General features: G+C 37.6%; 2 protein-coding genes and 1 long non-coding RNA gene across 9 annotated transcripts; 1 reads left to right on the top strand and 2 right to left on the bottom strand.

Moving 5' to 3' along the window:
- Positions 1-58,144: 58,144 nt before the first annotated feature.
- On the bottom strand, positions 58,145-104,765 carry MSRB3 (methionine sulfoxide reductase B3). Of its 7 annotated transcripts, none has more exons than XM_058189965.1 (9): positions 97,792-97,912; positions 96,955-97,163; positions 95,418-95,543; positions 94,915-95,041; positions 85,180-85,288; positions 82,219-82,296; positions 79,528-79,556; positions 64,645-64,742; positions 58,145-62,480 (listed from the first exon to the last, which is right to left on the bottom strand). In XM_058189965.1, exons 4-9 carry the CDS (start codon positions 94,988-94,990, stop codon positions 62,316-62,318), a joined length of 555 nt encoding a protein of 184 aa, XP_058045948.1. In that variant the 5' UTR covers positions 94,991-95,041; positions 95,418-95,543; positions 96,955-97,163; positions 97,792-97,912; the 3' UTR covers positions 58,145-62,315. The 7 variants fall into 7 exon arrangements, with proteins under 7 accessions (XP_058045948.1, XP_058045945.1, XP_058045946.1 ...); XM_058189962.1 differs by lacking the exon at positions 96,955-97,163 and adding an exon at positions 96,771-96,836 and having other exon boundaries at positions 97,792-97,848; XM_058189963.1 differs by lacking the exon at positions 96,955-97,163 and having other exon boundaries at positions 97,792-97,930.
- Positions 104,766-107,561: 2,796 nt separating this feature from the next.
- Positions 107,562-131,998, bottom strand: LEMD3 (LEM domain containing 3). The gene is made up of 13 exons (XM_058189959.1): positions 130,355-131,998; positions 125,836-125,870; positions 125,122-125,185; positions 123,307-123,374; positions 120,691-120,770; positions 120,359-120,507; positions 113,773-113,874; positions 113,407-113,509; positions 113,104-113,282; positions 111,938-112,019; positions 109,950-110,055; positions 109,789-109,867; positions 107,562-109,628 (listed from the first exon to the last, which is right to left on the bottom strand). The coding sequence occupies exons 1-13, from the start codon at positions 131,874-131,876 to the stop codon at positions 109,465-109,467; spliced, it is 2,733 nt and encodes a 910-aa protein (XP_058045942.1). The 5' UTR covers positions 131,877-131,998; the 3' UTR covers positions 107,562-109,464.
- A 418-nt stretch (positions 131,999-132,416) lies between these two features.
- On the top strand, positions 132,417-143,763 carry LOC131201774 (uncharacterized). The gene is made up of 3 exons (XR_009155998.1): positions 132,417-132,843; positions 133,758-133,849; positions 135,893-143,763. It is a non-coding gene; the product is annotated as an uncharacterized LOC131201774 (long non-coding RNA).
- The last annotated feature ends 416 nt before the right edge of the window (positions 143,764-144,179 follow it).

Raw genomic sequence — 144,179 nt, 5'->3', positions numbered from 1 at the left:
TACAACCTTCGCCGCAAAGCGAAGGTTGGAGACCGGACGATAATTACCTAAAACAGCCGGGTCCAGGGAAGGCTTCTTAAGGAGGGGCCTCACCACCGCCTCTTTCAAGGCGGCCGGAAAGACACCCTCCACCAAAGAAGCGATCGTAATCGCCTGGAGCCAGCCTCGTGTCACCTCCTGAGTGGCCAGCACCAGCCAGGAGGGGCACGGGTCCAGTAAACACGTGGTGGCATTCAACCTACCCAACAACCTGTCCATGTCCTCGGGAGCCACAGGGTCAAACTCATCCCAGACAATGTCACCAAGACCACCCTCGGGCGCCTCGCCTGAGTCACCGCAATTTTGGTCCAACCCGTCCCGAAGCTGAACGATTTTATCGTATAGATAACCGTTAAACTCCTCAGCACGTCCCTGCAGCGGGTCATCCCGCTCCCCCTGATTAAGGAGGGAACGAGTCACCCGAAACAGGGCGGCTGGGCGGTTATCTGCCGACACAATGAGGGAGGAGGCGTAGCAACGCCTCGCTTCCCTCAATGCCACTAGGTAAGTCCTAGTATAGGACTTCACTAGTGTCCGATCAGCCTCTGAACGGCTAGACCTCCAGGAGCTCTCTAGGCGTCTTCTCCGACGCTTCATCCCCCTCAGCTCCTCGGAGAACCAAGGAGCCAGTTGGGACCTGCGCCGGGTCAGAGGCCGCAAAGGCACGACACGATCTAAGGCCCCGCCGCGGCCCGTTCCCAGGCCGCAACAAGTTCCTCAGACGTGCCGTGAGCCAGACCCTCAGGGAATGGCCCAAGCTCCGTCCGGAACCTCTCTGGGTCCATCAGGCGCCTGGGACGGAACCAACGCATCGGCTCCGTCTCCCTGCGGTGTTGAATGGCGGTCAGAAAGTCCAGGCGAAGGAGAGAGTGATCTGACCATGACAAAGGTTCGATGACTATTTCCTTTAAGTCCAGATCTCTCGACCACTGACCAGAGACAAAAATCAGATCGAGTGTACCACCCCCAATGTGGGTAGGGCCATCAACTACTTGAGTCAGGTCCAAGGCCGTCATGGAAGCCGTGAACTCCTGAGCTGCTGTCGATGACGAGCCGGAAGATGGCAAGTTAAAGTCCCCCATTTATTTATTTATTTATTTATTTATTTATTTATTTAATCATATTTATATACCGCCCTATCTCCCAAGGGACTCAGGGCGGTTTACAGGCACTAAAAACAGATAAATACAATATAAATACAATATAAAACATTTAAAAAACTTATTCTAAAGCCCGTCCAATTAAAAATAGAAATAAAACCCAATTTAAAACCCAAAATTTAAAATCTAGCTCAGTCCTGCACAATTAAATAAGTATGTTTTAAGCCCGCGGAAGGTCCGAAGGTCCAGCTGGCGAAGTCCGGGGTAGATCGTTCCAGAGGTGGGAGCCCCACAGAAGGCCCTTCCTGGGCGTCGCCAGGCAACATTGCCTCGCTGACGGCACCCTGAGGAGACCCTCTCTGTGAGAGCGCACGGACGGTGGGAGGTATTCGGTCGCAGTAGGCGGTCCCGTAAATAACCCGGCCCAATGCCATGGGCGCTTTAAAGGTGGTCACCAAAACCTTGAAGCGCACCGGAAGGCCACAGGAAGCCAGTGCAGTCTGCGCAGGATAGGTGTCATATGGGAGCCACGAGGGCTCCATCTATCACCAGCGCAGCTGCATTCTGGACTAACTGTAGCCTCGGATGCCCCTCAAGGGAGCCCCATGTGAGAGCATTGCAGTAATCCAGGCGAGGCGTCACGAGTGCGTGGTGACCGTGCATAGGGCATCCCGGTCCAGAAAGGGGCGCAACTGGCGCACCAGGCAAACCTGGTAGAACGCTCTCCTGGAGGCGGCCGTCAAATGATCTTCTAGAGACAGCCGTTCATCCAGGGGGGCGCCTAAGTTGGGCACCCTCTCCATCGGGGCCAATGACTCATCACCGATGGTCAGCCGCGGTTAGCTGACTGTGCGGGATGCGGCATCCACAGCCACTCTGTCTTGGAGGATTGAGCTTGAGCCTGTTTCTCCCCATCCAGACCCGTCGGCCTCCAGACACCGGGACAGCACTTGATAGCTTCGTTGGGGTGGTCGGTGTGAAAAGTACAGCTGGGTGTCATCCGCATACAGCTGATACTTCACACGAAACCACTGATGATCTCACCCAGCGGTTTCATGTAGATGTTAAACAGAAGGCGAGAGGATCGACCCCTGCGGCACCCCACAAGTGAGGCGCCTCGGGGCGACCTCTGCCCCCTGTCAACACCGACTGCGACCGGTCGGAGAGATAGGAGGAGAACCACCGATAAACGGTGCCTCACTCCCAATCCCCCAACCGGCGCAGCAGGATACCATGGTCGATGGTATCGAAAGCCGCTGAGAGGTCTAATAGGACCAGGGCAGAGGAACAACCCCTATCCCTGGCCTCCAGAGATCATCTACCAACGCGACCAAAGCCGTCTCCGTGCTGTAACCGGGTCGGAAACCGGACTGGAGCAGGTCTAGATAGACAGTTTCATCCAGGTGCAAGGGAAGCTGATATGCCACCATACTCTCTACAACCTTCGCGGCGGGTTGGAGACCGGACGATAATTACCTAAAACAGCCGGGTCCAGGGAAGGCTTCTTAAGGAGGGGCCTCACCACCGCCTCTTTCAAGGCGGCCGGGAAGACACCCTCCACCAAAGAAGCGATCGTAATCGCCTGGAGCCAGCCTCGTGTCACCTCCTGAGTGGCCAGCACCAGCCAGGAGGGGCACGGGTCCAGACTAAAAGTCTGGGGGTCTCAACTGCCACCCCAGCAAGCACCTCCAGAAGCTCGGGCAGGGCAGCTGTCACGTAGCAAGGAGCCAGGTACGCGACCAGCAAGCCCATCTGACATCTATGGCCCCACTTCACAAGGAGGGATTCACACCCGGCAATCTGAGGTACAGTGGTCTCCCTCGGCTCCAGACTCTCTCTAATCACAACCGCCACCCCCCCACCCCTACCCTGGGCTCTCGGCTGATGGAATGCACGGAAACCTGGTGGGCACATCTGTACCAGGGGCATGCCCCCTTCTGCGTCCAACCAGGTCTCCGTAATGCCTATAAAGTCCGCGGCACCCCCCTGAATAAGATCGTGGATTAGGGGGGCCTTATTGGCCACGGACCGTGCATTACACAACATCAGCCGAAGGCCCAGGCTCTGAGGGTCCTGACCATCCGGGGAACGGGAGAAGTCTGGGGGCTCGGGGCGTGCGATCGCCTGCAAGCATCGAGCGCGCGCCCCCTTAACACGATCCGAGCCCCCGCTTCCGCCAAATCTGCCCCTCCCCCATACCGTGCAAATAGCACCACCCTCCACCAGTGGAACCTGAACTCCCCCCATAGCCCTCGGACCTATTAACTCACCGCCACGAGCATGCGCAGGAACTGATACCCCACCCGGCGGGTTTCCCCCAACACCCGTCCTACCCCTCCCACCCCTTAAAAATGCCCTATCTAAAAACCCCCAAAGGCTCTTCCTCTTCGCATGCCACCTCTGTGGATCCCAAGATCCGTCATTGAGGCCGGCCCTTGGTAATAAAACGGGCCATTCCTGCGAGGCGGGGGCACCTCGCAGGCGCAAGAGTTCCTGTACCGAATAACATAGGCGAATCGTGAGAATAATACTTCGCTAGGGGATAGCAGTCGCCGGGAGATGATAATTGTCCGGGATGGCAGGGTATTAGTCCATAGTTCTTCACATGGATACCCATCGTCCGATGGTGGCTAATATATGTTGATAAATAGGTTAAAGATAGAAAGATGGAAAAAATAGCCCAGTCCTAAAATCCATGGGTAAAACGAGGTGGGTGGGTGGGTCTTCTATCACCCTCAGCAATGTTTACAGCTGTTCTTGGGTACGTCCTCCGGCAGATCTTAAATCGGTCTCCAGGTCCCTTCCACTATAGTTCCAAAGAACAGTCCTGGCCAAAGATCCCAAAAGGCCATGTAAGTACATGTAAGTGCAGGTGACAGTGCACAACTAATAGTGGAAGAAACAGGCCCACAAAGGCCGGGACACCTCCAATAGTCACCATGCTAATTCCCTCCATTAAGATGGTTCAAAGATGAAGATCCTCCAGGCAAGCCCCACATTCAAAGTTAGTCCAAAGGCCTGGCCACTCCTCAGATTCAAAGTTAGTCCAAAGGCCTGGCCACTCCTCAGATCCAGGGCCTTTCCCAGAAACTGGGCCAGGCACCTCTGAGGAGGGCCGGTAAGATGTAATAGGCCGTAGATCCCAAATACGGCAGAATTGGGGTAAAACATCCTCAGAGCACCTCCATGCAGGGAAGGCAGTGGGAAAGCCGGTAAACTCTCAACCCCCTTCATCCCGAAAAGACCAGGCTGGGGGGAGGTAAACATACCCAAAGTAATCCAGTGCCCAGTAGTCACAGTCAACAGGCCATGATGGGCCGACAGGCCTATGATCCGTGGCTGCAGCCTCACCTCGCACCACGCGCCCAGGAAATGGCCGCCGTTCGCCACTCTCCCTCACCCGGCCTCGTTCTCGGCAGCCGTGACACCGAAAAGGCCCGCGGACCTCTCCCACGGCTGCCGAGAAGCTGATAAAGTGGGCCGGGGGGTATAGGCGGCTCGGCTAGCCGTCTGGACGATGCCATCCCGCGTCGATCATCCCGTCGGCGGCTCCGTTCACCTAGCGAGCCGCCATCTTGCGCATGCGCAGAGCCTATCATCATCAGTATGTTGATCATATTGACTGAGATGGTGTAGGGTTTCCTGCCTGGGCAGAGGGTTGGACTAGAAGGCCTCCAAGGTCCCTTCCAACTCTGTTGTTATATTATATATTTCATCCTGAACTGATGGATGGGTGTCTTTCAGCAGGTAAATAGAGAGGTATACTAAACTGCAAAGAGGAGACAATCAAGCCCCTGCCATCCCTTCCCAAGGAAGGCCTAGTGAAACCTTTCATCCTTCATCAACACCAACTTTAAACACCTAGTTTAAAACGAGCAGAATCACTGCAAAACAGCGGGCTTGATTCCTGATCCTCTTAGACTGATCAGAAACATCTCATTTTGAATGGTACTAACTGCTACGATGAAATCCCAAAAAGTAGGAGGGATACATTCTTGGTATCTATGTCAAGAGTCCTTCACCAGTGTCCAATGCCATTTCTATCCAGTGATTGTGTCTGTGATCTATTCCTCTGGGTGTAACTAAAGCCCATCACCTTCTCAGGGACGTTGCAGGCAAGACAGCAATAGGTGAATCCAAGGAAGGCCCCTTAAGAGGAACCATATTGCCATCTCTATGGTGGGGGGGAGACCTCTGATTTATGGGAACAAAATTCATAATGAAACTATATTGAATTGGAAAATTTTCCTCTGCAAGCAAGTGAAATGGAAAAAGTGAATCATATTTTAAGAATACAAACTAGGTACAAGAAAGAAAGAGAAAGAAAAAAAAAGAGATCTGTATTTCTGAGAGCAAACTCAGGATTCCAAGTTTACTACGGTATTTTCCTATTTGCAACAGAGAAAGGTTGCTTGCAACTGAGAACCAAATATCCTAGGAGAATTTCTGAGCTTTAAACCATTTTTTAAAGTTTGCCATACATTAGGAGTGTATCTGGATTGATTTATTGAGGAATTACTACCCAATTTTTTTGAGGCATGTTGCTTCATGATTAAATAAGGAGAATTTGAGCAAACAAATCAAGAGAATGAAGGCAGATGAGAGGGGGGAATTCCCATCATTTTAATTAAAACGCTATTTTGGCTGAGATGATACTTCAGGTGGCTTTGGTAATGGATATGATCATAGCAACTCATAAGCTGTACATGATGTGATTACTTCACCCACGTCCAGTCCATTCTAGAAATATGCAACAATATAAAATCAAAGAGATATTCTGCTTTGAAGGAAAATTCCTTAATTTCTGCCAAACTGTAAAAATGAATAAGTACCCTTAAGGAATTAATTCCTACATGTAATCTGAGCTAAAATTAGTAGAAAATAAGAGAAGCTAAGAAAAGTCCATTATGTTTGTAAACATTTTGTAAACCTGATGTTGTTATGGTAATTTTTCTCAATGGAAGGACATCCAGACAACTGCTCAATCTTCTAACCTGCTTTATTGGCAAAAGAGCAGACAGGAGAAAGAATTGTGTATTTGAAGTCTCTTCATTGCAATTACACGTCTCCTAAAAGTAGAAAAGATAACTGCCTTTGAAAACTATGGTATTCTTGTGTACATTATTGATTAAAGTGAAGACAAATGGAGAGCAGAAACACAGCAATTTAAAACCCTACTTCATAGTAGATTTGTGGAACTGCTTTGGAACCATTTACATAGCACAGAAGTGTTGAAATTATAATTTCCATAATTGGGAACCTCAGAACCAGGATGCCAGCATGTTAAGTAGACACTAGATTGGGGAAGCCTGATGTAGCATTTGCAGTGCTTCCAACTGGACAGCTTTTAGAACATTAGTCAAAATATACAATATTATACAATTAAGCTGGTGCTTCACTTTTTATGAGAGGTCTGTTCACCCTGGAGTTGAAGAAAAGTCAGACAGGGGAGAGTTGCAGCAGGTGGAGATGGTTGTCTGAATGTCATGTAAAATCTTGTGAAAGAAGCAAGATAGAAAAGCCTCGTCAGGAATCTCTAGGGATTTAAAACAATCACAAGAAAACCACATGGGAATGAACTATCCACTCAATTTTTCCAGAACTGAACTGAAGAACAGGATCTAAGAAATATCTTGACTATTCCTGTAGTAATACAGCTATTTGGCAAATATCAGCCATCATTATTCATCAATTACATCTCCTCCTAAAAAGATAAAGGTTCCCCTCACACATACATGCTAGTCATTGCCGACTCTAGGGGGTGGTGCTCATCTCCGTTTCAAAGCTGAAGAGCCAGTGCTGTCCGAAGAGGTCTCCTTGGTCAAGTGGCCGGCATGACTCAACGCCAAAGGCACACGGAACGCTGTTACCTTCCCACCAAAGGTGGTCCCTATTTTTTCTACTTGCATTTTTACGTGCTTTCGAAACTGCTAGGTTGGCAGAAGCTGGGACAAGTAATGGGAGCTCACCCCATTACATGGCAGCACTAGGGATTTGAACTGCTGAGCTGCCGACCTTTCGATTGACAAGCTCAACGTCCTAGACCCTGAGCCACCACGTCCCTACATCTCCTCCTACTTATGTCTATAACCTTGTTGATTGTATCTTTATGATTGATATTGTTTTATTTAGTTTCCTAGTATAATTTGATTACTTATTTAGTATCCTATGACTATTACTAAGTGTTGTATCTTATGATTCTTGATGAATGTATTTTTTATGTACACTGAGAGCTTATGCACCAAAGACAAATTCCTTGTGTGTCCAATCACACTTGGCCAATAAAGAATTCTAATCTGCAGCAAATTAAGCACCTCAGAATGAAAAGCAATTCCAAAACAGACTCCTTTTAATCAGTCATGGTATTCAGCCAGTTCTATCTGGTTCGGGTGAACCAGTAGTGATGCCGGCGGGAGGCTCCACCATATTTGCAAACCGGTAGCAAAAGTAAGTGAATGCAGGTTTTTTTAATCTTTGCCTTATATTATTCATGTTTGAGCCATTTTGGGGGTAATTATCCTATACTATTTCTTTCATAATTGATTTGGGACATTGTGAACTTTAAAAATTACTTTTAGTTTGGGAACTTAGGTATTACTTGAAGTGCTAGAAAATGGCTCACACCAATGGCTCATAAATGGATCAAACAGTGCTTTTCCCAAATGCCCCCAGACTGGGATTGACCCTTGTCAGCTTCATGATTTGTAATTCACTATAGTAAAATTGCTATCTATAAAGGCAGCAAACAGGACAATGGCTTGCTCCTAATGAGAGGTTGGGAGGGAAGAGAAACAACTCAGGCATAGTTCACTAATCCATGGTTTAGTCTATTAACAAAACTTTCTGGCTTGGCACAACCCAACACCAAACCACGATCTGGTTACAATGGCTAGGTTAGCACCACACACTCAAGTCAAATGGGCTTGGCTACTGCAATTGTGGGGCCTGAAGAAGAATTCACAAAAATTGTTATATATATGAGGGGCTTGGTTCATGTAATGCAATTTCCCAATCTGCAAATTTTGCCCATGTCTGTATGGAAAAGGCCTTCTTGCAAATAAGCAGATTCTTGCCTTGGTAGATTCTCTTGCAGATTGTAATATGAAGGAAGATATGTAGCTGGATATGTATGCTCCCGCAATATTTGAATCCTAAATCATTAATGACTAAAAACAATTTTTTAAATTAATTTGGTAAAATGTAAGCAGCTGATTGTTTTTAAGGATCTGTGGTTTTTTTGCATTCTGAAAGCTGTTTCAGATAATAGTCTCAAAATGCAACTCATGATGACCAAAGTAATTGCAAGAAACATCCATGTTTGTCATGTCTACAGAGATGTCTGCAAAGCCCACAGCCCTTTCAAACAAAGCCTGCCTAAGTTGCAACACTATTAAGGTTCATGTATGCCAGATCTGCCTTCTTATTTGCAGACAAACTGAGGATTTGGTGGAAATATGTGGAACATGAAAGAGCTCTTTGAAGTGGTTATGCTGAGAGTATAGTACATTTTGTCAAGAGCCCTGAATATTAGGATCCTATAGGAACACTTTCTAACTGCTGCACTTTATCTCTGGATTTGCTTTATTTAATGGCTGAGCTGTAGCAAGAATGAAGGTGATTGTAGCTGTGATTTTCAACCTAACAAAAAAGGTGGGTTAATATAAACTTCATGGATGCTTCTGTAAAGTTCCTTACTGACTGGTCAATGTCCCAAATGTGCTTTTTTTCAAAAGGCAACTGGACTTTCTTGTTTTTCTTTGAAGACATTTCACTTCTCATCCAAGAAGCTTCTTCAGCTCTGACTACCGTGGTAGGATTCAGCCAGTTTGAGGAAACCAGTAGCACCCACTGCAGTAGGCCCTGTCTACCTGTCCAGACATAATGCTGTCCTATGTAGCCATATTTTGGAGGCTGTGCACATGCGAAGGAGGCATGCACGTGAGCAAAGAGCATGCACAGAAGGCCGAGCATGTGCGCACTCACTGCTAGGGAAGGTAAGTGAATCCCACCTCTGTCTGACTAGATGGTGGGGATGGAAGGATTTATATTCTTTCAGACAGCTGGTCATTTGCATTCTTTTAGAGAGTTGTTGAGGCCACTGGAGGTTTATCTATGTCCACAGGGTCATCTGAGTAGTGCAAATGGTGTCGAGCCTTCTTGGAACTGCTGAAAGGACTGTGTTGTAGACTGGAGATAGTCATATCCTTCCCCCTCTGCTGTGACAGGGCTGTTCAATTTTGACATAGATGGCCTCTTTGGCCAGTGATCCTATCTGTCTGAAATGGACAGTGGACTTTACTGTCTTCGAAAGAGTGGCCTTTGTCTTTTACTGTAAATGCAGATAGACTGCTGAATCTTGTCCTAATGGATTTGTTCTCCTATGCTGTACCATGCGTTTATGAAGTGGTTGTTTTGTTTCCCCAATGTAAAGATCTGCACAAGTCTCACTGTATTCTACTGCATATTCCACATTGCTCAGTTGGTGTCTGGGAATTTTACCCTTGGGGTGGACAAGCTTCTGCCTTAATGTGTTTTTGGGTTTAAAGTGTGCACATATGTTGTGTTGGCTAAAGATCTTCCTGAACTTTTCAGATATTCCTGCAACATATGGAATAACAACATTGCTTCATTTATTGTTCTCTTCTTTGTCTGTTATGGAAGAGCTCCTGCTGGATCTTTTTGGGGATTTGATGAAGGCCCACTTGAGAAAGCCACACATTCTGGGGGTTTCCTTGATGTGTTTTAGTTCTTTTTTTCCCCCATCTTTGCCGGTTGGCAGGCCTTTAGCTTGGTGATCTGGGGTTCTGATAACTCCCATTTTGTGTTTCAGTGGGTGGTGGGAATCAAAATGTAAATATTGATCTGTCTGTGAGGGTTTTCTGTAAACTTTTGTTGTGACCCAGGCCCAAGTAAGTAGTAGGAAACTCAGTCTGTGGAAAAAAAAAACTTTATTCAAACAGCTGAGAATTACTTCATTCCCAGCATAGTTCAACTAAATTAAAACAAATTACTCTCAACTCAAATTCCTCAGTCCTATTGCAAACCTTGGTCTAATTAGGCAAACTACCAAAGGCCTTTCTTGGCAAACGTTCAGAAGTCACAAAAATAAATGCAAGACGTAGTTGAAGCAGAAGACGAAGCTACCAATGTTGTTTTCCAGCAAAGCCCAAATGCCGTTGCTGGTCTGTTTTAAGCCTTATGGGAGGGGCCAATCATCTTTGGCCCGACTCCCAAGTTGTCCTTTTTGCTTGAGCTGCTCTTGCCTTCTGCCAGCTCTTCTCATGCGTGCATTAGGAACAGGCTTCTCCTGTTCCTCTGCCTCACTACCATTGGTCTCTGGAGGCACTGGAGTCTGTACCTCACTCCCCAATGGCCCTGGCCTCACCTCAGCCTCATTGCTGTCCGATTCCATTGCCAGCTCTGCAGGCTGATGGTGGACCACAACAACTTTAATGTTAAGGCTTCTATCTTTCTTAATGTGTACTGCATAGTCCAGGAAGTCTAGACTATTTTCCTTAACATCTTCCGGCATGAATTTGATGTATCTGTCCACAGAACTGATATGTTTTGTGACAATTCCTGTGTTTTGATCTTGACCCAGGTATCGTCCACATACCTATACCAGTGAGTGGGTGGAATTCCTGTGAAGGAGTTTAGGGATTTGGTTTCAAACTCTTACATGTAGAGATTGGCCACAATGGGGGACACAGGTGAACACATGACACAGCTGTGTTTTTGTCTATAGAAACTTTCATTGTGTTTAAAATAGGTAGTGGACAGGCAGAGGTCCAGTATGGCAGATATGTGGTCTGGGCTGAGGTTGGTTCTGTCACCTAAGGTGCTGTCTTGTAGCAGTCATTTTTTCATTACCATGATAGCTTTAGTTGTTGGAATGTAGGTGAAGAGGGAAGTCACATAATAGGAAACCATAGTCTCATCTGGGTCCAGTTTTAGCTTCCAAACCTTACTGGCCTATGAATTGTTAATGTGATAGGTGCTGTTGTTAGAGGAGCTAATAAGATGGTTAGATGTTGGACTTCTGGTTTAGTGTCATGGCGAGATGGTCATGGATAGTGGGGCTCCACGAATCCTGCCCGACCCTTCTTCATTAGGAGGCCCCAAAGGGTAAAGTGGTGACAAAGAAAGGAGGGACACCTTGCTGATTGCAGGAGAGTGGTGGCTCTCCTGCTCGATCTGAAGTACCCTCCCGACCAACGAAGAAGAGAGGTGGCCATTATGGCCGCACCGAAGTTGGGGCAGCCGAAGAAGAAATACTAATGAAGCTTCAATGTATTCAGGAAGCTATGACAAGGAACCATAGAGAGATGAAGAAACTGATGCATGATACAGATGTGAGACTAGAAAACCCTCAGCAAATGACAATGAAAAATGAACAAAAAATTCAGAAAATAGAGGAGAAATTAGAAATTGGGAAAATATTATGTATACTGCTACATAATATAATATATTATAATTACTATGTATACATAACTGTTAGAAGTTGAAAGATTATTACTATGTATACATAACTGTTAGAAGTTGAAAGATTATTACTATGTATACATAACTGTTAGAAGTTGAAAGATTATTACTATGTATACATAACTGTTAGAAGTTGAAAGATTATTACTATGTATACATAACTGTTAGAAGTTGAAAGATTATTACTATGTATACATAACTGTTAGAAGTTGAAAGATTATTACTATGTATACATAACTGTTAGAAGTTGAAAGATTATTACTATGTATACATAACTGTTAGAAGTTGAAAGATTATTACTATGTATACATAACTGTTAGAAGTTGAAAGATTATTACTATGTATACATAACTGTTAGAAGTTGAAAGATTATTACTATGTATACATAACTGTTAGAAGTTGAAAGATTATTACTATGTATACATAACTGTTAGAAGTTGAAAGATTATTACTATGTATACATAACTGTTAGAAGTTGAAAGATTATTACTATGTATACATAACTGTTAGAAGTTGAAAGATTATTACTATGTATACATTTCCAGTATTTGGGATTGTTTTACATGTCCACCACATATAATACAATGTTCCTTCTGTTTTGTGACATTGCCAACATTTATTACTATATGATTTTTCTATTTCAGTTCTTATTGATAGAGTTGTATGTCATCTATAGAACATTTTGTACTAGTTTTCCTATAAATTATAACTCGATGTAAATTTAATCTATAATTATTCCCACTGTTGTGTTGTGTGTGGGTAAAGTGTGAAAGTTGTTTTTGAGCTTTTGTGGCTGTGTGAGATTTGTGCTTGTTGCCAGGGCCATTTTGGGTGAAGTGCAGCTGCTTTTACATTTTGTGTGAGTCAGTTGTGTTGTGATCATTTTTAAAAAGTTGTGTTCATTTTATCATACAGGGTTTTTTGTTTTCTCTTTGTATCATGTCTAAGAAAAAGTTACATATGTGCCCTAACAGATTGTGTTATTTTTGTATGAGCATTTCAAATTCTTTTAATAATGGCTTTTTGGTGTTCTGGACACTTGGAACATTGGGATTTTGATGGATTATTGAGTAACGTTTACCCATTAAATTAAAACAAAATGTTTTAAAAGGCTCCTTTGGCGATCCCAGCTGAGTTCCTCATCACCAGAACCTTAAAAACACGTTTTCTATAAGCTCTTCATCCCTATTGTGTTGTGTTGTGATCATTTTTAAAAAGTTGTGTTCATTTTATCATACAGGGTTTTTTTGTTTTCTCTTTGTATCATGTCTAAGAAAAAAGTTACATATGTGCCCTAACAGATTGTGTTATTTTTGTATGAGCATTTCAAATTCTGTCTTTTTTCTTGATAGCCCTCCTTTCTTCTTAAATCCATCCTTCCCAGGGGTGAAATGCTTCCGGTTCGGACCGGCTCACCCGATCCGGTAGAGATGGTGGCTGGTGGTTTGTTTTTTTTTACTTTTAAAAGCAGTTTTCTTCAGCCTAAAACATGTCTTTAAAAGTAAAAAAAAAAGCCTTTGATGATCAGCGGCTCAGCTGGGATCGTCAGAACCCTTTAAATTCCTTTTTAAACAACCTCTTTGGCCAAAGAGGTTGTAACAAAATGTTACAACAGGGGAAAAAAATACACTTCAAAAAGAAATACTATTGAAGCTTCAATGTATTCAGGAAGCTATGACAAGGAACCATAGAGAGATGAAGAAACTGATGCATGATACAGATGTGAGACTAGAAAACCCTCAGCAAATGACAATGAAAAATGAACAAAAAATTCAGAAAATAGAGGAGAAATTAGAAGGAACAGAGGAAAGAATAGAGGAGTTAAATCAACAATTGCACAAACGGATAAAGTTACAGAAGAGATAGTAAAAATTCTTGAAATGGAACAGGTAGATTACTCTTTAACTGGTCAAAATATAGAAAGAGAAAGATCATAGAGAGGGAGATTTGTCAAAAGTCAATAAGAGTTGAAATACTAAAAAGGGCAAGAAATGGTGGATAGATACAGTATACTTCTTAATATGGGATTTGCTTTATTAAGGGTTAGAAAATAGAGGTAGAAATTAGAAATTGGGAAAATATTATGTATACTGCTACATAATATAATATATTATAATTACTATGTATACATAACTGTTAGAAGTTGAAAGATTATTACTATGTATACCTAAATAGTATTATTAGTATTGCGAATAAAATAAATTGACCCAGACAAATCCTATAAATAACATTATATATATATATATATATATGTGCATGGAGTTCCCTCTTTGTGGATTTTGGGGAGTCCATATGTATGGCGTGCTTCCCAGATTTGAATTTTCTGCATTATACTATGTATACATTTCCAGTATTTGGGATTGTTTTTACATGTCCACCACATATAATACAATGTTCCTTCTGTTTTGTGACATTGCCAACATTTATTACTATATGATTTTTCTATTTCAGTTCTTATTGATAGAGTTGTATGTCATCTATAGAACATTTTGTACTAGTTTTCCTATAAATTATAACTCGATGTAAATTTAATCTATAATTATTCCCACTGTTGTGTTGTGATCATTTTTTTAAAAAGTTGTGTTCATTTTATCATACAGGGTTTTTTTGTTTTCTCTTTGTATCATGTCTAAGAAAAAAGTTACATATGTGCCCTAACAGATTGTGTTATTTTTGTATGAGCATTTCAAATTCTGTCTTTTTTCTTGATAGCCCTCCTTTCTTCTTAAATCCATCCTTCCCAGGGGTGAAATGCTTCCGGTTCGGACCGGCTCACCCGATCCGGTAGAGATGGTGGCTGGTGGTTTGTTTTTTTTTACTTTTAAAAGCAGTTTTTCTTCAGCCTAAAACATGTCTTTAAAAGTAAAAAAAAAGCCTTTGATGATCCCGCGGCTCAGCTGGGATCGTCAGAACCCTTTAAATTCCTTTTTTAAACAACCTCTTTGGCCAAAGAGGTTGTAACAAAAATGTTTTAAAAGGCTCCTTTGGCGATCCCAGCTGAGTTCCTCATCACCAGAACCTTAAAAAACACGTTTTCTATAAGCTCTTCATCCCTATTGTGTTGTGTTGTGTGTGGGTAAAGTGTGAAAGTTGTTTTTTGAGCTTTTTGTGGCTGTGTGAGATTTGTGCTTGTTGCCGGGGCCATTTTGGGTGAAGTGCAGCTGCTTTTACATTTTGTGTGAGTCAGTTGTGTTGTGTTGTGTTGTGTTGTGTGTGTACAAAGTGTGAAAGTTGGTTTTTTGTACCTCTTATTGCTTTGTATACTTTGTTTATTATTTTTATTATTTATTGTTATTGGCCACGCCCACCCAGTCATCTGACCACCAAGCCACGCCCACCAATTAAGCCACACCCACAGAACTGGTAGGGAAAATTTTTAGATTTCACCCCTGATCCTTCCTTCTTTAATCTAATCTCCTCTACTTCTCTATAGACAGAGCCTTCAGTTTGCTTTGGAGAACAAGTCTAATGGAAATAAAAGACAAAAGCAAACTGGTTTGGTTCCTTAAAGTACGATGTTTGTGGATTTCAGATGTCATTGTCTCTTACCTGGCTTCATGGGTTAGTATTGAGTGACAGAAACATTTCTTCTTTTACATTTCTAGGTTCTGAAACCCTTACAATGAGATCTTGCCTTCCCTTCACTCAGTATATCTTATAAATTCTGTGAAGTAACTTAGGCTGACAGATGCATTTAAGTAGTAGATAAGATGTTAGACTAGATTATATCCAAGCTCCCTCCTAATTTATTATGATGTGTTATTCAGTTACAAAACATTAAATGAGCTTAATTATTAAGCGAAATCTGAATCTGATTTCATTTCTAAATCAACATTCTAATGATTAGTCCACAATGGATCTGTAACTTGGTGATCCTGTAGACTGCAAAGTTCACATTGACTTGAAAGATGAGAGTTACAGTCTAAGACATCTGGAATGGCAATAGGTTGAGATGCTTCAACTCTAGCAAACGATTCTGTGAACTGTCACTTCCAAATCATATTAAAAATGTAAAATAAGTAGTGGTTCAAATTGTTCACTGTGAAATAGCATAATCCTTAATGATCCTAGCATTCAAACAATATTTCTTGTCTTTTTTGTATGTAAGTGCAGTTTTCCTAACATTGGCATCTTATATACTGTAAGATTGGCCCACACAGAAATTCACAAAGTATAATCTACCACTCTTCAGCTGGACAGTAAGTTACTATTGGAAAGCTAACAGAATGAATACAAGAAAAAAGTAAAATGACTCAAAAACTTATAAAACTTTGACAACCAATTCTAGAAAAAGATGAAGGAGTCCAATAACTTGGGGGGTTAAAAAGGAGAAGTAGAATCCAATAGCAAGCATTTCCCTTAAACAACAGTGTTTCAACTTCTGGAAAGAAAAGGAATGTCTGAAACCTGTCATCTCATCTAAAAGAATTACTTAAGCAGCAAAATCCATTGTATTTATCACTTGTGATGACTGCTAAGAAAGATCTCCCTGTGAGTTAGATACAGTGAAAGATAAATACCTGTAATAGCTGGGAAATAAAATTCCACACTGGTAACTGCTGGCCTTCTGAGTGTTTTAACATTTATTGTACCATATAACTTACAGACACAGTTGAATCCAGTCTTATGGGGTTGAGTGAAGTCCAGGTGGTCATGGACAGTACAAAAGTAACAGAGAGAAGGATCCAGGATTGTGTTATTTTTGTATGAGCATTTCAAATTCTGTCTTTTTCTTGATAGCCCTCCTTTCTTCTTAAAATCCATCCTTCCCAGGGTGAAATGCTTCCGGTTCGGACCGCTCACCCGATCCGGTAGAGATGGTGGCTGGTGGTTTGTTTTTTTACTTTTAAAAGCAGTTTTTCTTCAGCCTAAAACATGTCTTTAAAAGTAAAAAAAAAAGCCTGATGATCAGCGGCTCAGCTGGGATCGTCAGAACCCTTTAAATTCCTTTTTTTAACAACCTCTTTGGCCAAAGAGGTTGTAACAAAAATGTTTTAAAAGGCTCCTTTGGCGATCCCAGCTGAGTTCCTCATCACCAGAACCTTAAAAAACACGTTTTCTATAAGCTCTTCATCCCTATTGTGTTGTGTTGTGTGTGGGTAAAGTGTGAAAGTTGTTTTTTGAGCTTTTTGTGGCTGTGTGAGATTTGTGCTTGTTGCCGGGGCCATTTTGGGTGAAGTGCAGCTGCTTTTACATTTTGTGTGAGTCAGTTGTGTTGTGTTGTGTTGTGTTGTGTGTGTACAAAGTGTGAAAGTTGGTTTTTTGTACCTCTTATTGCTTTGTATACTTTGTTTATTATTTTTATTATTTATTGTTATTGGCCACGCCCACCCAGTCATCTGACCACCAAGCCACGCCCACCAATTAAGCCACACCCACAGAACTGGTAGGGAAAATTTTTAGATTTCACCCCTGATCCTTCCTTCTTTAATCTAATCTCCTCTACTTCTCTATAGACAGAGCCTTCAGTTTGCTTTGGAGAACAAGTCTAATGGAAATAAAAGACAAAAGCAAACTCTGGTTTGGTTCCTTAAAGTACGATGTTTGTGGATTTCAGATGTCATTGTCTCTTACCTGGCTTCATGGGTTAGTATTGAGTGACAGAAACATTTCTTCTTTTACATTTCTAGGTTCTGAAACCCTTACAATGAGATCTTGCCTTCCCTTCACTCAGTATATCTTATAAATTCTGTGAAGTAACTTAGGCTGACAGATGCATTTAAGTAGTAGATAAGATGTTAGACTAGATTATATCCAAGCTCCCTCCTAATTTATTATGATGTGTTATTCAGTTACAAAACATTAAATGAGCTTAATTATTAAGTGGAAATCTGAATCTGATTTCCCCATTTCTAAATCAACATTCTAATGATTAGTCCACAATGGGTCTGTAACTTGGTGATCCTGTAGACTGCAAAGTTCACATTGACTTGAAAGATGAGAGTTACAGTCTAAGACATCTGGAATGGCAATAGGTTGAGATGCTTCAACTCTAGCAAACGATTCTGTGAACTGTCACTTCCAAATCATATTAAAAATGTAAAATAAGTAGTGGTTCAAATTGTTCACTGTGAAATAGCATAATCCTTAATGATCCTAGCATTCAAACAATATTTCTTGTCTTTTTTGTATGTAAGTGCAGTTTTCCTAACATTGGCATCTTATATACTGTAAGATTGGCCCACACAGAAATTCACAAAGTATAATCTACTCTTCAGCTGGACAGTAAGTTACTATTGGAAAGCTAACAGAATGAATACAAGAAAAAAGTAAAATGACTCAAAAACTTATAAAACTTTGACAACCAATTCTAGAAAAAGATGAAGGAGTCCAATAACTTGGGGGGTTAAAAAGGAGAAGTAGAATCCAATAGCAAGCATTTCCCTTAAACAACAGTGTTTCAACTTCTGGAAAGAAAAGGAATGTCTGAAACCTGTCATCTCATCTAAAAGAATTACTTAAGCAGCAAAATCCATTGTATTTATCACTTGTGATGACTGCTAAGAAAGATCTCCCTGTGAGTTAGATACAGTGAAAGATAAATACCTGTAATAGCTGGGAAATAAAATTCCACACTGGTAACTGCTGGCCTTCTGAGTGTTTTAACATTTATTGTACCATATAACTTACAGACACAGTTGAATCCAGTCTTATGGGGTTGAGTGAAGTCCAGGTGGTCATGGACAGTACAAAAGTAACAGAGAGAAGGATCCAGGGCAGGGGGGGTCAAGATGATGAACAGGACCCCTCTTTTTTTACATGTATAATGTATTTAATATGCACATTAAACATTTTTATTTGTGACTTGAGAGTCTGTCTGGATTTAACTTCTGCATAAACAAGTGGAAGTCATGATCAGAGTGGTTTTTGCCTAGATTTGGCTGGTGTACAGGTTATGCCCTGGTAATTTATAGCCTGAGGTCCTTTTGCTTGGATTCCTGTTGCAGATTCTACATGCGGTTTCTTGCACATAATCCAAAAACTGTAACTAGTACACACTGTGGCAGCTGAGGTGTGCAGGATAGCAAATATTTTAAGATTATTTAACTATTGCCAGGAGGTTTCATAACCCAATTCAAAGTTTTAAAATGCTGTGAAGCAAAGTTCAAGCATACAGCATGTATTATTTTGGCAGAATTGACACTGTCTGTTTCTGAATGTCCAAGGAGGCCCTGTTAAAAATCCTTCACTTGAGTTTCCTGAGCTGCATTTAAGATAATAAATTAGCTCCATGGTCATCCCATTACTTTGGAATATGATTTTCAATTCCCACAAGGGAATTGTGACTTTTATTCTACCTTACCTTGATTCTGATTGATTCTGAGTAGACATTACAGATAGATCTCTTTGCAGTGTATTTTCGTAATGCCTATCTGTATGAGAGAGATGGATACAAGTAGCTGTAGGATCGTCAACTTAATTCTCCTTTTTAGTAATAGACAAACGTTCTTTACCTAAGGCTCCTGGTAGTGATTGTTATCAACAAAATCTTTCAATCAATTTTCTGAATTTGAAATAAATATCTAGAAAAAATTAAATGGGCAAAGCCTTTCATATTTGCAAAACGGTTGAAGAAAATAGTACAGTTTTTATCTTGAAAACTTGTTTATAGTGAACAAATTTGGGCCAAGAACAATTTTAAAAATTCCATTTTCCATTTAGTATTCCCCCCTCTTCCAAAACCTCCTTTATTTTCAAGGCAGAATTTACTTTTTCTTGCTTGCATTTTTGCAAATACATGCAAGAAAACAGCCCATGCACAGAAGAACGCACTCTGTAATGTTAGAAAATCAGATGTCTGTAGAAGATATACAATGGCTGTGAGATCATCTTCACATTAATATTAGTTACTCAATATGCCAAGATCTCACCATATGTGGAAAATTGCTCTTAAAATCCTACAAACCTTGTCTGTCACTATTATATAGTATTTGCTTGCATACACTTTACTATAGAACGGAACAATCTGTGGCTTTTCAGATGTCATTTGACATTTAACATTTTGACCATATATTGATGGTAACAGATGGAAGTTAAATATTCAACATGGAAAACATTTTTTCCCCTCAAGAACAGTGCTGTAGCAGAATTATGGATGATTTGCAGCCTTTAAGGTGATTTTCTGGACACAATACTTAGTTAAGGCTGTGGCCAAATCAGATGATACTTTTATGGGAACACTGGAGCAAAAGGGGGATAAGTCTCTCATCAGCCAGTGCTCACTCAAGGGTGTGGCTGATGGATCACAGCTAGGTTAAGAGAATATATTTAATTTTAAACTGATGCACAAGTGACTGCAGCTACAGCCATCTGGCCAGCACGTCAATTTTTTATGATGGCAGATGGTGGTTAGGTAGCGGCAAGAAGGATGAGACAGTAAGGCAGAGAATAAAAGAAAGGATGACAGCTAGGAGACAGAGCTGGTTAACTAAGCCATAGAGTAACCCCAGGATCTTGCCATATTTGATGAAGGTGCTACTGCTGAGTTCCCAAATTGCAAATTGCAAGCAACTACTGCAAAGACAGATTGTATGTCCAAGGTATAAAAGCATCCATCTCAGTGTTTTGCTTGTGACTGTACACTGAGTTTTAACTACCCTTTGATTGAAAACAGGACCTTTTCATTTTGTAGGAGATTGTTTGGGACCTACAATATACAAAGGAAGAACTAATGATGTTAACTTTAAACTGTGATATACTGGCAGCAAGCATACCCTTGGTAACTGCTCACTCTACCCAAGCCTCCTTTATTTTCAAGGCAGAATTTACTTTTTCTTGCTTGCATTTTTGCAAATACATGCAAGAAAACAGCCCATGCACAGAAGAACGCACTCTGTAATGTTAGAAAATCAGATGTCTGTAGAAGATATACAATGGCTGTGAGATCATCTTCACATTAATATTAGTTACTCAATATGCCAAGATCTCACCATATGTGGAAAATTGCTCTTAAAATCCTACAAACCTTGTCTGTCACTATTATATAGTATTTGCTTGCATACACTTTACTATAGAACGGAACAATCTGTGGCTTTTCAGATGTCATTTGACATTTAACATTTTGACCATATATTGATGGTAACAGATGGAAGTTAAATATCCAACATGGAAAACATTTTTCCCCTCAAGAACAGTGCTGTAGCAGAATTATGGATGATTTGCAGCCTTTAAGGTGATTTTCTGGACACAATACTTAGTTAAGGCTGTGGCCAAATCAGATGATACTTTTATGGGAACACTGGAGCAAAAGGGGGATAAGTCTCTCATCAGCCAGTGCTCACTCAAGGGTGTGGCTGATGGATCACAGCTAGGTTAAGAGAATATATTTAATTTTAAACTGATGCACAAGTGACTGCAGCTACAGCCATCTGGCCAGCACGTCAATTTTTTATGATGGCAGATGGTGGTTAGGTAGCGGCAAGAAGGATGAGACAGTAAGGCAGAGAATAAATGAAAGGATGACAGCTAGGAGACAGAGCTGGTTAACTAAGCCATAGAGTAACCCCAGGATCTTGCCATATTTGATGAAGGTGCTACTGCTGAGTTCCCAAATTGCAAATTGCAAGCAACTACTGCAAAGACAGATTGTATGTCCAAGGTATAAAAGCATCCATCTCAGTGTTTTGCTTGTGACTGTACACTGAGTTTTAACTACCCTTTGATTGAAAACAGGACCTTTTCATTTTGTAGGAGATTGTTTGGGACCTACAATATACAAAGTAAGAACTAATGATGTTAAGTTTAAACTGTGATATACTGGCAGCAAGCATACCCTTGGTAACTGCTCACTCTACCCAAGCCTCTATGTTCAATTAAGCCACCTACAGCGAATATATTCACAAGAAGAACACACACACACAAAAATATTCTAGTGCTCTTCTCTTGGTTAATTGTAAAACCAGTCTGATTATGACAGTGCTCAGCTATTTTTTTTCTATCACACTTTTTATTATATTATATAGGATACCCTGGCTGTTATTTTATTCTCTCAATCATAGAGCTATTCTTTATTTGTAGATGTACTGTATTTCTTCAGAACTTTGAAACACAGTAAATTGAAACATGCCTTGTAAATGAAGTAAAATCAACGCAATTGGCAGCCAAATTTTAATAAATTCAGTATGTTTTGCCAATTTTGTCTGACCAGTTTGGTCAGACCCTAGAAAATAATTCTGGTGAATTTTAAAGCAGTACATAATAGTGGTATACAACAGGGGTCCCCAACCCCCAGGCTGCCACAGATCGCTACCGTGTCATGACCCATTAGGTACCAGGCTGCTGAAGTGATGGGCAAGCGTGCGAAGTTTCATTTATGCATGCACGGGATTTAGGTTGTGTGCATGAAATCATTCCCTCTGCTGCCGAAGTAACCGCCGTCACCAGTTCATGGAGTCAAACGACGACACTCAATTGTACATCTCCACCCTGAACCACCCCAACGAAGCCGTCGATGTGATGACTCAGTGTCTTGAGGCCGTTCGGGTCTGGATGGGGACAAACAGGCTCCGTCTCAACCAATCCAAGACGGAGTGGCTGTGGATGCCAGCGTCCCGGCACAGTCAGCTTACTCCATCGCTGACTGTGGGGGGCAAATCGTTAGCCCCCAGGGAATCGGTGTGCAATTTAGGCGTTCTCCTGGATGCACGGCTGTCTTTAGAAGACCATCTGACAGCCATCGCCAGGGGAGCTTTTCATCAGGTTCGCCTGATTCGCCAATTGCGCCCTTTCCTGGACCGGGACGCGTTATGCACGGTCACTCATGCCCTCGTCACTTCCCGTCTGGATTACTGCAATGCTGTCTACATGGGGCTCCCCTTGAGGAGCACCTTGAGGCTCCAACTGGTGCAGAATGCGGCCGCGCGGGGGATTGAGGGAGCTCCTCATAGCTCCCATGTAACACCTCTCCTGCGCAGGCTGCATTGGTTGCCGGTGGTCTTCCGGGTGCGCTTCAAGGTGTTGGTTATCACCTTTAAAGCGCTCCATGGCATTGGACCGGGATATTTATGGGACCGCATGCTGCTGACAGTTACCTCCCATTGTCCGATACGTCCAGTGCACGCCCACAGGGAGGGTCTTCTTAGGGTACCGTCGGCTAGTCAATGTCGGCTGGCAGCCCCCAGGGGAAGGGCGTTCTCTGTGGGGGCCCCGGCTTTATGGAATGAGCTGCCGGTGGGACTCCGTCTCCTCCCTGATCTCCGGACCTTTAAGCGCGAGCTCAAGACTTTCTTTTTTCACCAAGTGGGGCTGGCCTGAACTGATTTTAGTATGGGGATTTTAGTGGGTTTTTTATAGGGTTTTACCTAGGTTTTAGTTTTGATAAATTTTAGCTAATATTTTAATGTTACAGCGATTGAATCAGTTTTTTAAATTTGATAGTGTATTTTAAATTTTTGGGGATTCTTGTTGTTTTATTGGCTGTACACCACCCTGAGTCTTCGGAGAAGGGCGGTATAAAAATATGAATAAATAAATAAATAAATAAATAAATAAATAAATAAATAAATAAATAAATAAATGATTGGGGATCCCTGGTGTACAACAATTACATACCAACCAAAATATCCATGGAAAAATAACATATAAATTAAGTCAAATAAAGAATAGCAATACAACCACCACCAAAGACAGCATCATGTGGGATATTATTTTTAGAACTCTTCTTAATAGTTCCAGAAATTTCAACCCTTTTAAAATCAGGCTCATATACACTCAAGGAATTAAATATTAAACTCCAAACTTGTTCCATCAGCCTCAGGGAGCATTAGAATGAGTTATTGGAATATTCTGTATAATTGAAGTAATATCAAGATGAACAACCTGTAATTAATGTCTTACACAATGGGTCTGAACAGATTTTTTGCACCTCTTCCCACTAGACTCCCAGAATCATACACCAAAAGTCTTGATAGGATGTCTGGATCCTCCTGACCCCCACCCCCCTTAAAGAGCTTTGCTTATCAAGAACATGGGAACAGGGGTTTTTTTCCTCTGACACTCACTGATGAACATGCTACTTCTGGAATGATGACTGCCTTCCATTCTCTTGGCTTGCAGTGAAGTTCATCAAGGTCTCTCACTTCAATATGAACTTTAACATAATCTGTTGCGAGAGGCTACATTTTTGTTCATGTGTTTTAAAAGGTTATATGGGTGGGTCTGATCAAGTTTATTAATTTTCCCAAACTAAGCAGTGTGTTTGGGCAGTCTTTGGTCTCTCTCCTGTTCTCATCTTATTTCCCATTCATTTCAGCTAATTCTTCCAGTTAGAACTTTCAGCTCTGCTTTTCAGTCAAACTGCTGCTTTTTATTTGTAGACATTTGCAGCCAGAGCCATATGGCAACCATATGGGGGTAACTTGATCCCATGCAGTCAGTTTCTGTGCATGAATAACACCATCGTGTGAATGGGATGGTTGCACTTGGCAAAACATTTTTACAACAGATGCACATTTCAATAACTGTATATTGATATTAAAATTTTATTTATTTTTGTGTAAACCCACAGTAATTGAAGCTGAAGTACAATGTATTCTTTAATGGAAAAAAGGGACAACTAAATCAAGGCAGAAGCCAACATAACTTTCTGCTAGTGTCCAGGAAGCTATAAAAGCTCCAAAGATTTTATTCAGGAAATGGAAGGCCTGACATAACCAGAAGAACAGAAAGGAACATAAGCTCTGGCAGGAAAAAAACATTCAGTTTTTAAAAGTTTAAGAAATGCAGAGAGAGAGAGAGAAGAGAGAGAATATAAATCTGACGAGCATATGGTAAAACTCATTGAGATAAACAATAAGAACCTTTAAATTGATACAACGCATAAAACCAGCCAACAAGGGAATAAGTTAGGCTGTTAGATCAAGAAGAAGTAAAAGGAATAGTCAAGGAAGATGCAGACTTTTCTGGTGTGCCCCACACTTTATAGAATATCCTTTTCCACAAGGTGAAATTAGATTCACCCCTTTTAGCTGTCCAGAGGTTCCTCCAAGATCTGGTTGTATCAGCAGGGAACTATTGAATATTGTTGTATCAGTGAAATATTGCAATGGCTCTGGATAATTAACACTTCCTTTTTGGCTAGTCTCTTTTTATTCTGTTTTTTGTGTTTATTATAATTTAACATTTTTAATATTAACATATTAACATTAATTTGTATATTTTGTTTTTAACTTTGTTTATGCCACCCAGAGTCATTTGATTGTGAGCTCTCTCTCTCTCTCTCTCTCTCTCTCTCTCTGTCACACACCCAGAAAGAGAGACAGAGACAGAAAGAGAGAGATTATTAAATAAATAATAGTCTGCAGAGAACCTGAATTTATTCTGTCTTTGCTAAAAATACAAGACAAATTCTTAAGCCTATATAGACATTTTCAAAAAAGGAATGTATCTGAAGAAAACTGAGATATTCTACAGTAGGCTGTATTTAGAAAGTGTACATCATGAAGCATTGATAATGCCCACCTGGGAATCCTTTAAAAATGTGAAATTGCTCTCTTCTTAGCAAAAAAGATATAATTTGTCTGTCAGATTGGGCTTGCTAGCAAAGGAACTGCAGGATATTTACCATGACACAAATTTTTGAACAGGGACCCAAGGAAGATCCAGGAAATGATATATTGTTTAAATCAGTGGTTCTCAACCTGAGTGCCTTAAACTTCTGGAGGAGGCTGCCATGGAAATGACCATGTCATCAAGCGGTGCCTGCAGCTGATGAGTGGCGAGGGCGCAAGCCGGGAGAGGGATCTTCATGTTGCTTGGTGGCCAGGTAAGCTGAGGAGCCGAGGTGCCATGGGAGCTGTCGTGTCACCAGAATCTCTGCACCCACCGGAATGGCAGCCCCGGCACGCAAACAACAGAGTGAGCTCAAGCCTGGGCTATCCTCCCCCCGATTTCTCTGGATTTCGGCAATGGAATGCTACAGTTAGTCTGGGGGCATTCATGCTGTCACTGGGTACCCAGGAGGCCTCTGAGAGTGGATACCCTTTCCATACTATTGGAGTCTTCCTCTGTGCCATCTCATATCTAGGATATCTTCCACCTCAAATTGTGGTTCCCCCCCACCATAACAGGTCGTGGCGGTGGTACATCAGGTCCCTCAATGCTGAGATGTGGACTGGCTTGAGTAAGCTGCTGTGGGACACGGATGGTTCTTCCCCAGCATCCAGGGCAGGCAAAGCTATACTGTCACTGGATTTATCATCCAATGGGAAAGGACCCCATGTATTTAGGTCCGAGTTTTTTACCAGGGAGGTTTAGCCTCAGGTACTTGGTGGACAGGTATACCATTTGACCCACTTTGAATATAGATTGTGGCCTTCATTTTTTGTCCACCTGCTGTTTATACCTTGCCACCGCATGATGACATGGTCATTGCCATGGCAGCCTCCTCCAGAAGTTTAAGGCACTCAGACTGGCAGCAAGCATTTCTGAATGGACTAGGCAGCGAGTGCAGCTGGAAGCTGCTGACTGAGCAACTGTTGAGGGTGGCTGAGAGGCTGAGTTACAGAGAAGTTTAGAAAAGGCTGTAATGATGACTAATCTGAAGAGGCTTGGAAATGGTTGGAATGCTGGCCAATCTGGAAGAGTGGCCAGGGGGCTGGGAGCATTGCGGTATCTAATGGAACAATGATAAATGAGTAGGGAACAGCCGGGTTAAGGGTCACTTGGATAATAAAGCTTTCTAAGGTGGTGGGGAGCACAAAGCATTAGCTCCAACAAAATCTTCCTGCATTGCTTTATGGATGTTAGTTCGTGTCCAGTAAAGGATTCAAACCATAATTTGTGTGTGTGGCGTTTTCTTTATACACCAGAACCTGACATGGTGCTTTTTAACTCACACTTTTGAAGCAGCGAGCTAATCAGATTTGTGGACACTGGCAAACAACTGAGGTGGTGAAAGCCAAAAGTGATCATGAAGATGTTTTTAAATTCATTGCCCTACTGTAGTAGGGCAAATCCAAATGGCAAATGTATCTTAATTTATGTAAGGGTAAAATGATTTTAGAGCAAAATATTTTACATTAGGGCAAAAACCTAACTGCTCATGTATACACAGCAGACTAGGACCTTTTAGCTTGTAGAAAAGTCAACTGAAGGGAGACATAAATGAAGTATTTATAACCTTTATGGCTATCTGACTCAAATAAAGAGGAAAGGATTGTCAGGATCTGGTTGAAGAGACAAATTATGGAGTTGTCTGGTGTTGGCTTTCAAAAGCTTGGTCTATCATTGCCAAAGTGGGTAGCAAATGGTGATAGTTATGTGAAGAAGCAGCTACAGGTAACAAAGGTGCTCATTTCAAGGATTTTTTTTCTTGTTAAGGAGGTGGAGGCATTTTTTCTCCAACTCTTCTATGGATTGTCATTGTTTCATCCTGAAAAGCTAATTTCTGAAAAGAGAATACAATAGAAAATAATCCTGCCCTCAAATGACAACTATAAAGTTGGCATCATCATAAATTACAAGAAGCATGGACTGTCCTGCATTATTTCTTAGTCTGGCCTACAGTTTTACTCTTCCGAGTCCCCCATCCAGATGGTAGCCTGGCCCAATTCTGCTTAGCTTTTTAAATCAACCAAAATCAGTCACACTCTACAATCTGCTGAGCTATATGATGAATAAAAAGATAGCAAATAGTATTCAAGGAAGAAGCCAACATAACTTTCTGCTAGTGTCCAGGAAGCTATAAAAGCTCCAAAGATTTTATTCAGGAAATGGAAGGCCTGACATAACCAGAAGAACAGAAAGGAACATAAGCTCTGGCAGGAAAAAAACATTCAGTTTTTAAAAGTTTAAGAAATGCAGAGAGAGAGAGAGAAGAGAGAGAATATAAATCTGACGAGCATATGGTAAAACTCATTGAGATAAACAATAAGAACCTTTAAATTGATACAACGCATAAAACCAGCCAACAAGGGAATAAGTTAGGCTGTTAGATCAAGAAGAAGTAAAAGGAATAGTCAAGGAAGATGCAGACTTTTCTGGTGTGCCCCACACTTTATAGAATATCCTTTTCCACAAGGTGAAATTAGATTCACCCCTTTTAGCTGTCCAGAGGTTCCTCCAAGATCTGGTTGTATCAGCAGGGAACTATTGAATATTGTTGTATCAGTGAAATATTGCAATGGCTCTGGATAATTAACACTTCCTTTTTGGCTAGTCTCTTTTTATTCTGTTTTTTGTGTTTATTATAATTTAACATTTTTAATATTAACATATTAACATTAATTTGTATATTTTGTTTTTAACTTTGTTTATGCCACCCAGAGTCATTTGATTGTGAGCTCTCTCTCTCTCTCTCTCTCTCTCTGTCACACACCCAGAAAGAGAGACAGAGACAGAAAGAGAGAGATTATTAAATAAATAATAGTCTGCAGAGAACCTGAATTTATTCTGTCTTTGCTAAAAATACAAGACAAATTCTTAAGCCTATATAGACATTTTCAAAAAAGGAATGTATCTGAAGAAAACTGAGATATTCTACAGTAGGCTGTATTTAGAAAGTGTACATCATGAAGCATTGATAATGCCCACCTGGGAATCCTTTAAAAATGTGAAATTGCTCTCTTCTTAGCAAAAAAGATATAATTTGTCTGTCAGATTGGGCTTGCTAGCAAAGGAACTGCAGGATATTTACCATGACACAAATTTTTGAACAGGGACCCAAGGAAGATCCAGGAAATGATATATTGTTTAAATCAGTGGTTCTCAACCTGAGTGCCTTAAACTTCTGGAGGAGGCTGCCATGGAAATGACCATGTCATCAAGCGGTGCCTGCAGCTGATGAGTGGCGAGGCGCAAGCCGGGAGAGGGATCTTCATGTTGCTTGGTGGCCAGGTAAGCTGAGGAGCCGAGGTGCCATGGGAGCTGTCGTGTCACCAGAATCTCTGCACCCACCGGAATGGCAGCCCCGGCACGCAAACAACAGAGTGAGCTCAAGCCTGGGCTATCCTCCCCCCGATTTCTCTGGATTTCGGCAATGGAATGCTACAGTTAGTCTGGGGGCATTCATGCTGTCACTGGGTACCCAGGAGGCCTCTGAGAGTGGATACCCTTTCCATACTATTGGAGTCTTCCTCTGTGCCATCTCATATCTAGGATATCTTCCACCTCAAATTGTGGTTCCCCCCCACCATAACAGGTCGTGGCGGTGGTACATCAGGTCCCTCAATGCTGAGATGTGGACTGGCTTGAGTAAGCTGCTGTGGGACACCGGATGGTTCTTCCCCAGCATCCAGGGCAGGCAAAGCTATACTGTCACTGGATTTATCATCCAATGGGAAAGGACCCCATGTATTTAGGTCCGAGTTTTTTACCAGGGAGGTTTAGCCTCAGGTACTTGGTGGACAGGTATACCATTTGACCCACTTTGAATATAGATTGTGGCCTTCATTTTTTGTCCACCTGCTGTTTATACCTTGCCACCGCATGATGACATGGTCATTGCCATGGCAGCCTCCTCCAGAAGTTTAAGGCACTCAGACTGGCAGCAAGCATTTCTGAATGGACTAGGCAGCGAGTGCAGCTGGGAGCTGCTGACTGAGCAACTGTTGAGGGTGGCTGAGAGGCTGAGTTACAGAGTTTAGAAAAGGCTGTAATGATGACTAATCTGAAGAGGCTTGGAAATGGTTGGAATGCTGGCCAATCTGGAAGAGTGGCCAGGGGGCTGGGAGCATTGCGGTATCTAATGGAACAATGATAAATGAGTAGGGAACAGCCGGGTTAAGGGTCACTTGGATAATAAAGCTTTCTAAGGTGGTGGGGAGCACAAAGCATTAGCTCCAACAAAATCTTCCTGCATTGCTTTATGGATGTTAGTTCGTGTCCAGTAAAGGATTCAAACCATAATTTGTGTGTGTGGCGTTTTCTTTATACACCAGAACCTGACATGGTGCTTTTTAACTCACACTTTTGAAGCAGCGAGCTAATCAGATTTGTGGACACTGGCAAACAACTGAGGTGGTGAAAGCCAAAAGTGATCATGAAGATGTTTTTAAATTCATTGCCCTACTGTAGTAGGGCAAATCCAAATGGCAAATGTATCTTAATTTATGTAAGGGTAAAATGATTTTAGAGCAAAATATTTTACATTAGGGCAAAAACCTAACTGCTCATGTATACACAGCAGACTAGGACCTTTAGCTTGTAGAAAAGTCAACTGAAGGGAGACATAAATGAAGTATTTATAACCTTTATGGCTATCTGACTCAAATAAAGAGGAAAGGATTGTCAGGATCTGGTTGAAGAGACAAATTATGGAGTTGTCTGGTGTTGGCTTTCAAAAGCTTGGTCTATCATTGCCAAAGTGGGTAGCAAATGGTGATAGTTATGTGAAGAAGCAGCTATAGGTAACAAAGGTGCTCATTTCAAGGATTTTTTTTCTTGTTAAGGAGGTGGAGGCATTTTTTCTCCAACTCTTCTATGGATTGTCATTGTTTCATCCTGAAAAGCTAATTTCTGAAAAGAGAATACAATAGAAAATAATCCTGCCCTCAAATGACAACCATAAAGTTGGCATCATCATAAATTACAAGAAGCATGGACTGTCCTGCATTATTTCTTAGTCTGGCCTACAGTTTTACTCTTCCGAGTCCCCCATCCAGATGGTAGCCTGGCCCAATTCTGCTTAGCTTTTTAAATCAACCAAAATCAGTCACACTCTACAATCTGCTGAGCTATATGATGAATAAAAAGATAGCAAATAGTATTCAAGGAAGAAGCCACAGCCATCTGTCTCCTGCTGTAAATGAAATTTAAATATATGTTTATTTTATACATATCAAAAATTAAACTGTTGGTTTTAGTGTTGAATGTCAGTTGCCTTGGAGTATCTTCTTTGCATATGGAAAGATAACAGTATTTTCATCATCTAAATACCGTAATTTTCCTTAATTCCTTAAGAATTAAGTTCCAGTCCGGCTTCCGGTCCGGGTACAGCACGGAGACAGCTTTGGTCGCGTTGGTGGATGACCTCTGGAGGGCCAGGGATAGGGGTTGTTCCTCTGCCCTGGTCCTGTTGGATCTTTCATCGGCTTTTGATACCATCGACCATGGTATCCTGCTGCGCCAGTTGGAGGGTTTGGGAGTGGGAGGCACCGTTTATCGGTGGTTTTCCTCCTATCTCTCTGACCGGTCGCAGACGGTGTTGACGGGGGGGCAGAGATCGACTGCGAGGCGCCTTACTTGTGGGGTGCCTCAGGGGTCGATTCTCTCGCCTCTCCTGTTCAACATCTACATGAAGCCGTTGTGCGAGGTCATCAGTGGCTTCGGGGTGAGTTATCAGCTGTACGCTGATGACACTCAGCTGTACTTTTCCACCCCGGGCCACCCCAACGAAGCTGTTGAACTGCTGTCTCGTTGCCTGGAGGCCGTACGGGTCTGGATGGGGAGAAACAGACTCAGACTCAATCCATCCAAGACGGAGTGGCTGTGGATGCCGGCACCCCGGTACAGTCAGCTGCAACCGCGGCTGTCTGTTGGGGGCGAGTCGCTGGCCCCAACAGAGAGGGTAGCAACTTGGGCGTTCTCCTCGATGGACGGCTGTCGTTTGAAGATCATTTGGCGGCCGTCTCCAGGAGAGCCTTTACCAGGTTCGCCTGGTTCGCCAGTTGTGTCCCTTTCTGGACCGGGATGCCTTATGCACGGTCACTCATGATCTTGTCACTTCCCGCCTGGATTATTGCAATGCTCTCTACATGGGGCTACCCCTGAAGTGCACTCGGAGACTCCAGTTAGTCCAGAATGTAGCTGCGCGGGTGATTGAGGGAGCTCCTCGTTGCTCCCGGGTAACACCGCTCCTGCGCAGTCTGCACTGGCTACCTGTGGTCTTTCGGGTGCACTTCAAGGTTTTGGTTACCACCTTTAAAGTGCTCCATGGCTTAGGGCCCGGGTACTTACGGGACCGCCTGCTGTTACCTTATGCCTCCCATCGACCCGTACGCTCTCACAGAGAGGGTCTCCTCAGGGTGCCGTCCGCCAAGCAATGCCGGCTGGTGGCCCCCAGGGGAAGGGCCTTCTCTGTTGGAGCACCTACTCTCTGGAATGACCTTCCCCCCGGTTTGCGCCAAATATCTGACCTTCGGACCTTTTGCCGGGAATTAAAAACTTACTTATTTATTCAAGCGGGACTGGACTGATTTTTTAAATTTTTAAATTTTTAATTTTTAATTTTTAATCCTTTGTAATTTTATATGGGGTATTTTAGGTTAGGTCAATCTGACGGTTTTAATTCGGCCACTATTGAATAGGTATTTTAAATTGATATTTTAACTTTGTATACTTGCTGTTTTTATCTTTGGCTGTACACCGCCCTGAGTCCTTCGGGAGAAGGGCGGTATAAAAATTTAAATAAATAAATAAATAATAAATAAGACAAAGATAATACTAAAATATAAAAATCTGTACAAGGTGGAAAGGGGCAAATTCTGTCTGTCTGTCTCCTCAAAACTTTTTTTGTAATTTCCTAAGAAATTATTCAGTAATCTGTCTTTATAGTCATGCAGTGTTGCTACAGGGCATATATGGAACTCATATTATTCAAAATAATTTACTTTGTTGTTAACTGTTGTCTGTGAGGAGTGGAGTATGAATACCAGCCTATTTAGCAAAAAGAGGAGTAAATCCAATCCCAAACTACTTTCCCTGTTTTACCACAATTGCTGAGGTAAACATTTGGTATAGCAGCATGAACATACTATAAAGCAGTGTGAAAATTTCTGCCCATGGAATGAAATAACTTTTAAGAATTAAAACAGTTCTTGTGATGGAATGCCCAGTTGGAAATAGAAAGGCTCTAAGACAGTAAGGGAAGAAACAGGGTCATTACTAAAGAGATTGTTCAGTTGAGGGTAGAAAGCAGAATAAGAAAAAGACTCAGAACAACTGAGAGAAGTTTACTAACTGACCTCTTAATTATCAATGAATTAAGTGGTTCTGCATTCAGATGTATAAACCAAGTTGTCTTTTATGAACATTTAGCAAAATATTAAACATCATTATACATATTGATGCAACTATTGTCTGCAAATATCAAGATTCAAATATTTATAGATATCACTCTTTTAGGGTAAGCATATTAGATAACGTGCAGGATGAAAGTAAGAATCAGTAAGCAAAATAACAAAGGACATAAAAGGAAATTCAAGTAAGTCTAGTTTATTCCAGCCCTGGTCATTATCTCTCTCCCTATCTTCTGTCCCTAAAACTATCTTTGCTCCTTCCATACACTGTCCTGTGTTAACTTTTTTTTTAGAAAAGTTATCCATCCAATTACAATTTTCTTAAATCTTTCTTTTCCTCTCAAGCCATTCGTTTTTCCTTCATATATTTATTTTATAATTTAATCCCCATACATTCACTCTGTATGACAAACCATCTCAATGTACTGCTTTCATACTTGACCATTTTTAGCTCGTGCTCAGATCTTTCTGTAAATCTTAGTCAAAATCCCACTATTCACTTTCAGCTCCAGCAGGGTTCTCTCAACCAATTGAGCTCTGATAGTAACTGGAAAAACCATAGGATTTTATACTGAAATTTATCCAGATGTCCATGAGGATCCCAATGACTCAAGAAGGCTAAAGAGACAGTATTTCAAGGCAGCAGAACCCTCATTGAGGCCTTTATCAAAACCAGGTGAGAATCCAACTTTAAGGACACAGATACACTGTGGGCATACATAATGAAGACTAAACTTTTTGTTTGAATAGCTCCATAACAGCTCACATTGTAAACTTTATAAACCTCTGTGCCTTAGATTAAATGGTTCGTAGTCTTGGTTATCTAGATCTCAACTGCTGCCTAATTGCTTAATTGGTTATTGCCATTCCTGGAGGAGGAGAAAGGGTAAAGCAATATTTGCCAGACACTGGGCCACATACATACTGTTCCCAAGTGTCAGTGCTCGGAAAGAGACTTCCAAATAGTTGAGACTTCATTTGATTAATGCTAATGTCATCAATTTTGCACAAAATTGATGACATTTAAAAAAAAGACTACTTCAGCTTTAATTGCAATAATACAAGAGCAACCAATAGATTTAAACTTAATGTTAACCGCTTTAATCTAGATTGCAGAAAATATGACTTCTGTAACAGAATCATCAGTGCTTGGAATACTTTACCTGACTCTGTGGTCTCTTCCCATAATCCCAAAAGCTTTAACCAAAACCTTTCTAATATTGACCTCACCCCATTCCTAAGAGGACCATAAGGGGCGAGCATAAGAGCACAAACGTGCCTACCATTCCTGTCCTATTCTTTTTCTTTTTCTTTTTCTTATATATATATATATGCTTATTCCTCCTAATATTTACTCTTATATATGTTTATTTTATACATATCAAAAATTAAACTGTTGGTTTTAGTGTTGAATGTCAGTTGCATTGGAGTATCTTCTTTGCATATGGAAAGATAACAGTATTTTCATCATCTAAATACCGTAATTTTCCTTAATTCCTTAAGAATTAAGTTCCAGTCCGGCTTCCGGTCCGGGTACAGCACAGAGACAGCTTTGGTCGCGTTGGTGGATGACCTCTGGAGGGCCAGGGATAGGGGTTGTTCCTCTGCCCTGGTCCTGTTGGATCTTTCATCGGCTTTTGATACCATCGACCATGGTATCCTGCTGCGCCGGTTGGAGGGTTTGGGAGTGGGAGGCATCGTTTATCGGTGGTTTTCCTCCTATCTCTCTGACCGGTCGCAGACGGTATTGACGGGGGGGCAGAGATCGACTGCGAGGCGCCTTACTTGTGGGGTGCCTCAGGGGTCGATTCTCTCGCCTCTCCTGTTCAACATCTATATGAAGCCGTTGGGTGAGGTCATCAGTGGCTTTGGGGTGAGCTATCATCTGTACGCTGATGATACTCAGCTGTACTTTTCCACCCCAGGCCACCCCAGCGAAGCTGTTGAACTGCTGTCTCGTTGCCTGGAGGCCGTACGGGTCTGGATGGGGAGAAACAGACTCAGACTCAATCCATCCAAGATGGAGTGGCTGTGGATGCCGGCATCTCGGTACAGTCAGCTGCAACGCGGCTGTCTGTTGAGGCAGTCGCTGGCCCCAACAGAGGGTAGCAACTTGGGCGTTCTCCTGGATGGACGGCTGTCGTTTGAAGATCATTTGGCGGCCGTCTCCAGGAGAGCCTTTACCAGGTTCGCCTGGTTGCCAGTTGTGTCCCTTTCTGGACCGGGATGCCTTATGCACGGTCACTCATGCTCTGTCACTTCCGCCTGGATTATTGCAATGCTCTCTACATGGGGCTACCCTGAAGTGCACTCGGAGACTCCAGTTAGTCAGAATGCAGCTGCGGGTGATTGAGGGAGCTCCTCGTTGCTCCCGGGTAACACCGCTCCTGCGCAGTCTGCACTGGCTACCTGTGGTCTTTCGGGTGCACTTCAAGGTTTTGGTTACCACCTTTAAAGTGCTCCATGGCTTAGGGCCCGGGTACTTACGGGACCGCCTGCTGTTACCTTATGCCTCCCATCGACCCGTACGCTCTCACAGAGAGGGTCTCCTCAGGGTGCCGTCCGCCAAGCAATGCCGGCTGGTGGCCCCCAGGGGAAGGGCCTTCTCTGTTGGAGCACCTACTCTCTGGAATGACCTTCCCCCCGGTTTGCGCCAAATATCTGACCTTCGGACCTTTTGCCGGGAATTAAAAACTTACTTATTTATTCAAGCGGGACTGGACTGATTTTTTAAATTTTTTAATTTTTAATTTTTAATCCTTTGTAATTTTATATGGGGTATTTTAGGTTAGGTCAATCTGACGGTTTTAATTCGGCCACTATTGAATAGGTATTTTAAATTGATATTTTAACTTTGTATACTTGCTGTTTTTATCTTTGGCTGTACACCGCCCTGAGTCCTTCGGGAGAAGGGCGGTATAAAAATTTAAATAAATAAATAAATAAATAATAAATAAATAAGACAAAGATAATACTAAAATATAAAAATCTGTACAAGGTGGAAAGGGGCAAATTCTGTCTGTCTGTCTCCTCAAAACTTTTTTTGTAATTTCCTAAGAAATTATTCAGTAATCTGTCTTTATAGTCATGCAGTGTTGCTACAGGGCATATATGGAACTCATATTATTCAAAATAATTTACTTTGTTGTTAACTGTTGTCTGTGAGGAGTGGAGTATGAATACCAGCCTATTTAGCAAAAAGAGGAGTAAATCCAATCCCAAACTACTTTCCCTGTTTTACCACAATTGCTGAGGTAAACATTTGGTATAGCAGCATGAACATACTATAAAGCAGTGTGAAAATTTCTGCCCATGGAATGAAATAACTTTTAAGAATTAAAACAGTTCTTGTGATGGAATGCCCAGTTGGAAATAGAAAGGCTCTAAGACAGTAAGGGAAGAAACAGGGTCATTACTAAAGAGATTGTTCAGTTGAGGGTAGAAAGCAGAATAAGAAAAAGACTCAGAACAACTGAGAGAAGTTTACTAACTGACCTCTTAATTATCAATGAATTAAGTGGTTCTGCATTCAGATGTATAAACCAAGTTGTCTTTTATGAACATTTAGCAAAATATTAAACATCATTATACATATTGATGCAACTATTGTCTGCAAATATCAAGATTCAAATATTTATAGATATCACTCTTTTAGGGTAAGCATATTAGATAACGTGCAGGATGAAAGTAAGAATCAGTAAGCAAAATAACAAAGGACATAAAAGGAAATTCAAGTAAGTCTAGTTTATTCCAGCCCTGGTCATTATCTCTCTCCCTATCTTCTGTCCCTAAAACTATCTTTGCTCCTTCCATACACTGTCCTGTGTTAACTTTTTTTTTAGAAAAGTTATCAACTCCATCCAATTACAATTTTCTTAAATCTTTCTTTTCCTCTCAAGCCATTCGTTTTTCCTTCATATATTTATTTTATAATTTAATCCCCATACATTCACTCTGTATGACAAACCATCTCAATGTACTGCTTTCATACTTGACCATTTTTAGCTCGGGCTCAGATCTTTCTGTAAATCTTAGTCAAAATCCCACTATTCACTTTCAGCTCCAGCAGGGTTCTCTCAACCAATTGAGCTCTGATAGTAACTGGAAAAACCATAGGATTTTATACTGAAATTTATCCAGATGTCCATGAGGATCCCAATGACTCAAGAAGGCTAAAGAGACAGTATTTCAAGGCAGCAGAACCCTCATTGAGGCCTTTATCAAAACCAGGTGAGAATCCAACTTTAAGGACACAGATACACTGTGGGCATACATAATGAAGACTAAACTTTTTGTTTGAATAGCTCCATAACAGCTCACATTGTAAACTTTATAAACCTCTGTGCCTTAGATTAAATGGTTCGTAGTCTTGGTTATCTAGATCTCAACTGCTGCCTAATTGCTTAATTGGTTATTGCCATTCCTGGAGGAGGAGAAAGGGTAAAGCAATATTTGCCAGACACTGGGCCACATACATACTGTTCCCAAGTGTCAGTGCTCGGAAAGAGACTTCCAAATAGTTGAGACTTCATTTGATTAATGCTAATGTCATCAATTTTGCACAAAATTGATGACATTTAAAAAAAAGACTACTTCAGCTTTAATTGCAATAATACAAGAGCAACCAATAGATTTAAACTTAATGTTAACCGCTTTAATCTAGATTGCAGAAAATATGACTTCTGTAACAGAATCATCAGTGCTTGGAATACTTTACCTGACTCTGTGGTCTCTTCCCATAACCCCAAAAGCTTTAACCAAAAACTTTCTAATATTGACCTCACCCCATTCCTAAGAGGACCATAAGGGGCGAGCATAAGAGCACAAACGTGCCTACCATTCCTGTCCTATTGTTTTTCTTTTTCTCCTTCTTATATATATATATATGCTTATTCCTCCTATTATTTACTCTTATATATGTTTATACACTATATAATCTTTTCTGTATGATACTTATATATATTTTTGTGACAAAATAAATAAATAAATAAATAAATAAATGATAGTCTATATTTTTGAGAGAACACAGCTACTTTTATTGTAATGATTATGAGGCACTTATCTCCATAATACAGAAAGTGGCCTGAATCAACATCTGAGGCTCATTTGAGAAATAAAAGAATGGGCATACCCTCTCCATGCAACCAGACCAGCAAATTATGTACCAACACAGAACACTAATTTTGATCAGGTTTGCAGCAGGAAGAAAGTAAATAGAATAGGTGTCAGAATACAGCCCTATTTCAACTGTTTTTGAATGGGAATAAATAGTCTAATTACTTTTGAATCTATCACTCATTTTTGCATTTAGGCATTCACAGAAAATAAAAATGGAGACTATAATATAGTACTTCGTTTTAAACTGTTCTCACTAACCTAGAACAAAGACAAACTTGGATAGTAGGCAGTCTGAAGGGATAGACCCGAGATGGAAAGCAGAGTTACACTTTTGTTTTGGTTTGATTTTTTTGCATGTGTGTGACTTGCCCCGTGGACTGTTGCAGCCGTTCCAAGAGAGCATTGCTCTGAACCATGCTCTGAATGTTTGAAATGTTCCCAATAGCATTTCTTACCAATAGTTACTCATTTCTAAGGACATGGGAAGAATAATCTGAGATTAGACCAGCTTTCCATTCCCTACAGCAGTTCACCAGATCCCTTAAGAAATCCATCTGAAGAATATAAATATAACAGCATCTACCCACTAGATTCTACAACTGCTGGCATTCAAAGTGAGGTAAGTTTTAATTATAAATAGCCATAAATAACTTCATAAATTTATGAAAGTGTTTAAATTCATAGCCATGTAGCAGGTAGTCATTTTCTCATCTGTGGTTGTGAATGTCATAAGTTTAATATATAAAATTAACTTGCCAGAATTCATTACTATAAAATTAGTAAAAGTACTTGTAGAGAATCTGACAAGATACATGACCTTTTTGCCAGTCTTCAATATTGTTCTGAATCCAAAATAATACTGCTTTCTACTATTGTTTTAAAAGGAGAAAACTTTCTATTCACTTTTGCATACTTGAAAAATCTTTAATACCCATATCATGTATGCTCAACATAGTTGTCAACTCTTTCAAATTACAAAGCAGCAAAAGATCATGACTTTTTCTAGGTTGCTCCAACTTTTGTCTGCACCTGTTCCAGCACTAAACCTTTTTTTAAAAAAGATATAGCTATTTAAACTTACACAGTACTCCATGTATGACAGTATAATTAAATAGATTTCTATCCTTATGGACTACAGTTTCCGAAAGTATAGAAATTATCAGAAAAGTAAGCTAATATATAAAGAACTCAAGGGTTGGTTCCTCCATTTGCAGAATAACCTCACAATATCAGAGGATAGAGGACATGGAGCAAACTATTGAGAATGGAACTATATGCACAAACATACAAACTATTCTGTACCCCTCAAGCTAATGTGCTACTCTAAATTCTATTGCTAGTTTATAATACTCAACTACTAGTATATTTGGTTTGTTATTTACCATTAATGGGCTAGGACTGCCTGTTCTCAACCTACTTCTGCATAGGAGAATGGACCAGGATGGAATTGCTGTTTAGTATTAACTGCATCATGCTTTTAACTTATTTATTTATTTATTTATTTATTTATTTATTTATTTATTTATTTTGTCACAACAATATATGTAGGTATCATACAAAAAGATTATATAATATATAAACACATATATGAGTAAATATAAGGAGGTATAAGCATATATATATATAGGAAGAAGAAAAGAAAAACAATAGGACAGGAACGGTAGGCACGTTTGTGCGCTTATGCACGCCCTTATGGTCCTCTTAGGAATGGGGTGAGGTCAATAGTAGAAAGTTTTTGTTAAAGCTTTTAGTATTATGAGAAGAGACCACAGAGTCAGTAAAGTATTCCAAGCAACTGATGATTCTGTTACAGAAGTCATATTTTCTGCAATCTAGATTAAAGCGGTTGACATTAAGTTTAAATCTATTAGTTGCTCTAGTATTATTGCAATTAAAGCTGAAGTAGTCTTTAACAGGAAGGACATTACAATAAATGATTCTGTGAGTTAAACTTAGGTCTTGTCGAAGGCGACAGAGTTCCAAATTTTCTAAGCCTAGGATTTCAAGTCTGGTGGGATAAGGTATTTTATTGTTTTCAGAGGAATGGAGAACTCTTCTTGTAAAATATTTCTGGACACGTTCAATTGTATTGATGTCAGAGATGTGGTGAGGGTTATTACTTATGACTCAACTAAAGATCACCATCAAATAAATGACGTACGAAAAAGTAAAAATCATCAGCATAAAAGGAAGCTTAATGATATTGATTTATAAACTAATAAAATGCAAAGGTAAACACATATCATAACTCGTACATATTATTTTCCTTTCAGTTAAGTGACTTTTAGACAGTCAATTAAAGCAACTGACTATAAAGCAACTAACTATTATGTTAGCCTGAGATTTCCAGTTACTTTTCAATCCCTCAGATTTAGTTTTATGTTGTGCAGGAAAGTTCATTAAGCAAATCACAATTTTTTGGGATCAGATAATTAGAGTCACAGCTACTTCCATTTGAAATCTCAAGAAGATATATATAAGACTATAAGGGGCGTGCATAAAAGCACAAAAGTGCCTACCGTTCCTGTCCTATTGTTCCCTCCATTATATCAAATTAAATAGTTGTTGCATACTTTTGCTTATATATATATTTTGCTTTTATGATGTGTTGTTGTTTTATGTCGATGTTTGTGTATACTGTTGTGACAAAATGAAATTTAAAAAAAAGATAGAAAGAAAATAATTGTAGTTTTAGCAAAATCCACCTAAATATATCATGTTTAAAGTCTAGATGTTATCAGATAGGCAAACAGGCTGTTATATTTCAATTTTAATTGAAAGTTCAACATACTATAGAATATTATCAAAATATGTCCAGAGGGAACAAGAATGCACGCAACTGTTGCAGTCTCAGTACAGTATAAATTTGTGCATAAGTACTTGAAGAACAAAATTAGGTACTTGAAGTCTAGATCCAGGCTTCATCAAAATTAATATGACAATTAAATCACAGTAAGGTCAGTGGATCTGTTGTGCACCACACCGAAAATGGTTTCAAATGTATTTTGATCCCAATAGTTGCCAATATTTCAGCTGAATCACTTAAATTTCCACGCTTAATTTTGAGATTATTTCAGCTGATGACCACATTAAAATTTTGAATAGAATAGAATAGAATAGAATAGAATAGAATAGAATAGAATAGAATTTTTTATTGGCCAAGTGTGATTGGACACACAAGGAATTTGTCTTGGTGCATAGGCTCTCAGTGTAGATAAAAGAAAAGGGACAAGGGCAATGGTGAGATTCAGCCAGTACGCACCACTTCAGGACAACTGGTTGTTAACTTTCTGAGCAGTTTGGCAAACTGGTTGTTGGAAGAAATTATTAGGGCAGAGAACCAGTTGTTAAATTACTTGAGTCCCACCACTGGACAAGGGCAATATGGGGAAATGACAGCAAAATTTCATCATTGCCATTCTTTCATATGCATATGACAAGTAATATTGATTTCATATTAATTCCACAGGGGCCTCTACCTTTACTTTTTAAAAAGTCTGTTATATCTGCTGAATAAATTCTTTATTATTCAGTAAATGCATTCAAAGATTGTTTTAGAAATGTGTTTGAAATTTTCACCACATACAGATTGGACCGGTAAGATTTAGATTTTAACTATATTATTTTAGCTTGAAAAATCTTGCTAACCAATCATTTATATACTGCAGCTGATAGCCCAGAGATAAATATTCAGCAAGTGGGCAGGAAAAAAAAGAACGAAGTATAATATTGTGATCTACAGGGAAAGGTAAAAATGTAGCCCATAGGAGCTGAGATTGGACTGAGAAAACAAACATCTCTAGCAAAACACCGTAGTGATTCTTACAGCTTTTCAAGGCCCATGTAATTGGTGCCCTTTTAGCCCAGCTGGTGCTTGTTAATGCGAAGGCAGTTATCTCTCCCAAGATGCCTGCCCCTTAGCTAGGAGCTCTGATGCTGCTCTAGCCTTTGTTCTTTGATTTGGTGGTGTCACAGGTTGTGACTTGGGGTCAAGGAATTGAGCTGCTAGGTTTATGGAATATGCAAAGCTCAAGACTACATCATATCCACTCTCTCTGAACTTGGCAGCTCCACTCAGTCTCAGTATTCGCTTTTAGACATCTATCCTTCTGAGCAGCTTCCAGCTGAAATATACCTCATCACAAACTTCCACTTGAGATATTTTGATTCACTCAACATCCAGTCTGGTACTTGTAGTCTTAACAGTAATGATAATTTTCAAATTTCCCCTCATCTCCAAAACAATAGCTATTTCATCTTCATGAAATCGTCTGAAAAGAGGGACTATAGTAGCAGAAGACCGGCTCACTTTTCTAATCAAAAGAGATGCCTATTTGAGGGCTCAATAGTACCAATTAATATCACAATTATGAGGATGTAAATACTGCAGGGGGTGGCCCAAAGGAGCTTTTTCAAAAAGGCAACTGGACTTAGATTTTTTTCCTTTGAAAATGTTTTTTCATCTAAGAAGCTTCTTCAGTTCTAACAGTTAGAACTGAAGACATTTCTTGGATGAGAAATGTTAAAACAAAACAAAACAAGGAAGTCCAGTTGCCTTTTGGGGAAAACACCTTTGAGACAATCACGACCTGGATGACTTAGAATCTCTATAGATTGCAGAGGGTACCTGAAATGCCAATGTCCCATAACTGTATCATCTCTGATGGAATTTCCAGTTCCAAAAAGATAAACTCTAAATCACAGCAGCAACACCTTCTTTTAAATTTGTAAACCTTTAACTACATTATTATTTAGCTAGCAACCAATTTCAATGAAATCCTGAAAATTTTATCCTATTTTTTTATAATTTCACTTTCTAAAAATTATAATAAATAGAATAAATTTTTCAGTGTTTCACTGAAATTGGTTGTTAGCTAAATAAAAATATAGTTAAATGTTTACGAATTTCCCTTCTCAAATATTACCAAATTTTTGGTTTAATCAGCCCAACACATTCTGCAGAGCAGCAGACAATGTTATGTCCACCTCAGATAAGGAAAGAAATATTGAAGGCCCATTAAAATGAGGACCCAGATTGTTGGGGGAAATATGATGACTCTGTAAATCACTTAGAGAGGGCTGTAAAGCATTGTGAAACAATGAAACAGTGCTATTGCTATTAATTTATTTTAGCATTTGACATGATATTGGAATCCTAATTTATTCTCCACCTCCTTATAGTTACAAATAAATTGTTTAGTGAACAATAAATTTGCTGCCCTTTTATCATACAAATCAAAGCATATTCACTTTGCCTAATAGTAGATGCAAAAATACTTGCAAAAATATTTTTACTTATTAAAATGTCTTGTCATCCTTTAAAAAATGTTTTCCTTGAACAACTTGCAGTCACTTTAAAATGACAATAAAATATTAAATAAAAACACTGGGTAAAATTACAGAGCACATAGACATTAAAGAGAGGTAAGATAAATATAATTAGATATAGAATTCTATTGCAGAATGTTGCATGTATGTTATATAGTAATTATTTTAATGTTTGTGTAGTCCTAGATAAAAAAATGCCACTAGATGTCCCTTATAAAGGAAAGCATGTGAAAACTGGGAACTAGTTAAGAAGGTGGCATCCCTCTGTAGAGCTGCTTCCAAACCTCAACAAGAAAGGAGAACTGGTGCCTGGCCAAGTTCTAGGGTTTGGGTTGGAATTTTCAGGAAGTGGTTTCCTTCAGATGCTAGGGCCCCAAGCCACGAAGGATTTTTAGGTTAATGCTAGCAACTTGAATCTGGTCTGCAAGTCAACTGGAACCAACCAAAGATACTGCAGAACTGGCATAAAATGGCCATAAAATTCCGGTTAACATTCTTACTCAGATAATGGTATAGTGCTTCAAGTCGCCAGAGCATCTTTAAAGATATACCCACATATAAGCCATTGCAGTAATCTATATGGGCATTATTGGGCAGGGATTAATGAAGCATTTGTTTATTTAGAGGAAATATGTTAAGTCATCCATCAAAAGCAAAATATCTCTCTATGAATTATGGATTAAGACAGATGGACACCATTTACTTATGTCAGTTTCAATTTATTTCACAGCAAATTGGGATTCTTTAGGGAAAAGGTACCAATACTTTTGGCTGTGCCTGCAAGTACTATGGAGAACAATGCACAGCTATTTAGAAATACTTTTAAAATGAAATTTGTGGTCACATTACTTTGTGTCTATAATCTAAATTGTATCTATCTCTTTAGAGGCACCTTCTTCATTTGCTGATTTTTGAGATTCCAATCCAACAAAGGAATACAACTACATTCTTATGCTATTCTGTTTGTTCAGTGCAGCACAACATTCAGATTATAGCCAGTTTTCAGAATGGAAGTTTTCCAAAGTATTTAAAATAAGTATTAAATTAAATAAACATAAATTATTTCTTCCTTGGGATTTTAAATGCCACTTTGAATTTAGTTTATATTTTAATAGCCTGCCCCAGACCTTTAAGTTCAAAAACCTTTCAGACTTTTAGAAAATCATGATAATATTTACCATTCATGATTATACAGGCGTAGTTCATGAATATATTAATAAATGAACATTGCATAAATTTCAAATGTATAACTATGAATTAGCTATAAAGTTTGTAAGGATGGTTCTCATTAACATGAATGCAACATTTCTCTCTTTTAAACTACTGCAATTATTCTATGTAGCGACTAGAATATGATCTAGCCAAAATTAATCATTATTCTTATTGATCCATTATTTAAAAATTACAAACATGTAATTTATTGATTTAATTCAGTGGAAATTCAAACTTCAGTTCTAACAAAAACTCAGAGAGACAAGCAATTTCAAAATAGGAAGTGTATTAAAATTAATTTCAACATGATTCATTTGAACTTTTTCACAAGTCATTACCAGATCAACTCAGGTAAAAATCACTTCCATTCTCTAAGCAGAGATGGTATTTGTTACTTCTTTCTACATGAATACTGTCAAATGGGTATCATATTAACAAAACTAATTTTTAATTAACCAAAAACAAGCTCAGGATCCAAAACGTTCAACTTCAACAAAGGGCCCTATCCAACAAAATGAATTTCAGTGTGGAAAAAAACAAAGCTTTACATTTAGGCAGGAAAAAACAAAGGTATAAGCACAGATTAGGCAAGACCTGGCTCCAAAACAGTAACTGTGAGAGAGACCTTGGAGTCCTAGTGGATGATCACTTGAATATGAGCCAGCAGTGTGCAACAGCAGCCAAAAAACTTAATACAGTTCTGGGATTTTTCAACAGAGGCATAGAGTCAATATCACGTGAAGTCTTCGTACCATTTTATAAAGTCCTAGTAAGACCACACCTGGAATGCTGCAACCAATTTTGGTCACCATACTATAAAAAAAATGTTGAGACTTTGGAAAAAATTCAGAGAAGAGCAACTAAGATGATCAAAGGCCTGGAGATTAAAATGTATGAAAAACGGCTGCAGGATATGGGTCTGGATAGTGTAATGAAAAGAAGAATTAGGGGTTAACATGATAGTAGTATTCCAATATTTGAGGGGTTGCCACAAAGAAGAGGGGGTCAAATTATTCTCCAAAGCACCAGAGGGCAAGAAACAATGTTTGGAAACTAATCAAAGAGAGAAGAGACCTAGAATTAAAGAGAAACTTCATAACAATGAGGACAATTGACCAGCGGAACAGTTTGCCTCCAGAAATTGTGGGTGTTTCATTACTGTATGTTTTTAAGAAGAGTCTAGACAGTCAGTTGTCTGAAATGGTTTAGGTTCTCCTGCTTGAGCAGGGGTCTGACTAGATCTCAAAGATCCCTTCCAGCTCATTCTATTCTATTCTATTCTATTCTATTCTATTCTGTTCTGTTCTATTCTATTCTATTCTATTCTAATTATGGGTAGCTAATTTGTGATATAGATGAAAACTGACTATCTTGATTATGAAATTAAGAAACAGAGTATGAACATCATCCTAGTACAGAAGAGTTAACCATGAAAATACAACATGGATAAGCGTTTCAAGAAAAATCTCCTAAAAAAAAGTAACCACCTGTGAAGTTGGTATGTAAAGATTATATGCATACAATATAGACCAGTGATGGCAAACCTTTTCAGCACCGAGTGCCCAAACTGGAACCTGCATGTATGTGCATGCATTGGAGCACCGGAAACTCGAAGACCAGCTGGCCTGCCCATGCATGCCTGTTTTTTGGCCATTTTTCGGGCCAATAATGAATATAATAATAAATGAACGTTGCATAATTTCAAATGTAGAACTAAGATTAAGCTATAAAGTTGACACTATATGATTGAATTTTTAGAAAGTATTTCAACTATTTGCACACAACCTTGCAAGGTCAATAACTGTAGTTATGAAAACATTTGTCAAGGATGAACAAAGCTTCTTGAAAAGCATATGTACCTATAGTTGACAGTTTAGTTCTTTTGCATTAACTTTTTAAAAATAACCAACATAAAATATTTCGTGTTATTTATGCTTTACTCTGAATAATTCTGAAGACACCCCACAGAATTTCTAAAACAAATCCAATTGTCAGTTCAAATATATTTTTTAAGTTGGGTGCAATATGAACCCACATTATCTCTTTCTCAGAAAGTATATTCTTAGCTAATGTCTAACTTTTAAAATAGTGATTACTTCAGCTGATTCCAGGGATATCAAAGCATTAATATGTAAACAATGTCAGATTTGTTTTTACAAATATCCTGTAGTTGGCTTCCTATTCTTCAAAACTTGATATTCTTGCTCAATACATTAATACTAATAATTGTTTTTTGAAATGCTAAGCAAACTTTGTGGACTTAATATTTATTTTATTTATTTATTTTATTTATTTATTTTGTCACAACAATATATGTAGGTATCATACAAAAAGATTACCGTATATACTCGAGTATAAGCCGAGTTTTTCAGCACGTTTTTTGTGCTGAAAAACGTCCCCTCGGCTTATACTCGAGTCTACCCTTGCAGGGCCGACCCAGGGAGAGGGTTTTTTGCCCTCGGGAACAGCTGGGCCGGCAGGCCGAGCCCAAATGCTGCCGGCATGCTTTGCCAGCTCGGCCGGCTCGTTTTGGGGCGGCGGCTGGCCTCCGGCGTTTTCTTCCACCGCTTTTTGATGGCGGCGGTGGTCGGTGGAGGGGCGGGGCGGAGGGGCGTTCGACATTTTCGCCCCTCTCACTCGTCCTCCTCTTGCCCGCTGTGGGGCGGAGGGGCGTTGTCACGAATACATCCCAATAAAATGCAAAGGTTTCAAAGCATGTTTTGGAAAAGCAGCGAGGATGGGGAGAATGCTGCCTTGAATGTGAAAGAAACGTGGAAAACTCCAACTACAGTATAAAAAAACATTTGCACTCAGTACTTTTTATTTATTTATTTTGTCAAGTTTTCCCCAGGGTTTTTCCCCTATGGAAATTGGGAGGTGGGGAGAAAGAGGTGAAAAGAAAAGCCTCTTGGAAAGCGGAGAAATATGGCAAGAACAACGATTTCTCCCCCTCCCGGCGCCGTCCTTCTCTCCCGCCAGTCACACGGTTCAGTTTTTTTTCAGGCTAACTATACTTTGCGTTTCACTCCCCCGAGTGAACATTGTAACCCGAGACTTGCTCGTAAACAGTGAGCAAAATTACGGTAATCTCCTCTGCCAAATCTATTCCCAAACCCTCCCCCCCCCAACACCTCCGCTCCGCAAAGGCAAGAAATGAACGCCGAATCCGAGAGGGGGGCAGGAGGAGGAGGAGGAGGAGAGATGGGGGCATTGCAAGCTAGGGTGGGAAGAAGGAGGAGGAAGAAGAAGGGAGGCAAAAGAAACCGACCCTCGCGCAGATCAGCAAATTAGCTTTCCTTCTCCAAACCAATTTTTTAAAAAAAAAAAACCCGTTCTACCCAGAGCAAATGGCAAATAAGCAGCCCGTTTTGAGTCTGATTATTGTTTCGCGGTGGTTGCCCTCTCTGATCTCCTTGTACATGACAAGGCACCTCTAACCAGCGCTTTGTGTTTGTTATTGGTAATTCTCCTCTCCTTCTTCCATTGAGTCCTCTCCTTCCTTTCCGAACGGGCGGCGATTTACCTTCTCTGCCTCTTTTATTTTCCTGGAGGTGGAGGTGTATTCCTAAGGATGCCTTCAGTGCTGGGGAAGGGCCGATCCATGGAGGGAGGGGCGCTGCCGAGCCGCTGCTTACAGAGGCGAAAGAGCCAGGAGACCTTGGCATAGGTGGGCGGCTGGTGTAAGGCAGGGCAGAACCTTGACCCGCAAGGATCCCGGAGGTGGGGGACGAAGAGAGGCAGAGAAGGAGGAGGAGGAAGGAAAAGAAAAGAAAAGGGGGAGTGAAAATAAGAGCAGTCCGAGCAATAAATAAATATTGCTGGGCTGCTTTCCAAAAATCCTCAGCACGGAACTAAAAGTTGCAAGTGTTTTGTGAGTTCAAACAGTCCCTTCCAGACTAACACGTTTCATTAAAAGATACAAAGTTTGGTAAACTGAAGCTCGCTCTGTCCAATGCAAAAAAATCATCATCATCATATAATAATAATAATAATAATGATAATAATAATAATAATAATAATGATGATGATGATGATGATAATGATAATAATGATAATGATAATAATAATAATAATAATAATGATGATGATGATAATGATAATAATGATAATAATAATAATAATAATAATAATAATAATAATGATGATGATAATGATAATAATGATAATGATAATAATAATAATAATAATAATAATAATGATGATGATGATGATGATGATAATGATAATAATGATAATGATAATAATAATAATAATAATAATGATGATGATGATGATGATGATAATGATAATGATAATAATAATAATAATGATGATGATGATGATGATAATGATAATAATGATAATGATAATAATAATAATGATGATGATGATGATAATGATAATAATGATAATGATAATAATAATAATAATAATAATAATAATAATGATGATGATAATGATAATAATGATAATGATAATAATAATAATGATAATGATGATGATGATGATGATGATGATGATAATGATGATAATGATAATGATAATAATAATAATAATAATAATAATAATAATAATAATAATAATAATAATAATAATATTCAGCCGTGCTTTGATGGCAGCCTGACGTAAAATGGGGGCAGGGGATACATACAGTTAGGGAAAAATAACAAAACAACGTTTTGGGCTCAATTGCAGTCTTAAATTGAGGACTACGGTACTTGCAATTTGAACCTTATTGGACACTTCATTCCTGGAGGGTTTTAAAGAACAGACTGGACAATCCTTTGTCTGAAACAGTATAGGATCTCTTGCTTGAGGAGTGGGGACTGGACTAGAAGATCACTGTTAGTTTGGGATATGTTCAGAGCCCACACATCTGATGACATAAAAAAATTGGCAAAGTCATCTCAAGTCACTTTGGCCGTTATTCCAGGTGGGCTTACATCTGTATTGCAGCCCCTAGATGTCAGTTTAAATAAACCTTTCAAGGACCGTGTGCGAAGGATGTGGCATGAATGGATGACATCTGGTCAAGCTCGTCTGACAAAAGTTGGAAATCTGAGAAAGCCAGACATAGAACTAATAGCACAGTGGGTTCGTGATGCATGGGAAGATATTCCAGAGGACATGGTGCAACGTGCCTTCAAGAAATGTGGCATTAGTAATGCTATGGATGGCAGTGAAGACAGCGCATTGTATGAGAGTGACAGCAGTGATGAGGCCGACTGTGAACTCAGTGATGACGACAACGTATATGCGGATAACATCACAGAAGCTGAAGTAGCTGAAGCTCTGTTTGGACAAACAGATGAGGAGGAGGAGAACTCCAGTTTTGAGGGATTTTAGCTCTCGTTAGCTTGGTTGCTGTTACTTTTAAAGATACTGTATTTTTGATACCATATTCTTTTTGGGGACCCCCTTTTGCACTTTTATTGTTTTTCGTTCAAATAAATATTCATGTTATTTTACTTGGCTCTATCTTTATTTTTTACATTGACCAGTAGCTGCCTCATTTCCCACCCTAGGCTTATACTCGAGTCAATAGTTTTTCCCAGTTTTTGTGGTAAAATTAGGTACCTCGGCTTATATTCGGATCGGCTTATACTCGAGTATATACGGTATATAGTATATAAACATATATGAGTAAATATAAGGAGGTATAAGCATATATATAGGAAGAAGAAAAGAAAAACAATAGGACAGAAACGGTAGGCACGTTTGTGCGCTTATGCACGCCCCTTATGGTCCTCTTAGGAATGGGGTGAGGTCAACAGTAGAAAGTTTTTGGATAAAACTTTTAGGATTATGGAAAGAGACTACAGAGTCAGGTAAAGTATTCCAAGCACTGATGATTCTGTTACAGAAGTCATATTTTCTGCAATCTAGATTAAAGCGGTTGACATTAAGTTTAAATCTATTAGTTGCTCTAGTATTATTGCAATTAAAGCTGAAGTAGTCTTTAACAGGAAGGACATTACAATAGATGATTCTGTGAGTTAAGCTTAGGTCTTGTCGAAGGCGACGGAGTTCCAAGTTTTCTAAGCCTAGGATTTCGAGTCTGGTGGGATAGGGTATTCTATTGTTTTCAGAGGAATGGAGAACTCTTCTTGTAAAATATTTCTGGACACGTTCAATTGTATTGATGTCAGAGATGTGGTGAGGGTTCCAAACAGGTGAGCTGTATTCTAGAATTGGTCTAGCAAATGTTTTATATGCTCTGGTTAGTAGTGTGGTGCTTTTGGAAAAGAAGCTACGCAAAATTAGGTTTACAACTCTTAGAGCTTTTTGCTATGTAGTTGCAGTGGGCTTTGGCACTTAGATCATTTGACATGAAAACTCCAAGGTCTTTAACGGGATGGGGTCGTCTGTAAGGTAATGTCCATCTAGTATGTACTTAGTTTTGGGTTCTTTTTCCTATATGTAAGACTGAGCATTTGCTGGTTGAAATTTGAGCTGCCAATTTTAGACCAAGCGGTTAGATGATCAAGGTCGTTTTGAATGATAGAAGTATTGTCTGTGATGTTAAATAGTTTGACATCATCAGCAAAGAGAACACAATTACTTGAGATATGGTCACAAAGATCATTAATGTATAGTATAAAGAGTGTTGGTCCAAGGACGCTGCCTTGAGGAACGCCACTCTTGACAGGAACAGGATTTGATAAAGCATTGCCAATTTTGACCACTTGTTGTCTGTTAGACAGAAAAGCAGATATCCATTTGTGGAGGGGTCCTGAGATGCCATAGGATATTAGTTTTAGGAGAAGTTTATCGTGTACTACTGAGTCAAAAGCTTTGCAGAAGTCTATGTAGATTGCATCTATTGATTTGCCTTGATCAAGATTTGAAGTCCATATGTTTTTGCAGTGGAGAAGTTGTAAGTTACATGATAATTTTTTCCTGAAACCAAATTGTTTGTTGGAGAGTAGGTTGTTTGTTTCTAAGTGTGAGGTAATGGATTGGTTGATGATAGATTCCATGACTTTGCAGGTGACGCAGCAAAGGGAGATCGGTCTGTAGTTTTCGACTAAGCTGGGGTCTCCTTTTTTTGAAGATAGGGATGACTGTGGCTTGTGACCAAAGTTTGGGAAGAGAACTGGTAGTGAAAGCTTTATCAAAGATAATACTTAGGGGTTCTGCTATATTAATGGAAAGTTTTTTAAAGAAGTATGCACATAGTCCATCGGGTCCAATAGATAGCGATGGTTTTAAGTTATGAAGAGCTTTTCCAACGTTGTCTTCTGTGAAATCTATATGAGTTAAATCATAATCATTGCTGGTACGTTTGTGGAATGTCGGATATGTGTTATCGGAGTTAACAAAAACTGAGCCAAAGAAAATGTTGAAGAGGTTTGCTTTAACTGTTTCGTCATTGCATTCTTTGTTGTTAGAATATTTTAGTGGTGGGATGGATCTAGAGTCTTTAAGTTTATTGTTAACAAAATTATAAAAGGCACGATTGGAATTTGTGCGCAGAAGGTTCTCTTCTTGCTTGGTGTGGTAATTTGTGCATTCAGTTTTTATTTGGTTGCATATATTTCTGTAGCGGTTTTTGAAATTTGTAACATAGCCTTTTTTGTTTCTTTTCCAGAGGGATTTTTTTTTTGATTGAAGCTTTTTTATTGATATGGGTAGTTTGTTTTTCTTGATCATGGTAGTCATTTGTGGTACATATAGTTTAATGACTCTATTGATTTCAAGTAGGAAGACTCTATAGTGGTCTTCAGCGGTTATGCAGGTTGCAAACAAATTTTGCCAGTCCAGAAATGAAAGATCGTTGTTTATAAGGTCGTAATTGGCTTTTTTGAAGTTGTAGTTGGGAGTACTGTTGTTATGACGATTTAAGTATGGACGTATATTGAGACGAAAATCAATCATGCAGTGGTCACTGTTGGAAAAAGGTTCTTTAATTTCTAGTCCGTAAATTGAGTTTGAATTGTTGCAGAAGATGAGATCAAGGCAGTTGTTGAGTCTTGTATTGTATAGTGTAGTATGGATTGGGTCAGTTGAACATTCATTAGTTGTCCAGTTAATGAGAGGTAGATTTAGGTCACCCAGGAAGATGAGAGGATATGGGCAAGAGGTAGCCCATGTTAGCATTGAGGTTAGCATGTTTGCATGGGTAATGTCATAGTCAGGGGCTCTGTAGCATAGTAAGAATCGAAGAGTAGTGTCAAGGGATAGGTCGCATACAATAGTTTCAGGAAGAGAGAGTTTATGTGCTACTTGGATATTTTTTAGATTCAGTGACTTTTTGTAAAAGATAGCCACTCCACCACCTCTTCGGTTTTCACGATCTGATCGATAGACTTGATATTCTTTGTTTGAGATAATGGAGTCAGGAAGGGATGAGTTCAGCCATGTTTCACAAACAAAAATGATATCAAATGTGCCACTGTTTAATAAGAGGATAAGTTCAGGTAATTTGTTGACTATGCTTCTTGCATTTATCAATTTGCATTTGAGATCTGAAGTGATTGGTGTTGAAGAGGTAAGGGGCGTGCATACCTAGTTTTGGATGTTAGTAGGTTGGGGGTTGTGTACAACAAATGGTTGCATAGATGGTTGGATGGTAGTTTGGTTGTTTGGATGGATGGTTGTTTGGATGGATGGTTGGGTGGATTGTTGGGTGGCTGTTTGGATGGCTGTTTGGATGGCTGCTTGGATGGCTGTTTGGATGGCTGTTTGGATTGTTGGTTGAATGGCTGTTTGGATGGCTGGTAAGATGGTTGGTTGAATGGGTGGTAGGGTGATGGGTGCTTGATTGAATACTGGGATGGCTGGTTGATTGTTATGGGTGATGGGGGGTTTGGAAGTGATTTTTTTGATTGTAGGTTTTATTTTTTATGCAATCGGCATGGTAGTCGATGTATAGGTTGGATTCACCATTGTCTTGTCTTCTTTTAAGTTCTGTGCGAAGTTCACGAGAACGTATCCATTGTAGAAAGGATAGATCAGGACGTGATCTAAGTTTACTGTAGGTAGGGTTGGTTTTAGCAATTGAGTTTATAGTATAAATGAATTTACATTTACTGTCCTCATTTATGCATGTGACTCTACAAAATCTTGGTGCTGTTGACCCATCGCTGTTTTTATATTCTGGTCCATCTCTGGAGACAGCAATTATTTCATTTGGGAATATGGTTGATGAGTTATAATTTCCAATGATGTTGTGAATCTTATTGATATCTGGTTCGTTAGTGTTTTCAAGTCCAAATAATATTGCATTATTTATTTTTTGTCCTCTCTCCATTGCATCTCTGATTAGTTGGTTTGTAGTTATTTGTTGTTTAGGTTGTGTTGTATTAATTTGTTGTCTGGGTTGAGTTGTAGGTTGTGTATTAGGTTGTGTATTATGTGATGATAGATGAGTTTGGAAGAGATTTAGATCATTTGAGTTTTCATTTTTTAGTATCGAAATTTGTTTTTTTTTTGTTTTTTTTTTGTTTTTTTTATAAAAAGTTTTATTTTTACAATCATATCAAATAATTCATCCAATGTACAGTTATATACAATTAGTCGGGCTTGCCCAGTCACCACCACCCTTTTTAACACTCTTCCCTCTTCTACCTTCTTTTACTTTCCAAACCTTCCTCTCCTTCTCTTATCTACATCCGCTCCTCCCTCCACCCTACACCTTCCTTCTCCCTCTACTATCCCTCTTCCTTCCTCTTCTCCTCTTTCCTACCTCCTACTCTCTCTTTTCTCCCTCCTCACCGTTCTAAAATGGTAACTATGCAGACCCGACCCTACATTAATTATATTTCTTCAATAATCCCTGTACATTAACCATCACTCCATCTCTACCAAACCCCCCCCAATTCCCCTCCCCCTTACCCCCCACCCCCCACCCCGACTTCCCAGAACAAAATGCAGGGTATCAAAACTAACAATCATAATCCAAAATAATTCCTAAATTATAATCTCTAGTCACACCACACTTAGTCACACTCTCAATTCCCCTCTCCTTCAAAAATATATCTAATACAAAATATTTCCTAAATTTACTCATATGCTATTCGATATTTTTTTTATCTGATACTTATTTTAAATATAATCAATCCACATTTTCCATTCTAAAATATATTTTTCTAGTGTATAGTCTTTCAAGTAAGCGGAGATTTTTGTCATCTCTGCCAGATTTGATACTTTGAGTGTCCATTCTTCGATTGTAGGTAATTCTTCTTTCTTCCAATACTGAGCAATCAAAAGTCTTGCGACTGTTATTAAGTTCAAAATCAATTTAGTCTCTATAGCTGTATAGTCCATAATTATTCCTAGTAGAAAGAACTGCGGAGTAAACTTAATCTTCTTTTCAAAATATTCTGCATGATCCACCATACTTTAATCCAACTGGTAATAAGTAGCATCTTCACGATCGCATCTCAACATTTAGCAAGATCTAATATGTGTTTCTTGTAAACAGGTAATGTCATTTTAAATTGTTTCAAATAATGAAATACTTTCCTTCTCTTCTGCGGTGAATTCAGGCCATTAACATTCCAAGATAATAGTTTAATTGCCATTATCGGCGAAGGAAACTTTTGGAACACCAGCCAGATCACATTTTACTTTAGGCCTTGCTCCTCCACTGTTTCCGTTGTAGTAGTTGCCAGTTGTTGTTGTGCCTTCATCACTTGTTCCTGGGGTTTAGCAGCAGCTCTTGTCAGCCTTTGTTCTTTTGAATCTAAACCCGTCGTAGGTATTTCCAACACTTGTAATAAATCTTCTGCCATCACAATCTGTTCTTGTACCTGCTCCACTTCTCTTTCCTTCACTTCAGCCTCCTTCTTCTAGCTTCCAATGGGGAAGACTTCCAACTTTAATACCTCAACATAAAATTCTCTTGCTTTTCCAACTGTATTGAAACGATGTACTTTCCCTGCATAGTATACTATTATACCAGTTGGAATATCCCATCTATATTCAATCTGATGTTTTTTAAGTTCATTCACCAGGAAGGCAAATTCCTTCCTAGCCCTCAACATTTTTGGTGGAATTTCCTTTAATATCAAAATATCTTGACCAGCAATCTGAATCTTCTCCCCCTTATATGAAGCTTGCAAAATCTGATTTCTCACTGTTCTGTTTGTAAAATAAATAACAACATTTGGCAACTTTTTGCCTTGCTATCCAAGAATTCACACGATATATTTTATCAATTTGATAAGCCACATCTGCTGGACGAGCTGCTAATATCTCAGCAAATACTTCAGAAAAATTTCCTTAAATTCTCTTCCTTATTTTCTTTCAAACCTCGAATTCTAAGAGCAAATTCCATATTTCTATATTGTATCAAAACTATTTCATCCTCTGTTTTTCCATTTTACTTTGAAATTCATCCATTTTATTTTCTAATTTTAAATTATGTTGCTTAATTTCTTCAACCTCCTCTTCCAATAAAATCACATTCGTTGCCAAACTTTGTACTGCCATTACAAATCCTTCTTTAACTTCTTTATTTCCACTTGAATTTCTGATATCTGCTCTTTCATTTCAGACATCTCATCAGTTATTACTTTAAATTTTTCTTCTATAAAGCCTTTTAAGTTCTCTTGTAACACCTCTAAATTCAATGTTCTAGTCTCTGCTGTATGAGCTGGAGAGGCACCAGCTGATAAAGTTCCAGAGCTCTTTGTTACAGTAGACTTTAATTGTTTGGCTGCCATCTTCTATAAAATTATTTATTTATTTATTTCCAACTTAATATTCACTTTAAATCTTCTTAACCTCTAAGAAACACAGTCTTTTAAAGCAGTATTTAAAAATCTCCCCTAGATTCTATCAGCAGGCAGCAAAGAGTTAAAGAGTAAAAGCAGCAAGTAACATGCAAATTACCAACTGCAGAACGCTGAAAGTATCACTTTCGCTTTCCACTCGTTAACTTGTTAACAATTCGCCTCCATTTTTTTACTGTTTTCAAGCTTGTTACAAAGTATCGGGGAATCGGCTTGGCTACTTGCATAAAGTTCTCCCACTTTCGTTCTGTCCGGTATAATCCTTTATTGTCCAAAATAAATCTCGGCGTTTGGTCGTGGTGATTGGTTCCGCCAAAGCAGAAGAATCCTCGGATCTGGAGCACTTCGGGTTACTGGAGGGAACTTAACCCTTCAAACCCCTTTTTTTTCAGGGGCTTTAGGGAAATTCAACCTCTGCCCTCAGCTCACCCCTTCTCCTTCTCCCGAAGAGGGGGTTTTCCGAACCACTGGACAGCAGATTTAAGCTGTCCTAGCGATTCCACATAATCCAGAGGTTGGTGATCGTAAAGATCACCGCCATCACCTACGGTGCCAAACCGGAAGTCTCTATCGAAATTTGTTTTATCAAGTTTGTGAAACTTTGTTCAATAACTGTTAAAAAAAAAATTTCTAAGTTTTGTTCAATATTTTGTATTCTTTTTTCTAGGTTTTGTTCAATAGCTTGTAATCTTTTATCTAAATTTTGTTCAATAGTTATTAATCTTGTTTCTAAGATTTTATCAGCGTTGGATTTTCTGGCTGGCATAATATTATTTCTTATTCCTTTATTTCACACTCTTTCCAATTTTAGTAATGATTAAGTATCTGTCACTTAATCAATTATCTTTAATTTTATATATCTCTCTTTAACTTTAAATGGTAATCAATTTGGCAATTGCTATGGTAATGGAGAGTCACTATGGTAACAGTGAAATTTGGCGGGAAATTTAAAATGGAGAGATTGGATGGTTGAAGAAGCTTCTTTAAGGGTGGCCGTAATGGCGGGAGTTTCAAAAAGTCAATAGAGGCCGGGAGACTGGAGTCTCCTAGGAACTCACTAGGGTCCTGCAGCAGTCCTGCCGATTGGGGGATAGGTGGTTTTTAATCCTTTTATTTCTCGTTGTTTTGAGTTGATGCAAATGCCGCTGGGCTTACAAAATTAGAAGCGGTGAGGGAGGGCGATGATGGAGGGCGGCGATGGCAGCAGTGCAACTCACGACAGCGGTAAAGGTAGTCCCGGGTCTGGCGTGGTGGTTCTGGCGGCAGCGGGCGTTTGAAGCCGCTTTCAATCGGCGGCTCACAGCAGCGGAAGTCTCGGCAGTCGCGCGACTCGCGGCAGCGGCAGCCCCGGGTCTGGCGTGGTGGTTCTGGAGGCAGCGGGCGTTTCTAGCTGCTTTCAATCGGCGGCTCGCAGCAGCAGCAGTCACGGTAGTATTGGCGCGAATCACGGAAGCGGCAGCGGCAGCCTCGGGTCTGGCGGTGGCTCTGGCGGCAGCGGGCGTCTTCAGCCGCCTTCAATTGGCGGCCCACTAAGCAATCCTATCCTTTTGAAATCATTGAGCTTCGATGAGAAACCTGTGACCCTCCAGTTGTTGCTGACAATAAGTTCCATTAAACCTGGCTAGGTTTCTTGGAGTTTTAATTCAGGAATTTTATACAAACCATATTTTTCTACCAAGTCCAGAGTAAACATGACTGAATTTCAGCCAAACCTCTAGGATTATATAATAAAAATGAAAGCATCTGCATTTGAGAAATAATAAAAATATCTTTTAATGGTTCTTTGGCTATAGCAGCAGAATCAAATCCTATTTATGATAATTACATTGATCAATCGATGAATAATTTTTCATTTTGATTTTAGTGAGAACTAAGAAACTTAATTTTGTATATTTCCCCCCCTCCAAGGTAAAATTAGAGTAGTTTTGTCAAATGCTCCTCCCTTCAACTACAACTAAAAACATGAAATATATTCCTGGGATCATGGCATGTGCAGGAAATTATATTCTATGTTATTAATTTGCTTTTCTTCCTGCATGGGTGATGATGATGGCCCCTGAGAGTTGAAGTCCACAAGTCATGTTGTTCCCCAACCGTTATAATAACTGCTTAATATCAGAGCGCCACTCTTCCCTCAGGGGACCTAAGATACAGACCATCCTTGAGTGAGAAATAATGAGTCAAAACCAAAGAATATAGAGAGAAATATTTATTTATAAATTAAATATATTATATATCTGTGTTCAGCAAACATATTAAAAGGCATCTTCACTGAATAAAATCTAATATCTTAAAAGCAAAAAACTAGTTCTAATGGCAAGTTCCAAATATACTAAAATAATCCTTTTCTTTTTCTTTCAATATCTGTATAAACTCTTATATAATATAGATAGGGCTGTCAAACTCCCGGCCCGCAGGACGGATGCATCATGTCCTGGCCACGCCCATGCCCAGTTTAGCCAAGGGGGGAAGTCCTGATATGTCATGTGACGCTGCAGTGACAATGTGAGTTTGACACCCTCGATACAGACTGAAATGTGCATTCAGTAATATCAGTCACACAATACAAAATATCCAGGAGACACTAACGGACTTCCCAGTCACATATTGCGCTCAATAATATCCAAGTTATAGCAAAGCCATAAAAAAATGATATTTTGGGCTCTGCAGTACTGTAAGACTCACATTATACTCACGTTATTTCTAATACATATTAATGGAAAACAATCTATACCCATGGTTTCTGTTTATTAATGAAGTTATGCTCTGATAGCACACCTATATGTGGCCATACTGATTCAATTCACTGCATTTCATAAACTGTAAATATAAATCAACTTATGAAAAGCTTACAGTATTGCTTATTAGAGTCTGACGGATACATTTCTTTAAGAAGACAGAAATAGGTTGAAAGTGAAACATTAATTGCAAGTTATCTCAAAAATTAATGCCCCATATTTTTGCTGATGTTACAAATCAGATTTCATTTCAGAAAATATGATTGGAGAAAACTAACATCTAATAAAAATACAATCTCTTGGCAAATGGCAGAAAGATTCACCCAACAAATGAGAAAGTAATCACATGCCTGCCTTAGAATAATGCTATAAATAACTCTTATGTATATGGTTGCATTCCTAAGTCCTATATCAATTCAATTTTTTTTGCTCTTAAGAGGCATGAGGCTAATAGACAGCAATTTTAACTATTTGTGTACCAGATACAGGTGATCTGTTTGCTACAGATAATGAATTATGGTAAAATTATCTTAAATAGTATGATAATGTTATACTTTGTAAAATGCTGTTATTCTCAAGCATGACAGTTAATTTTCACAGCAATCACACCAATTTCCTTGTAACATGAAGTAGAAAGTAGCCATATCCTTGCAAGAGATTTCTGTCATACATATACTAAAATCTGAGACTACCGTACTTTTCAGAGTATAAGACGCACCATTTCCCCCCAAAAAAGAGGGTGAAAATCTGGGTGTGTTTTATACTCCGAATGTAGCCCCGCCAAGCTTCTCAAACGGACGTTTCAGAGGCTGAAAAAAACATCAGAAACGAAGCTTCAGAAAAAAAGCCCCCAAACAGCTTCAGAAAAAAAGCCTCCAAACACAGCTTCAGAAAAAAAGCCTCAGAAACATAGCTTCAGAGGCTTTTTTTCTGAAGCTCTGTTTCGGAGGCTGTTAGAGGCAGGAAAAAAAAGTTTTTTCTGAAACAGAGTTTCAGAAGTTTCAGAGACAGGGAAAAAAGGCAAAAAAAAGCAAGGCACAGAGCTCACAACCAACGAACCTGTTGCTAAAATTCACCTATGGGAACAGCTGATTGGGGGTATTCCAGGAGGCAGATCCACCTGCCAATCAACTTTTTTCTTATTTTCCTCCCCAAAAACTAAGGTTTTTAAAACTAAGGCTTATACTCTGAAAAATACGGTAATTCACAAATTATATGTTCATCACAGCTGAAGGACAAAATGTTGTTGCCTTGCCAGTACAAGTACTGAGATTGACTGTACTGACCTTTTAACTATTTTTTTAATCAGCAGTGGGGACAGTGTCATGTTCCCACCCCACTTTGGGAGACCCAAGATAGGTTCTATGGCAAACGCAATGGTTAGGGTTAGTGCCACGCTTCATACTCAGCATTTCCTCTTTAAGACAAACTCACTCACTCTTATAGAACCAGGCATCTCACACTAATACTTTACCATAGGCCACTATCTTTCACTGGGTATGGCTACTCGTTGCTATGGTTTTTATTGTTTATGAAAAAGCATTGTCTCTTTATTCTAATGCAAGTGGACACGACACTGAGGATAATGGATCTTCATATAGAAGTTGAAAAGGAGTAACAGAAAACAGCCTAAGTGATTATCTCCCAAGTAGTAATAAAAAGGTAACGTAGGCACAGCAATTTGATGCTTACAATAGGACTTACCTATCTACACACTGCGGCTTAAACATTGTAAAGGAAATTTCAGGAAGATCTGTACCATTTAATGAGGTATTAACTTTCCCAGGGCACCACTAATTGGTAAGGCAATACTGAGTTTTTATATTCATGTATGATCACAAAATAATAAAAAAATAATCTCCCTCACGTTTGCAGACTAGTCTATGAGTCCTCTTTTGACTTTTTGAGGATAAAAATACATTTTGAGGATTTTTAAACCCTCATTACAAGTGTGAGGAAACTGGTCTACCAGTCTTCATCCACAACTTTTACAAGTATATTGTGACTACTCTGCATCTTAAGCTGTTCCAAGGGAAAGCCTCCTGCTACATAAAGGAGTAATCTTTGCTAGGCAATCCAATATAAATATATTATTTTTCTTTAAAAAATAGTATTTATCTAACTGAGGACAGGGATGTATGGTTACCATTTATGTAGTTACATATTTTTGCAGAAATCCAAGCCAAAAGTTGGGTTGATTATACTAAATTATACAGCCTCATTTATGGAATGGTACAACAATTACAGAGTAAGTTGACTACAGGTAGTCCTCTAGTTATGAATGTAATGGAGTCTGCCCATTCCATTTGTAACCCGAGGATTCGTGGGAGTGAATCACATACCTTGAACATGCTCACTCACTCCTTTCGCTAATCGAATGCTCAGTTCATTAAGTGCATGAGGTATTTCAGGGTGGGAAAGACCATGGGGGGGGGGGGTCCTAATGATTGAACAGGCCATCTGCTTAAGACCACCCAACGCCTCCCCGACCCACTGAAATACCTCATGATCCCCACAATTGCTTTCCCTCCCACCCAACCTGCCACGCCGGGTCACTTACTATGCAAAGATCTAGCAAGCTGTCTCCTCTCCAGCCTCTCATGCCCCTCTGAAACTCCATTTTGCCATGTGCAGGCCTTGTTCAGGACTTCACAGCCCAAAGGATCTCCCTTTCGGCCTGCAAAGTGCTGGATGAGGCCTGCGCGCACCAAAAGGGAACTCCGGAGCTCCATTTTGGGCTGCAAAGGCTTTCTGCAAGGATGGCAAAAGTCTTTGCAAATGGAGGGAAAGCTTCGATGTTTCAGGCCTTCCCTCGATTTGCAAAGCCTTTTGCTGCAGATCTTGTCCATGCCTCTGTTTTCAGGAACAGAGACAGAGGTCTAAAGTATCATGAGACCATGAGAGATCAATAGAGTGAGATCTCACGATACTGATCTGACGTGATCTTGCAGTACTTTAGGCCTTCAATCTCTGTGTACTCACTGAAGGCCTGAAGCGTCAAAACAGGCCAAGAAAGCGAAGGGTCTCTAAATCTCTAAATCTTTGCAAGGTGAGTATCCATAAGCTAGTGCCTATGAAGATTCGGCGCTGGGGGGGTGGAAGGGAATAGGCAGGGTGAATGTTGCAGAGCCTCTGCAGTCGTTCGTAAGGGCGAACAGCTGCCATTGTGCTACAATATTCATAGTTCTGGAACTTGTTCATAAACGCTAGAGGGCGCTTATTGTGTAACTTCCAATATTTGCTAAGGGAATGCTCGTAACCATGTAAATCAAAACAAAATTACCTAAGTATCATTAGAAAACGGTTTTCTTACTATGGTTGTGAACTGAATGAAAAGAATGAAAAATATGAAGGAATATAATTCAGACTTATTATAAGAAAAATGCAAGTAATCAACACCATAGTGTCAAAAGACATTTTGTTATGGGATCAAAGAACAGAAGCTATGAAATAGTTATGTCTGGTTATATAAGAAAAGAAATTAGCATGTCTCATTTTGATCAGGGAAAAAACTGTATACTGCAGAACATCTTTGTATATTTTAAAAACAGTATGTAAGATAGAAAATCATTTAGAATTATTCTTTCCATGTCATCTAGGAAAACAATCTTAAGCAACAGATTCCCATTACAACTCTATTTTATCTGGTTGTGCAGATGTAGAACTAGCATTGTCTTCTCCAGCATGATTCTTGTCTGCAGGCTCAAAAGCTAATGAAGCTGAATTTATGCAATATCGTTTTCCAGTTGGACGTGGCCCATCATCAAATATATGGCCAAGATGAGCACCACACTGAAATAAAAGAACATAATTTGTGTTTATTTTTAAATATAGAAAACCTAGTGGGAAAACTTAAGGTAAATGTATTGTTATTTGAAAGTTAACACACATGGGCTTTATTTTTAAAGTTGTTAAATTGGATTTAATTTAATCTGGAGATTTAAAATGCTGGCCTTAAGTCTTTATTCCTTTTTATTTAGTCCTTTGAGAAACTTACTCTAAACAAATGTGCTTCAAATAAATACAGTTTGATTGCAATTTGTACAAAGTGAATGCTTATCTACCTATCAAATAGAAAGGTCATATCTTTAGCAATACAAATGAAAGCGAGTAATGCAAGATGCAAAGTTGGTTTAAGATTGCCATATTGTTCTTTTGTGTCCTCTTCAAATGAAATTAATTCTGAAGAGGATGTTTAACCACAGTAAGTAAACACTACAAGACTGTAACAATGTAACAATTCAAAAGTGTTTCCTGTAAGTGAGTTACTAACTCTAAGAAGAGGTCCTGCAAAAACTAAAATACTGCTGGAACAAGAAGTGCAGGATTATTCAATAGAATTCTGTCAGGATTCAGGACATCATTTCTGAAGAAGATCCCCGAGTACTCAAAACTACAAGATAATTTTTATAAAGAGAAAATTATAAATAGTATGTCCTTTTGTGGCAAAAGGGTTCATCGTATCACTTTGCCAGTACAATAAAGAACTGTATGATACACAAAGAAAGATAATTTTGAGACACATTAATATGCATTTTTCAGATAATTAAACCTTTATAGTTCCCAGCTAGGAATAGCCACTCCAGAGACACACCTACAGTACATTGTCTAGCAAATTTATTTTATATCAAGACAACATTTTCACTTTAGCTATATTGGACTGCTATTCCCCCCCCAAACTAACATACTATTATGCAAAATATATCTTATTATCTATGCTTTTAATTAATGAGATCCTTTAATAATTCTACTTGATGTTTCTATCTACTAATTGCTACTTTATGATTTACTCTCCTGTTAAATAGCCTATTATAATAATGTAGTATTATTATATACCATTGCAAGCTAACTTTTGATTGCTTTGGAAGGAAAAGCAGAAAAACAAATCCCAGAAACAGGAATATATGAAAGTGGTTAACTATCTATATACACACAAGTAATTTAACTGAAGGTCATAAGTAGAAGAAAAGATAAATACAATTATGCTTTTACATCAGAGCTGCCCATGTAGACTTTTTCCTACAGAATGCAGTTCTACAAGCACTGAAACAATTTTATGATTTATGATGATTGCCAGTACAAAAGCTCTGAAAAGAAAAATTGAAAATGACTGTATAATATGTAAGCCCACTTCTTAGCTTGTTCAAATTGTTACCTTAATATCAATTTTTAAGTAATTCTAGCATACCAATATAGAAAATATATAACAAAACCAAGATCAAACTTAAATTTCAATTGAAATTAGTTAAACTGCAGTTAAAAAAAACTGAGTTAGAATTTTCATTCACCATTGCATTTGCCTTTCTAAATACTTCTACTTATGACTTTCAGTCAAGTTTCTTTTGTGTTCTTTTATAATTAACCATATCTTCCTGTTTCTGGGATTTGTTATTTTGCTCAATAACCTTTTCTCCCTGATAAGTCTGGACTGAGCCATTAATGCTATGGAATGATAGTAACAGTCAAAAGGAATTAGAATGAGACATATAATGGAAAACAGTATTTAACATGATCACTCAAGTATTTTGGCAGAAGGAACTAGAAGATAAGCAGTAAGATACATGAGAATAACTCCTGGATTTCTGTCAGTACTGCTCCTCAACTATTCATAAAGATGAAAGTAACACCCACTATCCACATTTTGCATTTAGATTTAAGAGAGCAGAGGTCAGAGGGGAACCTCAAAAGGATGTTTGCCTGAAGGACAATTTCTAAGCCTTCTGATTTAGGTCATTTATGTACACACTACATAAATAAATAAAGTTTAACCTAGATAACAATATAGATTCTCATTAGACTTTAACTTTTTATACCTATCAGCTGTCATGCTTATGACCAGGCAGACAACTGTTAATTTTGGTCTAACTAAGTTTTTCTATGTAAATGGTTGAACTAGAGCTGTTCCCAAAAATTTTTTTTAACATTAGAATGGCTTTTTTGTTGTTTTTAAACTGACCTGAGTACAGCTTGTCTCAACCCTGTGCATCCCAAATGAGAAGTCATCAGTACATGTAATTGTATCAGAGTTGATTACATCATAGAATGACGGCCAACCTGAAAAATAAAAAAGGGACAAGAAATTAATGAGGAATGATTTGAGAGTTAATAAACTTCTGACGGTTTTAATCACAAATGTGATTTTCAGGCATCTGCTATACTCTGAATTGGCACAATGAACAGGCAAAGCAAAACAGTAAATTTTCACATTGTGAAATACTGTACGATTTATTCTTGTCTAGGGAAATAATCCTATATAGTCTTGAAATGTGTGAACCCGCTGGAGAATTATATTCATTTATAACTGTCATTTTAAAATTCCTACTTTTGAAGAATCTAAACAAGAAACCGAAAGATAACAGGCCTCCAAAACATAGGTATTTTTATCAAAGTGAGAGGAAAGGGTTTTCTCAAGCACTCCATTAATTTTTCATTACCTTCTACTTTTAAAAACAAGATTTCTTGTGCAGCATATACACATGTATGTGCTCTTTATTCATGCACATGGTGGATGACTAGAAAGGCATGTCATTCTAAAAAAAAAAAAAAAAAAAAGAGCTAATTGTGAACAGTTGTTTTTCTCTTCTATCAAAAAAATTAAAAACATTATATCCATTAACTGCAGCTTTGATATGAACTGGGTTTATACAATACAGCCGAAAAAACAGTGTAAATAACATGCTTCATATCTTCCACTCACCTTCACCATTTTTTTCTACAAAGATTCTCATGGGAAAGTTAGTATAGCTCCTATACAAAAACTAATGGAAACACTGCATTCCTACTCAGTCATGTAAAACTAATGATTTAAGATTACAGCCTAAAATGTATCCTACAAAGTATATCGGATGAGGAGATATAGAATTCTATAAAACCACTGAGGACGAAGACCAAAATGACACATTTGTCAGGTTATGGACAGCTGCACTAAAGATGTCTCCATTTCCGCCAACTCAAGGAAAAGAGCCAGGGAAAAGCAATTCTGTATTTCTCAGAAGGAATAGGGTCTCCATTAATTGCTTCTGGATTGATCCTCTTATCTATTGCTAAAACAGACAATAGTGTTTGGAAGAAGAATGGCTTTATCTTGTAAAGAGGTTGAAACTTGTTCAATATTGAGAAATTTTACTGAAAAGTCTTAATTATACATAAGTGACAAACATCAAAAACCAGTATGAATACATTGAGAAAATATCCTTATGAGAAAAATTACATTGCAGAAGTGCTTCAAATGAGTTTCTTTCCAGTTTTGATATTAATAATCAATTCCTCACTGTTACAGATTTTTCCACTTGGATTCTGCCCCAAGCCTTTGAAAACTTTACTATCCCATCATATGCTTTGAAGTCAGCTGAAAACTCATAAAAAAAGTCTCCTTCCAGTCAATCTTAGTTCTTGGTAGTTATATAAATATTTCTAGGTAGCTTTCTGGTCAAGATCACAGAGGTGGTTTGCTTTTTTTATGTATGTTGGTGTGTGCATTTCTATTTCTATTTCTATTTCTATTAATTATTACAAATTAATAAATTACAAATCTAGGCAATGAATCTGCACTATCAACTCCCATTATTATTTGATATTTCTCAATCTGTTATTGTTTTATTCTTTTTACAAGAATAGAATATACTAATTCTATGTTCGCTGTACTATTGTTCATTGATATAGTACAGAATTTGAACTGAATTTGAATTTTTTTTTATTGGCCAAGTGTGATCGGACACACAAGGAATTTGTCTTGGTGCATATGCTCTCAGCATACATAAAAGAAAAGATACCTTCATCAAGGTACAACACTTACAACACTTAATGATAGTCATAGGGTACAAATTTAACACTTAACGATACAACACTAAATGATAATCATAGGCTACAAATAAGCAATCAGGAAACAATATCAGTATAAATCGTAAGAAGATCTAAGATGGCGCCACCAAAGGCTGCCTCGGTGAAATGCTCTCTAATAGTTATAGTACAGAAGGCCAAAATATGTGGATCTTACCTAGAGGGGGGGGGAAATGTTCCAGTGGGTGGTGCTACGGCAGAAAAGGCTCTTCTTCTGGCCCCCACCAGCCAAAATTCCTTGACTGACAGTGTCCACAGCATGCCACTTCTGCCAGCATGGGTGGAACAGGCTAATCCCATTAGGGTGAGACAGTTTGTCAGATAACATGCCTGCTATATTCATGCCATGAAAGGCTTTAAAGATAACCTTGAATTGGACCCAGAAGCTAACTGGCAACCTCTGCAGGCCATGGAACAGTAGTCTAACATGGGTCATAGGCCTAGGACAGGGGTGTCAAACTCGCAGCGTCACAGTGACTATTGGGGCTTTTCCCCCTTCGCTAAACCGGGCAGGGGCAGGGCCAGCACATGACGCATCCAGCCCGCAGAGTGTAGAGTATCCCAATTCAGGAAAGGGTACCACTGGCACACAACACAAAGTGGCACAAAGGTGCTCTCAGTCACAACTGCCACCTGCTTATCAATCAGGTATCATGAGTCCAGGAGAACCTCTAAGTTGCACACTGGGTCTGTTGGGGTTGTGCAACCCATCCAGAATTAGAAAAGCTTGCTAAGGTTCCGTCGAAGAATGTTGCCCCACATCCAGACTCCAGCAGGCTCCAGGCACCATAAGAGGGCAGTAAAAAGCATCATTTGGATCACCAGGGGTAGAAATACAGAGCTGATTATTATCCACATATTGATGATACTTCAACCCATGATGATGAATGATCTCACCCAGCAACTTCATGTAGATGTTAAAATGGACAGGCGAGAGTACCAAGCCCTGCGGCACACCAAAAGAAATGGCTATGGACTTCTATTAGAAATTCTATTAAAAACAGTTTGCCTGGATTGCTAGTTTATTTGTCTAAAAAAATTAAACTTGTTTTAAAATACAGTTATCAGGGACTTTAAAATGGAAGATTGCTCAATTAAGTAAAGCTGACAATAGCAGCAAGAACACTCGTGAAGAATGAAAATGTATTCTTTATCTTCACTTAACAATACTAATATTTATAAAGTTATGAACAACATAGTATCTTTAACAAGCTTTAATCTTTTAATTAATTAGCTTTAAAAACAAAATGTTATGCATGTTGCAGGAAAATAGGATTATGTTCATTCCGACATATTAACATGCTATTTGAGGCAAGCTATTGAACCTGCTTCATTCTAGCTAAACTATTGCTTTATAGCCTATGTTACTTTAGATCTTCTAAAAAAGTGAGTTAGCTATAGATCTTCAGCATCAAAGGAATTGAATGGTATTGTATAGATTATAACCTTAAGCTATAATTTTGAAGTGTCATTTAAAAATGTTTCAGATAGTATTTTGAATTTACTAGCGGCCTAGTAACTTCAATCTTAAAGCATTTGATCTTGAATAATATTTTTGTTGCTATCTCAAAATGTAGTTTAATAAAATATCTCACATACTGCCCAAGTTACTGTCTTGCTCCAGGATGCTATAAAAGTATAGTCTGTAAAATTAAGATTGTTCATAGTAAAATACTGTCTCTGGAGGCCCCTGCAGAAGTCTATGCTTATAGAAATTTATCAATAAAATACAGTATCAACTCCATACATGAGACAAGATAAATTTTATCATTCAAGTTAAATCAAAGAAAAACTTACGTAATCCTGGAGGAAAGTTCTCATTAACATGAATGCAACATTTCTCTTTTTTAAACTACTGCAATTATTCTATGTAGTGACTAGAATATGTTCTAGCCAAAATTAATCATTATTCTTATTGATCCAGTTATTTAAAAATTACGAACATGTAATTTATTGATTTAATTCAGTGGAAATTCAAACTTCAGGTCTAACAAAAACTCAAAGAGACAAGCAATTTTGAAATAGGAAGTGTATTAAAATTAATTTCAACATGATTCATTTGAACTTTTTCACAAGTCATTACCAGATCAACTCCAGGTAAAAATCACTTCCATTCTGTAAGCAGAGATGGTATTTGTTACTTCTTTCTACTTGAATACTGTCAAATGGGTATCATAACTAGAAATTAACAAAACCAATTTTTAATTAACCAAAAGACACGCTCAGGATCCAAAAAGATCTTGACAAACTTCAACAATGGGTCCTATCCAACAAAATGAATCTCAGTGTGGAGAGAAAAAAAAGCTTTACATTTAGGCAGAAAAAAAATCAAAGGTATAAGCACAGATTAGGCAAGACCTGGCTCCAAAACAGTAACTGTGAGAGAGGCCCTGGAGTCCTAGTCGATGATCACTTGAACATCAGCCAGTAGTGTGCAACAGCAGCCAAAAAAGCTAATACAATTCTGGGCTGTTTAAACAGAGGCATAGAGTCAATATCATGTGAAGTATTTGTACCACTATATAAAGCCCTAGTAAGACTACACCTGGAATACTGCAATTTTGGTCACCATACTATAAAAAAGATATTGAAAAATTCAGAGAAGAGCTAGATGATCAACGGCCTGGAGACTAAAACATATGAAAAACGGCTGCAGGATAAAGGTTTGGCTAGTCTAAAGAAAAGAAGAATCAGGGGTTAACGTGATAGCAGTATTCCAATATTTGAGGGACTGCCACAAAAAAAAGAGGGGTCAAATTATTCTCCAAAGCACCAGAGGGCAAGAAACAATGGTTGGAAACTAATCAAAGAGAGAAGAGACCTAGAATTAAAGAGAAACTTCATAACAGTGAGGACAATTAACCAGCGGAACAGTTTGCCTCCAGAAATTGTAGGCATTTCATCACTGTATGTTTTAAAGAAGAGTCTAGAACCGTGATGGCGAACCTGTGGCACGCGTAGCCATATCAGTGGGCACGCGAGCTCAGCTCCGGTGCACATGCGCACACTGGCCAGCTGATTTTTGGGCCTGCTGGACCCACCAGAAGTAGGGAAACAAGCTGTTTCCTGCCTCCAGAGGGCCTGGGAAGGCTCGTTTTTCTCTCTTACCTGGCTCCAGAGCCTCTCTAGGAGTCTGGGGGAGTGGGAAAACTGCCTTTCCCACCCCTCCCCAGGCCCTCTGGAGGCCAGAAACAGCCCGTTTACCAACTTCTGGGTGGACAGGAAGTGACGTTTTTTGCTGTCCCCAGCCTCCCCAGAGTGTCTCTAGGAGTCTGGAGGCTGGTGACAGCAAAAAAAAGTCACTTCCTGTCCACCCAGAAGTTGGTAAACGGGCCATTTCTGGCTTCCGGAGGGCCTGGGGTGGGGTGGGAAAGGCAGTTTTCCCACTCCCCCAAACTTCTAGAGAGGCTCTGGAGCCAGGTAAGAGAGAAAAATGGGCCTTCCCAGTTTTACTGGGCCATCGCGTGTCGGGGGAGGGGAAGAGTTGTGTGCACATGTGCAGGGGTGGGGCACATAGAATTATGACCATGCTCAAGGCCAACCCACGCGTGCCCACACGTGCCACAGGTTTGCCATCACGGATACAGACCATACCAACTGACTAACCAAAGAACAGATTCAGAATCCGATACTGCCAAATTATCCTAGTTCAATATTAGGTAGCTCCAATTTACATTAGAAAAATAAGTGGTCTTTTCCATGCCAAATATATGGCAAAGAACATCTCAACAATTTAGTATTTTGAAATTTTTCCAGTTTCAGTAGTAATGGTGGAACAACTTGGTGGCAAAATAAACTATTTTTCTCAGTAAATAAAACACAAATTATGCTAAAGCTACAGTGAAGAATAACTCATACAATTAATGATATCTTGAATAGATAAAGCTCTCCTGTTTAACAATGTAAAAAAAGAAAAAAATCTCTCTGGATTCCAAAATCATTTTAATCCTTCATTAGGATGGAATCTACAGACGTAAAATCAGTGACCTTCACTAAGGAACGTCTATCTTCAATCTTAAAAGGTGGACTATCTTTCTACCCCATTTATTCAATATTTGTAAATAGTTTCTTAATAAATTTCTTGAGGCTAAGAGGAATCATCTTTTTGTGTTGCCTTGTTTTCTCTTAATCTTTAATCTGACTTTATTTTTAAGGAAGGCATGAAGGAACAACCTTCTAAGTTCAGAAATATTTAAGGGTGCCACAGGTTTTTTTCACCATCTAAAGGAATGAAAAAAAGGTAAAATTTACAAATTAGCTTCTGGTAAGCAATGGCAGCCTCTAACATAAAATAAAGGGTTCCAAAAAGAAATCATCATCAGTGTTACTTTCTAACTCTTGCTGTGGAATTATTCCTTACAAGTGGAATAATGCATGTAGCATCATCTGGAAGTTTACTACATTTCTGAAAATATAAATTATCATAGTATGCCTCCATCTGGTGGCAACAACTTAAATTCTAAATGGAATCTAGGAAATGTTCTATCAAAAGGCTAATGTTTCATATCTGTACTCCTGTCTCCACCTGGTGACAATATCCTTAAAAACTCATGGCTTAAATACTTAAGTCCACCACAAACAAAACAGCTAACCTTGAAGTCATCTAGCTTTCCATATTTCAGACAATTTTTTAAATATCTGTTTTATAAAGAAATGCATTAGGGTGCAATAATTTTCCATAACTGAAGCATCATTTATCTGCCATGGAAAGATTTGCAGAGAATGTGTGAAAAATATAACATTGAGCTGTAATCTTTTCATAGATTTTTTAATGTATCATTGATTCATTCAGGCAACTTAAAGTGAAAGGGTTATTTCTGTTTATTATAGCAATGTAAATTTCTTTTGTAAGTGTTGCCATAAACAGAAATATTTGAACAATTATGAAACATTCCTGGTTAAGATAATGAAAAGAGCCTGTAACACAATTCCAACAATACTGATATTACCATAGCCACAGACTACAACCGCAGTGGACTTCCTTAATAAAGCTATATCAAAACTCCCTGCAAATAAACAGGAAGAAAAATTCTTCAATCAATGTGCTATGGTGATCTAATTTAGGGAATTCTTCAGCATAATGGAGCATTAAAAAAAACTAAACAAGAAATAATATAATAATGTTAGCTAGTTATTCAGTGCATAAATGTTTGTGTTCTAATTGCTGCTGTTTATAATTACTATCTGAAATAATTCTGATTTCCACTTCGTCTTTCATTATTCCTTTTCCTCTTATCTCTCCTTCTGTCTTTATTTATTATGCACTTCATGAAATAAGTTACTATCCATTTAAAGCTTAGGTAGTAATAGATTTATTACTTCTAAGGTTTCACAAGCTTCTTTGATTGTATGTATGTGTGTGATAGACCAAAATGACATGGGGGTGGGGGCTCAACTGTAGCTATACACCATTTGACCACCTCAACATTCTGGCACCTCGTTTTGCTGCTTTTGTAGACAAGGACCTCAGTGTCTCATAATGATCTGAACATGTTTCCCATAATATTATTTAATTCAGATTTCATCAACATAAAGATTCCCACAAATTCCTATCATTAGCAACCACCATAGGATTGGTGGGAGCTGTAGATGAAGACATCTCGAAGTCATTAGATTTAGACAGGCTGAACTCCTTATTCCAAAGGTTCACATATCAGAAGATGTTCCCTATTATGCTATAATGGCGTTATCACATAGGGTTTTTTTCTTTGCAGAAATTACCTATTCGCAGGAGTAGGAAACAGTCTCATATTGGGAAAAAACTCACAGTTCTTAAGAGTTCAATTACAATTTAAATCTATTAAAACACTGAACAATCTCTGCAAAAGAACTGGAGGTCGTCCATGACTTTGTGTACCTCAGCTCAACTATCTTCGACACTCTCTCTTTAGATACTGAGCTGAATAAACCTATTGGTAAAACGGCCACCACATTTTCCAGACTTACAACGAGAATATGGTTTAATAAGGAGCTGAAAGAACATACAAAGATCCAGGTCTATAAAGCCTGCGTCCTGAGCACACTCTTGTACTGCAGTGAGTCTTGGACCCTTTACCTACGGCAGGAGAGAAAATTGAACACCTTTTGTATGCGCTGTATCTGACGTATTCTTGGCATCACCTGGCATGACAAAGTTCCAAATAGCGCAGTCTTGGAATGTGCTGGAATTTCTAGCATGTATACACTATTGAAACAGCGACGCCTGCACTGGCTTGGGCATGTTGTGAGAATGGCTGATGGTTGGATTCCAAAAGATCTCCTGTATGGAGAATTAGTGCAGGGAAAGCACCTCAGAGGGAGACCGCAGCTACAATATAAGGATATCTGCAAGAGGGATCTAAAGGCTTTGGGAATGGACATTAACAACTGGGAAACCTTGATCTCTGATCATTGGAGGCTAAAGACACAGAATGGCCTTCTCCAATTCGAAGAGACACTTGTTCGGCAGGCTGAGGCAAAGAGGCAGTCCCAGAACCAGCGAAATCTGGGGGCTGGGCAGGGAACAGAATAGAATAGAATTTTATTGGCCAAGTGTGATTGGACACACAAGGAATTTGTCTTGGTGCATATGCTCTCAGTGTACATAAAAGAAAAGATAATGTATCTGCCCTCAATGTGGAAGGGATTGACACACTCAAATTGGCCTTTTTAGTCACACTAGATGCTGTTTTAGGTCCTCTTTCCAGAGCACGATACCAGTCTTTTGAGACTGAAGGATGGCAATGTAAAAAACACTGAACATAAAATATAAAAGAACACTTTTTCACTCTGATACATCACTAAAGTCACAGTTTAGTTACATCGCGAATGATGATTCTGTTATTTTGTCGTCCCCCCCAAAAAGCATCTCTTCTCTTCCTCTAGTGTATTTTCATAAAATATAATATTCTGAAACTTCCTAGAGCAGCAGTTCTCAACCTGTGGGTGGCGATCCCGTTGGGGTCGAATGACGATTTGCCAGGGGTCACCTAGGACCATCGGAAATATGGGAAGTATACTTGCGAGTCGAAGAATCGCGCTCCAATGGTTGACTCCACAAGCCAGCTGCAGGCTCTTCAAATCACTAGCCGAATTTGGCTTCAGGTGTGATGAATTAAAAAAGAGAGAAATCTTTGCTCTCAAACCAGCTGCAATCACTCCCAATCGCTAGCCTAATCTGGCTTCAGGCGCGATAAACTTAATAGGGGAGGAGTCTCCGCTTTAATGCCTCCGTCCTCAAGGCAATCGCAAGCAGTTCAGATCGCTAACCAATATGGCTTCAGGCGCAATAAATAAAAAAAAAACATTTTGCCGCTTTTTTCCCCCAGCTGCTGAGGCGCGCTGAGATTGTTGCCTAAAAAAAAATAATTTTACGGTTGGAGTCGCCACATCATGGGGAATTGTATTAAAAGGGTCGCAGCACTATAAAGGTTGAGAACCACTGTCCTAGAGTATTTATAGACTTCTGCTATTAGACAGAGATAACAGATAAATGGAGTCAACAAAGCAGCTTTTTCTTGTCAAAGTTATAATATTTTATAATTTAAAAATATATTTTTTTTAAATGTACATGTAGCTTCATTAGCTAACACTTATATTCAAATGTTCTTCATATCTGATAATAATAGCCAGCAGTTTTGTCCTTATGTACAAGCATAAATTATTTCATTACATGAGTAAGAACTGCTGAAATGCTCCTAGCAATCACTTCCAACATTTACATATCAAAAGACACCTGTTTGAATCCCACCTCTCCGATTGACAGTTGGATCAGCCTCCCGGAATACCGCCAATCAGTTGCCTGTTGCTGCCACCACACCAACTTCCTTCCCCATTTGGTGTATAAGATGCACCCAGATTTTCACCTGCTTTTAGGGGGGGAAGTACGTCTTATACTCCAAAAATATGGTAGATATCATAAAGAAATAAATCAATGAGCAATAAAAACCTTTTTAAAAGTCCTCACAAGCATAATGTATACCTTAACTCCTGCTCCTAAGAATCCATAACACCTCTATATCCAACTGGTGCTGAATGAGAACTTCAGCAAGTACTGGAAGAACTTTGTCTTCTTGTATAATTTAGGAAACCAAATACAGATTTATGGATGGACTGAAACACAATAATATACTTACACTTAACTTCACAAGAATAATGCTCTGCATAAGATCACAGCATATTTATAATTTTATTGTGCACAAGTCTCAAAACTATTACCAAAAAGTGCAAATTTACAGACTGCCCTTGACTTACAACAGTTCATTTAGTGACCAAAGTTACAAAAGTACTGGAAAATGTGACTTTTGACCATTTTTCATAGTTACAACCTTTGCGGCATCCCCATGATCATGTGATCAAAATTCAGATGCTTGGTAACTGGTTCATATTTATGACCTTTGCTGCAATTCCAAGGTCATGTGATCCCTTTTTGCAATCTTCTGACAAGCAAAATCAATGGGGAAGCCCAATTCACTTAACAACCAGGTTAGTAACTTATCAACTGCAGTGATTCACTTAACAATTGCGGCAAGAAAAGTCATACAATGGGGCAAAAGAAATGCCTTACTTAACAACAGAAATTTGGGGGTTAATTGTGGTTGTAAATTAAGGACTACCTTTATCACCCAAAATGCAACAAACTATGATTTGTTTCAATCAAGCTCCACTAGACTAATGAAATTTACTGCTAAGTAAATATCAATTCCAGAGACTCCAGCAAGATCCACTCGAGTCCAGGTATTTATTTGCTTACATCTAATAGACAGAATATTGACAGACTAAAGCTATAAACTTCTAACCTAACAGATATGTCCTGATAGATTCTAGGGTGTGACTACTGTCACTCCACCATCCATTTCAGGACTGCGCAGTTTCTTGCCCCTCTCTGGAATGTGCTGCCTCCTCCCTGGGAAGCTGCTGTGCTACTACCAACATTCCCCCATCCCACTTCTCCTTCAGCTGCACATTCCATCTCAATAAATACATATATAATTATGCTGTGAAAAGGATGTAGCTTATTTCTTCAATGAAGTCTCTAGGGCAAAATGTGCTTCATTTTATACAATGCTAATCCTCGTCCCCTAATGATTTTAAAATAACAGAAAAATGTAGCACATATGAATATAGAAATGCTCCCTTTATTTTAAAAGTACATATCCATAATTTTTTGCCTATTTTCACCAAGACAGATGTCTAAAGATACTGACTTTCACTATCTAGAGAGAAATAAACATAAATCTACTCATATTACCTACTTACACGACTGTAAAATATTTTATATCAACTTATGTTTAATGACACTTAACAGATACAATAAGTAATAAAATCAAAGTAAAATAACAACTGCAAGATGTGTGGAACATTGTATTCTAAATAAGTACAAATTAGTACAATTCCTGCTAGCCAACAATGATTCGTTGTATACTTATGGTAATTCAATCCCCACCCCCACCCCCCGAAGAAACTGGACTTTTCCCTGTGTCAGATCTTCATGGACTACCAATTAATACAACTTTTTACCACGCAATTCATATTATTAAGATGGCACATTGTTATACAAACATCTAAAAATTTTAAAAGCAGAAAATATTTTTTCCACATAAAAATATCAATATGCAACGTCTTTCAGCAGAAGATGTATGTCTCTGCTACAAAAGTAAACATGACCACCAATTATTTGTTATATCTTTGCATGATAATGATTGAAGTTATCAATACTTCGAAGTAAAAACTATTGTTTTTACTTCAAAGTCAGATTTTCAGGTTCAATTCAGTTTGAGAAGAATATATTTTCCTCATTATTTTAGTACTATGTTTCCAGATTTCATGGTTAAAATTAACAAACTGAAGCCTTCATAAATAACCATGCTAGATTATGCTTTCATTGTAAGAAAATAAACCTCTATTGTTGTTAATCATATTATGTTCACAAAACAGCACTGAGATAATGTAGGGGGCATCCTCTTTCAAGATCTCCAGAAGCTGGATGACTACATCAAAAAATGGTGCCTCCAACCAAGCCTAACAAAACAGAAGTAGCCACATTCCACTCAGCAATAAGTATGCAAATTACCGGCCTTCGGTGTAGTTCCGGAACTGTATTTTACAATGTAATAACTCCAAAGTACCCGGGGGTAATACAGGACAGATCACTAACCTTCTGACAACACCTGGAAAAAATAGCTATAAAATTGACTAACTACAACAAGTTACTGAACAGATTGGCTGGAACATACTGGGGTGCTGAAAATAACATCCTATGAGCAATAGCCTTGTCTTTGGTTTATTCCACAGTTAAATATCATGCCAGTATGTTGCTTAATGGTTCATGTACAACTCCAACCGTCCAATGCTTATCATTTCTGGCACACTGCATCCCACTCGTGTACAGATTCCCAGTACTTAGCAATACTGTACCACCACACACTAGAAGACAACAAGCTCTCATTTGGTTATGGTCAAAAATGCTGAACAAGGCCCTCCCTATTCACCCAGACAACACTCAGCCCATCACAAGATCTAAAATGGGCAGCTAACATCAAAAACATCATCAAAAAAGGACAACAAAGAATGTTCTTTCTGCGCCATCTCAGTAAGCTCAAACTGCCCAAGGAGCTGCTGATTCAGTTCTACAGAGGAATTATTGAGTCTGTCATTTGCACTTCTATAACTGTCTGGTTCGGTTTTGCAACCCAACAAGAAAGACACAGACTTCAGAGGATAATTAGAACTGCAGAAAAAATAATTGCTATCAACCTGCCTTCCATTGAGGACCTGTATACTGCACGAATCAAGAAGAGGGCCGTGAAAATATTTACAGATCCCTCACATCCAGGACATAAACTGTTTCAACTCCTACCCTCAAAACGACGCTATAGAGCATTGCACACCAGAACAACTAGACACAAGAACAGTTTTTTCCCGAAGGCCATCACTCTGCTAAACAAATAATTCCCTCAACACTGTCAAACTATTTACTAAATTTGCACTAATCTTCGCATCATTCCCATCACCAATCTCTTTCCACTTATGACTGTATGACTGTAACTTTGTTGCTGGCAATCCTTATGATTTATATTGATATATTGACCATCATTTGTGTTGTAAATGTTGTACCTTGATGAAGGTATCTTTTATGTACACTGAGAGCATATGCACCAAGACAAATTCCTTGTGTGTCCAATCACACTTGGCCAATAAAAAAAATTCTGTTCTGTTCTGTTCTGTTCTGTTCTGTTCTGTTCTGTTCTATTCTATTCTATTCTATTCTATTCTATTCTATTCTATTCTAAGATTGAAATCCCATAGGCTGCATGGTAAACAGCTATTCACTTAACATCTGTCCCTTTAACCCTGAGAATGCCTGGAGAGAGGAATGGTCTAAGGCAGGGGTGTCAAACTGGCGGCCCGCGTGCCAGATATGTCACATGCAAGCCACGCTAACCCTGGCTCAGCAAAGGCAAAAACCGTTGCGATACGTTACGTGATTGAGTTTGACACCCGCTGTCTAAAGTGCCCTCTTGTGGCCTGATCATTAGTGATTCCTCTACCAAGCACCTGGTTTTGACCTGCGTCCCTCTGTCTGGTAAAAATTGAACAGAATTAGGTGTGATACTGGAAGAAGTCCCCCTGTCCTGTATCAGTGGGGATGGAAAGATTCCCTTGTTATGATTGTGGTCCTGATATGCAAACTATTAAACATATTGTACAAGACTGCCCACAACTTGCGTTCTTTGGTTCCCTAGAAGATCTGCACGAAGCAACGCCCCAGGAAATTGCCTGGATAGCTGAATTGGACATTCAGTTATGAGGCCACTGACACCACCCCACAGAGATTCTATATATGGGCAGTTTATATATGTTTACTTCTCATTTTCTCATCTACGCTAAATAATAATAATTAGCACTGAGATTTCCTTTCTGCAAAGGATTAGTTAAGGGGAAAAGAAAATCACTGTTATGGACTAGAATGCTGAAACAGTTATTTACACACACTTCATTCAATAAGAAAATTTTCAATTAAAATAATATAGAACTCTGATACTATACAATAAAAATAGAACAACCATAATTCATATAAAATTCTAGAGTTCTGATGCCATTCTCACCTTAAATGCTTTTGGACAACATATGATAAAGCTTGACTCTATGCTTTGTAAAAACCCAAAATATACTGTCTATCTTGCAGCTCATAAAAATGGGCCAGATGGAAGGAATCCACTCTGCAGCTCTTCTCTCCATCATTATCAGCTCTCATAGAAATTCAGAAGACCAAATAGCACTGATTTGTCTCATGTGGTTAGAAGTGTTGTTTTTTTTTACTATGCAAACAGTAATAGGCACCTTTTGGTATGCCTTGATAGGTATGACCACTTATAAGACCCTAATTTATGTTGACCAAAAATAGGTACCTTTGTTCACCCATAGGCAGGGTTGCAACCACCCACTTGTATTTTTAAAAATTATTTTTTAAGAATGCTTTTGTGGGTAATGAGGGGCCACAAGGCAATTTTCTAAATAAAAATGTTATAATCTTCAGTTTAATAACAAAAGATTAGCTAAGTAATAAAGGTGAGATAAAAATCTAATAAATAAATAAATAAACAGCATGCACATTTTGGGATTACAACAGCAACCAGAACTGCCTACGTTGCTGCTGCTAAGTGATGAAATCATGTGACATTGTAGTTTACAACTGCATGTCCTAACTGCTATAATCTTAAGCCTACTCTGTGTGTGTATGTGTGTTCATTTGTCTCAGCCTCATAGCACTCAAAAGCTGATGAAGAACTGACATGGTTTCCCCAGAGTCATATAATATAAAAGAATAAAATTAAATAATGATTTGGTTATGGAACTAACAAAAAAAATTCCACTCACATTAAATCTGTTGCAGCATCCTGAAACTTGATATTGGTTTAAATTGGGTATTCCAGATGTAAAGTTAAGACTAAACATTAACTGATAAATTCATATTTTGAAACATGAAAACAGCATGTTCTACATAAGATTTTGAACATACCTGAATTGGAGTCAAACTTTGTTTCAGATCTAAAACAAAACAAAACGAAGACATGATTTCTACAGTCTATAACTATAAAAAGCTTTTTAGCTAAAAAAAAAAAACCCTCACAATAAATGTCAAACAACAGCCATGGAATCTTTGTTAATACATTTGTCTCAAATGTATCCTTATTTTTATTCTAGAAATATTGACAAATATTTTCATTTACAAGATTGGTAAAAGCAGCAAGAAACATCTGAGTGAAAAATCCAATGTCAAAATTACAAATAGCACATTTTAAATATTTCCATTTTAAAACTGTACTATTATACTTGTGATAAGGATTCCCTGGGAGAACATCATTGGATAGTTATTTTATTTGGTTTTTTTAATCCAGCCCATTCTGAAAAAAAGTTTATTTCCTATCAGATAGTTGGATATTCAGCCTACTTCTTTTTTTTTTTACTGAAAAAGAAATGTATGTTTGTATGTATATATATAAACTTTGTTACATGTTGTCTCATATAATATTTAAGCATTATACATATTACCAAAATATATATTTAATAGTGAGGAAGAAGGAGAAAGAGGGAAAACTAGCCTTTTGAAGAATATTTCAAATATAGATGAATAACAGTCCTAAATTCAAATGCCTTTGAAGTTGTCCGATCAGCTATGGGAAAATGTAAGTTGGGCAATTACTTTCAAGATGCTCCTGAAGTACTGCGAAGCAGTACTAACCGAGTGACAAGGCCTGTCTGAACAAGCTGTAAGAAGCATTGTCTAGATCTAATTCTCAAACCAATTAATGGGCATGCTCCAGCCAGATTTATAACACGAAATTCTATAAAGAATCATCATTTCAACCTAACCAGAACATGTTGTTTTTTTCCAGAGAAATTTCAATATGTTCCACAATTCACAAATAGCAAATATTCAACTAATAACACATTTTAATAATCCTAAATAACAGGAATATAGTAATACAAAATCAATATCCATGACAACTGAATGCCCTTCTCGGTTGAAGGCCTGGTAGTGTTACCATGTTGCTAGAAATATAATACACACATTAGCATGGAAGTTGTGCATTTTAAATACAAAAATGAAATCAAAGCAAATATGGAATTTGCCACAGATTAGAAATCGTTTAGAATCTGGTTCTAGATGGAGAACGAATTAACTATTGTTACTTATTTTGTTTTCAAACACCTAATTACAAAAATGCAATATACTAGTTAATGGCAAAGGAACAAAAATAAATTATCTTCTAACTCATCTATTATAAAGGGATATGAATATTATTTTATGAATACTGCACAAAATGATGTCCCTTAGTGGCAGGGTTCAATTATTATGTATTTGTTAGGATTTATATGATCCCTTTCCTCCAAGGATGCAATGCTAGCTATCTCCAGTGGTGGGCTCAACCAATTTAACAACTGGTTCTGTGAGCTTGCATGTGCGCACAGCGCTCAAAATACAGCAATTTGAAGCTCAGCTGCTTATTTTCTATGGCAACCCCAGTAAGTAGAACAGCAGAGGTGCAGAAATCAGCTGTGCCGTGCAAATCAGCTGAGACAGAAAGAAGGAAATATAGGACAGGATAGAGGTGGGCGGGGCCAGCAGATCGTCGGAACTACCAGTTCACTAGAACTGGTCTGAACCGGCAGCAGCCCACCACTGGCTATCTCCCTTCATTTTGTCATCATAATTGAAAGTCTCAATTGTGAGATAAATTAGACTATAAGAGAATCCTTGCCCCGGCTGATATTTGTGCTCCCTCTCATTCTTTCCCATCTTCCCATATCAAACTGATTAATAAACATAGAACATAATATTCTAGAAACATGGTATGTATTGTATATTGCATCCTCTCCTTGTATTCCTTGTACCAAAGTATTCTGTATTTGGCAAAAAACATAATTTTAGATTCCTGGTAATTTTATGTCCAGACTGTTTAGGGTACAGTAATAGACAATGATCCTCACTACAAGTTTTAGCACAACATGAATACTGGAAATAATTGTTATGTTGCCCAAACAGAATAATATATTGCTACCCACAATCTGGTGAGTCTAAGAATTCAATTATAGAGGTTGAATAAATTGGGGGGCCAAAATACATCTGTCCCACCACACTCTCAATGCATACAGTATTCGAGAATGTTTTCTGAGTGTTACACCTCATCCTGAGTTAAATGTCTGAAGACAACTGTTGGATTAAGAAAAGTTGCTTGTCAATTTATGTATCTGAAAAATTTCTCCATAACAATGTCAGAGAGATGAAGTTGAATGCTGCTTTAAAAGGTGAGGAAGGCCAATTTTGAGTAGGCCTTTTTCAATCGAGTAATCTAAGCAAAAACATTGTCCACCATTATGTACACAAATTGGACCTTAACCACTTCATCACTGATCAAGCCATCAGATTTGATACAGTTAGTTTAATTGTAATTACAACTAAAGTCTGTACTCTGTATAGTCAACTCTGTAATTAAAATTTCAAGGCATAGATCAGGTTATTTGAGGGACTCCCTATCTCTGATAGTTTCTGCCCTAGACCAAAGCACCCAGAATTCTAAGCCAACATTGTTTACAAGAACAGATTACATCTACCCACTTCTGTCTAGTAACTACAATCAAAGAGTAATGTTTTCCCAAACTAGTCAGATGTCACAAACTGCAAAATTATTTTGTTCAATCTACTTACTTGAATAAAGGACTTCCACAAACAACACATTTGTATATTCCAATGGCTTTATTATATGTATATTCTCCTTCAAAGGCACTAGAGCACAAGATAGAAACAATTATTTAGCATGCACACTTACAAAATCAAAACTCTATTTTCTTTTGGGCGAGGCAACTTAATGCAAAATGAAAGAGATAAGAAATAATCAATTACAGATAGTTCTTGGCTTTCAACTGCTATTGGCACTGAATGTCCACTCATAAATTGTTATGGTAGTTAAGCTGAGGCATTGACAACCAGGGACCCAATTTTATGATATTTTTCAGCAGTCATTAAGTCATTGCAGAAACTAACAAAAAATACCAGAAACCAGCAGAAAACATCTCATGGCTGCAGGAGGTTATAACTATAAAGATGAGATGGTTCACAAGCTCTGGAATGCAGTCACATGACTGTGAGAAGTAGGTGTGGCATTACGTTTTATGATGACCAGAAGTGCCCTACAAGCCATGAAGCAGCCATTCCAGGCCGTTGAATGGTTGTTAAATGACCAGTCACAAATTAAGGAGTATCTATAAAGAAATGTGTTTTATAGTTTTTGCAGATTCTGAGAAGTTTAACTATAACTCTGCAAATTTAATCTTAGAAGTTGCTTCCAATATAGAAATAACTGTATTTATAGGCAGATCACAAATAATTTTCCTAAAAAATTTTTTCTAAAAAATGCTAATACAGATCTAGTATTATCTCCTAGTCCAGGGGTGTCAAACTCGCGGCACGCGGGCCGGATGAGTCACGTGCTGGCCCCGCCCCCACCCGGCTTAGCAAAGGGGCTAAAAGTCCCGATATGTCATCCATATCCACCATGACTCCACCATGACAATGCGAGTTTGATGCCCCTGCCCTAGGCTGCTATAATTTCTTTTGGCTCTCCACTCTTAAAATTTCTAGGGATTGAAATTTCTGTTTTCCTGGCTCCAATTCTTCCACCTGTAAAGAAAAAAAATACTCTGAAGACAGACAAAATGAAATTACCTCTTTTTAAAAGCCTATTTGAAAGGGGAATCTTTCTATTCCCAATTGGCTCTTTGGAGCTTGATTTATCTGAAGCTCTGGTTGTTTCTACCTACTACTAGGTAGATATATAAATTTCCCCTTACTGTTTCATGTCTGAACCTTTGAGGATGAGATTTCTTTTCATTCACTATAAGCTTGTGCTTTAAAGTATAAACATACATGCTTCCTGGATGAAAAAGCTTTTCTTCAACACATTTTCAATTATGTTTTTAAATTTCCACTGCAAATTTGTTTTTTTAAATCCTATTAACATTTTAGAAACATACTTTATTTACCTTATGTTAAACCAAAGTAAAAAAAAATTATTTTGATCATTAACCAGATTTAGAAAACATAAAAATAAAGGATAATTTAAAAATGGAATTAAAAAATTGCATGTGGCTAGCACAGATGAAACTTTCTTAGGTCAGGTAACTCACTAAGGCTTTAGAGAAAAGACCATTATACATCATAATTATAGCTAGAAAGAGAAGAATTAACCATTTATTCTTATCATTACATTTTAATTCATTGATATTTACCTGATACCTTATCAAATAATAGAGTAAAATAAGTTCCAAGTGGAAGACAGTGTATAATAATACTACCAAAAGAATCAATTTTAATGTTGGATGATGATCGGCTGGGAGAGAGGGAAGCTGAATTCCAAACTGGGTGAAAGTCAGGAATTTTTAAATTCAAAAACAGCACTGCTGCTTTAAGAATACTTTTCTAAGTTAACCATTTAAAGGGCTAGGAGGGCATTGTTCTAATAAAAATCAGCTGTGTTCCTCTAACAAGAAATCTAAGTGCTCTACGGCTTTCTTTTATTTATTTATTTATTTTATTTTATTTTATTAAATTTTTATACCGCCCTTCTCCCGAAGGACTCAGGGCGGTGTACAGCCAGAATAAAAACAAAATATATACAATTTAAAACAACATTTAAAAAGAGCAAATTTTAAAGGCTGATTATTAAAGTTTAGATTTAAAAATTTAAAAATATTAAGAATACCCAATTTAAAATTCAACACAAATTATGCCAGTCCCGCTTTAATAAATAGATATGTTTTGAGCTCACGACGGAAGGTCCGAAGACCTTATTATCCTTTCAATTCTTTTTATGGGGTGCCTCTTTATACAATTATTTTTAAGTGACCAAATATCTTACTGTTTGCATGTACTACATCACTGTGCTACACAACAGAAAATGACTTGACTGAAGCCATTGAAAGTACATGACCAACACATCATGTCTAGAGGCATAGGGAGCTTTAGCACCCAGAGGTCTTCATTCAGCAAGTCTAATTAAAAATAGAATATTATTAATTAATTGTAAATTAAATATTTAAGCATATTATTAAGCTTACTGAATCAAAAAAATTCAAAACCATTGCAGCAGAGATATCTATTTTTCATGAATCAAATGGAATACATTCATTATTTGATCCTTGAAAAAGAACCATCTGTCTTTTTTCTTTCATTTTACCTTTTGTCAGAATATAAAAGCTGCTTAAGGACACAATTCATATTTTCTACCCAGAAATTTCAAAGAAAAGAAACAAACTAACAAAAAAAATGGAAAAAATAAAATTATGCAATATTCTCTTTTCTTTGATATTACAATGATCACTTCAAAAATATTGCCTTAAAGGTTATTTCCACTATAATTCAAATCTCCTTCCCCAAAACAAAACATGACCTGTGCTATTTGCACAAATGTTGTAATAAAGTAAAATAAACATAAAGTCACAATAACCAAGTTACATTGATCAAATTACTGAACTTAATGCCCATGCTACAAAATTTTGGCTTTCTAAAACAGAATTATTTGAAACCACTTGAGAGAAAATTACAACATAATGAAAGAGAGGAGGAGAATCCCCATTTTTGATTACCATCTACCCCCTTGCTATACTATACCTTTCAGTTCCTTTCTCCTGAGTAACATGGTACTGCAAGGGTGTCAGCCGCTTTCGCAGTTCTTCATGAGAAAAAGTCACTTTATAGTTCTTTTTTCCCCTACGTGACCCTGCAAAAAGATAAAATATGGAAAAAGGAGTCTTTTCAATTTAAAATCCTGAGATACTGCGTGCTAGCCAAATACAGCTTCCATTGTACATTCACTTTTTCAATGGCTAGACTGCATCCTAATGCATTAGAGAAGTTCAGTGGATTGTTCTATCAACCCAACTTTTAGAAGGCTGTAGTACACAAGCAGGTGACTCCATGTGAAAAGAATGTGAGGCAGCCAAAGCTTTCACTATGCAGAAAAATCAACACACATTTGTGAGATCTGACCGTCACATTATCCTTTACAACAAGGTAAAATTTGGAGCCTAATATTGTGTTCCTCTGGTCTTCTCAATAAACAAATTTTAGTATTAAAACCCTGTAAGACATCTATAAATAGGTAAAAGGTAAAGGGCATATTACGTTTAACCAAAATATCTTATTGTTCCATGTAGTTTATTTATATTATTGTTTGTATTTTAATTGTTACCATTTTTATTTTATATTGAATTATTATGATTATGGTTTATAACCATAATCTTAATGAAAATCTGAAATTTTCTTAATGGCATAGAACTCAATAAATAAATTGGAGGCAAATATTGTGATGACTGCAATAAAGGTGCAAAATCAGGGCAAAAATCCTGGATATAAGGGCAATGAATATGATAACCATGAATTCAGAAAATTCAGCTAAGAAATTAGGAATTTAAGAGACTAAGAATTCTAGAGCTTAGTAAAATGTATACTGGTTTTAAAGAGAAGTTGAAACAAAACAGAATGTAGATACTTAAGAACATGTGTAATATCCTTAATATAAAAGTAGTTTGTAGAAAAAGCCAAATGAACAATTTTTCTAGAAATATTATAGTTACGCAAAGTATTAAAAATAAGATTTATAAAATAAAATCTTTTTATCCAGTGAAATTGATAAGCATAAAATAGTTAAAGAATACCTCTTAATGCCTACAATTTGATTAAATAAGTTTCTTTTAAAAGTTTATTAATTATATATTTACTATATAACAGAATAATATGGAGAGATTTAATGTTGTGAAAGATCTCTCAACACATAGATTAAGAGAATTTTAAGGAAGCTTATTGAGTTGACTCCTGATAAGGAACAATTTAAAGATCATATATGCAGGAAGTGAGACTAATATGTATTCCTCTGCTCTACTTCCTCTCCAAGGCACAATAATCTGCATTTTTTGAAATCCAATTAAAAATCAAGCAGCAAATAGATAAGGCATAGTGTACACAGAGAAGGATTATACATATCTGCTCCTCAGCAGAATATTTCAGGAATGAGCTTTTTTATTTATCTCCAAACATAATGAAAAGAACTAGCAGAATGTGAAACTGACATACTCTATTTTATGCAGCACTCTAGCTGAAATGGAAAAAGACAATATAATTTGGAGAATGAATCAAATAACTGAAATATAAAACAATGCCAACATAGTTTCAATGTAATATTTATTCCATAGAGGAAGCTATTAAGATACTGGATGAAAATTTTAATATATTTATAATATTTAATGGAGGCAGCTGTATAGCTAAAAATCTTTTAAAATGAAAATAAAATATTTTCATTCTGCAAAAGTTATCTGTTCTTCATTTTTCAAGTGTTCAGCAATTCTGCATTTGTTAAGCTGTGACTCTTAGATGAATTCATTAATCATATGGTTTGTAAACAAAAACTCTTATTAAACTTTTAAGATTGTGATCCTTTACATATTATCTGAGATATAATTCGCATTGAATTTAAGTAGATTTTTTCTAAGATTGCTCTTTCATTTTAGACATTTCTCTCTCATTATTCAATAAATAACAAAATATGGGCTAGTCTGGCAAGGCAACAAGAGTAGTTTTAGACTTACAAATGTAAACAGATATACAACACAAATAAATATTGAACATCCTAGTTTCATCATTTCCAAATGTTTTAAGCTAAAAATATGTATAGTGAATTTTTCTTAAAATATACAGGTGTTTAAGAGATTAACATCCAGCAGTTATATTTGGCTTGAACAATTAACATTTTTCAAAATAAACTTTTCTCTCAGTTATTGAAGGATTTATGTTTGATTACAACTCTACAAAGATTTTTTTTAGCAACAGATATATATACCCTCATAAAGAAACAATTGTATTCTCAAAGTAGAATGACCAGAGCAATCCATCTGTATGTCATTTAGTACAAGGAAAGAAACGGCAGGTTTAAATTACATGGTATTGAATGGCAATTTCCTAACATTGGGCGCTTTTCTGCTTTTTTACCCTCAATCATTCCTCAGGAGTGTTCACAAAAACTAATTTTAAATTTAAGTAAAGATGTTTCTTTTTTCCTCCTCCTTATACCATGTAAAAAGAAAGTTAGTAAGTGCTGGTCTCCATCAATTAACCACATTAGCTGTACACATAATTCTTAATAGTACAGAACCTTAGCTGTTGGTTGAAAAGGAACACTTTTATTTCACAGACTATACATTAGTTTTGATTGAAGCATTCTTTAAAAGTAGTCTTTTTGCTCTAAGGCCTACATTTATTTTTGCAGAACTTATTTTAATGGAGGACTTTGAAGACCACGGCTTCTAAATCAGGAAATTTTTCTACATCCTGGTTTCTGAATCTAAAATATAAACATAATTTCTAATAGTAAATGAAGTAGCTGCTTTATAATATTCAGTTGCTCAAATATTGGAATAAATAAACATTCTTTTATTTGAAAGCAAAAAAGACTGCTGTTAGAAAGGCAATGTTAAAATTCCCACAAATGTTATTGTATAAACTTCAGAATTTAGGTCATTACAGTCCTTGATCATATACCATTTCTATAAAGAGGCTATTTGTTTCATTTTTTATTGTTTATTCTATTTCAGGGCACAAAGCAGAGAGGAATGAATGAATAAAAACACAAAGTCCAATGTAGCATGGGGATATTATCTTATTTGATGTGGTAAATAGAATACACCATTTACGGGACAAAGAAATCAAATGGTAACAGAACAATAACAATTTTTTTTAAAAAAAATGCTTATCTGAAATAATTGCACTACAGTTCTTGGTGACTTTTAAAAAAACTTTTTAAAAAATCTAAAATAAACCTTAAGGTAAAAGAATAAATCTAGCCAATTATGAATAGTAACACTTTAGATTATCCTCAAGCTTTGAAACAATTTGCTGCTTTTAATATTACTTTATGATTGCATGTCAACCAAAAAGCATTTGTTTTTCCTCCCATTTTTTAAAATTTGTAAACCACTTTTGGGGCCCTTTGGGAAATATGGAAGCTTGTTCTTTGCTAAATTCCTGGGAAAGAGGATTTGAAAATTCTTCTTGCCATGTATTTATAATCCTGGGTTTGTATATAGATTTGAGTTTAGTCAAATTTAAAAGCCAAGTAAATGAGGTCAAATAAGGTAACTGTGGTTTCCACAAAAGGTTGAGACTATACTCAAAATTATAAAACTGTAAATAATTACTGCTAAATATTTACTATTGAGAATAAGCCAATACTTTCTTCCAAGTATATGAGCAGCTTCTGTAACATAGACTTGTTAACTCATTGAACAACTCACAAGCACATAAACCTTATAGCTCAAGAGATCAAACAATGAACTAATTACTGAATCTGCTTTAGTATGTTTGTTTTTAAGTAACTGAAAGTCTCAAGTCACAATTGACTCTTGATTTTTATAAAAATATCCATGTAGGGATTTTTGGCAACAAAATAGACGTAATTATCTTCTGCCTTCTAGATGTGTTTTTTTTTCCAATTCTCTTATCACCTTAGTATTTTCTCCCATCCAAGTATTTAACTGTTTTTTTAGAGGAAAAATCAAAATATCAGACACATTACAACAAAGTTCAACACAGGTAAGAGAAGTATATGAAACCAAGAGAATCACTGTATTAGTTATGTTAATATTGTTTTAAATTTATGGCTAGATGGCAACCTTGGTTAGCTCAATTAAATGCTGCAACCTGCTAAGATATTATTCTAAAAATCTGCAAAATGTTTGACCTTTTCTATATTATATACCAATATATTTTCAAGTTATCACACATTATTTCAAATTCAATACTGAGGATTTAAGAAAAGGAGCAAAGTTACATGCATGCTACTTAGCAGAATCTGGTTATCATGTTTTGATAACATGGCAACTGGGAAGTGCTATACTGAGGAAAAGTTTAGCAAAGGTTCACATGAGCACAGAACAGTGGTCAAACATGTAGGAAAGATATAAGTGGTGAGTTTTTTGCAGACAGATAATTGTCTTTATTCAGTGATTACTTGGACACACTACAGCTCTTAGAACTCTCTTTACTCTTAAGGCCTTTCAGACATACTTTAAAACTTATATAGATTTGTTCTTTAAATGAATTAATAAAGAATTTTGGCTTATTGCAAACATCATGAATAAAATGTGTCTTAAAGAAATATACAATACAAAAGATATGCCATCTAACTAAATCTATATAAATGCATTTCATATAACATTACAGATTTAGTTTCCAGCAAAAAATAGCCTTAGCTATTTTGAATACATATGAATGTACTTGATATGAAAATCAGTTGATGCAATTCATATAAAAGCCATAAGCTCCTATAACCATTAGTAACCAGCTTAATGTAGGACATAGAGGACTTCTCAACTAGAGCATGCATTCTAATACAATGGTACCTTGGTACTCAACTGCTTTGAAACTCGTCAAATTTGATAACCAACACATTTTGATATGAAAATTTTGTTCCGGTACTCATTGTTTGTTTGGTATTCAGCGCACAAACTTGAACTTGTCGGGGTCAGCTGCCTTGTGATTCACTACATAATCCTTATGGGGAAAATGTGTTTGGTACTCATTGTTTTTGATATCAATGTGCTTCCTGGAACCAATTTACAATGATGTACCATTGTGTGTACATCACCCAGTTCAATAAGCATTATGACAGGCAAAAAGATGAGTAAGTTCTGTTGATAAATGAATAAAAATTGAAATATCCTAACATATATGCAGCTATTGTTAATATAAACCATGTCACAATTCTCTGGTATATTCACTAAAAATGTATTTTGGTTATTATCTGTATCACTTCTGCTGACATTTCAGAATTGGGCAAACATAGTTGTATTCAAAAGGGCCAATATGTCTTTTTGTTCCTGTTAATTTATTGATTATATGGCTGCCCATCTCACTTGCATGGAACTCTAGGATGGTTTAATAAAACCATAGTTTTCTACTATTAAAAACAATTAAAATCTACATCTAAAACACAACAATAAAAAGACAGAGGAGAATGAACTCTAACTATATACAATATACTGTAACCATTTAATGGGCTCCACACTTCCTTGGGATCCCCAAGTCCGATGTTACATCCAAGTTTTGAGGGCCTTCCCGAAGGCCAATCTCACTGGGGCAGAAGGGAGGAAATAATATTCCAGTTATTTTTGTTTTATTAATGTTCTATATAATATTGTTGTAACTGTCATGAGGTATATTAATAAAAGATGAGATATAAATGCAATTAATAACAATAAATTTAAAAATAAATAATAGCATATTTTAAAGCCATAGATAAGGGCACTATATAGATGAAATATAATTAAATCACATAGGTATAAAATTCAATATTAAATACATATAGACTATCAAACGATTAACGTGATATGCCCAGTACCTTCCTATAGACGTACTGCAATTTCAACTGTGAACATCAATAAATGTTTTACAAACAGCACATAAATATTCTGCCAATTAAATACACAACACTGTATTTAAATATTTATTTAGAAAGCAATTACTTTGGAGTTAGAAAGCATTTGTGTCTTTCAAAACATATTCAGCATTAATTTAATTAAAATTATGTAACTACTTTTTCCAGGTTTTATAGAGCAAGAAAAGAAAGCATTCTACTGCATGCAAGAAGTGATGAAAGCAAAGAACAGTGTTAAAAGGGGGAAAAGGTACATTTTTAGAGATGAATCAGCTCATACAATACAAACTCACAGCAAAGCAAAGTAAGTTTTTCTCCTATATAAATGTGGCACTCTGCTACAGAAAATGTTTGTAGGTTTATGCACAAATTCAAAATAAGTAGATGTTTACAGGAAGACAAAATCACAGGAGGAAATATTTGATTTTTATCTTCCAAATTACAAAGATAACAAACATAAGGAGTCAAAACAATAATTTACTAGTATTATTAAAAATTATTTTAAAGGCACTTCACTAGTAATACTACTTATAAATTTGCTATTTTTCAAGATCTTTAAAACCACTAAATTAAATTATCTAAAAATTTTTTTATTCAGACTTAAATCTTTAGATTTAAGATTTCGTTATTACAGAACAGTATTTCAGTAATATGAAAAAGAATACCTAATTAGTGCCATCTACTGGAATTTGAGAGCTACTGTCTTTTAAACTGAAATTTCTCTAGTTAGTAAAATAATCTATTCTTATATGTATATATTCAAATTACAGCAATTAAAAAATTAAGAATTTCTAAAAAATAAGTACATGACATAAAAATTGTTTGCACTTTAAATAACATTTGGAAGAAAACAAAATGTGTAAATTATTGTGAACTTGGGACAAGATAAATGTACTTATTTATATGAAGGTGTTATCTTTTTTTAAGGATATACTGTATTATATGGCTAATTCTAAAGCCATCTAAAAGTATAACATGTATACATCATATTTAAAATGAAATGGTTTTTATTTATTTATTTATTTATAATTTAATTTCTATACCGCCCTTCTTCCGAAGGACTCAGGGCGGTTTACAGCCATATTAAAACACAGAAAACAAACAGCAAATTTAAAAACAGAATTAAAACCAAATATTTAATAGGCCAAATCAAACTAAAACAGTCGTAGACCGACATAAAACCCATTTAAAATTTCGATTTAAAATTACGCTTAGGCCAGTCCCGCACGATGAAATAATAAGGTCTTAAAAGTTTACATTTGAAGGTCCGGAGGTCGGGGAGTTGGCACAACCCCGGAGGCAACTCATTCCAAAGAGAAGGCTCTCCCCCTGGGGGCCGCCAAACGACATTGTTTGGTCGACAGCACCCTGAGAAGGCCCACCCTGTGGGAGCGCACAGGTCATTGGGAGGCTATCGGTGGCAGAAGGCAGTCTCATAAATAGCCCGGTCCTAAGCCATGGAGCACTTTAAAAGTGATGACCAGCACCTTGAATTGCACCCGGAAGGCTACCGGCAGCCAGTGCAGGATAGGTGTTATATGGGAGCAACGAGGTGCTCCCTCTATCACCCGCGCAGCCACATTCTGGACTAGCTGGAGCCTCCTTGTGCTCTTCAAGGGGAGCCCCATGTAGAGAGCATTGCAATAGTCCAGGCGGGAAGTAACGAGGGCGTGAATGACTGTGCGTAAGGAGTCCTGGTCTAGGAAGGGGCGCAACTGGCGAATCAGGCGAACCTGATAAAATGCTCCCCTGGCGACGGCCGTTAGATGTTCCTCTAAGGACAGCCGATCGTCCAGGAGAACGCCCAAGTTGCGCACCCTCCCCCTGGGGGCCAGTAATTCACCCCCAACAGTCAGCGATGGCATAAGCTGACTGTACCGGGCCGCCGGGACCCACAGCCACTCTGTCTCGGAGGGGTTGAGCTGGAGCCTGTTCCTCCCCATCCAGACCCACACGGCTTCAAGACACCGGGCCATCACCTCGACGGCTTCGTTGGGGTGGCTCGGGGTGGAGATGTACAGCTGAGTATCATCAGCGTACAGATGGCATTCCACCCGGAAACCATATAAATATAATATATTTATATGGTATTAAATATTTATATGGTATTAAATATTAAATATAATATAAATATATTCTTAATGTCTTACAAAATCTGTAACTATATAAATAATATATATTGTGCTTACCTAAGCTAATTTCATGGCCATGTCATTTATCAATTCCAGTATCTATGAATAATTTGTCTTTATAACTATTTATATCATAAAGAGGAGATGCAGGGTATCTGAGAAGCCATCTCTCCCCAATGGGACAACCCCATTCCACTTATGCCAACAGAAGAGGCCCTCTATGGATTCTGTCTGCTAAGGAACTGAATCAGGCGGGGTCAAGAAGAGTCTTTTCCCTGTGGCCTAAACACTGTGAAACATTTTTCCCCAAGAGGTGGGAATTCCCCCCACTCTTTTGGCATTCTGGAAGAGTGTTAAAACCTGACTTTGCCTAGTCTGGGGCCCCGAGGCAGTGCTCACCACTAAAGGTGGCTGATGGGGTAAAAAGACCACATCCCCATCCCAATCATCTCTTAGCTCCCTTAATTTCAGTTTTAGTACTGTTTTTAATAATATATTAATCTGTGTAGATTTTTAATCTGTGTAGATTTTTAATTATTTTTTACTTGTTTTAAAATTTATAAGCTACCCAGAGTCGCCTTGTAGGGAAGATGGGCATCATAAAGATTTGATAAATAAATAAAACAGATGAGAGCTTTTTCTACTGTTGTGAAACATGTCTGTTTTCCTTTCACCATTAGTGAGCTCTTATATCATGCTTCTATTTGGAACTTGAAACATGATAATATGGTAGAAAAATGTTATTTGCTACTTCATCGGTAGTCCAAGTGGAAATGTTGTCTATAGATGCTCACAGACATGCAAATTGAGGGAAAGCTTCCAAAACCATGACAAGCCTTCCAGAGACTAAGGCTGCATCAATATTTTGAAGAGTGATTCTTCACATGCACCAATGTGCTTTGTGGATTACCCTTTATGAATATGTTGAACAACACTATTATTTATTGTTATCTTTTGCACTTCAAGGTTTCTGCTTGTTTTGCAGAACTAACAAATACAAAGATAAAGTTATGACCAAAAATTGTGGAAATACAGCAAAATAGTGGGCAAAATAAGTACATAATTTTTTTTTTAAATTTTACATTTATATTCCGCCCTTCTCCGAAGACTCAGGGCGGCTTACATTGTGTAAGGCAATAGTCTCATCCTATTTGTATATTTATATACAAAGTCAACTTATTGCCCCCCCAACAATCTGGGTCCTCATTTTACCTACCTTATAAAGGATGGAAGGCTGAGTCAACCTTGGGCCTGGTGGGACTCGAGCCTGCAGCAATTGCAAGCAGCTGTGTTTAATAACAGGCTTCTTACAGCCTGAGCCACACTGCGGCCGGAAATTTTACAAGAAAATTTCCATTTGCAACAGTTTGTAAGAACTTTGCGTTCATTTTATTTGTTATTCTTCTTCTTAAAATGGCACTGAATGTTTCCTGAGATCAAATATATTGCCCCTCACCAGATTATATTATCCCTTGATAAAAATATAGTGCTAGACTATTTAAGACTACTTTTATATTTGAAGAAAGCAAAGTGCCTATTTATTATGAACTAAAAAATATGATCAAATTTATCAAACCCTATATAGAAGCTAAAATGCTAACCATTGTTACCAATTATTGTTTTAAAAAAAAGCAGCGATATACAATATAGTTTGACAGACTTTCAGCTTAGTTGGCTTTAAAAAGCTGATTCCTTAGCAAACCACAGCCTATTATTTCCTGTAGCAGAGATGCCTACTCTAGTAGAAAGAACCTCCATATGCATAACCACAAGTAGCACCCAGTCAACCTGAGGGAAGCCCACAGGCTTGCAGGGCCACTGGCTGGCTCTTTGTCACCAAATGCAGTAGGTTGAATGCAGACATCACTGTAATATCGTCACCAACACAACCAGAGGCAAAGAACAGGGGCAAGAGCTGAGTAAGGGAAAAAAAGATGAAAATGAAATTAAAACTTCAAAAAATTAGACACATTCATAGCAAAAATGATGACTATGACTTTTTTCTGAAAGGAAACATACAAGCTTAATAATACAAATACATTTAATACATGTATTAAATGAGTTCCTCTCATTCCTTGCACAACAATCTAGCAATTATTCCCAAGAAATAAAGCAACTTACAAAAATATATACATAACGATTTTAAGAAAATGATTTGAAAATAATCACATAAAAATCTCAGAAAGAAACATGGTATTTTGTTCATTCATTTATTATTTTATAGTTAATTTGCATCTAAGTTCTAAAAGTTTTAAAAATAGGGAACTTACTATTACACAAACCATTAGTACCTTAAAGTAGTTGCATTTTTAATAATACCCTCTTCAACTATGCATGCAGCAAGACTTTTCTTTATAAATGAAAAAGAACTCCATGTGCATTAGACTGAACTCCTCAGAAGAATGGATAAAATCAATCTAAGGAAAGATATATGAGAGGCCCATATTAAAGCTGTTCTATATAATGACCACTTGCTGAATTATATATTTTTCAAACAATTTATAATGAAGGTAACAAAGATGAGAACCCATCTGAAACATCTAGTGCAGAGTTCCCCCAACCTTTCTGGGTACGTGGCCTGGAGTGGGGGAGGGACAAAAGAGGGGACGATTTTGTGGGAGGGGCAAGTGCATGTGTGGGGGGGAAATGCAGTGTCTGCAACATTTGCAGTGATGCTCACCTGAGTGGGCTGCAAGTGCCCATGATGAGGCTTGCGCAAGTGGGGCCACAATGAGGTTTGTGTGAGTGCAGCCGCGACAAGGCTCGTGTGAGTGGGACTGCAAGTACCCATGACGAGGCTCACGCGAATGGGGCAGTGTGTGCACATGGAGGCACGTGCACCAGCCGGGCACTCATGCAGACCATGCCGATTAGCCTGCAGCCCAATAGTGGACCATGGCCCACATGCTGGGGACCCCTGATGTAGTGGACAAGTACATTGTGCCAGAATCATACACAATTTCTTGTGCTGTACCCATCTATTTTAATGTTTGTTCAAAATAGAATGCATTACAAAGTTTCTATATTTATATCAAAAATTAATATATATCAAATTATATATATATATATATATATATATATATTTATATATATATATAAATAAATAAATATATATATATAGATATATATATATATATAAAAATAAATATATATATATATAAATTATTATTTGGAAGTGCTATCTCTTGCTAATTTTCTATTGGATAATTGACCAAGCCAAATCAGTACAGAAATATGGTTTATAGGCACTGTAAACAGCAAAGCTGTATAAACCAATAATATATCAAGAGAATGACCTGAATGTTTTTTTAGACGGGGTTTACAAAAAAGGCTTGTTAAAGTTTTGAATAATATTATGAGAAGGGACAAAGAAGAAATATAAAATTGGTTTATTTGATCAAGGTTAAGATATGTTATTTCTGGTAAACCTCAGTGGACTTTCATTGCATTAAGCTATTAGGGAACGAAGAGATACTAAAATTGTTTATACTTTTCTATACGTTGTTTCCTTGCTATATTCTTTCTTTCCTTACACTTTTCCTTCTGCAAATTAAAAAATATTCCAAAATCCTCCATTATCAAGCCGTGATTGATAAGGGATCAGCAGCTGCCTTCTTACCAGCTAAGCAGCTAACTTTTTTTACCTTGCATTTGTACTGTTCTGTGAGTATCTTCAGCTTGAACTTGCTATACAACGATCAGCCTTAAGACTGTTAAAAAAAATCACTTGAATAATATCAGTAACTGCCAACAATAGTAGATCAGATCACATTTCAACTGTAGTTCATCTGCCCAGAAGTGTCAGCAACGAAGCAGGATAGGCTATACCTGGCATGACATCATAGAATAACCCCGTTCCTTCTGTGTCTGCAATACGATACTGATGAAAGGTGCAGTATTCATAGTGACATCACTGTGTGTGCCCATACATCTTGAAAGCACACCTTGTTGGGCCAGCCCAACCAGTTTGTTTTCTGTTGGCAACTGTCCCTGACTGGCTGTGAGCAGACTAGCTCAAGCTGCTGGAATCTTTTTTGCTGGCAAGGAATAATTAAAGCATTATTTTATTTACTTATTTTGCTGCTCTCTATTTAGACTTTTTAAAAATTTCCTGGAAATCAATATATTGATTATAATACAGAAGCCTATGCATCTACCACAAGTTTACGCAAAAACTTCTGGGGAGGATTTCTGGGGAAGAAACAGCAAGAATCTGTTGCATAGATGGTCTTCTGATTATACATCTTTAGGTCCAAATCTCTGTACTGGATGGATATGGGTGCCATCCCCATGCCTCAATTTGTTTCATGCTATATATTTTTCATTATATCTTGAATTACTAATTTGCTTTAGAGGGTATCTGAATAAAATACTACTTGGATTAAATTACTTCAAAAGACAGGAGCCAAATGTTTATATAAGCAGAAGTGGAGACAATAATAAGCAAGAAAGATAAACAACACAACCAATAGCCTGAAAAAAAGGATTAAAGATGTAATTTGCATGAATGACTACACAATGATTTTCTGTTTCCTAATCATGCGCAGAGACCATTCCCTTGGAGAAGGCGATCAACTAATAAAAAAGGCCGACACATTCCAAGCAAGCAAATAAAAATGTATTTTCACTTTGAGAAAGAGAAGTGTGCAGTGAAAATGTAATTACCTAGCAAAGCTGTAGTCTTACTGGGCTCCAGCAGCTGATCATAAAAGGTCTTCCTATTCTGTTTCATCAACTGTAGCACCAGGCAGCCTGCACGCCTACCAATTGCAGCCATCTGGCTTGTGTCAAAGCCTGTGACTCAAGCAACTACAGTGCAACAGGGAGAAAGGCAGTGATATCACTCTTCAGGTCAGGCAAAGAACAAGAATGAATTCTACCTCTAAAAAGGTGGGTGCCCCAGGAGGAGAGAATTTCTAGAACACTTAGCAATTTATGATTAAAAATGTTCTCTCCATTAAACCAGGAACAGACCACCCCCTAGTGGTTAGCAGGCAAAAAAGTGCAAACAGCAAGCTTGTGTTGCTAAAGCTAGATAAAATAGCTTTTGCAAATCAATGCAAAACAAAGAATAAAGTGTTGATTGACTTGCCCATGGGGAAAACAATTAAATGTTTCAAAAATAGAATACATCCTGTGATGAAAGATAATTGAATGTTTTAATGATGTAATGCCACTTCAGATTGTAAGTGGATGCTAATGTTTTAAATCCTTCCCCACCTAAAAATAATTCCACACCTAGTTTTAAAACAGATTGTTGCTGCACTGTTATGTGCAACTAATATTATTACTGCAAGAAAAAAATCAGAAGTCTGATAAGCATCTTTCCAACTAACAAATTTTTGTTAAACTTTCATGCTGCCTCATTTTATTAAATGCATAAATTGCATAATCTACAAACTAACTTTCCCTCATGAAAGCTTGTCTTTCAGCAAAATTTCTTAGCTATGCCAATAAAAGTTAAAATAAGATTATGACCTACACTTTTTAATTTCTTAATGTTTTCTTACAATCTACATTAGTGATTTAATTTGAAGGCAAGCTATACATTATAATGCATTTTGCCAATCATATGGAACATTATACACACACACACACACACACACACACACACACACACACACACATTAGCTTTGCAGATGCATTAAGAGACTTAATGAAATATAAAACAGACATTTTGGGGAAAATAGGGAAGAGAAGTGTACATAAACAGAATGTTGCTCTGATACTGATGTATCAGAGCAGAATTTAGAACACAAGTGTCCACCTAGTGTCATCACGTTGCCATCACATGATGTTTCGCGATGTTTTTTCCTCACAGAGCTGGGGTGGGTGTGGCCTGCGCATGATGCAACTGGCCCACGGCCGCCAGTTTGACACCCCTGATTTAGAACATGCTGGATAGGGTATTCTGGGAGTTGAAGTCCACGCATCTTAAAGTTTCCACGTTTGAAAAAAATGCAGATTTACGACATGAATTATTATCAGGATTCCCTTGAGTAAAGACCTTACTGCCCATATAAGGAATATAAAATAATTTATCCCTTGAGACTGTTAAAGCAATTTATGATTACAAGTTAAAACAGTATAATTCAGCACATAATCACACGAAACAGCTAAAAAAAAGACAATTAAAGCAACCCATAGCAATACAGTAAAAAAAAAGATCAAAAGTTTAGGCTTAGACATGAAAAAGTCAACAGAAAGGAGACTGATCCTCCAAATTACATAATCTGGGCAGGAGGTAAAAATAAGATCTGCCTTTAGGTCTCAAGCAGCAATTTCCAATAGCAAGAAACTGCTAAGCAAAATCTCAGATAAAAGATATAGTAGTCAGGTAGGATCTCGTAATATAGAATTCCTATCACTAGCGGGAAATAGTCACTCTTAAAAGTTGTCCAAATGAGGATTTATACGGCATGTTTTAAGATTGCCACTTTCTCAATTGCTGCCAACAAATACACAAATAAAAGTTTATCAGAATTATCTCAGAAACAGGCAAGAGATGAAAACAGCTGACAAGTACAAATAGCCCTCAACATATGACTGTAATGAGCTCATAATTTTGGTCATAAGTTGTGATGGTCTAAAAGTTGGTCACCCTGTGACCATGCCTGAATTTGCAGTTGCATTAAGTGCCACAGTCAAACCCATTGTTCATTAGGGGACAGACTTGGCTGGAAACCAGATATAAATACCAACTTCTGGTAAAAACATAAAAAACAAAAATGTGGGGGACTGTGGGGGACTGCAAATAGCCCTAAATGTGATTTGGTTACCAAGCGCTCAAAATGGGGGGAGCAGATATAACTTCAAATCCTTAATTTCAACATTTTTAACTTACAGAATTTTAAATTGCTAGCATTTATTGAGATTTTCATTTCTTAATGAAATTATTATATTTTTTAAAAAATTAAAAAATAGCAATTACACTGTAGAATGAAATTATACAATGCTGCCTGCTGTCTCTGACACATAATCATTTTTCCTAATATTATGAGATTTATAATAGCCTGAAAACCTGAAAACAAAGCATCTTAAACAAAGACATCTTAAATGTCCTTTTCTTCATGTATTCCAGCAGCAAAAAAAAGATCACTTCTGAATTGAGGTAATCTGATTATCTAACAGAAAAAGTATAAAGGTCCTTTTATCTACATCCCCAATTTGGCATCAAAGTGCTTATAGTAACTAGGTTTGCAAGGACTTGGGAGAATTATCAAATTTTACGTATATCAGCTTCAAAATGGTAACTTTCTAATAGAAGTTACATGCTTGGGTTTTTTTGTGAAAGAGTAATTTTTCTCTTTTGAGATTATCTTGGGTCATACTGACAATTAAAACAGGACAATATACTTGGCTCTGTTATTATATTCAAGTACAAAAACCTAATAACTAATAGGGAAAACCTAATGGCAATACTTTATTGAACTACCTAGAGAAGATTTGATATACTGTATATTTAATTAGAAAAAATCATTCTGCAAGAAAATATAATAGTAAAACTTTTGTTTGATACTTTTAAAATTGCTTTGTGCGTTCGTCTTGCATTCACTTTCAAACATTCACTCATTCCATCAAAGGATAAGAGCTGATATACTGCCTGTTCTTGGCACAGTTACCGAAAGCCTTATCTCAACCAGCAGCTGAATGAGAATTGGTACTGTGTGTCAGGATAACTGTAACCTAAGAATAATAAATACCGTAGAAGATCAAGCAGTGCTTTAAAAACTTACAAAATGATTTAGTTATAACTTATCACTTGTATTTCATATGGCCAATAAAGTACTTTTCTTCCTTTTATAAAAGGGTAGTAAAAGGAGAAAGCACATAGCCAGTTAGATAATAGAAAAATCTTTGATTTAGAGTAAGATTTAATGCAGGAGATACCAAAGAATTAACATCATTTGCATCTCCTGCATTAAACCTATTCTAAATCAGATTTTTTTTATCAACTATATACCAAACCATGTGCAATGATTGTTTATTCTTGCCATACAACCGTGTCAATTGCAAAGGACTTCATCAACAAGAAAACTAAAAATATGTTAACTATAAATAAATCAATATCAAAACTAAAAATAACCATAAAAAAACAAAGATAAACTCCCAGATAGGCACCTGCAGTCCAAAAGACATAAAACAATTTCAGCCTGTTTATGGAACTGTAGCAAGATGGGGATTACATGTGCTTCTGGAAGTAGAGCATTCCATAAAGTGGGGACTATTACAGAGAAGAGTACTTTCTCATACCTTACCACATCTGTTTTTAACAGGCCCCAAGATTGGCAGATTTAATAATATCAAGTGGTGTGGCCTGATGTAAATAGCCGTGTACACAAACATCGTGTCCTATGCAGGACAGTATCTTATTTATATCTTATTCAAGGTGGAGTTACAGAACAATTTATAATTACAATTCCAAAACGCTAATTTGGGATCTCAAGCATTAACAGCAGACTGCTGATGTCTGTAGTATAGATTTTCTCTCCCCAAAAGAGGAACAGAAAAAGGAGTGGAGACATTTAGCGTCAGATCACAGGAAGAGCTCTTTCATTGTTCTGAACATTCACCCAACTGAATACTTTTAAACAGTGCAAATTAGAAGCTTGGAAAGCTCACTGCTTTTCATATAGATGGCACAATGGGAGGGGGCACCCTTGCCAAGCAAGTTGGTTTCTATTGCTTTATCACCTGCTTTTCACACTCAGTGCATAAAGAAACTATCTGTCTAATAGCAACTGTTATAGCCTCAATTTAACTAAAATATTCTTGCATTTTTAATTAAACAAAAAGGTTAGTTTTCTGCTTGGCAGAAGACATATGGGTAAAACATAAGATCTGAAATAAAGCAAAAGCTAAAATAAATAAAATTATAAAATAAAATAAAATAAATTCATAAATAGTAAATAAGATCTTAGTTTTAGGAGTTTGGAGAAATCAGTAGTAGAAAGATGATTTAGCTTTGGACATATTTCCAAATGTACCTGGTTAATTTATTACGTATAAGTGTTGGCTGCCATAAAACTCTGCATTTATAACTCTGATCTTCACCTCCAAACAGGAAAAATAAATAGCTTTGCATTGGTTTGTCAGTTTAGAGCAAAAAACCTAACACAACCTTTTCCTTCAGACCCAGGGAAACATCTGTAAGAAGTTGATACTGAATGTTTGAAGAACTGATAAAAACAAATTTAGTACTCTCCTAAAGATTACCAGTAATTATAACGTAAATCTGTGTTGGGGGAATAGTTTCTAAGCTTTAATTGATTTGTGATACTGTAAACTGCCCAGAGTTGCTCAATAGTGAGATTGGTGGCATATAAGTTTAATAAATAAATTACCCAATTATCAAAAACCTTTATATTTTTATTGGGTGGGAAATATAATTCAATAAAAGACAACTAGAATTTTAAAATAACATGAGAATGTTTTACTTAAACTATCAAGCATCAAATAGCATTTTTGGAACTCCTTTCTCCCAGATACATTTGAATCAGCATGATATAATTATAGAAAACAGTTTTAAAAAGCAAACTCAGTTTGCATAGGAGTCTTACATCAAAAGATAAGCAACATGTTTATCATAGATATTAATGTGCATTCAGAAAGCTGTCTTTGTAATCACTTGGCTTTCTTCCCAGTGGTGGCTTTCTACCAGTTCACCCCATATCAGGCTACGCCAACCCGCTTCTGAGCATGCGCACCCATAAGTGAACCGGTAGTGACGGGTTTTGAAACCCGCCCTGTTTCTTCCTCTCCAACCTGGATTTCTTTTTTAAAAAAATATTTTAACTTAAAAAAATAGAAAGTTGCCATGCTGCAAGAATGCATGTTGTCCTCACAAAGATACATCCTCACTAAACAGAACAGCCTGAGAAAACAATGGAATTCTAGAAAACGAAATTGCTCTGAAATTTTTATTTTATTTTTATTTTATTTTTACATTTATATCCCGCCCTTCTTCGAAGACTCAGGGCGGCTTACATTGTGTAAGGTGTAAATTGATCATGCCCACCATGACGTTCGCATGGTGAATATACTTTCTATGGCTATTTGAATATTTATAAAATATCAAATAAGGTCCTGACCCAAAACATTTGCCTAAAACTGTAATAAGACATCATGTGGCTTGTTTGGTTTCATCATACCACATTAAATGAATCTATTCCTGTTTGTAAATCATGGTTTGTGTTGTACAAACCCAATCGATTGTGGTTTATCCAGCAAAATATGGCTATAAACAATGTGCTAGTTATAAACTATTATCTCTGGTAAACCTAAGGTATCAGAAGAAAAAAGATGGTCAATATGAGAACTGGAAAGCAAGGTCCAACCACATTAAACATATTTAAATTATATTAAAGGTTGATTCTGTTAGACAAAAATCCCCTTTGTTAACTTGCATTAACTGAGAACCCTGAGAAAAAATGCATTTATTTGTGAATTCTAAAACAGTTACTCTAATCACTAATCCCCACAGACAAGCAAAAATTGCTGGATTAATAAACTTTTGCAAATTTATGTAATGGAAACAATAGCATGCTAGTTGGAACACACCCTCATCACACCTCCAAACCTGGCAAATTGCCAGTGGCCTTATTTTTGTGTGTCAAATGCTAATACTTCATATGAACCTTTAAGTAGATTATTTGCTTTAAAAGTGATGCAACTTCTCCAATCCCATCCAGAAGAAAGTGATTAAAAAAAAAAAGAGGAGAGCTGGCTTCCGAAAGCAAACTAATTTGGGGGGGGGGAATTAAAAAACTCCCCCCATTCCCAACCTGAATATAAAAAGCAGCTAAGATTCCTACTGTGGTTACCTATTGAATACCATCACATAATACCTGAATTTAGTTGCAGCCACCACCCAGACAGAATCAGCCTAATCCTGGACAGGGACTCTTTCAAACATACATACATTCAAAATACAGATGGGAGGCTTGTATCATCCCAATCTCCTCCTTGTCTAAGCAGAAGTATGTCCTGTGGATATTGACAGGGTTCTCGGAAGCAGGTGGGGTCAGAGTAATAAGGAAGAAAGACGTCCTTAAATTAAACCACGCTTATAACAGTTTATTGTAAATTATTCGACTGCGCTGGACCCCATGACAAGGTACATCATGACGACTACAACTTTCGTTGGAACTATCTGGATAGTCAACCTTACTTAATTCTACCGGAGGTTAAGGAAAGCTATCGGTGCTGGACTGCTGCTGGCCGGAATACGTGTCTCAGGGCAGTAGAAGTCCTCCTCCACCTTTTTTCTTCCTTGCTCATCCCTGCCACAAAGCGCCTCCACCAAGCCATCGCCCTTTAATTTTCAACTCACCGCAGGCCGGATCGAACAATCTAGAAATCCGAATAGAGAGACGGGCGGGTAAGCTTGCCTTTGCAAGGGACTACGGCTCCCTACCTGGTATCTGCGTAAGAACTGCCGCCGCCGCGCAGAATAAATTCAGGAGCAAGGAAAGCTCGGCGTGCATGGAGAGGCGAGGCAGAAAAATAAAGCGGTAGAGCCTTGGCAGGAGAAAAGGTAGCTACTGTTCCCGCAGCCGCGTCGGGCCAAAAGCGCCCTCCACCCACACGGTCCAGCAAAAGGCCAGGCCAAGCAGCCTCTCCAAATGGCATGACGGGAAATTCCTTGGACGGCAGCTGCTCAATCAGCTCCAAATATGAGCATAGAGCCGAAAGAGACCGCCACCGTCCCAGGACGGGGCGGAAGGAAAGGGTACGGGCTTCCAGGGCTTTTTAAGTCCATGTCGGCCAGCAAAACTTTACTTTCGGCGTTCCCTTTGTCTTCAGTTGCAACAACTGAGAGTCCATAGAAACCATATAGAAATTTATATAGAGAGAACTTGAGTAGAATCAATTCTTCCCTCCCCCCCCCCGTAAGTTTGGTCTAGGTATGATTCCATCTAAATAAAACGCACAAATTCCTGATACTTTGCCAATATCTGACCAAAGTCCATTTAATTCAGAGATGGTTCCAATTCAGTGACATGATACAGGAAGCAATACAGGTAGTTCTCAACTTAAAACAGTTCTTTTAGTGGTGAAAGTTGTTACAATGGCACTGAAAAATGTGACTTATGACCATTTTTCAGTTTAGGACCCTTGCAGCATTCCCATGATCATGGCAACTGGTTCGTATTTATGACCATTGTGATGTCCCAAGGTCATGTGATCATCTTATGCAACCTTCTGACAAGCAGCCAATGAGAAAACTAGATGCACTTAACAACCATGTTACTAACTAATTGACTTCAATGATTCACTTAACTGTGGCAAGAAAGCTCGTAAAATGGGGCAAAACTTGCATAACAACTGTCTCACTTGACAGAAATGTTGAGCTCAATTGTGATCTTTAGTCAAGGACTATGTATAATCACATCCTAATCTACTCTGACTAGACTATGGCTACACTTTTATTCAATTCATGAGAGGGGTTTCTAACAGTGTTAAATCATAACATGGGTTGGCTGGTTTATGATTATCATGTAAGATTTTAGGGCAAAGCCATAAACACCTGTTTCTTTTAAAAGGAGCTTCTGCATATTTAAATATTTAATTTTAATTAATTTTACATTAAACCAATGCTTTTCTCCTGATCTTACACCCTTCTTGAGATTATCTCCCAACGTATCACAGGTTAACTAAAAACTTTAACCAAAAACTTTCTACTATTGACCTCACCCCATTCCTAAGAGGACCATAAGGGGCATGCATAAGCGCACAAACGTGCCTACCGTTCCTGTCCTATTGTTTTTCTTTTCTTCTTCCTATATATATATATATATATATATATATGCTTATACCTCCTAATATTTACTCATATATGTGTTTATATACTATATAATCTTTTTGTATGATACCTACATATATTGTTGTGACAATAAATAAATAAATAAAATAAACTGCAATCGAGTCCACACTCACATATCCCTAGTTTAAAACAAAGCAAAAAGTCTCAATTTCCTGAGGTTTTTCCCACAATATCCAAGTGCTTTGTCATTGCTTTCTTCTGGTATTTTTTTTCAATGTCCCATTCTAGCCCTCAGTTCTGGAATTTGTTACCAAGCTCTCATTCAAGTCTTACTCAAATTGGTATTAGCTTTTTTTGATATGATCAAGGTGAATTAAATGCCACCTATTGTAAAAAAAGCTAAATAAGAAAGCCAATCTTCATTGGAGTTCTATCAGTGTTTTCAAGATAAAATCTTATAAAATAGCAATACTTCTTGGATCCATCCAGTCTACATGGCTACAGGTGTCCAATAAAAGATTCACATGGAAGAAATGATCCTTCTGATATTCTAGTTCCAGACCATTTAAGGCTTGTTAGGTTGATTACCCAATATGAGTGATCAACTAGAAACAAATGGAAAATATGTCCAGGAAATGATTCAAGAATTGGAATTTGGAAATTGATGAAAAAGAGAATGGACTTTCAATCTCTAGCTAACTTAATCCTAGAAGTCCTACAACATTCAGTGTTGAAGACTAGTTAATTTCCTGAAGATTCAACCATGTTATGATTACAGCATAGGCCTCAAGAGCTACCTGTTCAATTCTCATTTATAAAAGAACAATGAAGGATCTTTCAAAACCAAAATCAGATTTGAAACCAGTTTGAAAGGTTGTTACTATGCGTGTCTTCAAAGTGACCTCTCATAAATATGTAATACATAATTTTAACTTCCATCATCCAATTCAGTCTATTAACTTTTATAAACCTGACTGGATTTGTATACAATAAGTCATTGACATCCTTTCAACTTATTTGTCCACATCCTCCATTAATATTGATTAACGTAGATATAGGAAATCTAGAAAAAAAATCTATTGAAGAATATTTCATATAAGGAATTCCAAAATTAGCATGGATAGAAATTCTCTAAACATCTTGCAAACGTATTTTTACATGTAAAAACTACACTAATTTCTGCAAATGAAGAATAGGTTACACCGTTACAGTAATAGCAATAGTACCGCTTTACAGCCCTCTCTAAGCAGCTGACAGAGACAGCATATTGCCTCAAACGAAGATATCAATTTGAGATTCTCTCACATTATTCTACTTTTCAGAACAGTTTAGTAGTAAGTAGAAGAGGTTCTTTTAAAGGTTCTTCAGCTGAAGAAGTTTCTTGGATGAGAAGTGAAACGTCATCAAAGAAAGACCAGAAAGTCCAGTTGCCTCTTGAAAAAAGCACCTTTGGGACAACCATGACCTAGATGACTGAGAATCTCCATAGACATTTAATTAGAAGATTGTTGATTAGCTAACAGAGTAGCTGTTCACACTTAAAATACATGATAAAATGTAGTTGTCGTTTTGTATTTAACAATCATCCAACTTTCCTGTGCTTCCAACCAGTGCAAGAGTTGAAGAAATTTATTTTAACTATTATTATCCCCAGATGTTAAAAGACCTAAAGAACTGACACGAGTGTAAAAAGCCCTAATAAATCTTTAATTGGTTTTGTTTTGCTTTTATATTTTTACAGGACAAATTACAAACATCTGACTTTCTGAAGTGTCCATGGTATTATACACATTTCCATCTGTCTTGCAGGGAGGAAAACCGGTCAACATTTTAAAGATAAAATAGGCTACATAATGGTACAGTTTACTATAACAAATGTACAGGGTTTACACATAGTTTAGAAGAAGATGCATCTGCATCAAAAGGCAACGTTTTAAACTGCCACAATTTAATTTTACATTCACACTTGTAATAGGTCACAAAATGGTTACTAAGATCAGAACAATAAATCACTATGATGCACAAATACAGCAAAACCTGATTATATACACATAAATACATATACATGTATATTATACATATTTGTATATGTATATAGTAAGTTTCATGAAAAACCTAACAGACCTGTCAAAATCTACTCTCTTGTCAAAAATATGTACTTGTTCTTTGAGAGTAGAACTTTGTGTGGCTGATTATATTACATATATTTGTTAGCATCCTAGACAAAAACTGACCAAATTTTTTTCCAGATAAGAAACAGTCCATTATTAAATATGTTGCCCACAAAAAAAGCACAAGGATAAGGCACAGTAGGATTTTTCATTACACAAATGTGTGTCATGTTCATTTATCCATTAAAAAAAAACGTGCATTATTTGTGCAAGTTCATGCTGCAAGGTCGTATCTACAATAAAAACTGGACTATTTTTTTAAATCGTTTTCCATTCTTTCACCTATATAATATTCAACTGGATCAACACATTATGTTGCTTCAACAGGAATCACTATATCAAATTATTTTATATTTTCAGGTTATGTTTCAAAATGTTTTGTATTTTTTGTAATTTTAAAGGTGTAAACAATGCACACATTTAATATAGAACATATAAAAATCTCTATGTACTGTATTTCTACCCTCTATCAAGAATTTATTTCCAATATGTGCATTTTTTAAATTTGTGCACATTTAGGTAGCAAATTTTAATGGAAAATATACTCCCCATTAGTATATTTAAGAGATTTTCTTTTGTAGTAAATAACTTTTCACAAAGTGAGTACCTGCCAATTACTTCTTTATTGCTCACGATTTTGAATCCATTATCACAGTAACAATATTAGACCATTCACACAAAAATCATAACCATATATTTTAATATAAAACCTACAAAAGATATTTAACTTGTATCTAATACTTCAAGGTATTTGGCCCTTGGATAATAATACAGCCAAATTAAATAAAACATTGGTTATGAATAAAATAGGAAGCTTATTCACTGCTTTGAAGCAGACAAGTTACTTGCTGGTGCTGCCACCACCAATGTTTATATACAAAACCAGCACATCTGCATTCAGTTGTTTTCTGCTCTAAAACTACTAAAGCCAGCATTCTTCCCATTCCCAGATTGACACAAATAAAGTTTTACAGCAATAAAAACTAATTACTAGACAGAAATTAACACATCTATTCATCTTCCATCAAAAATTGTAGGTGGCTTTTGTTACAAAATACCCACAAGATTATTTCACAGGAAACTATGGAAATACAGTATCTCCATGCTTTTGGACTGTTATCATACACTTGTTGGTGCAAAAATTCAGCCATTATCTGAGAATGCTTAATAAACTCAACATTTGTCATGCAAAACATAATATGTTGATTTGCTTGGACTCTAAAACATTTTATAGCCAATGTTCTTTTAATTCAGTACTACCCATTACTCAGACATTCTAAAAAATGAGACTGAAAAATGATTAATGGAAATGTTAACATACAAAAAGTAGTAAAAGTGGAAGACAAGGCCAGACAGGAAAACCTCCTGCTGCAAGTCAACAGTTCTAGTACAATAAGTGTCTCAGGAGTTTCCCTGGTTGTTGGATGTGCCTGTCCGGAGACGAAGATGAGACATCGAGTTCATATGTGTATTTGATGGTTTCAGAGGAGCACTGCAAGCAACAGCCTGTGGAAAACGATGATGATACCGATCTAATCGCAGATACTTTACTGTTACCAACTTGCCTGGAGCAAAATATAATTTAAAACATTAGTATCAATTAAAAAATACAATGTGAATAAAATTAATTTTTACAAACATTATAAAAACACTGTCATGTGCAATATTTTTATTTAACAATTACTGATGCTTGCTGTTGAATTATTTGTAAGGAAAACTTCTTACCATCAAACCAAGATCCATGCAATGCTTTAAAAGCTTTTCCAGCATATTCTGGAGATAAACACTTGACATATACACAACCCTAGGTGAAAAAAAATTTTGGGTTGACATCCAGAAGAAAAACTAAATATATGGATTATATACTATCTTAAATCACTTTTTACCTCCCGTGAATTTTTGTCCACTGCTATGTGAACTATTCCCTCATTATCACTGCACTTTTCCAAGATTGCTTCTTGAATAGCCAAATGCCAATGATCACCGATTTCCCTAAAAACACGACACACAAATTTTGATTAATGCTTTTATCTTATTGTATTCAAAATAATACAGCAAACTAAAACAGAACTCAATAGATAGCAATTAAAAAGATAAAAAGAGTGGCATTCATATAAATCTGCAAAATTTAATAAACATATCAAGAAAAGGGTAATTTGAGTCTCAACTTTCAGTTTCTTATAACACAAATTATTAATGCCTCTACAGACAAGAAGTTTTTGATCTCAAGCAAGCACGATAAAAGTCTTCAACTCTAAAAGGTAAAAACAGCTTTTATTTTAATGTACAATTTACCAAGAACTTTACAGATCTCTTTATCTAAAACTGGCTACTGTATTCTTTTCACATATAGACCAAATCCAATTAAAATATCACTTCTACGACAGTGCATGCTAAAAAGTCCCATAACTTCCATCAGATATTGATATTCACTATCAAAATAAGACCCATAGATTTCAGAATACTGCTCGTAATAAATCTCACATTTCTTCTTCTGCCTTTCAATAAAAATATTTCATCATCTTTTACATTATCAGTAGGGGTTGTAATGCTTATTATTTTTAACATAGTTAACATTTAAATAATTTTAACAAAGAGTTGCAAGAAAAATGCTATGACTCAGGAAAGTCCCTGCCAATAACAATCATGAACTACAAGGAACAATAATTTAACTCAATAGATTGTTTTATCTTTAATTCTTAAACTAGCATAAAAACTATAATGCTAAGTAAATTAATTGGAAACTGGGTGATAGAAGAAATTTGTAGGGACAAAATAATAAAAAGCAAGGCTGTTCAAAACATTAAAAAGAGAAACTGCCAAGTACTCTAGTTCAAACAAACAGTTTTTCTTGAAAGCTATATGGGAAGCACTTCTCATTGTCTGGGCATGTTGGTGAATGCAGAGTCAAGTATCATCTGTGCATGTACACATGTGCATATTCATCCACACCCACAAAGAGAATTAAGAAAGCCCTACCCTTTAGCCCTACTGCAATATTGTCACATAACTTGGTAAGAACTCCGCGTGTAAGAGAACGCCAACATATCCATGAATTGAAAAAAAAATATTTAAAGAGGAATGGACCAAAAATACCTCCAAAGCCAAAATTCCTCCAAGTCAATATGCAGGACTGACCCAGGGCCAGGAAAGATTTAGTTTAGGTAAAGTTTGTTAAATCTAACGCTTTGCATACATTTTTCAACAAGGCAACTAATGTTAACTCTGTATTCACAGTTTTGTTTCTTTACCATAACTAGAAATTCTTCAACTAGGGCTGAGATGAAACTTAGCTCACATTGTAGGTCACAGAATTGCAGAATTACTGATAGTTCTGAAGCAGTGATGGCAAGCCTTTTTGGCAATTGATGCAGAAAAGGGAACGCGTGTGCACGCTCGTCTGGGCTGCAACCCAGAAGAACTGCCCAGAGCGTATGTGCCCCCCTGAAAATGAACTTCTGGTTTTCAGCGTGCATGTGTGTATGATGATCAGCTGGCCGGCGCACATGCTCACACAGAAAAATGGAAGACCAGCTCTTCCAGTTTCTAGCACTGCCGCATGCAAAAAGGCCAACTGATCATCGCACATGCCAAAACCCGGAAGAAGAATGGGCAATGCCGCACGTGCCAGGCGACATGGCTCCGCGTGCCACTTCGGAGACATGTGCCATAACGTTCGCCATCACGCTTCTAAAGGATTCACAAACTTTTTGCCATTGTATGTATGGTCACTAAAAAAAAAATGAATGCAGGGTATCAGAATACAATTCTGTTCCATCTCTCCTTTCCTAAACAATTTATTCTATATTTAAATAGATATTCCATTTGTATAAACATGAAAATTTTCTATATGTAAAGAAAAGAATATACTTACATTACTGGATCAAACATATTGCGAATCTTTAAGCAAGGGGTCAAACTATTTGGTGGTGAATTTCTTCTATCTAAATGAAATGCTACCAAATATATATGTATATGTTAGTAATAAATCATATTTTTCCATAACAAATATTTTAAAACCAATCTAATCCTTACTGGTTACATAAATTATAAGATGACTAATGTACAATGTAAATTAATGAAACTGTATAAATATAGAAATTCACTACCATAACATACATTTCAAATTACTGCTAGAAACAATACTATCCTCCATACAGTTTTACAATGCATTTTACGAAGTATAGTATTAAGTTTTCAGTAACTCTATTAGATAGCATTGTTGTGATTTAATGAAATAGTCCTTGGTACAATGGAAATTGGCTGTAGTACTGTATACCTCAGCTTTCCTCACATATACCTTAGCATTTGAAAGAAACAATCCTTTATAATAGCAAATAATGATAATAAAATGTATAAATGTATAAATGACTTGAACTAAAAGAGAACTGTGAGAAGTGGAAGAATCTAAAGGAAAATAGACATGCAGAAAGTACTCTTTTTCAAATGGATAGAGGCGTTATGTTCTATCTCAAATATAATATGATATATGAGATGACATGACATATATGATAATTTGTTCTGAAAACGATACTTTAGAAGGATGGAAGAGTATATATAATATATAATAAACAATTTCAGCTATTCTAATTAAAAACTATAATCACTATAGCCTAAACCTATCCTAAGATTCAATGCATTAGTAGGAAAAATAGAGGCTTTAACAGGGATAAGTTAATAAATAAACAATACAGATCTAATCAGCTTATTCTTAGAAAGATTCTCCTCTTAGCAGTGGCCCTATAATATATTGCTGGATAGAGGAATAACAATTAGAATGGGAATTAGACATAGACATCTACTGAAGTAACCCGCTAAGCCAGGCAACTTACCTAACAAAGACAACAAAAATCATTTTTCAAACTGCATATACACTACGGCTATTTACATTTCTGGCTACTGAAGAAACATACACAATAAATATAAAAATATAAAATTATATCAATATCATTACAATTGATTAAACTAGTGTTATCATTAACTGAAAGTTATAGTAAAGAGAAAATACTTCACAAAGTATAAATGTACAGTATTGCATACCTTGACCTTGCCACACTTTAGATGGCATGATTAGCATTTTATCACATGATGCAGACGGCTGTATCCATTTCCATACCATAAAATCAGCACCACCTATTCTTCGTGTTTCTGTGCGAACTCTAGATTCATTAGCAGCAAGGAAATCAACAGATCTTTTCCATACTTTTTCCATTTTTTTCCTGAAATATGCAATAAAAGAAGTTATTTTGATAAAATACTGTATTAACACGTATTAAGAATCTTTCCCCAACATTCATCTTTGAGGTTATAAACTGGTAAATATTTTTAATTCTTTGAACATACCTGTCTTTTGGTGCAATCAAAGAATCTCGAACATGGGGGATAGGCATATATGGTTGTAATTCTTTGTTTTCCTGACATGCTTCATTGTGAGATCTTAGAACATCTGAAAAATATTGTGTTAACTAATTGCTACATCAAATTGGCATCACAAGTTATCTAATGAAAAATATTTAAGGTTAACACAAATTACATTTTCTGTGATTAGGCATTAACTACCCTTCTGACAATCAGAGGTTACCAAAACACATTCTGTATTAATAGGGAGGAACAAAGTATCACAGTCCAACCTCTGAAAAGTCTCAGAATTATTTATATGACATGATACCAATAGTGAAGCACACTATTAAGAACTTAGTTAAAACTTACCTATAATTTTTACAATCATGTCATACATCTGCCTGGTCTCTTCCTCTTCTTTGTACCATCTATACTTCATATATTTTATGATTCCCCAAATCATTCCAATACCTGTGCCAAATAAAAACAGAAATATCTAACTAACAGTTCAAATGTTACAATTGTCAGTTTTTAGTTTATAAAGTATGTGGATTCAATGACACTTTAGCTTGAAACAAATATTTCTGGCATTCCATTGTCAAAACACCTACTTAGAACAAACCATTGTTAATTTGAGTGCCAATGCTTTGAGGATTCCATTCTGTTTTGGAGATATGGATTACTAAAGGTGTTCACTATTTAGATCCAAAGTGAGAAAGGCACTTTGGATCCAACATAGACCCTCTTGTTATACCTGCTGGCAGCATTTAGAAACCCAAGAAAAAGCAGTTTCTTTAAAGAACATCCAAGAATAACAGTAAGTGCACCTACCCTAGATCCAAAGCATTTTCCCCACGTAAATTTTAACGTTTCCCTCCTCTATTTATTGGAGTCTTGCCGTGCATTTTGTAATGTTTAAAAAAATCCCTTGGCCTTGCTTACTGAGGGTGGGTGGGATAATCAAGAGGAAGTGTGCTAGGGAACAGGTAGATGAAAGCAGCCATATAAGCAGCAAATTATCGATATCACTTTGGATATAATTCTTGTTAATGAAAGATTTAGACCTATCATGAGAACAGCTGAAAGAAACCTGTCACTTAAGACTCACTACTGTGCTTACACCTAATTATGTCTGGCTGCCTGAGGGTCTCTCCTATGGAAATTTAATTTTGGGCTTTATTTTTTATTTAAAGCAACTTAATAGAACGTGGATTAATAAAAGAGAAAGTCCAGTTGCCTTTTGAACAGTACCCTTGAGATAACCATGACCTGGATGATTGAGAATCTCCACAGACACAGAGAAAAAGATTCACATGACCTACCTTTCTGCTATTTAATTCAACTATTTTAAAATATAAAAGGACATTTTCTTTCTTTTCTGCCTCCAAAACCTCTCCTTCCAAATAAGTTCTATTTATCTCTTTGAGGGCATTCTTCCAACAAGGGTTTGTGTGAGAACTAACCATTACACTATTACTGAACTATTTACTATGCTTGGCTGTCTCTCCCCACTACCACTTTCCAGCAAATTTCAGCTCATTCTTAATTGATTAACAGAGGTGGAAGGGACCTTGTAGGTCATCTAGTCCAACCCCCTGCCCAAGCAGGAGACCCTACACCATTTCTGACAAATGATAGTCTAGTCTCTTCTTGAAAGCTTCCAATGATGAAGCTCCCACAACTTCCGAAGGTAAGCTGTTCCATTAGTTGATTGTTCTATCAGAAAAATTCTCCTTATTTCTAGGTCATATTCATATAAAAATCCTACCATCCAAATAAACTATGTCTGGGGAAGAGTTAAGAGGGGTAATCAAAGGAAAAGCCCAATCAAAAGGTAACAGGTCAAGGGAGACTGACTGCTACAAAGAAGCTTGTTTTAGCACAATGCTTGCTCTACTAATGCCCACAATGTTACTACAGGGCAGTGAACCTGAAGCAGGGATCAGTTTATGGAGAGAAGTTCTTAAATCTACAAAAACAAAAGATAAAGCAATACTGACTTTTTGCCTTAGCTAGCACACATCTCTCGAATAGCAATCCAGGAGAAAAGAAAAAAGTGATTGACAGGAAGAGACTGAAATTAGGGTGGGATTCACCATCATATCAGCAGACACACAGTTTGAACCTGAAGACTCACGCTATGCTGCCTGCAATCACTGCTAGGCAAAGGTGAAGGGGGGGGACTTCAACCTTAGGAACCTCCTCTGGTATCACCAAAGTATCTTAACACAACTAATAGTAGATAATCTTATACTAGCAGTTAACAGCAAGATACTTGGTCTCAAGTACAGCAAAGTGCCTGCACAGTAGTTAAAGTAGTTATGATCGAAATCCATTAGCCATGATATAAATGATCACAGAGATTATGATTATCCCTTTTTAAAATGGAATGTTTTGGATTCCAGTGTTTTCACTAGATGATTACTCTAATGTACCTCACTCCCTATTTCTATCAGGCAGGTGTACACCCAAGTGAAAAATGTCATGAATGCTATAATGATAAATTCTATCACAAGTTTCTACCTCGTAAATTTAATTTACACACAATACAGTGACAAATCAAGACAATCCCTTACTGAATCTCACAGTTGAAGAATTTAGGCCAGAATTACTTACACTACAAGAATGTAGCTCACAGCAAATTAAGCTGGCAATCCTTATGATTTAAACTGATATATTGACCATCATTTGTGTTGTAAATGTTGTACCTTGATGAACGTATCTTTTCTTTTATGTACACTGAGAGCATATGCACCAAGACAAATTCCTTGTGTGTCCAATCACACTTGGCCAATAAAAAATTATATTCTATTCTATTCTATTAAGTGATTGTGATTAAGACATCTGGATGGCCAGATCTTCACTGTGGCACCAACAAAACAAAACAAAAAAAGCAGACTGAGATGCAGTTTCCAGGAACAACTATAGATTGTCCTCTTAAGCTGTTCATTCAAAATGATCTGATCTGAAAATGACTAGGCCAAGATCATCCCAGGAGGCACTACAGTTTTCAATGGTGCTATATGAAGAAATACTATGCTGGCTATTTCCACCAGTCTATGAAAAGAGGGAACACTTTCCACTTTCCTAACAGAAGATTCTCACCTAGTAAGCTCACCTTTCCAATTTTATATTATGGCAAGGGGTCCCTCTGCAGACACAAAAAACATTCATTATATTGGTTTTGGATAGCTATGGCTTTTGTAAGTGTTGTAATATAATAATGTCACAACAGATGTAAAATGGCAAAAGGATCATACTGATTTGTTATGGTAGTCCTCTGCATATACTTGCATATGTTCTAATGCCTGCTAATGTGAAACTTTCAGAGTGCATTTAAAAATGCAATAATACTTGCATTTTGAGTACAAACTCTTTTCATCCCATTGTGCTTTATTAATGTAGAGCTAAGGGTCCATATAAGAAACTAAAAGGGATTGTATTGGTTTGGTTGTTAGTCGAAAATAGAGCATAGTTTTATTTGTTTTTATGATGAGCTATGAATATACTAGTGTCGGCAAAAATATTAGCAGTGGGAGTAGATGGCATTGATTTTTATACTGCTGTAATACTTATTAACACTAGTCATCCAATTAGGCACTACCAGTAAATGACAGTAGCAGCAAACAATTAAAGAAAACCCAAAGCATAATAATGGTGGACTGTCAAAGGTGGGAGATACTGATTCACGCTAATTGATGTGAGAGAATTGGCTCGTGGGAGGAATACAAATTTTTATTCTGTCAATTAAGACCTACCTGATTTATTTAGTTTTTTGCCATCATCTCTTTTACCAATTTTTCCAACTGGCAGGAAGAAATATGACTATTCTTTCTACCTACTGATATGGTTGTTAAGTGAACAGCAAGAAATTAAGAAAGTAAAACTATTGTTATTCAGTTTTCAACTTAACAGCAAATATTCAAACTGTTTTCAGGTTTTTTGTTACAATTAAGATGTTCTGATGTAACATTCTTAGTAAGTAACTTATGTAACTATATCCCAAGTTCAAAACAAGTTTTCCACTTCATGCATACTCCATAAGAAAGTATTTTACATACAACAGCACAAATTATAAATAGTGTATATATCAAGAATTATATTAGACAATAAATATCACATTTTAAATATAAAAATATTGAATTTCTTCAGCATTAGTACAGGTAGTCCTCGATTTGCAACACTTCATTTAATGACTGTTCAAAGTTACAACAGCACTGAAAAAAGTGACTCAAAAAAGAAACTGTTTTCACACTTATGACTATTGAAACCTTCTGACAAGCAAAGTCAATGGGGAAGTCAGATTCACTTAATAAGCATGTTACTAACTTAACAACTGCAGTGATTCACTTAACAATTGTGATAAGGTCGTAAAATGGGGCCAGATTCATTTAACAAGTGTCTCACTTAGCAACAGAAATCTGGGCTCAATTGTGGTCATTAAGTTAAGGACTATCTGTATCTTTTAAGTGTACAAAACACACTTAGATTACACATTTCTACCAGGGGTGGGTTCCAAAATTTTTTGCTACCGGTTCTGTGGGCGTGGTTTGTTGGTGGCCGTGGCTTGGCTGAGTGGGCATGACCAACTTGAAGTCACTCACGCAAGGAGGGGCGGCACCTTGCATAGACAGGGTGATTTCCTATGTACCTCCCCACACCCTTGGGCTGACAAAATAAAAGCCTGCCTGTCAAGCAGCCTGAACTGGAAAACCGGGGCGATCCTTCATGTCTAGAAAACCAGCCTTTTTTTTAATCGCCTCATCAAACCACAAACTCCTCCGATCAAGGCTTCGGTCTCTGAATAACGGCTGGAGGTTCCAGGCGCCCTGCATTTGGAGGGCTACCATCTCTTATATCTCTCGCAAACCTCACCTGGCACATATGTTGCCATATGTAGCTTGGGGGGCGAAGATGGCCTAAATTTTCCCCATCACCCCCTGCAACCTCCTCACAAACAGAAGATCTGGGTATTATGGGGGGTCTGGGAGTTAAGGGGCCTCAACGCAGCCATTGACAAAGGCAGAAAGGGGCCTTTTCAGTCCTGGGGGAGGCAGTGCCCCTCAACTGCCTTTCCACAGGCTTCTCAGCAAGCAGCTGCCAGGCAGGAGGACCGCCGCGGTAGAAGTGCCAGGTTGGACGAAGAGCGGGGAAGCGACTAAGGGGGGAGAGAGGGACAAAGCCCCCTTTACGTGGATGCAGGTAAAATAGGGGCAGGATTTTGACAAACTTCCCCCCCAGGACCAAGAAGAGATTCGTTTTCCTCCCACCCCACTTCCAAGAGCCTTCAACTTTGCAGCTACTGCTGCTCCTCACCTCTCCTGTCCCGGGAGTGGAACCAGGCGCCCTTTCCTCCCTGCCTGACGGCTGCAACCTCTGAGGAAAAGAGGCAGCACTGAAGCCCTGTCACCCGAGAGAGGATCATGGAGGGACACGTCACAAGTACGTCGCCCTCGCCGCCACTTCTTTTGCTATCGGCTTCTCGGAGCTCTTAAAATTGATCGTGAAGAGCTGGAAGACGTTTCCTTAGATCTCCACCAAACAAACTGTTGGAGCGTCAGCGATCTAAGAAAACGTCTTAGACTTAGGACTTGGAGGCAGACACCGCCCCCTGAGGAAAAGAGGCAAAGCCCTAGCTGTCACCTGGGAGAGGACTGTGGAGGGACACACACAAACACGTGTCTGTTGTTCCGCTGCTGCTTCTTTTTCTGTCAGCTTCTTGGCGCTTTTAAAGTCAATCGTGAAGAGCTGGAAGAAGTTTTCTTAGATCGCTGACACTCCAACAATGAGTTTGGCGGCGATCTAAGGAAAGATCTTCCAGCTCTTCACGATCAACTTTAAGAGCGCCCAGAAGTCAACAGCAAAAATAGCGGCAGTGGGGGTGACAGGGGCGTGTGTGTGTGTGTGACCCTCCGTGGTCCTCTCCTGGGTGACAGGGCTTTGCCACTGCCTTCCTTCACATGCGGTGCACATGTGCAGCAGCCCTGGGACATCCGGCTGCCCTCCCGCAGCACTGCTGATGCTGCTCCTCTCAGCTCCAACACAACGGTTCCGTCTCCCCAAATGGCCACCCAACCGCCCACCCACTGGCTGGACTGTAAAGCAGGCAAGCATGGCAGGGCCACCAGGAATGGAGCTAGATAGCCAGGCGGCCCCGACATGCTTGCCTGCCTTCCTGGTGGACCCCATGGCGAGGCCCGCTTGCCTGCCTTCCTCCCCCACCACTGCCTCTTTGTTTGGCTGCTTACCTTCCATGGCTGCTGGTCCAGAGTTGAGAAGGCAAGCTGACCCAAGTTTTCGACAGCCCCCAGCCAGCCACTGCTGCTGGAAAGCGGCTGGCCAGGAAGTCTCCGAAAAGGCTTTTTTGCCAGCCGCTTTCTCCGCAGGCTGCCGAAAAGTACCGGCGGAAAAAGCTGCTGCTGTCATGTTCTTCACGCATGCGCATCCCATTGGACGTACAAGGCAATGTGATGCGCAAGTGTGAAGAACATGGCGGCGACTAGCATGGCCGGGGCAAGCGAGCGGCAACCAGGGGACTGGTTCAGGGGTGTGACCAGCTGGCCATCACTAACGGTTCGTGAGCTTGGCCAAATTTTCACCAACGGTTCATGCGAACTGGTAGCAACCCACCACTGATTTCTACCCAACTAATTCAGGCAGCAATCCTTATATGTGCTACTTTACAAACTACTAAAAAGATATTTATATGGATTATTTCCTTATAATTCCTTCCTTTTATATTAGCATTTGGATGTAAGTTATTACATTATACAATAAAATGTTTCAACACAATGCTTACCAATTTCCTCTACTTTCATAGAGGGTACAGAATCTACTGAAAAAAATTGAATTGTCAATTACCATCACTTTTAAGAAATGTTATGTCACACAAGTATAAATTAGTTAGTATAAATTAATTAGTATAAATTAGAATAAAATACTAAATAATACTCACCTATCAGCAGAATGAATGATCTACAGGTTGCAGTAATAAATGCACGACGAAAACGACATGTAAGGGTCATCTGTGGCCTAGTTGATACTAGATACTTTATATCAGTTGTATCAGTTATAGATTCTTCATCTGAGCCGTTACCAACACATCTATAAAAGATAATTTATTGTTTTCTCATACTTATGATTCAGAACATAAACAAACTACAGAGTTGTACACTCCCTCTCCCTTCTATGGCTTTTCCTGTTTAATAACAATCTTATTCTATTATGATATGAAAGATAATCTATAATTTAACTATTTCTAGGAAAAAATGAAATAAAATGACTTACTTTATACCAACATCTTCTCCACTATTTAATAACCATTTCAGGGAGTCATTAAATGCATTTTCATATTCTGGACCTAAACTCTAAGAGAAATAAGGAAATCAAATAAAAATAAAGAAGACTACGAATTCTCCAGTCATTGCTCTATACTAAACTCAGTAATGAGAGATGTTGCAAATTTCCAAAGTAAATAAATGCTAGTACAATGTAACAATGCGATATAAAGCAGTCTAATAAAACTATAAATATGTACACATATACAAAATTCAATTATATTTAATGTCACTTTGTCATTAACTTTTAGATATTTTATCATAAATATAGGAATGAGAAAAACAATGTGCACAAATGCTAGATTATGATTTGAACATGGGCTTTAGAAGGACAACGAAACCTGTAAGAAACGGGAAACACTATGTACCTATTCTATCTGATAATTTGGTGACAAACTAGACAAATACTGTAGCTAAACTTGTTGATGATCTATTCTAATTGTATAGTGAGTATTCAATTAATTAGCTGTTCTTCAGACAGGTTTACTTTAATGCTGAAAGGGACCTTTTTCTCTTTTTCTCCCTGTTCCCTTTCACTGTCTGTCCTATTAGGCTTTAAAACTTTTGGCACAGCCCTGCCATGTCAGAGAGAGAGACTGGCTGAGCGAAGTGGAAAGTCGAATGGGGAATCAGTCTGGACACAAGAAGGCAAATCTGATTTTCTTTGAATGCCATTGAACCTTATCTAGTCTGACCTAGGTGCACATCACCAATCTGAGAAGACCAATTCAGCTTCCTGTATTCACTGTCAATCGCCACAGTCTGCCCCCATTTCTTTGTGCTCATTACCATTCAACTGATTTGCAGAACTAGGTCAGTGAGTGAAAAAAGGTTCAATGAAGCACAAAGGGATCAATCAGTAAGTACTACAGTTATAAAAGCTGACAACAGTGACCTGGACCTAACTGTAGTTATTGTGAGCTCCCGTGTGCTATGCTAACTGAACCTGTGATCTAACAAAAGCAATTAAAAAAAGAAAACTATAAATAGAAAAAGATGATAAAAATGTAACAATTCAGTTTCATGGGCTGGAGATTGAATTATTCCTAACCACTTCAGACTCAAAAGATTTTGACTGAAGAACATTCCTGACCAACAGGTTTTTGCTAAGAATTATTGGTAACATGGCATGGGGTAATAAAATGATTTTCAAATCACTCCATCACTCTTCCAATTTTCTACTATGTATGTCATAGTAGAAATACATAGTATGTATACATAGTATGTATGTATGTCATAGTGAAATATCGCAAAGAAACTGTGATTGCCTTGGGTTGTTCTATTTAATGCTCCATATTTGTGATTATCACTCTTTTCCCATAAATCATAGGTTTGCATGGATCTTGACTGAAAATAGCAGACAGCTTTTATTCCAAAATATTATGGAGTTTGATTTTAGAGTTTCTGGTAAAGGTGTGCAAACTGATTCATTTTGAAATGTATGGGATATAGATTTTTACAAAATATCATAATTTAAAGGTAGAATTGCTCGTTATAGGGCAAAGCAAGTAGAAGTGCCATTTCAAACTTTTGGGAAGTATATTAAATTGGAAGGACAGTAGGTCCAAATGTTTCCAAAACATTTGAAACAGTTGCTTTGTCCTTAAAATAGGACTTTGTACTCAGAGTAGGATGTTCTATGAAACTTTGCACTCAAAATACAGTAAAACCTTTTGTATATCCCGTCCCTATCTTCATCTGGAGAAAGAAATTTTAAGAATAATATACATCTATATATATAAAATAATATACATCTATATATATAAAATTACACACACACACACACACACACACACAAAATAAAAAAAATAAGGAACTGCCTTACCCTGAATAACCCGCCCTACCCATTTCAGTGGAAAGGAGGGCCTATTTTGGAACCTTTCAGCCAAAGAATTTTGGTTAGTTGCGTCTCAGCGAACAACCTTTTCTATTGTGACCCCAGCCTCTGGAATAGTCTTCCATCAGAGGTGAGATCTACCCACACACTCCTGGCCTTCTGGAAGAGCCTAAAGTTGATTATATTGCTTGGCCTGGGCCCCTGAGAGGGGCCTGCTACACTGAGGGTGGCTAATGGGGTAGAGAAGATTCTCATTCCCCAGGTTGTCCATCATCGTGGCTCGTAACTTTTAATATTTTATTCTAATTTTGTTTTTAGCACCTTTTAATTTTTTATTATATTGTAAGCTATCTAGAATCAATGTAATAGAGAGATGAGAGGCATAGAAATGTATTTAATGCTTTCATCCTTTAAAATAAGGTATATTTGCACATACTTAATATATAGAGAGCTCCAGATCAAAAGTTTGGCAGAATTTAGATGGCGTATTAATTTATCATCATACCAAAGGTTATAATAAATAAATTGATCAGACAAAAACATACATTTTTTTAAAAAAAGCATATACATTTAATATTTCTTGTGCTTAAATATGAATACTTAAAAATTCAAACTGACTTCTTACAAGCAAATACATTCATGCAATATACTATCACTATTTTTAACTACAGTTTTAAAAACTACAATTTTTAAAGAGTGGAAAATATATTTTAAAATTAAGTTGCTTACTTTTAAATAAGTAGCTGCTTCTTGGATGGAAAGCCCCTTTTTTACAGAATTTCCACATTCATGATCACCTGGGAAAAATAAATTTTCATTTACTGTATTTTATATATATAAAACAGAGAGATAGCCCACTTGGGCTATGTTGCATTTATGAGATAACTACGTCCTGACCTGTCTCTGCTATCTCACTTGTTTATGTATACTCTTTCATTCATTTACCAACCTTCCACTATCTCTTATTCAAAAACAGATAACTATAATCATTTTTCATCTACAGGTTAATCAATTGCTATGATATAAATGCTTTCAGTTAATTAAAAAAACAAAGTAACATAATTTTTTAAAAATGGGATTCATGTCTGTAGAACCAGTGGCATCAACAAAAAGAATAAAATATAATAATGAAAAGTATTTTTTTCTTTAAAAAGAACTAAATAATAAACTAAATAATATATAAAGTAAATAATAATAAAATAATATTACATGCACAAGATGAATTGCTCTTACTCATAGTCAGTGGTATTAGTCTTTAAAAGGATTGATAATTGGTTGTAATAAAGAGAGTGCTTTATTAAAGATTGAGCTCTCTATACTCGTCTCCATCCAACACATACACTTTAATTCAATCCTTATTTTCATTTAAATGTTTGATTACATTTCATAATATAATTAACAAAATGTGTCTTGTATTACATTAAAAATTTAGTAAGAAATTTGACTTTTCAAGATAGAAGATAGTGTCACAAAAATGGAGTTGGAGACCACTGCAAAGAATAAATTGCTGGCAAACTGATGGGGTTTTTGAACCTCTACAGACAAAGACAGGAAGGGAAATCACTACAAGTGCTCCAGACAATTGCTCCTCATGAGGAGACAATGGGTCTGGAGCACTGGGAGAGGATGGAAAAGCCATCTTACTCAAACCGCAACCAGTGAGTTTAAAATGACATTCTAATAACATTCAGATATTGCTTAGTATTACTTTGCAGCTATTAGAAAACTTTGGATTGACAAGTCTAACCACCAAGTAAGTCTGCCTTCAAACCTGAATGAAAATGTTAACTACATAGTAAGAACTTAAAAAATGTGAAATAAGCAAAAAGTCAATTAAGATTGAAGTTAGAAAGTTATAAATGGATTAAGGGCCCAGATAAGTTTGAAATTAAGATTTTGCAATTAATTATAAAGAATCCTTCCCATGGGAAAGTCAATTTGTTTTGAATTTATTCTAAGACATAAAAAACGATTTTTTAAAAATTGACAAGAGAAAAAATATTCTAATTAAAGGAGAAAAATACATAATCTAATTAAAAGCTACAGACTGATACAAAATATGGTAACAATAGAAATATTAAAACATACTGTTGAAAAAATAGAATTAGACATTAGTATCAATAATGTCAATGTTTGCCTCTCTGGATAGACTGGGTCCAAAAAGTTTTGAAAAAGAAGGAACAAGTTTATCTGTCAACACTGAGTATAAATATATTACTTCTGGCAACTCTTAATGTACTTACGCTGACGCCAAGACCGAAATGTGATGGTAGATAGGATGAAGAGATCATTGGTTGTAAATTAAGAGGTGGTGAAAAATTATTAAAATTGTTTATACTTTTTTCTATTCTTTTCCTTTGATGTTTTACTTGCTTTCTACTTCTTCACCTTGTATTTTTACTTTTGTAATTATCTTTAGTAAAAAAAATTTAAAAAGGTAAGAAGTTCATATTGTTTAGTCTCATATTTTGTTCCTGAAAGTAACAAAATACTGTATTACATTTGAATGTTTTAATTAAACTATGTATTAATTTTAAAGATTACCTGCCATTTGTGCCAACTTTTCATGGAGTCTATATAAACAGTTCATGAGAATTGATTGGTCTACCTAGAGAATTAAAAAAATGAATAAACATATTTTGTTCTAAGTGTTGTTTTTTTAAAAAAATGCCTAAAATCATTCATAATCTATGACTATTTAAAACCAAAAATGACGTTTTTCAACTAGGATTTTAATAGCACGTGATGAGTGAGCTCTTCACCCAGGCATTTAGTGTTGGGAGTGTGAGAATTCTCGCTATATCACACTTGCCATCTTTTATTTTTATTGATTTTCTTTGCTGTGAGACACCCAGAATAAAAGTTAAATAAACACATATTCTTAATATGTTCTACAATGCAGCAGAAACTGCTACACTTTAAAGAGATGTACCTTAACTTTCTGAAATACAGAAGTTTGATAAATTCCAGACAAAATGATTAAGTGATGTTCTAAGATGTGCATTCCAAAGTATATGCATGCCCAAGATTTGTGCATAAAATATTACTAAATTGTAGAATTTGCATTAACATCAGAGAGATATTTCAACTTCTCTAGTCACTAATATTGTCAAAAAATATAAATTCCTTATAACTGATATATCAAACAAACTGCAAAATTTGTAGAGGAAATTTACTTAATAATTTTAAAGCCAATAATCTATGTAATTTAAATAAGAGTTGTGATAAATCTTACCAATGTTATTAATTCATACTTACTTTTACATTGGGTTCTCCAACAGTTGGATTATTATCTATAAATGAAAAGAAAAATGAAATATTAAATATGCCAATTATTGTAATTACAGAAATATTCAGCAATCTCCTAAATGCAGCATCATGTTTTGCATCGGAAGTGACAGAATTCAAAACAGGTTGATGTGTCAATGATATCCAACATCTCTGTAGTATATCTTGGTAACTTCCTCCATTATATACTCCTTATTTAAATAGTAAAATATGTATTGCTAGTAAATAAACGTTCTCATACAAGTCAAAATGTTTAAAAGCATGCAAAATATAACCATATATATAGTTGCACAGATGTAATTCTCAAGGACAATACAAATTCTCACTCTTGGTGTCTAAATTAAAATAGTAATAAACGGTCATATTTGATTATTCTAAAGTAGACAAATTTAAAAAATGAACATAAAATGCAATTATCAGATATTGTAGCAAGTTAATTCAGAAAAGTCTTCTTCTGTTCAGCTTTGTACGCAAGTTGTCCATTTGGCAAAACCATAATGTGTACAATTTGAACTCAAAATGTTAAACTATTAACATACATTTAAAATCACCTTAAAGACAAGCTTGACTGCTGGTGATTTCATAAACACACCCATTCTATTTTCTTGATAAAACTGCTATTGCTTTCTTCCAGGATATTTTTGTTTTCTCAGTCTAGCCTACAGTTAAACATCTTATTTAGTAATAATTTATTATGCAGTTTTACCAAGACTCAATACAAATCAAAAAGGAAACAAAATAATTATGTTTTCCAATTAAATTATTTATATCAGCTAATCAATAAAACATTTTCAACAAAAACAAATGAACCACCGCACATATTTTAAAATGTCCTACAATACTCCATCATACAAAATATTTATCTGAACTCTATCATGATAAAACAATGAAATGACCAAGCCTCACACTAACCTACTAGCCAAATAAATAGTAGTTAAAGCACCTATAAAGGCCATCAGACTTTCATTGTGTCAAAGGAAAGGAGGAGTCAATTTAGTATTGATGGGGCAAGTTCCTGAAATCCTGGCGTCTGTGATCTTGGAAAAGAGAAAAGAAAGCTTTGCCCGATAAAATATAAAACAAAGCAGGGTTATAGTGCAATTAAAGTCTTGTCCCAGTGCCTGAATGGGAAGGAACAGCCTCAGATTAAATCCCTCCCACACTGATTTAGCCTTCCCAATGTTGGCAGTCTTTCATCTTTGGTTCTGAACTATTCTAGAATTGGGACTCTATTTGGCGATCTTCCTGGATTCTAGAAAGGCCTTATCTTTTCTATCAGTTATGCTCATTCCAGCACTAAAGCCTTCCTCGTGGTCAGTCAAGCCTTGGTCACCTCATGGTTGAGTTGCTTCAATATCTATAAATGGGAGTGCCTTTGAAAACCACTCAAAAGTGACAGATGATAAAAATATTGCAGCATTAGCAGTCCCACTGCAGGTAGCCCTCGCTTGCTACAATGGTCATAAACAGGGACATTACAATCAGTCCTTGAACTTGCAGCTGTTGCAGCATTCTTCTGGTCATGTGATTGTGGTTTGGGCATTTGTAAACTAGTGCACATTTATAAGGATTGCAGCATCCCATGGTCATGTATTCATCTTCTGCAGCTTTCACAGCTGGCTACTGACAAACAAAGTCAATGAGAAAGCCAAGGAAGCCACCAGTTTTGAACACAAGACATCACACTTAATGATGATTTGCTTAACAATCATTGATGGAATTGATGTATATCAGGCATGATCAAGGGTTTTTTCACTTTACAACCCTGTCACTTAGCAATTATTTATTTATTTATTTATTTAGAGTTAGTTGTTGCTCCCAAATGCAGTCAATAAGTGAAGACTACTTATATGACAATATATCACTGCTATGTGAGATACAGTGGTTACCATTTGACTTCAGGATGCTGGTTATAATGTATAAAGCTTTACATGGCATAGGGCCTAGCTACCGAATGACTTACTATGGCCTATAGCATTACCCACCCATCCTATATATGATTGGCTAGTTTTGGGTCCCATCACTGACAAAATGTCATCTATTGGGATCCAGGAAAACAGCCTTCTCTGATGCTTCACCTGCTCCTTAAAATAGCATCTCTCTGGAAATTAGCATACTGCTCACATTACCTAACTGCAACTGTCTCTTTAAAAACACCCAGACTTTCCCCCTTTCCCCTAGGCCTTGGAGATGCTGGGATAGACCACTTTGTGGATGTGTGGGTGTTAAGAATATGTATGGGAGATTTTGTTCAGTTGATTATTCTTTGTCAGCTGATTGTTAATCAAGATCTCAATGAAAACAAACTGGACAATCCAGGAGTTCTGGAGACAAATTGAGGGCACGGCAAAGAATGAGAAAGAGTTGAAAGACAACAATCTCTATATTTTCCATAATCAACTGGAGGCAATAAGAGAGCACCAAGATGAAATAGTCCATCATGGTTGACTATAACTGTACAGTGTTACAGTCTCACTGTATGAATGAGACTGAAAATCCTTATCATGAATCAGGACAATCGAAAGTATAAAAAATAATTGAAATAAGACTGATCCTTGTGGAATACCCATTACAAGGTGAAATTCTTGGGATTTAATCCTTTCAGTACTACAAAAAATAAAAATGGGAAGACAAAGACAAACTAATCAAGTGCTTAGCCAATTGTTTCCAAAGACTTAGGCATCAATATCTGATGCTTAAGTGAATCAAATCTAAAAGGATTAGGGCCATTATAAGGTGTCTGGTCTCAGCCATCAGAACTTCATTAAGAACTTGAAAAACTGCTTTTCATTAAATGACTTGGTCCAACCCATAACTAACATGACAGAAGGACGCTAGAAGATAAATAACAAATCAATTGTGAAGGGCAACTAAGAGCTCTGGATAAAATTGGGGAAGAGCACAGTAAAGTTAAAGAGGGATCCAAGAACATTTCTTTCAAGAAATCATGAAAAAGAACAATATTAAAACAGTCTGGGAAACTGCCAGTGGACAAAGAACAATTAACCAGACAGGAAGGTAATAACAGCATGAGATAAGAGAAAGGAAAGGGGGGAAAGGAGGTGGTGATATGGGGATATCTCATTTTGAAAGAGAAATAAGTTCAAATGCAGACAGAAGAAAAAAAGTACAACAAAAGAGAGCCCATGAAGGAAAGTAATAAATATCCATTACTGCATTAGGCAATTTTTTCATATCTCAACTGACACAGCTGAACTAGACAGAGATTCAAACACAGTTTTAAAATCCAATTTATTAAGCCAAATACTTCAGATAGGCAATTCTAGATTAAGAGAAGATCTATATAATAATTTAAAGTGAGTGCTTATAGCAATGCAAAATCCAAATATAATTTCATCTCTGTAAATAATTATGCACCTGAAAGACTCAAACAGCAAATTAAAAACTGTGGTTTCACTTTTAAGTCATCTTTCCACTATGCTAATCATAAATTTAAAAATGAAGCAAGGCATTTTCCTTATCACGAAGCAACATTTAAAAAACTTGAAATTATAAAGCAAAGCACATGGGGGAAAACCAAAGGCAAACTAATATTTTCAAAACCAAGAATTAGACCATTAATATACTCAATTGTAAAAATTCACCTCAAGTATATTAATGGTCTAATTCTTGGTCTAATACTGCTTTGTCTTTAGTGGGAAAAGGAAAACACTTTTCTGCTCAGATATACTGAAGTCAACTGTGCTTTATTCGAAACACATATAAGTACTGCTTTAAATTAACTAGTTCATTTTGCTCAAGAACTTCCATTGTTAAAACCCTTCAAATAAAATCAAACTTGTCACTAATGATCAAAAATAATGTGAAAATGCACTTCAAAGGATAGAGAATTGTCAGAGGAATAAGTTCTAAACTTATTAGCTTCTAGATCATTTAATGCATTACAAAGTGCTACATAAGGAGTACAAGGATTTTGTTTTGATTATGATTATGCAATGTAAACATGTATACTATATAATTCTTTCATACATTTATAAATTAAAATATTTCATGTGCAAATCTTATGAATAAAAGCTTTCTAAATGACATTAACCAATATATTTTGAGTGTCAAAAAGTCACAATCTTTGGAGCACATTATTTGATCCAAGCAGACCATCAACAAGATAGATAGATAGATAGATAGATAGATAGATAGATAGATAGATAGATAGATAGATAGATAGATAGATAGATAGATAGATAAAAGTGTATTTGTTTTCATATGTTTTCACGGGTATAGGTATGTAGGTCTTGACATATTCGGGTCTTTTCCCGTGTAAGGTTACATGGGAAAAGACCCGAATATGCCAAGAGCTACATAAAAGTGTATATATACACTTTAAAAACAGTCACCGTCAGTATAATAAAATATGTAACTTGGATGTAATAGAATATGTAATAGGATTCCCAATTAATGTTTAGCACGTTATTTACTCAAATGGCAGGTAATGTCACAAAGAACTATTGCTCTCCACCCTAATACTTACTCTCAATTCTCATATTCTCAGCTATTCCAGATCCTCTCATTCTCAGGTAAGTGAATCCCAACACCAGAAAGAACAAACATGCAGCAGTTAAGAGGAACATGGACAAATAATGAGCACTGAAACTTCCTGTGGTGGATATTTCTTCTCTCTTAAACTGCTGCAACAGATCCTCTTCAGGTTCCGAAAGCTTTGGGTTGTAAGAATTTTTCAAATATGTATGATTGGAACCTGTATGATTGGAGTGATTAATTCTAGTGGATGCTGAGCTGGTAGCACCTGAAGCCAGGCTACTGGTAGCACTGTAAATGCTTGGTTCAATACTGTAGCCCCCGATTGCATCAGGGAGAATATGATTGTTGGCTGGTTTCCTACTACTGCTTAAAGGATCAGTTATTTTGCTATGATCTATGTCAGGTAGCAGTGGCGGCAGTAACAGCTGATTGGCTTTCTTGGAAAAACTGCCGCGGTATCGGGGGCTAAGTGGATTTGAGTCCAGATAATCGCCATCTCCTCTGGCTGATAGTATTTCTTCTTCTTCCTCCTCTTCCTCCTCTCGCCTGTCCGCTCTTTCGGCGTTTTTACTACCGCCGGCGGCCCCAACATTCCCCGCAAAGCCACTGCCAACCGCAGAGCCTTGCCCTTGACCCGCCTCCAGCAAGCCGTCGCCGGCTGCAACACCTCTGCGAGCGGAGAAGGGGTTGACCGATTTACAAAGATTCTTCCTGTAGACATAGTGGCGAGTAAGGGACTCCTCCTTTAGCCCCTGCTGGGTAGCCGCGACTTCGTCCTCTTCCTCCGAGTCCGAATACTTGTCCCTCATATTTGCGCTGCCGGAGGTGAGCAGCCTGTTCCCGTTCACAGCTCGGCTCTTGCATCGCTCCCGCCTCGGCTCGGCCTCCTCTTTCTGGGCGTCCTCCTCGTCCCCGGTCGTTCTCTCGCCCTCCGTCTGCTCCCGAGTCCCCGCCGTGACCGTCGCCCGTCTAGCCGTCGCTCCCCACCAGGCATTGGGCTTCCTGCGAGCCGGCGACCCTGCCAAGGCACTATGATTGAGACAGGCGGCGCCCGACGCGCCTGCAGGCCTCGGGTCCCGACGTGAGGCTGAACCCCGTTCCCTCCGGCTGGCAGCGGCGCCAGCCTGGCCCCTGGGACTGGCCTCCACATCCGATTCGTCAGAACTGAAGCCCAGCAGGACTTTGCCACCGCTTCCGCCGAAGGGAGTTGCGCGGGCCCGGACGCCAGCGCCGCCAATTACTCCGGACAAAGACGAGAGGTCGGGGCTGCCCAACCGAGCTCCCAAGCCGCCGCCGCCGCTTGCCCCCGGTGTATTGTTGTTACTGTTCCGGGTCTTGTTGGCTACAACGCCGTGGGCCCCAGACGTCCGCTCTTCCTCTCGCAGCTTCTTTAGCTTTTTTATGTAGACTGGCCTGGTGCTTTCCGTCACCGGTCCCGGCGAGAAACCGAGTCGCTTCAGTTCAGAGAAAAGCTCCTCATCGGTGAGCTGCGCGGCAGTGGCCGCCGCCATTTTGCTCCTCCAACACCCGCCGTGGCCGCTTCCTACCCACGCGCCGAACTCCTGTCCCCGCCCAGGGGATATAGTCTTAATGGTTCCCCAACTAGAATTCTGGCTCCACTACTGCAGTTGACAGTTACCGCCATGTTGGGGGCTGCAAATGCATAAGAATGTGCTAGAAATGTGGATTGCCCATCTCACAGGATTCAAAGCTTTCTCCTCCCCCTAACATAATTAGCGTGACTTTAAATGCATCATAACAGCCATCATAGGTAGATATAATGATAGGATGCTTCGCTCCTTGAATTTTTTATTGACATTCAAATTACCAATAGCGGACGTTCAGTTAGTTTGAACTGCAGAGAGGAGTGGGAACTTCGTCACAGTAGGAAACATTGCTTCAAGATTTGTCAAAGAGAAAGTTTTTTATCCATTTTTATTTTTTTAAGAAAGGACAGATTTCCCCATTTTCATTCGCTGTGCATATACTGGTGTCTACTGAAACCAGGTAGTAGTAGCTGTCTGAACTTTTCATTTTCCTTATCTCTTTCATCTCCGCCGGGCTAAACTGACGCGTGCGCACTAGATCGTGGCCTAGGCCCACCCAAAGCAAGGGGAGAGGAGGAATGAAAGAGGCATGAGTTGTTATTAATATCCGAGCACACCCTTTCAAGTTCATTTTGCTTTCTTAGCGGCTTTCGCACTCCATCGGAACAAATGAAACGTACTGATTCTTCGAATCTAGCGCGTAGTTTATTTGCGACGTTTTAATCCGAACTTCAGACGTCTTTGCGACAAATAAAAAGGGACAAGGCAAATTTAAATGCTGATCGGAGATTGGTAGGAATTGGAAACCCATGCAGAGGGTCATTTACTTACTGAAATAAGCTCAGCTCGAGCGGCACTTCAGGGATTGCAATTCCCACCTGATGCTAGTTAACAAAGCGAAAAATACCAGTTGCACACCCAATTCATGGAGGTAATGAAAGAATGTTCTGGGAAACCGATTGTGCAATGGTGGTATTAGGCAGGTGGAATCAAAGTATTCAGCTATACAACTGCTGCGGCAAAAAAAGTTTTGTCATAAATACAGAATTTATGCAACCAAATCTTCCTAAACACTCTAAGGAAAAGCCATAATAGGTAGCACTTTACATCTTGGATCTAACGTGATATTATAAACGTTACTCTATTGCATCAAACAAATTGCAATAAAAATATTCATGAAATATATCATTTTTCTGGACAATGGAAGTTTCTGGGTGGTCTTCCTTGTGGATAATATGGCAATAATTGAGCTGAAGTGATTAGAGCATGAATGACTACTGAAGGGCTTCTCAATCTAGGATAGAGCACAACTGCTACACTAGGTGAAGATAGGGTTAGCCTAGTTTGGGGTCAAAAGATAAAATTGGGTAAAATCAGAACATTGGTGATACTGGACCTCATACTGACAGATGACACCACCTACTGCTTTCATGCAGCTGTTGAATAAGAGGAGAGTATATCCTGCAACACAAAGGAAGGGCCTAGAGAGCAACCTCTTCCCCATCAACCAGCAACCACTGAAACCAGTCCTATGGTAAAACGGTACCTATAAAGGAGAAAATGGTACTCCAAATTTGAACTGCACAGAACCTGCCCAATATACCATAGCTGACAGTTTCTGAACTTGCAGAATGATCAAGGAGATAAGGATGAATGCACCACCTCCATCCCATCTTCAAGGCTGAATGAAAAATATTGCATTTTTGTTAATTTTTTTTATGTTGGAGTTCCCTGAGTCATGAAAATTATTTCAAGGATACTTCCAAAGTGAAAAAGTTTAAAAAGGCTGTGCTAGAAGCCTGAGATATTGGTTAGCATACTTCAGCATCTGTTCTTTTCCTTCAGTTGGCAGATGTTGCTGTGCGAAAAAGTGTTGCTGTTGTATGTAAAATGGAAGCCTGCAGTGTACTCATACTGCATCTGAAGCAAGGAGAAAGGTAAGGAATGTAGTCACAGTATTATGATAGCCAATAAATCATGGGCTCATCATTATGATTCAGAAATTAAACATTAATGCAGTGTTTCTCAACCTTGTAAACTTTGATATATAGACTTCAACTTCCAAGATACTGAATCAGCACGTTGACTGGGAAATTCTGGAAATTGAAGTCCACACATTAATATACAGTAAAATATGTTTGAAAAAATAAATCTTGATTCTTAACTCAGTGGATACTTTTTGATCGATTTCTAATTAGTCTTCTGTTAGCAAGCAGCCCCGGAACCAGTCCCCCGGTCACCCGCCCCATTTCTGCAAAGGCAGACCCCCCCCCTTGCAGGGTGATCCAAAGATGGGAGGGGATGCTGCAGAAAAGGCTGCCTTCCACCCAGGCCCGACTGCCTCCTGTGCTGGCTCCACGGGGCTTGGGGCTCTGAAGCAGCCCACTGTCTTCTCCCTCCCCAGCCACCTGCTTGCTCTCTTTGACTGCTGACACCACTCTGGGAACTTGGCTCCGGGGGAAGGAGGCTCAGCTGTGGTGCTGCTGCTTGCCAGCAAAGAAGCGGAGCAAGAGGCGCAGAGGCCACCACCGGCCGGGGGGGCAGCCCCCCACCCAGGGAGAGGGCCAGGCCTGGCCATGCCACCATTGAGCCCATGGCGCTTTACCTGAGCACCTGAGCGGTGGTGCTTACCCGGGCGGACCAGTGCAGGTAGCTTTTCATCTTGTTGAAGACCAGGTTGTAGCACTTATAGTCGCATGGCTGGCTGCTGCGGAACATGGCGCGGACAGAGAGGTCAATGCAGCCCACCGAGGCTGCCCTGGCCGAATGATCACTGCACTTCCCCAGCAACAGGCACGCTTTGCTTTCATTTTGCGACAGGAGAAGGAAGAAAGCGAACAGAGACGGCATGGCGGTGCTCTGGAAGGCAGATGGGCCATGGACGACCTGGGGATGCTGCACATGCATGTCCATGTGCTGTGGCACCGCCATTCACTTTCTTCCTTAGCCTGCCACAAAACGAAAGCGAATGGTGGTGGGGTTGTTTCGGGAGGTTGCTTCGGGCAGGCGGACCTCTGCAGCCAGGCGGGGAGGGAGGGCGGCGAGAGCAGCGGCGGCTCCTTCCAAGTGCAGCATATTGAGGCAGCGGGCAAGGGAGCACCAAGATGAAGGGCTACCAGCACTGGCCCGCCTGGGTAAGCGCCGCTGCCCAGACTGAACAGAAAGCGCCATGGGTGGTGTGGCCGAGCCCTCTCCCCGCACAGGGGACTGCCGCCCCGCTGGCTGCTTCCACGTCTCTCACTCTGTTTTGCTGGCAGGAAGAGGTGCTGCAGCTGAGCCTCCTTCCTCCGGACCGCCGAACTCCGCAGTTCCTGAGTGGCGCCAGCTGTCAAAGAGAGCAGGCAGGTGGCCAGGTGGGGGAAGCCAGTGAGTTGCTTCAGAGTCCCAAGCCCCATGGAGCCGGCACGGGAGGCAGGCGGGCCCGGGTAGAAGGTGGCCTTTTCTGCAGCATCCCCCTCCTCTCTTTGAATCACCCTACGGGGGGGCTCTGCTTTTGCAGAGACGGGGCTGGTGGCTTGTACAGAGGATTGGAGGGGGGATGGAGAGTGTGGCAAGAGAAGGCTCCGATGTTCGCTTGGGCAGTCAAGCCAGATGGCATAAGGAAACTCAAAGCATTGGGGGCTTCAGAAGGGCAGAATGTGCTTCAGAATGTACAGCTCCTGGCTCAACAGTGAGTGACATGAGTGATGTCAAGTTGGCCACGCCCACCCGGTCACATGGCCACCAAGCCACGCCCACAGAACCGGTAGGGAACATTTTTGGATTTCACCACTGGATGAAACCAATTATCCAGAACTAGGAATGATGAAACATTGGACAGGACATAATCCTAAATTGTTCCTTAATAAATATTCTCTTCTCAATAAATATTCAACCAACCATACTCTTGGATGACTTGAAAGCCCTAATGTCCAAGCTGTCTTGTTCATTCGCTTGTCTGAATGCCTCTGAATCCTATACATTTCTTGGGCATTTTTCAGACGTAAAAGAAAACATGAACAGATCTCTGTTTCTAACCAGCCTGCTTAAACTAAATAAGGTGACCAGAAAGATGTGTGCTTAAGAGTTCCTGTTTGGTAAGCACTGACAAGAGGTAAAACTTTTTCAGTCCTTTCCCTCTGAATTATTTATTTTAATTATTTGTATCTTGCTTTACATAGTAACAATTACAAACAATATCAAATGCAACCAATATTATCTCATAACAAATACGGTTCTTCTGACAGAGCTAATAATAAGGGCTTGGGGGAATAGGAGAGGGGAAAGAAAGGTATGAGTCCATCTAAGCAGGCTACTGTAATAGTCCTTGTCTGCCTTCATTTAATATGGTTGTTGTTTAGTGTTATTTTATAGTACAATGTCTGTAATTGTGAGTCACATTCAGTAACACATCTAGAGGATGAATATAAATTTCTCTTGCGCTTTTATCTAGAAAGGTCCTATCTCTCAAAACTGAAAGCTGAAACCTTTCCCATTATCTTATACAATTGATTTGCAATCGATGAAACCCATTAGATGTCCTGGTCTAAAGAAAATGCTTTGTTAAATAGGCCAAAGAAAGAGCCAAACTACATACTCTCTTTAAAGGAAACCTGAAAGCAAATACATTAAGGCAAGTCTAGACTTTTGTACCATTTTTAAAGGGCTTAAAATTAGTAAAAGAAGAAAAGTACTCACTCACAGATTTGTTTGGCACCAGTTCATTCTCCCTTAAAACTAGTTAGCAAAGAGATGTTTTATAACAAGTTTGAACAAGGTATAATTTAACAAAAGTACAATACTTAACATGAGGTTTAATGAGTTTAAATACTCGTTTACATTAATACATATTTCAGAATGAAGACATTTTCAGCTTTCAGTTTGCTCAGAGCTAAGTAATTTTATATACATTCAACCAAGTATCTACATTTTTATGTTCTATCCTTTAGCTAAACGTTATAATAAATAGTATTTGCTACATCATGGTGGACCTCAATTCCTTATAGTGGTAAAAATTCTGATGGCATATATGCACTTTATATCTCTGAGATTTTGGTCCCCATTAATTTGCACATACGGCAAACACCCATCTTTAGAGTTTTCCCCAATTTTGACATTAATCACCTTTTACTGAGAACTTCTCCAGAACAACTAGTCATAGATTATATTTGTGGAAGCTGTTCCTTAGCTGATGGTCATTAATAAAGGGAATATCAGAATGCCTATCAGGCATTATCAGTTCTCATTATCAGTTCTTATTTAAGTCATTAATTTTAACTATTTTTATATTTAGCTTTTTTACCATTTCATAAGCCACCCAAAGTTGCTTTATTGGCACAATGAGTAGCATATTAGGAAAAACCTAATTTAGGAAAAACCCTTCCATACTTCCACCTCTCACAATACTTGACAACACAGTATCAACAGTAGAAACCTTCAAATTTCTGGGTTCTATCATATCGCAAGATCTCAAATGGACAGCTAACATCAAAAACATCATTAAAAAAGGACAACAAAGAATGTTCTTTCTGCGCCAACTCAGTAAGCTCAAACTGCCCAAGGAGCTGCTGATCCAATTCTACAGAGGAATTATTGAGTCTGTCATTTGCACCTCTATAACTGTCTGGTTCGGTTCTGCAACCCAACAAGAAAAACACAGACTTCAGAGGATAATTAGAACTGCAGAAAAAATAATTGCTACCAACTTGCCTTCCATTGAGGACCTGTATACTGCACGAATCAAGAAGAGGGCCGTGAAAATATTTGCAGATCCCTCGCATCCTGGACATAAACTGTTTCAACTCCTACCCTCAAAACGACGCTATAGAGCACTGCACACCAGAACAACTAGACACAAGAACAGTTTTTTCCCGAAGGCCATCACTCTGCTAAACAAATAATTCCCTCAACACTGTCAGACTATTTACTGAATCTGCACTACTATTAATCGTTTCATAGTTCCCATCACCAATCTCTTTCCACTTATGACTGTATGACTATAACTTGTTGCTGGCAATCCTTATGATTTATATTGATATATTGATCATCAATTGTGTTGTAAATGTTGTACCTTGATGAACGTATCTTTTCTTTTATGTACACTGAGAGCATATGCACCAAGACAAATTCCTTGTGTGTCCAATCACACTTGGCCAATAAAAAATTCTATTCTATTCTATTCTATATACATTTTATAAATAATAGTTAATAAATAATTCAGTGAAACAATTTTGATGAACGGTAGAAGAACTGAATTGGATTCTGGAGTCTTTGCAAATATCTATTTTATAAAATAGCAAGATATTTTATTAAAAAAATATCTATTTTATAAAATAATAAGAAAAGAATTATTTGGTCTTAACAAATACAGTAGGATAGTATAAATTACAGGTACTAATCTAGTTAATAAAAGTTGGAAATATTCATATAACCTTACAAGCAGCATTAGTATTCGGAGTGTTATTGCTGTCACTATCACCAACCTGAGTCCTGAGATCAGCTGGGGTGACTTGCTTCCAATTCCTCACAGTGCAATGATCAGGAGTAAACCGTTTCAGGAGAAGCACCCCAACAATGGTATTCTCTGTAAAAGATGTGCTAAAAGTATGTTTTTTCACCTAAGCTTTTGAAGGAAAATTGCCAGAACCAAACTGCACATTAAAAGAGCATTCTTATTGTGTAATAAAATTGATAACTTTATCTTGGTTTTTTTTAATTTAGCTTGTTCATCCATCATGTTCGAAGAGGACCTTGACATCTAATAGGTTGTGGGCTGTCCATGATGTGTCCGCAGGTGGCTGGTAAGGCCTATATGGGCACGAAATGTTCTGCCACATGTCGGGCAGACATGTGAGCACCATTGTTGCAGCATTTGCAGCTCTGGCTTTGCAGCTTAACCTTTAAAATAAGATAGTTGTTCTGTAATACATTATAGGCACCTTCAGGATAAAAAAAAATGAGAATTATGAAATTTGGTTATAAAAACAGGACTATATTAGTGGCAAGCTTTAGAATCACAAGGTTACAGTGGGTTACAGTTGTCAATATATTCCCAAATGAGAATAAGTATTAGTAAGCAAAATATTAAAGCTACAAGCCTAAACAATTAGAATAGATCCTGTCACAACAAAAATCACTTTGAAATTTGCATAAATATGCACAATATCATGTTCTAAACACCAGAGTAACTACTATATAAAAATTGTTCCTAAACTGAACATGTGCGGGTTACACTTTGATAGCAGATACTCTGAGCTCTTGAATGTACTTGGTATTTATGAGTGAGTCACTGAAAAATTCCATGTAGGCTGTTCAGCCTCTTAACTATAATTTGAGGGGGCTGTGTGCTTCATGAAACATTTAAATTTGAACATGAGGAATCTACTTTGCAGGTCCTAATTTAAGAGAAATTGGTATAGATGAATCTCCACATTCAGCATTTGAGGAATACTGTGACAATATGTGTCAGTAGACTGATCAATGAATATGTACTTTGTTTTAAGTGACTCATAGCTAAATATATGAATTTGCTGAAAAGTGCCTCCAGTAGATGAAATTTCCTTCCAAAGGTAGTGTTTACTGTAAACACCATCTTTGATATAGTTCAAAGAACTTGGGTCCTAATTTGTTGTGAATTCAGGGCGCTGGGTTGCTTTTACATAGAAATATTTCCAGCTTGAACACCTCTTTCTGTTTGGTTGTGTCTGTGAGTATGCATGTTTCTATGTGTAGTGGAGCTAGAATGTAGGTAATTTTCTTCCTTGATTATGTGAAAAGGCTTTTGAAAGCTGTGAATTTGTGTAGTGAAGAACAATTTTATATTTGTCAACTGCTGTTACCATTTCAGTAATAAAATGAACACAGGAAAGAATCATAACTCTAAATTTTAAATCTTAATTATTTTGGGTGTGATTTAAGCTGGTAGTTATTATCTATTGTTAGAAGTTAAATCCAGTCCATGTCTTATTTGAAGCTGAGAGAGAAAGGCAGGCAAAGGAAAAATAAGTTAGAACCAGGCTGCTGTTAGAAAAGAGGTTTCTGTTTATTGGCCCAGTGACAACAACACAGTTTCCTGGGGAAAGCTGGCAAATTGGGGTTATGAGTTAGTGGGTTTTTATATGGTTTGGACCTTTTGTGATTTATATGTCATCATCTATATGAACATGTATCTTTCTGGGTTTGTTTGTGTTTTAATTGCTGTTGTGAAATTGGATCCTGACCAGAGTTGAAATCCAGCAGGTTCTGACAGGTTCTGGAGAACCAGTAACGAAAATTTTGAGCAGTTCAGAGAACCGGTAGTGGAAATTTTGAGTAGTTTGGAGAACCAGCAAATACGACCTCTGGCTAGCCCCTAAGTGGGGTGGGAATGGAGATTTTGCAGTATCCTTCCCCTGCCATGCCCACCAAGCCACACCCACAGAACCAGTAGTAAAAAAAAATTGGATTTTACCACTGGTCCTGACTGGCTGAAGAGGTGAGGGAAGATGCAAATCTTAAGGTGTTTTGTTGTTTTGATGTAATCTTGTTCGCCTAATCAATTTCATATCCAGGTCTATTCTGCTGTCTATTTTGAGATTTCTTTAGCCAAGACTGGTTTTACAATCTATACATTGTTTTATGAATGAAAGTTAGTTTTGTTAAACTTTGCCCGCAGGCTGTTTTAGTGGAGGAAAGACTGGGGCTGCTGTCTTCCTTTGTTAAGGAGATTTTTCTCCTCTTCTCCTTTAGGGGAAATATTCCATTCTGCTTCTTTTCTTATTATGTGGAATATTTTATTCTGGGAAGGGGGCTCTTTCTACATTATTAAGCCCTACATAGCATAAGGCCCAGTTACTTGAGAGGTTTCCTAACTTCCCACAATATCTGCCTCTCACTATATTCATCTGTCATTTGCATTTATCATTTTTTATTATCTATATATTTTATGTTTTATTGATGCAATTCTAATTTCTTTGTTGTGAGTCATCCAGAGGTGTTGAGAATCAGGTGGCAAAGAAGTTTAATAAATTATTATTATATTAGAATTAATTATGAGTTTAGAAATATTGTAAATTCTCTCAACAATTCTCTCTTTCTATATACATTTACCCCAGCATTAATCCCACTGATGTCAAGATAGACAGCTTCTGGCTTTACTTATTTGTTTATTTGTTCACCATTTAAAAGATATGGTCGCCCATCTTGTACAGAACACAACTCTGGGTGGCTTCTATACATTTCTTTACAGACAAATACTGTATCACAATATACATTTTACATGTTTACTTGTGTTTTGTATAAGTATATGAAAACAAAAAGAACAAATTTTGTATAAGTATATGAAAACAAAATAATAAAAGAACAAGTTTTAATTTGTAAAATTGTCAATGTATCCTTTATCTTTATAATATCTTAGTTACTGAGAACAGGTTTTGTGTACTTATTCAAAAATACTCTTTCTTTTATCAAATGGTGAAATAAATTTTGATTACAGAAGAACGCAGCTCATTTCATAAAATCTGTTGGAAGTATTATATAAGGTGATACCTTAATTGCAGGTACTGTCCTGATACATTTTTTCTTTTTTTCTTTTTAAGTTTTTTTATTAAAATGAAAGACAAGACATACAACATTTATATACATATCACTGTTTATCTGCTATTCAAGGCAGTCCTTTCCTATTATTTATACATGTTTTAGTTCTATCTTATTCTACTTTTATTTATCTACCGTTCTTTATTTCATCAACATTTTACCTTGTTGTTCAATTTTCTTATCTTACCTATTTTCTAACCATTCATACCATTTGCACCAGACCTTATAATATTTTGTATCCTCTTTCTCTTTGATTCCTTTTGTAAGTTTGTCCATCTCTGCACATTCTAGTGTTTTTTTAATTAATTCTTCCTCTGTTGGTGGATTTTCCTTCTTCCAATTTTGGGCGTAGGCTATACGTGCTGCTGTTAATATATGGGCTATTAAGTATTCTGTATTGTTTGTATAGTTTTCTGTTGGGATTCTTAATAAAAATTGTTCTGGCTCTCCCTTTATTGGTTCCTGTATTATTTCCTGTAACCACTTTTTGATTTTGGCCCAGAATTGTTTTGCCACTGGGCAGGTCCACCAGGGATAATAGTATGTTCCGTTATTGCTCTTACATTTCCAACACTTTGGTGAGTTATTGGGGAACATCTTTGCTATTCTGGCTGGTGGGAGATGGCATCTATGAAACATTTTCATCTGGTTTTCCTTGTATGCTGTCGATATTGTCAATTTCACGTTTGTTCTCCACATCTTTTCCCACTTCTCTAATTCTATTGTATGGTTAAAATTTCTTGCCCATTTAATCATGGTATCTTTCACTATTTCCTCTTCCATTTTATACCGTAACAAAAAATTGTATGTTTTACTAATTAGTTTTTGGTCGTTCCTGTATATTATTTTATCCAATTCATTTTGTTCCAGTTGTATCTGATTAATCTTAGAGTCTTCTAAATATTTTGATCTGATTTGGAGATATGTCCACCATTCGACTTGTCTATTCAAATCCTGTTCCAATTCTTGTTTCGTTTTTAATTTTCCCAATTCATTTAATATATCCCTGTATCTAATTATTTTAGTCCCATCTATTAAATTTGGGTGTGTTAGTATACTGATATACTATGTATACTGATACATTTTTCTATAACAATTTTTCACATACTATATCTATTAAGAGTAATCAGTTTTGGTTAACAGAGAGAAGTTGCTACAAATATGTTTTGTACCTGCATTGCTCCTAATATTTATTGAGGTCATGAAATTTGGAAAGGGATATTTTCTGAATAATTACCCTGACCAAAATAACATTTTGTTCTAGAGTTCATGCATATATTATTCTATGCCAAAAGAATTTTCAGCTAAAGGGTTTTCTATCTAAAGTAGAATTAAGATTAAAACAAAAAATGCACTTATGAAAATTAGTGGAAACAATTTAAAGGGAGGAGGATATGGTTATGGTGAAATCTATCTGTTTACATAATCTAATTATGGTATTGGTTAGTTTTATTGGGATGTGCAAATCAAATTATTTGTAAAACTGAAAAAAATTCTTAACAATTTGCTGTTAAGAAGATCAGCCAGCAGAGGGCCTCACTGCTTTAAAAGCAAGTTTGTTGTAAAATTTACTTGAAGGTATGACTGCTTATAATATTGAAGGCAAACTTGACTTACTTTCACGTTCAATGAACATATTGTCGAATTATCATATAATAAAGCCATCCCTGGTCAACTGTGAGGAATAGCTCTAAGAGGGATGGCAGGAATATGGGAAAAATACAGAAAGGTTTCACATTATGTATATAATCTAATGCCATTATAATATATTGTGAATAATACAAGTTGATTGTGCAATAAAAGTCATATGAAAGCACAATTGCTGACTTGGAAGACACTTGAGTCACACAACTAATTTATGCAAAAGCCCAACAATATTCAAAAGAATACTTGGATAATTTCTTGTACGTTTCCTTTTCTTGCTTTTTTGCGTTGTGTTAAATAGAATAGAATAGAATAGAATAGAATAGAATAGAATAGAATAGAATAGAATAGAATAGAATAGAATTTTATTGGCCAAGTGTGATTGGACACACAAGGAATTTGTCTTGGTGCATATGCTCTCAGTGTACATAAAAGAAAAGATATGTTCATCATCAATATAAATAAAGCATGTAAAATATGTACATTATATGTATATTACACATATATCTGCTTTGCTTGAATATCTAGTCTAGGAGACATCTTGTGTTTCAAACTTAAACAACCACAAACAAACAAAAAAACCCAGTTGCTGGAACAATCTATTCTTCTCTGATGCAAAATATGAATGAATAAGAACGAAAAACTATTTGCCAATAAATAACATAGAACACTGTGGTCTTTTCAATCCTTTTGAATTGCAAAAGAATTAGGTAATGGGGGGGGGGACAAAATGCTCTGGGTTTTCTGCATCAATACTCTGTTATTTTTTAACAGATAGAGAAGTAAATAAAATAAAACAAGACATTGGTAAGCTGTTTGTCCTGTCAGCTCATCAGCACCTTTTCCTCCCTTTGTAGGGAACTGGCATTCTAGGCTGTTTATAGAAAGAACTTTTTGCCTGTTTTCAGGGATGTTTTCATCAATATTTGCAGGTCCTATATGACTAGTGAGTTTGGCTGTATAAGCAGTTTTTGTTTCATTTAGACTTCAGCAAAGTGTTAAGGCATTAATAAAGGATAGAAAAGTACTAACTGTCCTTAACTGCAGAATAGAATAGAACAGAACGGAACA

The sequence above is a fragment of the Ahaetulla prasina genome, chromosome 7 (assembly GCF_028640845.1).
Source record: "Ahaetulla prasina isolate Xishuangbanna chromosome 7, ASM2864084v1, whole genome shotgun sequence".
NCBI lineage: Eukaryota > Metazoa > Chordata > Lepidosauria > Squamata > Colubridae > Ahaetulla > Ahaetulla prasina.
This window is presented reverse-complemented; position numbering and strand designations above follow the sequence as displayed.

What these genes read in the sequence shown, in the direction of transcription:
- MSRB3 (XM_058189961.1), bottom strand. Translation starts at nt 97,903, where the DNA reads ATGGCTGCAATTGGTAGGCGTGCAGGCTGCCTGGTGCTACAGTTGATG. An exon ending in TAAGACTACAGCTTTGCTAG is followed by an intron (nt 85,289 to 97,791) that starts GTAATTACATTT and finishes ATCTTTTTGCAG; the next exon opens with GGTCACGTAGGGGAAAAAAG. An exon ending in TGTGGAAGTCCTTTATTCAA is followed by an intron (nt 79,557 to 82,218) that starts GTAAGTAGATTG and finishes GTTTTGTTTTAG; the next exon opens with ATCTGAAACAAAGTTTGACT.
- LEMD3 (XM_058189959.1), bottom strand. Translation starts at nt 131,876, where the DNA reads ATGGCGGCGGCCACTGCCGCGCAGCTCACCGATGAGGAGCTTTTCTCT. An exon ending in TTGGAGAACCCAATGTAAAA is followed by an intron (nt 125,186 to 125,835) that starts GTAAGTATGAAT and finishes TTAATTCTCTAG; the next exon opens with GTAGACCAATCAATTCTCAT. An exon ending in GGAGAAGATGTTGGTATAAA is followed by an intron (nt 120,508 to 120,690) that starts GTAAGTCATTTT and finishes TATCTTTTATAG; the next exon opens with ATGTGTTGGTAACGGCTCAG.